This window comes from Ictidomys tridecemlineatus, chromosome 1, assembly GCF_052094955.1.
Source record: "Ictidomys tridecemlineatus isolate mIctTri1 chromosome 1, mIctTri1.hap1, whole genome shotgun sequence".
Classification (NCBI taxonomy): Eukaryota; Metazoa; Chordata; class Mammalia; order Rodentia; family Sciuridae; genus Ictidomys; species Ictidomys tridecemlineatus.
Window position 1 is genome coordinate 77,621,737 of NC_135477.1, and position 144,179 is coordinate 77,765,915.

The window sequence follows — 144,179 nt, forward strand, 5'->3', positions numbered from 1 at the left end:
CTTCATGAATTGTACATTCAGGCAAGAGCCACACGTGGGAGGAGAGCGGACTCTGGTCAGGGCCAGGTCAGGAGGGTGAGGCTGAGCTTCCAGGTACCAGTCTCAGGGTCTGACAAGCAGGCTGAGTTGCTTAAGGGTCAGGGGGTCACTTGCAGGGCATCAGTGAGTATGTTCTACCTGACCTTGGGGATCTCACTGCAGGCACCTTCCTTCACTGATGGAGAAAGGTAGAGCCCACCAGATCAACCAAGACTGAACAGGTCATCCAGGAGCCAAAAACAAAGCTGAAGGGCCTTTATCACTCCTTGGAAGAACAGAATTATCACTCCTTGGAAGAACAGAATTATCACTCCTTGGAAGAACAGAATTCTGCAGAAGCAATTCTGAGTGAAATCAAGGGCTATGCCACATACACCCATAACCTCAGTTGCTCAGGAGGATAAGGCAGGAGGATGACAAATTTGAGGTCAGAGTAGGCAGCTTAGTAAAGCTTTGTCTTTAAATAAATAAATAAATAGGGCTGAGGGTATATATCAGTGGTAGAGTGCTTGACCCTAGAGTCTGAGACATGAGCTGATCAGATAGAGCTTGTTTCTGGACCCCAGTTTCTTCTTTGAGGTGTACTTCTCAGCCTTGCTGGTCATAGCAAAGCTGAAGTGTCTCCTGAAACAATGCTGAAGCCCTTGAACATACCCAGGCCAGCTGATTGGAGTACCCCTGGGTTTGGAGCAGGCTGGAAGGGGAGACCTGGAGGGTCCAGGAAAGGGTCGGGTGCCTAAGAGTTAGCTGACTCCTGTCACTTTGATGTCTCAGTTCTGAGAGGGCCTCTGTGTCCTGGACCCACGGCCAGCAGGAATCACCCCATTTCTGTCCCACTCAGGCTCCACTGAAGCCCAGAGGAAACATTTCCTAGCTCTGACTCCCTCCAGGCACGTGCAGAGACCATACTAGGAGACAGGATGGGAGTCTCCATCCTGCAGTGGCTACAGTCGGTCAGAGGCCCCTCCTGAATGGGAAGGAGGAGCGTGAATAAATTGGTGTGGGCTGCTCAGATGACTTAGGGTGGATAAGGGAGGACACTCTGCAACCTCTTCAAATGGCCTCTTGGCCATTTGATTGTATAGACTGAAGAAAAAAAATGTCACCCTGTTTTAGGACAAGGGGAACCATACCTGTAGATTCTTCCATTTCTAAAAGAGAAACCTATTTCTCTACCCACTTGTGCTCATCTGGACTGTGCTCTTGGTGATGGTGCCGTGATCTGGGCTGTAGTAAGAGGACTCTAGACTTCTCAGGCTCTTGAGAGGCTGTGACCTCAGATAGGAAGGCAGCCCCAGCAGGTCTTGGGCCATCTCTCGGCTGTAGGGAAGGGGCTGCTAGTGAGGGAGGGGCACATCTCTCAGACTGGGAAGGAGCTCATTTCTGGCAAGTCTCCACCCTGCTGATGGCCTCAAGTCTAGTTTGCAGCTGGGACTGGTTGCCAGGGGTGCTCCAGGGAGGATGCAGGGCCCTTCTGTGGAGGCAGAGCCCTCTCTCTAACCTTTGAGAATTCCCAGGGTAGTGTGATCTCCAGGGTGGGCTGGGCACTGGGCTTAGGAATGCTTCTATAGGGATTCCTGCTGGGAGCAGCCAAAAGGACTCCCTCCAGTCCCCAGGCTGCACAGAGGGCTGGGGAGCCAGCCCTCCACCCACAGGGGCCCCTCTGGTGTTGGCGATACTGCCATTGCCCCAGCCTGCCTTGAGCTTGGGGATATCACTCCAACTCTGGGAGCCTCAGGGACTGAGATACTGAGAGGGCATCCAGCACTGAGAGAGGTGTCCATCTCTGAGAGGGAGTCTGAGTCAGGTTGGTATGACCCAGGACTGAGAGGTCCACTTGGTTGGAGACCTCCCAAGAGGTGGGCCTGCTCTTCCCCCAACAGCCTTTTTTGTGATTGCTGTCTACCTGGGAAAATCCAGGGGCCTTTCCTGAAACTGACGTAGTACAACACGCCCAGGAAGAGTGAAAAAAAAGCAACCGGTGACAAAGACAGGGGATTGGAGAGAAAGCGGGGAGATTTCAGACCAAAAAGGGTGGCCCCAGGGGTGGGCTCAGCCCTAGCGAGTAACCCTGTGGTGGGCTGTTCTCCGATGCTCTTGAACTGCCCTTGTCTATTGCTGACTCCTGAGTGTCCCTGGGTCACCCATTGGCCTGTGATCTAAGTGTGTTCCATGGATCCCAAGTGTTTCCTAGGGAGTGCTTCAGGGGTCACAGAGGTTCAGGGGTCATAGTGTAGGGGAAGTGGAGGACTTTTCTGTCTTCTTCTTTTACTTTGGGAGACTGAAAAGCACAAGATCCTTGCCCACTGGACTTTGCAGTGAAAGTTCAACCCAACTTTCCGAGATTCTTTCATTCTGATTCTACCACAGCATCTCTCTCCCTTTCCTGCCCTGGGCTTCCTTCCTTCTCACTCTTGCCTGTACTTCATCCCCCAACATTGCTGCCTCCACACCTGTCCAGGCACAGCAGTCTTCTTCTTAGGTCCCCTTCCCTCTCTCCACCTCTTCAAAGTCATCTTGATCCCAGCCACCTTTGTCCTGTGCATGGGCTAGGGCAGCAGCCTGTCATTGGCCTCTTGCTTCTCTTTGTCCGCTCCCCACTTAAGCCAAAGTGAGCATCCCCAATAACAGGTAGATCCTGTCCCTTTTCATGCAAACCTTTCATTCTGCTGCTAGAAGCCAAAATCTCATATTCCTTAGGATGGTCTGGGACATTTTGTCTCTTTCCCCTATCTCTTCTCCAGTATTACTTCCTTTTTTTAAAAAAAATTTATAGTTATAGATGGACAGCATGCCATTATTTTATTTGTGTATTTTTTTATGTGCTGCTGAGCATTGAACCCAGTGCCTCCCACATACAAGGCAAGCACTCTGCCATTGAGCTACAGCCCCAGCCTACAGTACTTCCTTTTTGGATCAGGCTGCCTGCCCCACTTCTAGCCCTTTGCTCCCTTGAATCCTCTCCTTTTTGATTTACCTTCTCCCCTCAGCCTCAGCTTAAATGTGATCCCTGCCGAGAGACTTTCCAGAGCATTCCACCACCTCCTCCTTTAAGAAATGGTGCTCCTCTAGGGAACTCTTAGTCCCCTTCCCCTAGATGCTCCTCCATGGTGCTTGCTCATCCCTGATGGTTAGCGTGGATCTGCTTGTTTGCAGTCACACACACACTGAGTGGAGGTGGTACTCCAGCACATCATCTCATCTCCCTCAGCAGGATGGCTGCTGCTTGAAAGCCAGGACCATGTTCCCTGCATCATGAACACAGTTCCTTGTGACCTGTATAGGGAAGCCTCATGCCATAGACCAGAAGCTCTGTGTGGAGAAGAGCAGGAGCCAGCTTCAACTCAAAGTCCCTTGCTCAGAACCAGAACTCCTCTGCTGAGGTTGGCCTAGCACAGAGGCCCTTTCCTGGACAGGACGCTCATGACACCTGGCTGCTCTCCAGCTGTGGCAGACATCTGCTGCAGCTGGGCCTGGCCTACAACTCAGCCACATGTGCTCTGTCTGAATCCTTCACTCAGGACATCCAGGATGATGTGATACTCACACTGCAGTTTCCTGTGATGTAATTAACTCCCTGGAGCACTGGGAATAGCTGGCCTGCTGGGGGTGGGGGCTCCCTGCAGGTGTGCATGCAGGGCTGTGCAGCTGCTCCTCTGGGACTTGGGGGTTTGCACAGGGAGACTCACAGGGTTTGGTCTGCTTTTTTAAAGAGACAGTATCATGGGTTGCCTGAGCTGTGTGGGAATTCCGAGGCCCCACTTCCTAAAGGCTGGCCCTCTGCAAGAGCTCAGTGCGCTCCTTCATAAAATGGAGGACTGGAATTTACAGCAAGTGTCTCAGGGCAGGTTTACCACTGAGGGTGAGCTGGCAAGATGCTGTTGAGGACAGCAGGAACCTGTGCTGCAGGGTATGGGAGGCGTGGGAGGGAGACATTGGGCTTAGCTGCTGGACACTAAGTCGTTTATGGAAAGTGAAGAATCTCAGGGAGAAGTTAGCAGGAGCAGTGGTGAGCAATGCTTTTCTCTTCAATTGTTCCCAGCTGGCAGCTAAATCCAGAAGTAGCTGCAGTTTCTTGCAGCTTGCTGAAGAACCATCAACTCAGCAGAGGGAACTCAGCCAAGTTGGCAACTTCCCTGAAGTGACCTCTCTCTTGGATATCTCAGGTCTTGTGATGTGACCCAGGCCATAGAAGCTGACCCATGCAGGAGTTAGAGACCATTACTTTCACGGCTGATCTGAGCTCTGTTTAGTCCTGAGCTGCTGGGTGTGGGTCTATTTAAGGGATCTGTTCTTCTAGGCTAGAGCTCATCTGTCTGTGGTGATAGAGGGCACAGACACCCATGAATCCTGGGTGTGGGGGGGTGTTCTCTGGAAGCTGGAAGGGAACAGAACCTTCGGAACCCTGCCCATTGTTACAGGGAGAGTGTGCATCAGCCTCCAGGGTGGGGGCTTGCCCTTCTTCTGCAGCCCCTGAATGGGGCAGAGGGGCTTCCTGGGGCTGTTGAGAGCTGGCCAGGGGAGTAGCTGGTGTCACCCACTGTCCTCTCAGTTAATGCTAGGCAGGCCCCAATCTATATGCTGCTACCACCTCCATCACGCAGGTCTGTGTGCATGTATCTACCAAGGGGACTCTGGGTCCGTGAGCTCCCCAGGTGGCCCTGCTCCTCCCCCAGTAGCCAAATGCCGGCTTTCTGTTCTAAAAGGCTCAGGGGTCACTCCAGGAAAACTGGGCTGACTGGGCTGCGCAAAATAACCACACAAGAGACACAAATACCTTTTTCTTTGGGGTTGCTGTGACGGCTCCTCTGACCTTAAGGGTCTGCAGAAAGAGAGCGAGAGCACACATTTAATAGCGTGAGGTAAGGGGTCAGGTTTCAGGAGGCTGAGTCTATCTTCATGATGCCCACTGTCAGCAGGTTGACTGACACCTGGGTAGGCCACACCCAAGGGCACAGTAAGAGAAGGGGACACACACAAGGCATTTCCACGGAAGATTTTACCCTAAACAGGGCAAGGGGTTATATTACAAAGGAACAGGTGAGCATAGCTTCACCTGTAGCAAGGGGCTGTAGCGAGACACACCCATGCACCAGACACGGATCCTCGAACCCAAGAAGGGTGGGGAAAGCTCTGCCACATTTCTGTGACTGAGTGCCTCAGCACCCAGCCGGGGAGTGTGACTCAGTGTAAGGTTGTTCTCCCACAGCCAAACTTGGCATTTGGGATGCAGCAGTGTCCAGAAAGGCTCTCCTACCCCCTGGGAGCGCAGATCATTGGGTGATAATGGACCCCTGCCGTGACAGTGCCACTCCCCTGCCCTGCCTGCCCTAGCGCCACCTGAGGTCCCAGCGGAAATGTTGTGTGAAAGGATTGAAATGATAAGGTGATAAAAACCATGAAACCCAGCTGCTCGGGTTATTATTTCGCCTTCTATGTCCTTGCGGTACTAACTCCAGGACTCTGGGCTGAGCTGGGTGTCTCTAGGTAATGAGAGTAGGAACAACTTGTTCTCTGTGTGCAGTGGATCAGATTCAAGGCCAGTTTGTGCCCCACGGAACCTAATGGGCCTCTGACTGAGGCCTGTGGATGAGCCTGCTCTCTCTGCCTCTGTTTCCTCTTCTGTGAAATGGCTTGGAACTTTCTTCCATTCAGAATATTTCTCTCGTCTTCCCCAGGGTTTTTATAAGCGACTGTTCCCCCAGGTGTGGCATGGATCATTCTAGCTTTTTAGACACGTGCGCTCTTTGAGGATGGAAGGTGAGAATGCTTCCACCCTCATGCCCTGAACCCTATGTTTTCACAACAAAGGCATATTCTTCTAAGAATGAGGCAACCTACCTGCTGTCGTCCCAGTGTTACCCAGCCATGCTCTCTGCAGGAATCCAGGAGTCCTCTGTGATCTGGGCTTGGAGTGACCCTTTGGAGGTCAGGCCTGACTACAGATGGGGCACCAACCTCTGACCACTCCCTAAAATGCTGTTCATGCTGAGCAGATTCCCTCTACTTCCTACTCCCATCTCGGAAGCTCCATAATTCCCGTACAGAGGGGCTGTTCCCACCTAGAAAAAGTGTGGACATTGGAAAGGTACTCAGCCCCAATCTATATGCTGCTACCATCTCCATCATGCAGGTCTGTGTGCATGTATCTACTAAAGGGACTCTGGGTCCATGAGCTCCCTGGGAGGTCGTCAGCCCTAAGCAGCCAGTCTGTAGCTCAGGCCCCTCCCACTGAGATCCCTGGATACTCCCATTCTCTCAACCCCATGCACCCAGGCATCAGGACTTGTCTGCACTATGCCCTCTGCTCAGATTGCCTGAGTCTCCAGATGTCCCTCTGTGAAGAGTCTTTTAAGTCCCCTTCTCAGGTACTCTCTCAGACCCACTTCTCTGGGATTGGCCTGTCTCCTGTGCTCCAATCCCACCTGCACACTACCTCTCATTTGTCAGCTGTCTTCCTCCTCCAGGCAGGAGCTGCCGCTCACCTCTGCCATCCTCCCACTCCTGCTGTGGGATGAATGAATGAGGGTGTGACTGAGCAGGCAGTGGCCAGGTCTCCATCCACTTCCATGATTGAGCTGGACTGGTCTAGTGGGCCACAGACCTGGTAATGAGGTCAGAATCACAGACTCCATTCATTGAGCCAAAGGATGCTCTTGGTGCCAGTGTGAGGGAGCACGTGGATTGATCAGAGAAGGAGATCTTGAGGGCAGAGCCTGTGAGCAGGAAGCACGTGGCCTCCCTCGACTCTTGGACATTCCTGAGGCCCTAAGCTTCCAGCTGGACTGTTGGGCATGTTCTGGAGCTTGACTGATCACATGCTTCTGTTAAAGAGAGGAATTGGTCACACTGTGCGAGGTGCCTCTCCTGTGAAAGACTTGAGGCAGGCGGGGAGTGAGCAGCCTCCAGTGGGGTGACATGAGCCTAGAGACAGGAGCAGGAGAGTATGAAGTAGATGTCCTACCAGCTCCAGCCTACTCTCTAGTGTGTTCTGTGGAGAACAAAGAGGCCTGAAACTCATGTTACCTATTTTGTCCTATTCTTAGAGAGTCATACAAGAAGTTCTGAGAAACCCTGTAATGCAAATCACATACAGGAGCAAAAGCCTCTGGCTTTGTCACCACAGCTCTTCCCATCCCACAGAGCCAGCAGGCTTGCTTGTCTCCTTGAGCGGCACATAGAGATGTTAGTCTGGAGAGTCCATGCCACACCTGAGGAGGGCACAGGTTCCCCTCGGGGGACCACATGAGGCCCATTGTGACCTCTCATTATGCCTAGCTGCAGGCTTGGGGGCCACTCAGAAACCCTCCCGAGAACCTCCATTGTTTGCTGCTTTCTGTTACTCCAACACAGTTTCCAGGATTAATAATAAACTGATATTTGAAAAAGGTATTACAGAGGTAGTCATCATAAATATCATAATTCAATGAAAAGCAAAAAAGCGAGCATTCCAGATCATTCTCTGTGAAGGTAAATGCAAAAAACTTAGAGTACATTTAACCCTCTGTATCTGTGGTTTCTACATCCCCAGATTCAACCTACTGTGGATTGAAAATATTTAGAGAAAAATTGTGTCTGTTCTGAGTAAGCACAGACATTTTTTAAAAAATTTTCTCCCAAATAATATAGTATAACAACTATTTACCTAGCACCTACATTATATGTTTTATAACTGATCTGAAGATGATTTGAGTATATCAAAGGATCTGTATGACATTTTATTTAAGGTACTTATGCATACCAGGATTTTGATATCTGTGTGTGTATAAAGGGGGTGGTGGTCTTAGAATCAATCCCCTGCAGATACTGAACAAGTAAATAGCATCAACTGTATGTTGAATAAGACTTCACAACCAGGAGAGTGTCCCCCTGGTGAGTAAGGGAAGGTACCATCACGGCATGGATTGAACCATACATGGTAGTCAGAGAATGCAGAGGGGACTTAGGGATGACAATATTTCATTTCCTGAGGGAAGAGACAGGGAATTCATGAAGCTGCACCTTAGAATGTACAGCCATTGTATGTTGTTATACTTCAAAAAAATGTTTAAGAAGAAAAGCAACTAATATGGAGAAGAAGTTATCTCTATGTAGAGCAAACAGAGGATTAGCAACTTAAGAAACCTATAGAAAAAATGGGCAAAGGATATAAAAGAAAAATTCATTCAAGAGACAACACGAGTGGCTAATAAAAATGTGAAATCACATGTTCAATATCATAGAGAAAATACAATCATAATCATAGAGAATATACAAGTTAAAACATTGAAGTACCATTTCAATGCTTATCTTGGAAAAAAAAATCATGTATGATAATCTCAAGAGTAAATAAAATGATGAGCAATGGGAACTCTCACGCCCACAGGCAGGGGTGTAAATTAGTTCAACTACTTGGAGAAGCAGAGTACAAAAATGTGTGAATTTAAAAAAAATGCATTCCTGAAGCTGCAGAAATTCTACTCTGAATATATGATCTTGGGTATAACTAGGAAGCTGAATAAAGATGTGCCTTATGTGGTATGGTTTGATATAGCATAAAGTTGGAAATAAATTAAGTCATTAAGGAAGTAGATGAACAACTTGTCAGATATTTCTATAACAGGATCCTTGTGAGGAGGTTAAAATGAATGAATTAGATCTTTATGTGTCAATGTGGATAAGCTTGAAAATTGATTAGAGTTTGAAGCAAGGCACTTGTGGACCCTAAACACCTACATATGCTCACTGACCTGTGTGTATGTGTGTGGGCACAGACATGTAGATGATTATATGTCATGAAACATGAAAATAGACTGTGAAGAGGTCCTCCACATGGTGCCAGAGTTTGCTTTCAGGGAGGAGGGGAAGAAACTTGGGTTTTGAGTCAAGAAAGAATATTATCTGTAAATTATGTTGCTTTTATATGGATATAAAATATCTCAAGTTTTAAACCCAACCAGACCTCAACATTTATAAATGATGCTGGTGTCTGTTATCTTGTTCTCTGTACTTTACTATAGTTTAAAAAAAAACTGCAAAGGGAAACCAAAGAAATTAAACTGGGGGAAAAAACTGTTTAAAAAGTTAAGTAGAACTGGAGAAGGGGGCAGCTCTCCTACAACTGGAACAGTGTAGGCTGGATCTCTGGGTTCACACTCACAAATTCATCCAGCCCATGACTGGACCTGAGTCCAGCACAACTCCTCACCTTCTTTGGAGGACATTGCCTGCAGGATACTTCTTTGGAGTATTGCCCTGGTCACTGTCCTAGAGCCTGCATACCTAGGCCCTAGCATCAGGTCCCCTCTGGCCTCTGAGCAGCTCATCTGGGCTTCAGTTCACCTTGTCCAGGAAGCACTTGGAGATTTTGAGGCTCCAGCTCTAGCTAGAGGTCAGCCCCACCATTCCTACCAACATTCAGCTCCAGAGCTCAGACCAGCTCTGAGCTTCATGCCACCCTCCACATTCTCCTTCTGTCTGGTGCTGGATGGGAAGTTAGATCTACACCCAGACCTATAAAAACAATGGAAAACATATCCTGTGCTGAGAATTCTCCAGGCATGGTGCATGCAGCTATCACCGTCCTATTTCCCTTTCAAGCCACCTTCGGTCAAGCTAATAGCAGGAAACCAGCAAGGAACTAGGGGACTGAGATTCCTCTTCTCACAGAGAGGACCCTACATGCCCATACTCAAATATTCTCTAACTAACTGCCTATTAAATATTTCAAACTGAAGACCCAACTTGTGTTTGCACTAAAGGGGAGATGAAATTATAGAGATTGGAGGCTAGAGGCAGGGAATCACTTGGCAGCTCATGAAGTTCTGATTAGGCAGCACAGAGTACAAGAATGAAGAGCATGTGTGGAAGAAAGAGTATGGAAGTGAACAGCTCTTGAGTGTATAGACTGTGAAGAAGGAGTTAAAGATGGCTCTGAGGCTGACATTGTCTCTTTTCTATTTTAAGTTTTATGAGTACTTCTTATGACAAAAGAGTTCTTCAGGGATGAGATACATTTTTTTTCTCCCCACATTCCCTTGCACACTTGTCTTAGGAAACAAAATGTGTGCTCACTGACAGATGGGTGGGTAGATGAATGGATGGATAGATAATTGAAGAATGAATAGACAAGTAATGGGAGGATGACCAGATGGTAGGTGGAGTTTTGGATGGATGAATAGGTGGACAGATAGGTGCTGAATGAATCATATTGGATTAATGAATAGATGAACAAATGGTTGAATGATAATTGAATGGGTAAAATAATAAGCAGATGGGTAAATTGAATGAATGAATGAATGAATGGCTAGATATGTGAATGGATAGATAGATAGACTGAGCTGGATGGTAGGCATAGGGTAGAGGCACACAATAAAGGGAGTCATTCCATGTCCTGGGTATCCAGGCACCACTTGGTTTGGATCAGGATATGTACTTACACTGCTAAGCTCTTGCTTGCAGTCATTTCCTAGGGATCCCAGAGAGCAGTCTACTACCAGAGAGTGGCAAACTCAAAATTCAGTTTGTCCCAGATCACTGTAGTTCTAAGCTCACATCCAAGCTCACACTGGCTGGTGCTATTTAGGTACAGAAGACAGACACTGAGGTGGGCATGTGCACAAACACACACACATGCTCACATGCTGATTAAGAGAGGGGCACCAGCATGCATTCACCTGAACAAACACAAACATCTGTGCACACACATACACACACACATATGCACACACACATGCAAAACCAAGGTTCTCCTCAATAACCACAGATGAGCTGTCCCAATGAAGACTTGAACATACATTTCACAAAAGTACATATGCAATTGGACAATCCATACTGAAAATTTACAAACCAATAAAATTAAAAATTTAAACACAAAAGAATTAATATTTAAGACCTCCAAATCTTTAAGTATGCCTGAACCTCCCTTGTTCCTTGTCATCCCCTGACGTAGGCTCTGTGGCTCCTGTTACAGACAGCCACAGAACTGAGCCGTCTTCCTCCCATAACTACTCCCTAGTCCATTGATTATGGCCCCAGCAGCTATTTTCCCCTTGTGGTCCCAGCCCCAAGTTCTGCCCCAGAACTCTGCTGTTCCTGCCCACACACCAACACACACACACCCAAAATGCAAGTTCACCCCCATAAGACCCCCACTTGGATGGAAGACACGTGTGCACACATGGGTTGGGGCTTGGAGGCTTCTTCCCGCCCCAGGGCCTGTCTGAGGAGACAGTCAACACTGTGTTGTGGTCTCTACCCTAGAATGCATGGCTGCTCCATGCATGGGGTGGGTCTTGTGAACAGGGCCCTAAAGGGGTCTTGGGTGAGAGACCATCTTTTAGAAGTCTCCCCATACCATATAGGAGCATTTGGAGGAAAGATCCTACCCCTGCAGCCGGGGAGAAGAAGGACCCCGGTGTGAGCTTCAATAAAGAACCAGCCCCTCATAGATGGAGCCACCTACCAGACCCCTATTCTCAAGATGGCACATCCAAGCTCCTCAGCCTGAGGGCAAGAAGTGCTGAGCTCAAAGCTCCACACCCTAACCTGCCTTCTGCCATCTAGGCACCATACCAAAGGCGCCAAATGAGGGCCTTGTCTGCCCAACACTGACAAGGTCCTGGAGGGTATGCTGGGAAGTGGCGGGTCATTATGTGGCAAAACTGGAATCACACTTCCTCTCCCCTCTTTAAGACCCCTTTATCCCTCTGTGCCCATCACAACTACCCCTAATTTCCCAACACTGAGCCCTGAGCCCTGATCCTCTGACCCCTAGAATGGAAGTTGCCTGTGGTTTTTTTCCAGGTCTCTTGGCAATGGAAATCCACATTTTGTGGCCCATGCAAGACCCAGACCCAGGAACAACAAAAAGAACCTAAGTAAACAGGGAGAGAGGAAAGGCTAGGAGTGAGTGCTATGATCTTGACTTTTTGTTTTTATTTTTGTCCCTGACTCAGAGAAGACAGAAGGAACTCATATTGGAGTGGTTAAAGGACTCATGGGAGCCGTCTGCAGGGCCTCCTAGTGCCGGTGCTCCCAAGGACTGGGAGCTTGGGGAGAGAAGCAATGAGGAGGTACAGGGTCCAGGCCAGCCTGAGGCCTCCATGGAGCTGTAGGAGCTTTTCAGATACCACAGGAATCGTGATACTACCAGCTGGGGCTTTCACTCACCGGTTCAGAGGCTCCTCACAGCATTAGGGCACAGACTGCATTTTGCAAAAGCAGGGAGGAGCTGCTCTCTCAGCTTCCAAGGAGCACCGAACATGGTCAGAAATAAGTTTCAGGGTGAACATCCTAGGTGTTCCTCAAGACTTTGGATTTTGAATGAGAAGAATTCATGGTCTGGTCTCCTTTTTCCTATTGGAACCCACTGGTGTTTGCAGGACACGCTGGGGCTGCACTCTGTGGTGTCTCTGACTGCCCCCCGCCATCCCATGACATCTGTCACAGTGGACTCCAGGGAGAGAGGCTCAGGGTTGTTGTGCCCACTGGGGAAAGCTTGAAAGCATGGTAATGTAATCACTGCTGTGGCCCAGGACACAGAGCTTTTGTGGTGGTATCATGTTTGTGCTCATGATCCCACACAGCTGGACAGGCGTCCCCTGCAATGGACCTGAGTGGGGGCCAATCTGAGAGAGGGTCTGCTGGGTCTGGCTCCATCCATCTATCCATGCCCCTTGGCTCCTGCCCCCTGAGCACCCTGAGAATCTTTCCTGGACCATCATGGTCATTTTCACCTTCACACCTGCGTCCCTGGAGCCAGAAGCCCTACCCGAGGCATGTCCTCTGTGACATCATCTCCTCTGATGGCCTTACAAAAAGCAAATTCTCTAATCTCAGCATCTCATCTAGATTCCTGTGTATCTCAAAGCAAAGTGTGAGATGTCCACCTGAAAAGTTATGCAGTATGTCCTACTCAAATCATATTTTATAAATAGTTGCAATCGCATTTTTGAAAAACAAAGTTGTGCTAAAAGTATATAGACAGGTAAAACAGATTGGTCAGTAGAAGACCTGAGGGCATTCTACCACGTAAATGCTCATGGACCTACCTGGAGGCCAGCCTTTTTGAAAGTTCAGGGTAAAGACTCATGTATGGTTTCACACATACTCAGAAACAAGCCAGTGACCACCTGGGTTTTCATTGAGAAAAACCCAGAAGAAGCTTAGAAAGATGGCCTGAGGCCCCTGTGTATGGATAATGTGACTGCTCTTAGGTGGTCATACAAGGAGCAGAGGATAGGTGCCTGCCCAATGGTCAGCAAAGGGATTCTGGCTCCTGTCTGGTTGTCTTGGACCTCTGGGAACTGTGGTCTGACAGAGCATCACCATGAGTAGACTGGTGCTCCTCACTCTCCCTGCAGGGTGTGTGTCTTAAACTGGGTGGTGTTACTGTCAGGCTGTACCTCTTTCTAATAGGCACCTTCTCTGCCAAGGAAAATATGAACTCCAGCCTTCCACTGCCCTGGGTGCTAAGCCAGACAGCCCTGGGGCTACATAGTGCACAGGTTTGTGTTCACCCTCATACCACGCCCCCACCACCACACTTGTGCATGTAGGACCATAGATAAGGGTCTACAGAGGAAGGGGTAGTGCTCAAATAAGGGGAAATAAACCTTTTGCTGGGACAGGAATTGACAGCTGGTCTCAGATGACAAGGGACAAAGAGTACCTGATTGCCTGGGGCTGATACAAGGCAGGATTCTATGCTGTTTCTCAGAAAGTAATGAAGGTAGTGCTCATCATTGTTTACTGAGTATCTAGTACATTCCAAGAACAAAGAATTTGGAGTGGGGGGTCTGCTGTTGGAGATTAAACACAGGGCCTTGAGCAGGTTATGCATGCACTCTGCCTTTGGGCTACACATATAGACTCTAGACAAATGATTTGTTGTTTGATGTTTTTGTAATAGGAAAGATTATCCTTCCAGTTTAACAGATGAGGATAGTTGTGGCTTACAGGTACCAGGGAAGCCTGGCTGAAATCACACAGAGTGAAACTTGCAGAATCACTGAGCTTAACTGATCCCTGCCATGAACCCTTCCCAGTATGCCCCAGATCCTATCCCTCAGAATCTAGAGGTGCTCTTAGAAGTGTAGTTAATGGGCACAAGACAGAAGGCCCCTCCAAAGCAGGCCTAAATGGGCAGTGATGACTTGGACCTGATCCAGTGAGAGGCCATGCAGAGAAATCTTTAGCAGGGTTCATGATTTCAAGGAATCTCAGGAGAGGGGAATCCCCTATTCTCTGGAAAAATCTACAAACAGATAAAACACAGTCTGTTTATTATGGCGACCATCATGCAGTCACTAGAAGGGAGATTAAGAATAAGAACAGCTGGATTGATAATTTATGAAGACATTAATAGCCCACAAAGTAGCATGGAGACATCCAGACCCCACAAGAGGATAGTATTTGTATGTGCACACACATGTACATGTGTATGTGTATATCCATGTATTTGCACCGGCGGTGATGCAGGTGTGTATGCACATGTGTGAGAAGCTCAGGCCACAGACTGGGCAATGGCACTGGTTTAATAGTAGTGCTGTGACTGTTCTCCTTTCTCAGAAAACCTTAATGAAAAACCATGATAAGTTCTGGAGTTGGATACTATATTAGGAAAAAAAAATCATGCTACAAAAGACAATGTTGGAACAATGGGAGAAATTTGAATATGGATGAAATACTAGAAAACAGTGTTGCATCATGGTTGAATTTCCTAATTTTGATGATTATGCTATGTTCCAGCAAGACAGTGTCCTTGTCTTGTTAGTGGTTGGTGAATCTAAGCAAAGGGCACACAGAACTCATTGCATTGTTCTTGCAATTTCTTGGTAGGTTTGAGGTTATTTGCAAAATAAAAAGTTAAAAAAGCAAAGTACCTTCTATAGTCATGGCAATGCTATGTGTGCAATATTTTTATTAATTAATTAATTAATTTTAATTAGGTATATATGACAGTAGAATGCATTTTGATTCATTATACACAATTGCAGCAAAACTTTTCATTTCTCTAGCTCTGTGTGTAATTTACAAAAAGGGACAGGAGAGGAGGTGAGGCTGAGGGCTGAGGATACCCCTAGGGAACCCAGGAAGGGGTCTTGCCCTGTGACCCTGTACCCTTCTAGCCTTTCTGGGTCTGCTTGCTGACAGTCTGTTCAAAGAGGTTTACGACTCTAGAGGCTCTGAAGTGTAAAGTGAAAGGCCGAGGTCAATTGAAAATCAATTTTGCAGGGAGGGCAGGTCAGCTACACTCAGATCTCCTTCATAGGCCAGAGCTGAGCTGGCCCTGGGGATACTGCTCCCTCCCCACCCCAACCCTTCCTCACCCTGCAGCCCCCAGGCAGTGGGGGAAGGGCTGAGCCACAGCCCTGAGGGCCCGACTCAGCTCCCCAAGCAGAAAGTGTTGAAACATGCCTATGGGAATGTTTCAAGAAGGGAAATTCAACAGGTGGGCTAGTTCTGCAGAGAGCTGGCTTTATTCTGATAAAAACAAAGTATATACCAATGTATAAGTTACAGAAATACTGGTGATTTCACAAGTGAACTAAATGTTCTTAGATTTTCATTTAAAACCAGCATTGAAAAATATAAAGATAAAACGGTAAAACTTACTGATAATTTAAATTTTTAATTTTTCTTGACTTAAAACACCATAACACAAGGAAGACTACAAAAGAAGCCCCAGACTTCATTCTGCGGGGGCCCCAGAGCTATTCTCTCTCCCAGGGTCTGCAGGAGCTGTGCTTATGGGGAGTGATTTCCTCATCTCCAGCTGTTGGTTACATCTCCCTTGGCTACCCTAGGTCTGGGCCTGTGACGCAGATCTGCCATCTCTCCTTTCACCCCGGTATTGGAAGACATGGCCCCTTTGGTGTCTGGGGAACACAGCCTTTTACTTGAAAGTGGGATGATTAAAGGCTAAGCTGGTGGTGATGGAAATGGCTCCATTAGCTGGGGGTGGAGGTGAGAAATGGCCCACAGCTTTTTCCCTTGTTCCTTTATTCTGCTCTAGGTCCTCCACCAGGGTCCTGGGCAGCCATGGGGTTTAGGGTGTGGGGAAGGCACAAATACCTAAAAGTGTGCAGGCTGGTTCCAAGTGTAGGGCCCAAGAATTGCTTTCCCTGAATCCCCAGGGAAAGGGTCCCCTTAAAATGTGAATTTTGTGGAAAAGGAGTCTTGTTCCAGGTTGGAACTCTAAATTATAAAGTGGAAGAGCCAGGATATTGAACACACTCAAAATTCTCAAGACTGGTCATTCATAATACAATTTTCACATTGCCCCACCAGAGAACTGCTTGTTGGCCCCAAAGCAGTAAAATAGAAAGACTCTGAAGGACCTGGTAAGTCATCCATATTCTCAATCCATCCTTGTTTATCTATCCATTTACCCATCCATCTACCATCCATCTATCCACCATTTATCATCCATCCATAAGCTACCACTCATTCATCCATGTTAGTCTGTTTGTCAATTCTAATTATCTTTTATTTAAGATCTTTTTCTCTTGTGTTTTCACTTATTTTATTACAAAATATTTTCTGTTTTCCTTCTTGATTTCTTCTTTGATGAATTTGGTTATTGTATTAGTTCGTTTTCTCTTGCTATAACAAAATACCCAAGACTGAGTACTTTATTAGGAAAAGAGTTTTATTGGGCTCATGATTCTGGTAGCTGGAATATATCCTGGCACTAGTTTCCTGACTGTATATAACATGGCAGAAAAACAGAAAGGAAACTGGCTGAATGCAGAAGGGGCCAACCATATGAGGGGACCTTCCTTTATCATGAGATAAATTCATTCTATGTGACTGGCATTAATCCTTTCCAAGGGCACAGACTTCATGTCTTAATTCCCTTGCACTAGCCACCACCTCTGAAAAGTTATATCATCTTTCAAGCTCACCAAGTAACTTGGTACATTTTTTTCCAATAAATTGCATATATTTAAGATGTTTTGATTTGACATGTATACATGCCCATGAGATCATCACCACAATCAACATAAATAAATACATTCATAATAATGTCCATCCCATATCACCATGTTTCCTACCCCCTGCTTCCTCCCTTCTTCTCTCTCCCTTTTGCCCTATCTAAAGTTCCTCCATTCCTCCCATGCTCCTCCCAACCCTCATTATGGATCAGCTTTCACATACTAGAGAAAACATTCGACCCTTAGTTATTTGGGATTGGCTTACCTCACTTAGCATGATATTCTCCAACTCCGTTCACTTATCTGCAAATGCCATGATTTTACTCCCTTTTAAGGCTGAGTAATATTCCATTGTGTATATATACCACAGTTTCTTTATCCATTCATCTATCGATGGGCATCTAAGTTCTACAAATTAGCTATTGTGAATTGTGCTGCTATAAACATTGATGTGGCTGTGTTCCTGGAGTAGGCTGTTTTTAAGTCCTTTGGGTTTAAACTGAGGAGTGGGATACTTGAGTCAAATGGTGGTTCCATTCCTAGTTTTCCCAAGAGTCTCTATACTGCTTTCCAGATTGGTTGCACCAATTTGTAGTCCCACCAGCAATGTATGAGTGTGCCTTTTCCCCCCACATCCTCTCCAACACTCATTGTTGTTTGTATTCTTAATAGCTGCCATTCTGATTAGAATGAGATGAAATCTTGGAGCAGTTTTAATTTGCATTTCTAAATTGCTAGAGATGTTGAACATTTTTTCATATAATTGTTGGTTGATTGCATATCATCTTCTGAGAAGTGTCTGTTAGTTCCTTAGCCCATTTATTGATTGGGTTATTTGTGTTTTTAGTGTTAAGTTTTTGAGTTCTTCATATATCCTAGAGATTAGTGCTCTATCTGATGTGCGTGTGGTAAAATTTTGCTCCCATTCTGTAGGCTTTCTCTTCATGTCACTGATTGTTTAGAAGTTTTTTAGTCTGAATCATTCCATTTATTGATTCTTGATTTTGTTTCTTGGGCTATAGGAGTCTTGTTAAGAAAGTCAGGGTGTAATCCAACATGATGAAGACTTGGGCCTACTTTTTCTTCTATTAGATGCAGGTTCTCTGGTTTAATTCCTAGGTCCTTGATCCACTTTGAGTTTTGTGCATGCTGCAAGACAGGGGCTTAATTTCATTTTGCTGCACATGGATTTCTAGTTTTCCCAGCACCATTTGTTGAAGAGGCTATCTTTTCTCCAATGTATGTTTTTGGTGACTTTATCTAGTATGGGATAACTGTATTTAATGTGGGTTAGTCTCTGTGTCCTCTATTCTGTACCATTGGTCTAAAAATCTATTTTGGTGCCAATACCATGCTGTTTTTGTTACTATAGCTCTGTAGTATATTTTAAGGTCTGGTATAGTGGTGCCACCTGCTTCACTCTTCTTGCTAAGGATTGCTTTGGCTATTCTGGGTCTCTTATTTTTCCAGATGAATTTCATGATTGCTTTTTCTATTTCTATAAGGAATGTCATTGATTGGAATTGCACTAAATCTGTAGAGTGCTTTTGGTAGTATGGTCATTTTGACAATATTAATTCTGCCAACCCCAAAACAAGGTAGATCTTTTCATCATCTAAGGTCTTCTTTAATCTCTTTTTTAGTTTTCTGTAGTTTTCATTGTAGAGGTCTTTCAGCTCTTTAGTTGATCCCCCCCCCTTTTTTTGAGGCTAATGTGCATCGGGTAGTTTTCCTCATTTCCCTTTCAGAGGATTTGTCACTGATGTACAGAAATGCCTTTGATTGATGGGTGTTAATTTTATGTCCTGTTACTTTGCTGAATTCATGTATTAGTTCTAGAAGTTTTCTGGTGGAATGTTTTTGATCCTCTAGGTATAGAATCATATCATTGGCAAATAGTGATAGTTTGAGTTCTTCTTTTCCTATTCATATCCCTTTAATTTCTTTCATCTGTCTAATTGCCCTGGCTAGAGTTTTAAGAACTATGTTAAATAGAAGTGGTGAAAGAGGGCCTCCCTGTCTTATTCAAGTTTTTAGAGGGAATGCTTTCAATTTTTCTCCATTTAGAATGATATTGGCCTGGGGCTTAGCATAGATACCTTTTACAATGTTAAAGTATGTTCCTTTTATCCCTAGTTTTCTAGTGTTTTAAACATGAAGGGTGCTGTATTTTGTCAAATGCTTTTTTTTGTATCTATTGAGATGGTCATATGATTCTTAACTTTGAGTTTATTGATGTGATGATTTATGTTTATTGATTTCCATATGTTGCATCTCATGAACAATTTGATCATGGTGCACTATCTTTTTAATATAATTTGTATTCAATTTTCCAGAATTTTACTGAGAATTTTTACATCTATGTTCATTAGAGATATTGGTCTGAAGTTTTCTTTCTTTGATGTGTCTTTGTCTGGTTTTGGAATTGGGGTGATATTGGCTTAATCAAATGAGTTTGAAAGTGTTCCCTCTTTTTCTATTTCATGGAATAATTTGAGGAATATTGGTATTAGTTCTTCTTTGAAGGTTTTGTAGAACTCAGCTGTGTATCCATCTGGTCCTGAGCTTTCTTGGTTGGTAGGCTTCTGATGGCATCTTCTATTTGATTGCTTGGAATTGATCTGTTTATCATCCTGATTCAGTTTGGGCAAACCATATGGCTCTAGAAATTTGTCAGTGCCTTAGATATTTTCTATTTTATTGGAGTATAAATTTTCAAAATAATTTCTAATTATCTTCTGTATTTTTGTAGAACCCATCGTGATATTTCGTTTTTCATCACAGATGTTAGTAATTTGAGTTTTCTCTCTCCTTCTCTTGATTAGCATGGCTAAGGGTTTATCAATTTTATTTATTTTTTCAAAGAACCAACTTTTTGTTTTTTCAATTGTTTCTTTTGTTTCAATTTTATTGATTTCAGGCAGATTTTAATTATTTCTTGTCTTCTACTACTGGTGTCTTCTGCTAAAGATTTGTTCTTCTTTTTCTAGGGCTTTGAGATGTAATGTTAGGTCATTTATTTGTTGACTTTTTCTTCTTTTATGAACTCCATGCAATGAACTTTCCTCTCAGTACTGCCCTCATAGTGCCCCAGAGATTTTGATATGTTGTATCAGTGTTCTCATTTAACTCTAAGAGTTTTTAATATCCTCTTTGATGTCTTCTGCAATCCATTGTTCATTCAATAGTATATTATTTAGTCTCCAGGTGTTGGAGTAGCTTCTATTTTATATTTTATCATTGATTTCTAATTTTATTCCATTATGATCTGATAGAATGCAGGGTAGTATCTCTACATTTTAGTATTTGCTGAGAGTTGGTTTGTGGCATAATATAAGGTATATTTTAGAGAAGAACCCATGTGCTGCTGAGAAGAAAGTATATTCACTCATTGATGGATGAAATATTCTATATATGTCTGTTAAGTCTAAGTTACTGATTGTATTACTGAGTTCTATAGTTTCTTTATTTAGCTTTTGTTTGGAAGATCTATCCAGTGGTGAGAGAGGTGTCTTAAGAATTATTGTGAATTCTGTGTAATTATTTCACCCATCAAACAAACATAAAAATTAAGAAAAATTAGAAATGTAAAAATAGGAGATAAAAGAATATACAACACAACTGTAATATACTATTCAGACATCCCAGTCCTCAGTAACCTAGTTCATGAAAAGTACTTGGTTTCACAAATTTTGGGGATGTGAGGGCAGGAGAAGAGAAAGAGTGAGAAAAGAAGAGAGAGAGAGAGAGAGAGAGAGAGAGAGAGAGAGAGAGAGAGAGAGAGAGAGAGAGAGAGAAAAGAAAAAAATCTTGAAGGAAAATACAAGGATTGTTTTTGTGGAGTTCAGTATCTTTTCTGCTTCCTTCCCATCTAATAGGTGGGTTGTCTGTTGTTTGCTGGTATCTCCACCCTCAGGATGATGAAGGTTATTAGAATTTTGGAGGGTTGGTCTTGGGGGTAGGGCTCCTGGAGGTGGGATATAGCAGTTGCCAGTCCCAATAGGAGACTGCACCCCAACTCCTTTGGGGCCTGCTTGTGTGATGTGGGCACCTGTCTTATCTCACAATTCCTGGTCTCTAATTTAGTCTCTAAACTGTGTCTCACTCACCCCCTCCCTTTCTACTTCCCAATCAGGAACCGCTCTCTCCAGAGGTCTTGTGGGCTGAGCTCTGGTGGCTGTGCACCTGCCACGGAGAGCCGTTTTGTATTCAGCAGTTCAGGGCCAGGCTTTGCGAGCTAGAGTCTGGCTGCATAGCCTCAAGCACTATGCCAGGTCAGTGGCTGGGGACGAGAGGGGGGAGTTGAGGACTGTAGGCACCTTGATATTGCTTCTAAGCCCCAGTCGGTGTCCCAGGCTGGGAGTCGCCCCAACTAAAGATGGCAACAAAGGTGTACCCAGATGGAGGCAGCTGCTTTCAGAGATGGGGTGTTGGGTCCAGTTGGGCCCAGGCGGATGATGGCCTTGGGTGGCGTGTTCAGAGGTACAGCTCTGTGACCCTCAGTGTGGTAGCTGGTGACTGTCTCCAGACCCTCTCAGGTGTCCCTAGGTGCTGGCTACTGAGTGTAGGGACTCGGGCAGTGGCTGTAGTGTCCCAAGATGGGGGCAACTGGGGGACCCTCTCGTTGGTAGATGTTGGTCCAACAGGAGAGGGCTGCAGGTCCTGCATGTGACCAGCGGCCAGGTGTCCTGAGTGGGTGGTTGGACAAGGTCCTGCATGGGTGCTGATGCTGGTAGTCCTGCTTGGGCAGGGCAGATGGGATTCCAACCTTGTCAGGAATTACATTAAGTGTAAGTGGATTAAACATGTTACTTGTTACTAGAAACAACAAACATTAAACTTGTTACCAGAAACAACAAAAAAGATACTTGATAATAACAAAATACCTTATCCATTAGAAAGACATAACTAGTGTAAACATATATATACACACTGATTCAAAAATCTTCGATAAAAGTATTAGCAAATGTGTCTGTAAAAATTTGATAAATTGGAATTCATCCAAAAATTTGAAATTTTGCTTTGGCAGACACTTTTAAGGAAATAAAATGACAGATTACTGACTGAGAAAGAGTATTTACAAAACACATATCTGATAAATAACTTGTTTACTCTTAAAACCCAATTAAAATCTGGCAAATGATCTGAAGAGACACCTCACTAAAGAAGATATACAAATAGTAAATAAACATATAAAAGGATGTCATTAGGAAACTTGAAATTAAAAGAATAATGAAATACCACTACCTGCTTATTATAACAGCTAAAATCCCTAAAAATAGCAATACCAACTGCTGGGGGAATGTGCAGAACAGGAGATCTCACTCATTGCCAGGTATGTGTGTGAAATGGTAGTCATTTTGGAAGACTGTGTGGCAGCTCCTAACAAGGCTAAACACAGTCTTACCATATAATCCAGCAATCACACTTATAGATATTTATCTGAATGATAGAAAACTTATATTCACATAAAATAAGCACATGAGTGTTCAGGGCAGTTTTCTTTTATAATTGTCAAAAACTGGAAGTAACTAACATGTCTTTAATAGAATGGATAAACAAACATCCATACAATAAAATATTATTAGTGATAAAAAGAAATGAACCATAAAGGCATGAAAAGACATGCATGGCTGTTGAATGAATGCTTATTGACAGTCTGGAAAAAATGCACATTATATAATTCCAATTATGCATTCTGGAAAAAAATTATAGAGATGGTAAATAATCGGTGTTTTGGGGTTGGGAGGAATGTTGAATAAGTAAAAGCACTATTTTAAGGTAGTGGAAGTATTCTGGTGATACTGTAAAGATGAATACAAGATTTTAAACATTTGTCTAACCCACAGAACTTCACAGCATCAATGTGTGCTTATTAAAAATAATCTAACAGGTTGGAAGATCCCAAGATGGAATCCAGAAGGTGATGAAAGGATCTAATTGTATCACAAATGATATCTCTGAAGAGAGGAGCAGTGTTCTTTGGAAATGAGTGGTGTTTTATAAGACTAAAGATAAAGGAGCAGTATAAAAGCACTGCATTCTAGTTGATACAATAGTTCCTCTCAGATGGATTAACAATTCTAAAACAGCCACCCTTGTATACTGGAACTGAACAACTGAGTAATTGGAAGGTAGATGGTAGGAGCAGGTCTCTCACTGTTGCAGTGGGAGGTTATAGATAAGCAAGGGAAGGAAAAACAGATTGATACGTTAGGATTAGAATTACTTACCTCAGTATGAGCTACTATTTAACTTATTGTGGATATTAATAGACATATAGATACAGATAAAGACTGTTGATTGAGAGAAACAATAGAGGTTAAAATTGAAGTAAATGAAGTTTGATTTTGGGAATAGAATTGCTATAGGAATACATGTGCCATGTTAAACTATGGACGTATTCAAAGAAGTTGAGGCAAGGGAAGTTTTAACAGGCAAAAATGAGGAAGACTAGACACAATAATTTGAAACAGTAATCTCTGGACTCGGTGATTTATAACAAGAGTGAACTCAGTCCTAATTTGAACATAGAGTTGTGTCCTAGCTGAAGTCCTTTTTGTATGAGGTGGACTTCATGCAAGGTTTGTGGTCCTGGTATTCTTCTGTGATTACTTCTATCAGGCAATTATGAGTAAGAACCCTTCCTAAATCACCTCTTGGCTTTTAAAAATTGCTTTTAGGATTGACATAAGTATCTCCATCTTGATTTTGACAAGTTTCATGAGAATAGATAGAGATGTGTTGTATGAAAGTTCTCCAGAGAAACAGAAAAACAGAACCAATAGAGAGGGAGTGTGAGAGAGATTTTAATTGGCCCACACTATACCATTGTAAGGGTTGGAAATATGTAGCACAAACTGGCAGCCTGGAAATTCAAGAAGTTGATGGTGCAGTTTTGGGTCTGAAATTTGCAGGCTGGAAACTCAGTCAAGGTCTCTATGTTATAGCCTTGAGGAAATTCCTTCTTTAGGAAAGAAGGTTTTTGCTCTTAAAGCCTTCAGATGACTGGGTATGGCTCACCACATTATAGAGGGCAATATCCTTTGCTCAAAGTCTATTAATTTAAATATTAATTACACCTAAAAATGACCTTTGTGGAACATCTAGGCTGACATTTGGTCAAACAACTGAGCACCACAGCCACTCAAGTTCACATATAACATTAACCATCACACACACAAAAGTTAACAATTATTTATCTGTTTATATATATATATATTTCTCTCTCTCTCTAATATACACACATATAATTCCTTTCTCTGTCAACTAACTGAGAGGGTCCAGAGTTATGACACTTAGTAGTGATGAGCACATCCAGAACCCGAATCTTGATTCCTAATGCCATTCTCCAACAAAAGAAAGCAATGCTTCTTAGAGAATGGTCGATTCTATGACTGAAGCAGGAAATCCAGGCATGTGTCACTGAATAGGACACATTTTAAGAAATGCATCATCAGGCACTCTTGTCATTGTGTAAACATCATAGAGTGTACTTACACAGACTTAGATGGAATAGCATACTATACACCTATGCTATGTGGGAGATGTATGTTACTCCTGGGATCATGATGAACAAAACAATAAGAGATTAAATCAAGCACAGGAAAAAGATGCAATCAAGAGACTCCATAAACATGAGATGTATAAGGTTGCTGCCAGCATAGCACATCACACTGTTTACAGTTTTATAAGTTAAAGGAATACAGTCTAAAATAACAATAAAAAGCATAGTGTAGTAAACACACAAACCAGTAACAGTTGTTTACTGTCATGCCTTTGCACTGCGGCAGTGTGGTAGATTTGTTTTCACTGGTATCACCACAGACACATGAGCAATGTGTTGCACAATGACAGTATGATGGCTAAAATGTCACTAAAAAGAGAAGGAATTTTCAATTCCATTATAATCTTATACAATCACTGTCATATATGCTGTTTGTTAACTGAATGTCATATGCAGCACATGACTGTATTTTGTTTTGTAGGTCTCAGACTTCTGTATTTAATTATGACTATTTGTTAGGATTTTGACAGAGTGAAAATAAATAAAGTGTTCAATCTGCCAAGTTTAATTGGAAGTTTCATTGATCCTTCCAAGCTCAAACATTCTGCAGAATATCTGGCTCCTCTATACATACCCTAAGATCCTGGGGCTTAGCACTGGCCTGGAGGCTTCTGACAGATGTAAACTAATCACAAAATGGGTAGGAAGGATAGTAGAGCTGAAAGATCAAAGTCAGAATCCCAACCTCACCACAGCTCAGATTCCCCTGGAAACCCATGTTGTCATAACCCTGAAGGAGAGATGATGACACAATACAGGTGAACTGTTCTGACATCATCCTATCCAGGCCGGAGGTGGGTCCCAATGTTCTGCCCCTCTGGGGCCCAGAGGCACCTCTCAGTGGAGCCCAAGTCACCATCTGGCCTCATTTTGTCATGATATACCAATGGGAATTAATTCCATGGGTTTCTTATCACACACTGACTGCTAAAAGCTGAAGCCCAGAGTGACCAGAATGTGGGCTGGGAAGCTTGAGAAAAGATTCCATGCGACCACAGCTCCTGGAGTCGTTGTTACTCAGGGCTCTGACCCTGTTGGAGCCGGGAGGGTGCTGTGTGGGATTCTGCCCTCAGCAGCTGGCTGAGAGTGCTGCCACCTCACTGTACTCAAGGTGACAATCTGGCCAGGAGAGGCTGACCTGGGGTGTGCCCCCACCATGCAGGAGCCTGTTGGAGGTGATGTCAGCACTTCTGGATAAAGTTTGAGTGCCGGTCTGAAAGGCCACCCCTCTCAGCAAGAAAACCATCTCAAAGTATCAGCAGCCAGCACCCTGTCCCCAGGCGTTAGATGGTGTCAACATCCCGGAGTTAGATGGTGTGTTAACTCCTCCAATCACTGAGTTTTGCCTCATGAAGGAAGCTAAGGTTTATGGGATTTACTTTCTTGTCTCCCTGTGAGGGACATCCAGACCCAGGCCCCATTTCTCCCAACCTGCCCTGTGCCCAGACCCTACCTCACTCTGCTCTCTCCTTCATTCTCTGGGTTCTGAGCCCTCCTCAGCCGTGACACTCCACAGCTCTGCAGCCTCAGTGAGCCCTTCTGGGTGCAGCAGTGGGTGTAGGTATAGGCAGTATACAGGTGGTACAGGGCACTAATAGCAATCATGTAAATATCTCAAAGGGATACGTGCACCCAGAAGAAGCCTGGGGAACCCACTTCTGTCCTGACCTGCTTCAAGAGACTGCCTCAGGGAGGGCCTGGGCCCAAAGCCAGCCAGCCAGCCAGCACCCCTGAGCCACCTACTGGTGCTCCCAACCAGAGGGCCTTTGTTTGTGGACACCTGTGCAGCCTCCCCAGCTGGGCATCCTGTGCCTGTCTCAGTGCTGCTGGGGACAGCTTCTCTGTAGAGATTTCACTAGCCCTTCCATGTCCACCATTCACGAGCTGCTCTGTGCCCAAAGCCTGGCTCCAGGACAGAAACAGGGGCTCCAGTGCCTGGGCATCCCACCGATTTATCTAGTGCTGGTGGGGGACCTCCTGGTCACACTCCTCTGCTGAGGCCTCTGTCTCCAACGTCAGGACAGCTGCCCAGTTCCTCTAACCCCTTGGGGAACTGACCTAAGGTCACGGTCCTCCCCTCTGCGGTGTCTGTCCTGCAGATCTGTGACACACTTCCTCAGTGTATTTTTCCATTCTCCCCACTGAAGGCCCATACTGCTCCTTCCGTCTCCCTCTTGGGTTTGCCAGGTGCTGCCTGTGTCAGGAAGAAAGGAACTCCTGGAGGCCCAGAGCCCAGAGCAGCAGGCATGGAGCTTCACAGGGAGCAAGGGAGGCCATGAGGACTGCTCCTTCCCTCTCCCACAACCCTCACCCAGGCAGGTGTGGTGAGTCTCAAGGCCGCTCAGCTGCGCGTCCTCCAGGAAGAGGCTCTGCTGAATCTTCATGTGTGTATGACGGCATCCCTTGTTTTCTATCAAGATATGTTCTCTATTTATCAATAAAATCAATGACACAAATCCCACACCAGGGGCTGATTTGAAATCTCTGCTGGGAAGCCCATCCCTTTAACTGCCTCTCTCTTTGCTCAGCTCTCTCTAAAAGGAAATCATGCAGGCCTTGTGGGATGCAAAGGGCATGTTCCTGTAGCCTGGCCTTCCTCAGCATTATCTTTTCTGGGTGGCTTCAGTGGGAATGGATGGCTGCAGAGGCTGAACCACTTGTGTCCACACACAAGGGACCTCTGGTTGGGAGCACCAGCAGGATAGGGATGATGGCTCAGGGGTACTAGCCAGCTGGCTTTGGAACCAAGAACCAAGGCCCTGCTGTCTCCATCAACTCAGTACCTGCCAAACCTGGAGCTGCAATCTAGCTGGTCACTGGGGAAAGTCCATTTTGGAAGAAGCAGCCTCAACACAGGCTCCTCTGGATTATACAAGGAGTGAGGTGGGCACTGAGCAGTCCCACTGGAGGATCCCTAGGGAGATCCCTCGTAAGGCTCTGAGGCAGCAGGGCCCAGGCAAGCACTCTCAGGAAAGGATCTGCAGCCAATCTGAAGGAGGAACAGGCCAGGGTTTCTGGGATAAATTCCATGGAGCACCTGTCTCTACCCTGGAGCAATGGAAGCAGGAGGCCAGGTCCCCAGGTGGACTCACCCAGCACAAGGTCAGCACAGGGCAATGGACAATTTGAAACTAAGGACTTTGTACCCAAGGACCTCCACCCCTCTATAGGGAGTCTCGCTTAGGGAGAGTTTGAGTGCCAGTGGAGCTCTGGCAGGTCACCAGAACACAGTTAGGCTAGTGGTGCACCATGATGGCTTTAGGTAGAAATACATTTTTGGTTGTGAGGTTGGAGCAGTCAGGGTGTGGTCAGCAGGAGGGATAGAGAGCACAGGAACCTAGAGGTGGACATACCTTTGTGGATTGGGGCTAGGAGGGTTCTGGATGACCTTCTGAAGTCATAACCAAGGATAATGGAGCTGGGAAGCCTTGGAAGTTGCCTGATACAAGCTGACAAGAATGGTGTTGAGGGCTAAAAATGCCAGGCAGATACACACATCCCTGGGTGGCCAGCTCTTGGGCCAGTTATCATGGGACAGGCATGATAGTCTTGGTTGGAGTCTGGAGAGCTTCAGCAGAAGTAGTTTCCATGGGTTCCAGTGACCAGGCTTTGATATCAGGCACAGATGCAGGACTTGGGCTCCCCCGGGACAGTATGGGCTCACTCTCTTGTAATCCTGCAGGTGCAAGTCACAAAGAGAACTGCAGAAGCAATAAAGTTTGAAGGCCGGGATCTCAGGGGCTCAGTCTTCTTTCTATGGCCCTGAGACTCCTACTTCTAGGAGATGCACCTGCTAGACAGGTCTGGGTTACTTGGCCAGGGACCTCTTGGCATGTAGTCCTGAGCTCTGGGCTTTTCAATTACAGAACAGACATGAACTCCTGGTTCATGGTCAGGCAGAAGGACAAACCAGCTCTCTCTGAAGGTTAGTTGTCTGCTCTCCAGTTACTCTGCAACCAGCTAATACTTTTCTGACGTTAGTTGTGTGTCAAGTCCTGCACCTGGCACTTTGAACCCAGTGAGAAGACAGCTTTCACATCTCCACTATGCCCTACCATGGAAACCCCTAGACTCAGCATAGATCCCAGATAGAATGGTTCTTCCTAGGCATCCTGAAAATGGCTCCTGCCAAAATCAATGCAGAGTCTTAAAATACCAAAATAGTTCTGGTACATGATGATATTTGTGGAACTGAGTTCAAAATTGAGGTATGTGTCTTAGAGGGAGGGAGGGTACTGAAGCTGGAGAGAGGCTCCGGTCTTCAAAAGGAGATTGGCTCAAATAGCCTCTGACCACAAGGGACAGCACTGGAGGGTGAATCTGGGATTCCTGCTCAAGGCTGGCTCAGGACTGAGGGACAGAGGATGCTGGGATCAAGAAACATCCCTGGCAAGGAAAGACCTGGCCTATGGCTGCTCCTTGGTGAGACCTGGCTCCATACATGGCTCATACTTCCCAGGCCTAGGAAGCCAGCATGTCCATCCATGTCCTCCAGTTAGGCCCTTGGGAAAAGGACAGGGACCTGCCAGGCCCAGGACACCAAGACCAGCTTGGTTCTGGTTGTTGCCCCTCCTAGGCCCTGAGGGTCAGCCTTCCTTGTCTCTTCCCTCCTTACCTGTGCAACACTGTAGTTTGTCACCATTTCTATAAATCACTCTGCTGTTTAAACCTAATCTCATCCTAACACAATGATTATCCTTCAAATGATAATCTCAATGTGCTCAGGGACTTTTTCCCCTCTAAATACAGTCTCCGTGAAAGATGATTTAGAGAGTTTTTAGTTTCACTAAGCAGATCATATCCTACCAGCCCTCCCCATGCTGTCCCTAGGCTGGTCCATTCCTGGGGAGGAACAGTTTGAAACTGTTCTCCCTAAAGCCCAGCTGGTGGAACCCTGCAGCTTCAGGTAACACCTTTTTCTTTGCAAAACCAGGTCATATGCTTTAATTTATGCTTGTAGATTTCCTCGTTGTTTTATCATCTAGATGTTGCCACCTTTATCCCAGGGCCACTTTGTGTCTTATATTATGTCTGAGGATTAATATGGCCACACCACCTTTTTTTTTTTCTTGTAGCATTTACATGGACAGTTTTTATCCCAATCTCTAATCTTTTGCCCTCTTATACTTCATTGTGACTTTTGTGAAGCAACATCTGGCTAGAATTTGCCTTTGTGTTCAATCTGACAGTCTTTGTTTAAATCATTTACCATTATTGCTTTTTACTTGATCCATTAAGATTTACTTCTGTCATCAATTTTTTTTGTGTTGATCTTTTCTAAACATATATTTCCCCTCTTTTCTCCTAATTTCTATGAGAGTGACAGAGTTTTCTGTATTCTCTTTCCTCCTCTTAATGGTTAGAAGTTGTAGGCTGATAATGCTTCCCAAATAACTCCACTTCCTAATTCCCAGAACCTGAGATTAACTCATATGGCAAAAGATGAGATTAAGTTTAGCTATTGTGAATTGTGCTGCTATAAACATTGATGTGGCTGTGTCCCTATAGTGTGCTGTTTTTAAGTCCTTAGGGTATAGACCAAGGAGAGGGATAGCTGGGTCAAATGGTAGTTCTATTTCCAATTTTCCAGGAAATCTCCATACTGCTTTCCATATTGGCTGCACCAATTTGCAGCCCCACCAGGAGTGTATGATTGTATCTTTTTCCCTACATCCTCGACAACACTTATTGTTGTTTGTCTTCATAACAGCTGCCATTCTGACTGGAGTGAGATGAAATCTTAAAGTAGTTTTAATTTGCATTTCTCTAATTGCTAGCGATAATAAACATTTTTTCATATATTTGTTGATTGATGGTACATCCTCTTCTGAGAAGTGTCTGTTGAGGTCCTTGGTCCATTTATTGATTGAGTTATTTGTTTTTTTGGTGCTTAGCTTTTAGAGTTCTTTATATACCCTAGAGATTAGTGCTCTATCTGATGTGTGAGGAGTAAAGATATACTCCCAAGATGTAGGCTGTCTATTCACCTCACAGATTGTTTCTTTTGCTGAGAAGAAACATTTTAGTTTAAGTCCTAAACTGTGGAACCAACCTAGATGCCATTCAATAGATGAATGGATTAAAATAACATGGCATATATACACAATGGAATATTACTCAGCAAAAAAAGGGAATAAAATCATGGCATTTGCAGGTAAATGGATGGAGTTAGAGAAGATAATGCTAAGTGAAGTTAGCCAATCCCAAAAAACCAAATGCCAAATTTTTTCTCTGATATAAGGAGGCTGATTCATAGTGGGGTAGGGAAGGGAGCATAGGAGAAATAGAGGAACTCTAGATAGGGCGAGGGTGAGGTGGGAGGGGAAGGTAGAGGGCATGGGGTTAGAAATGATGGTGGAATGTGATAGACATTATTATCCAAAGTACATGTATAAAGACACAAATGGTGTGAATAGAAAAACAACCAGAGATATGAAAAAATTGTGCTGTATATGTGTAATAAGAATTGTAATGTATTCTGCTATCATATATAAATTTAAAAAATGATGAGATTAAGTTAAGGACCTTGAGAGAAGATACTTTTCCTGGGTTACCCAGATGGACCTTAATGCCGTCAATCCTTGTAAAAGAGAAGCAGAAGTAGTTTTGACTTTTAACTGAGACCCACTTAGCTAGAAGGTCCTGTGAAGATGGCGGCAGGTATTGGGATGATGTGACTACAAACCCAGAATATTGGGGCAGTCACCAAAGCTGGAAGAGGAAAAAAAAGGAAAAGAAAGGAAAAAGAATTTTCCCCTAGAGCATCTGGACATTTGATATCTGTCTTCTGGCTTTAGGACTGTGAAAGAATAAGTTTCTGACATTGTAACCCAACAAATTTGCAATAATTTGCAATAGCAGCCACAGAAAACTAATACAGAATTATATTTTCTATTCTTATGACTTTGATACATTTACCAGGAAAAAAAAAACTTGGAGACACAGTGAAGTGTCTGAGGCCAGCCTTGAACTTGCCATCCTCCTATCTTGGCCTTCTTGGTCATTGGGATTACAGGTGTGTGTGCCACTGTGCCCAGCTTTACCCTGAAATATTTAATGTAGATACTAGAACATGTATTCTCTTTGCCTGGATATAGCCAGTATTTCTTTCTGTCCTTCTCCTCAATCAGAACTGAGCATCCTAAACTTTGTTCTTTGGCTTATTGGCTTTGCCTTGCTCATACTGCCATGAATTAAATTTTTATTATTTTTATTAATTGTTTATTATTTTTTACATCTTTCAGTAGATCTATCTACATATTTATCAACTTCTTTGCTATTATTTTTTTCTTATATAAAATATATGTAACTAAAATGCCATCTTTAAATGTATAATTCAGTTATATTAATCACGTTCACAATGTTGTACAATCACCATCACTATTTTCAAAAGTTTTTCATCATCCCAAATAGAAGGTCTGTACCCCTTAAGCAGTAACTCCTTGTACACCACTCCTGGTTTTGGTAATTTCAAATCTACTTTGTCTATGAATTTGCTTATTTGGGGTATTTCATGCAGTAGAATCATATAATATTTATACTTTGGTATCTGGTTTATTTCACTAAGCATAATATTTTCAAGTTTCATCCATGTTGTAGCAAATGTTAGAATGTCCTTTGTATGATTGAATAATGATCCATTGTATGCACAAATCATATTTGTTTATTCATTCATCTTATGATAGGAACTTGGTTGTTTCTACCTTTTGTATTTTTATAATTACGGCTATAAACTTTAGCATACAAATATTTTGAGTCTCTGTTTTCAATTCTTTTGAGTACACACAACTGCTAGGTCATATGGTAACTAAGTTTTGTGAGGAATGGCCAAACTACTTTTCACAGAAGTTGTACCTTATATCTCACCAACAATATGTGAGAATTTCAACTTCTCCATATTTTTGTTATTTTCAGCCTTTTTGATTTTTGCCATTCTAGTAGGTATAAAGTGATTTCATCATAGTCTTGGGTTGTATTTCCCTAAAGATCAGTGATGTTGAGCATCATTTCAAGAAATGTCTATTCAAGTCTTTTGCTCATTTTAAATCTGGGTTGTTCAGTTTTTTAAATTAATTTTTAGAAGTTCTTTATTCTGAATATGAAATTATTGTCAGAAATATGTCTTACAAATATTTTATTTCATTCTGTAGGTTGTCTGTTTATTTTCTTGATAGAGTTTTTTTCAGTTATAGATGGACACAATGCCTTTATTTTGTTTATTTATATTTTTGTGTGGTGCTGAGGATAGAACCCAGTGCCTCCCATGTGCGAGGCAACTGCTCTGCCACTGAGCCACAATCCCAATCCTTCTTGATAGTGTTTTGATGAATGAAGTTTTAAAGCTGATGGAGTCCAATTTATATATTGTTGTTAGTGTTGTTTGTGCTTTTGATATTTGTTATGTTTACTCTTAAATCTCTCCCAATGGACTATATGCTAAAGACTTGATCCCCAACCTATGGTGCTATTGGGAGGTAGTAGAATCTTGAAGAAGTAGGGCCTAATGGAAGGAAGTTAGGTTAGAGGGGGACATGTCCCTGAAGGTGCTACTGGGACTCTAGCCCCTTCTCCCTCTCTTTGCTTCCTGGCAGCCTTGCTTTCCTTTTTTATTTTTCAGAAGAATTTGAGAAGGATTTATAAATTAAAAAAATATATTTGGTAGAGGGGCTGGGGTTGTGGTTCAGTGGTAAAGGGCTTGCCTTGCATATGTGAGGCACTGGGTTCCATCCTCAGCACCACATAGATAAATAAATAAATAAAGGTGTTATGTACAACTACAAAACTAAAAAAATTTTGTAAATATTTTGTAGAATTTGGTGAAAACATTTATTCCTGGGCTTTTCCTCAGAGAAACTTTTGATTCCATCTCTTTACTTGTGTTTCTAGGAAATTCTCCATTTCATCTAGGTTACCTAATTGATTTGTGTACAATTTTCTTAGTTTTTTTTCTTGTAATCTTTTAAATTTTTTTTTGTTGTTGTTATTCCTGAAGCAATGCCATGTGTAAAAACTATTTAGACAGAATCTGTATTGTATTTGGTATTACAAGTAATCTAGAGGTGATTTAAAGTTTATAAGAGGATTGCATAGGTTATATGCAAACACTACACCATCTTTTATGAGATTTGAATATTGGAGGATTTAGGTGTTGGGGAGGGGATTTCCTGGAATCAATCCCCTTTGGGTACCAAGAGAAAACTGTGTATTGAATTCTTACTCCTGTTTGTTGAGGTAGCTGTCTCCTGCCTCCTTCCCGATCATTGCACGGCTAACATACACTGTTTCTCACTCTTCATTTCTGTCCCTCAAACCCAGCTGTATGTTTAAAATGTTTGCTATATTTTGCCATACCTTCTCTGAAGTGTGTGTGTGTGTGTGTGTGTGTGTGTGTGTAGTGAGGTCGTTTCCAGTGTCTCCAGAACACAGCATTGCTGAAATGGAATCCACTCTGCCCTTTTTGTCGACAGAATACTGAGTTCACAGTAGGAAACCTACCTGTTGGTTGTCACCCAGGGACTGGGGGTGAAGTTGGGATTTCATTAAATGAAATCCTCTTCACTTCTAGTCCAATGCTGCCTCCTGAACTAATTTTCCTTCAAGTACTTGAGTCCTGTGGTTTACAAAGTAAATTTGAGGAAGAGGGATTCTGAGGCTCTCTCTCCCTCCAAACCTAGGACCTTCTAGGTATTTGATTCTACCCAATTCTGAGATCCCAGACACTGACAACACATGTATCCAGTGGATTCTCCCGGAAGCCACCTCCCAGTAATACATCTGTACTACTGACATCATTTACAGATGAGGTTACTGAGGCTCTAAGTAGCAAAATGATTCACTCATTTTTAACTAGCTCCTAAACAGCAGAGCTGGAACTTCTGCTTCCTACTCTGGCAGTCTCCACTATAAACAGTGTGTCCCTATCTTACACCTTGGCAGGAAACAGTGCATGAGGCAAAGCAGGGGATTCCCAGATCAGGATCAGTGCTGCAGGTCTGGGTTCAGGCTCTGAGAGGAGCCTTGGCTCAATGAGCCATGGTTTAGTTCCAACCCTGTGCTGAACCATCTCCATCTATTCCCCATGGCAAAATCAGGAGGAGTGCCTCCCACGGGCTGGGATCCTGGGAGATAGGTGTAGGAAATATGAAGTCAGATCAGAAAGATGCCTCCAGTCTCCACCTCCCTCCATGGGTGCCTGGGCAAAGGGCTCCGTTCTGGGTCCCTCCCTGGTCTTAGTTTCCTGGCATATAAAACAGGATCGTATGATTTGTCCTGCCCTGTGCTTTCTCTTAACTCCATATCTGTTTTTTTCAGATGCTAGGAAGGTATCATTGCAGAGGCTGGAAACAGGGGTGGGGCCAGAGAACAGATGCAAGGTATATTAGTTATCAGGAATCCCTAGAATTATAGGGAGACTGGGCTACAAGTTTCCATGGTATTGGGCATAACAAATTGCTTTGACCTTGCTCGTCCATCTTGTGGTGGCTTGCCTGGAGTTCTGGGCTGAGAGAGAGATCTTGGGGACTTGACTGGTCTCAGTGAACATGGGAGCTCTAAGTGGCTTCTGTTGCCCACTGAAAGGGAAGCCAGAGTGAAGGTGGTGCCCATCTCATATCCACAGAAGGAGAAGAGAGAGCAAGGACAGGGCCTGCAGACTCTGCCGCAGAGCCCAGGCCTCCCACCCCCAGCACTCTGGAACTCTCCAAGCCTCCTCCAAATACTGGCAGGTTCAGCAGTTGTGGCTCCGTCCATACTGGGAGTATGGATTAATGTGGTGTTACATATTGCATGAAGCAGCCTGCTGATGAAGCACACCAGTGATTCTTGCTTACAGGCAACCCCGCCTCTGAACTCAATGCCCAGAGGATCCCATTAGCTCTACTTGGCAGGTCGATAGGCACCTCAGCGAGGCCTGGAGGGACTATTGTGGGGCCGAGGATGAGATGCTGCCCTGAACGCTTGTGCCCTGGGAGGAGTGTACCTCACGGGCATAACCTTGTCTGAGCTACCCCAGACACACCCTGAGAAGCAAAATACAGCCATGTAGAGCTAAAAGTCCAAGACTGGCATATGTGGTGACGGTTCTGTGCCCCTGTGTCCCTGATCCCAGGAATGGTGTGTTGGTATGGCTTCATGTAACAGCCCACTATGACCTGCCCAGACCTAATTGGTTTCATGGTGCCCTGCCTGGGATCACAATTTCTTTCTGTCATCCCTGCCACCAGCTACTTGGCTGCCTCAATTGCCCACTGAGTCTTATGACCTCAGATAACACCTATCATGACCATCCTCATGGGCAGCTGACACCTGGCGGGGAAGGGAACTCTCAGGGGCATTTCACCTTCAGGCTTCGTCTTGTCCAGAACCATTCAAGGTGGGTCTCCATATCTTACCTGACCACATTCCCCAAGGATGCAATCTCCTTTGTTATAGATCTATTTGGATGAGAAGGCAAGGTGGAGGGAATGGTATTCACCAGGTCCTCCGTCTGGTCAGCTCCTTGGATTTGACCAGGGTGAGTGATAGATATATGTGTCCCCAGTGCACATACCCACTGCCACACACTCAGGATGGAAAAAGATCCATAGGACTGCAGGGTGGACCCTGTCGGGATGCCGCCTTTCACTTCCAGATGTTCTACCTCCCACCAGGTCTAAGATGTGAGGGTGATGGGCTCCAGCCTGGCAGAAGGCAGTCAGGAATCTTCCTATGAACTTGTGTCTGCCAGGTCCTTTGACTAGTGGTTCTGGGGCAAGCTCTCGGGCCATGTCTCTGAGCTATTAGTTTAGAGGAAGTGATGCTGACCTCTGAATCAGAGGGGGCTCAACCTGTGGTGCAGAGCAGGCCACTGTCCCATGTGGAGACACAAGAAGGAGGTCTATAGCTCAGCAGAGTCCTTTAGTGCCTGCCACATGTAGCCAAAATCTGCGCTTCTCCTCCAGAGGGTGATTGGTGCCCATGGTCTCCTATCCTCAGCTTTAAGTAGCTGCTGCCCTATGATCTGGCTTGGGCCCCTGGACAACTCTCCCTCTCAACTTGGTCTGGTATATGGGGAATGGTGCTGCCCAGATACTGGATCCCGGGGGGGTTGATGTGTTCTACTGGCCTCCTTGCTGGCTTCAGAAAAGCATTATACCCTGCCCTCCACAGGCCTGGATCCCATGTAGACAGCCTGTCCTGTGGCCTCAGCACATTGATACCATCCAACCTCAGTGCAAAGTACAAGGTACAAGGTACAAGGTGGAGCCTACCTACCTGCTCCTAGTATAGGGCCTCGAGGGTTTCTAACTGCCAGACTTTCTGGAATCAGGAGACTCAGAGACTAACCCTTGCTGCACCCCTCAATCCCGGGAGCACAACATGAGGTCACTCCAGATCCACACAGGCTTCTGTCAGCACCATCTTGGAGGCCTAAGTGTTGGTAAAAATGGAAAGTCAGTCCTTGGCCTGGCCCATGGAGAAAGGTACAGCCTGGGTATCACCCTCTAGGCTTCAGATAGAATCATGGTCAATGAAAGTGTCTTCATATTTCATTAAAGTAAATTACAGAGGGGTCTGGCTAGAGGCAGTGAAGTGCTGGGTGCTGATAGATACAAGCCTCCCTGTAAGGGGGAGGTCAGCCCGGGAGCCAATGGGGAGGAGCCAAGAACAGGTCCGCAGCTGGGTCATCCCCAGACTGTCACATCCTGGCAAGGTTTCTGAGCACAGGAAGGGGGCTTTTTGAGGTGAGTCCAGGCTGGGGGCTCAGAATCAGAGGACACTTTTCTCTCTGAACCCTGCCTGGGTGCTACGTCCTGGTTAGGGACCTGGTTAGATGACATCCTCATCATTTATATGCTTCTAGCACCTACAAACAGGAATGGCGGCTCTCCAGTTTCACAGGCCTGGAGGAAGTTGGGTGTGGGTGCAGGTGGTTCTCTGAAGCTGGGCTGACCTTTAGGAAGAGACCAGGTGTGAGCTAGAACCTCAGTGGGGCTGGCCTCCTGCTGAGGGTCCATTTATAAAGTTCAAGGGAAGTAACATATGGGGAATGGTGCTGCCCAGACACCGGATCCCAGGGGCTGATGGGCTCTACCCACCTCCTTGCTGGGCTCTTGGGTACCCTGGCTTCAGAAAAGCATTTCACCCTGCCCTCCATAGTCCTGGAGCCCATGTAGACAGCCTCTCCTGTGGCCTCAGCACATTAATACCATCCCTAGGTGGAAAGTCAGTGGATCGCAGCAAAGAAAGGTAGCATGTCAAGGATGTGGGGCTGGAAGTACCTTCTCCTCTCCAGTGACCACCCCCAACCTTCCTTCCATACATGAAAACTCTGAGATACCAGCAGGGACCTGGAAAGAGGCAGGCTTTCCAACAGCCCCATTCTGAGTATTCCTGAATCTTCCAGAAGTGCTGGGATGGGGCTGAGCGTCTCCATACCTCTTTCTTCCTCTGTCCTCTGGGGCTCAGATCTGAGGCTCCCCCCCCCCTTTGCCTCTCCTCTGGGCCCCTGTGCTAACAGCATGAGTGAGCATCCATTAAGGTCGAGATGACAGGAACTGCTACCAAGGAGACTTCCTTTGATCTTGGGGCAGCAGGAAGCAGAGTAAGTAAGAAGGGCAACCTTTCCCAACAGCCAGGGTTACTGATTCCAAATCCCTAGACCAGGGTGCACTTGGTGAGGGATTGGGAGAGAAGGGTTACAGGGTCAGGTCTCTGCATATGATTTGGGACATCTGCAGGGGAAGGGCACAGGCCTGGTTGGCTGTGGAAGGTATCTCAAGGGGTCTCACTGTGCTCTTATATGCTTTGGCCAATCCCAAAGAAGGTGAGGATAATTTGTTTTTCAGAACCCTTTCTGAATTTCTCCCTGCCCTGTATGGGGTAGTCTTTAGGAGTCAGCCTGAAATTAACAAGCTGTGTTGAGGCATCTTCCAGTGCCTCCCTCCTGCTACTAAGTTAGGGGGCTTGACTTCTGGGCTGTCCCTGCCTGCAGGACCCTCAGGGAGTTCCTCAGCAGCCACATCTCAGCTTATTTCTCATGAAATATGAGATCTTGTCCCTAGTCTGAGGCCTGAACACCCTCCTAAAGGCAGCCTGGGAGGGCTTGGGGACCCTGGGGTCAGGGCTATGGGGTGCAGAGAGCATCTGAGACATCAGGAGTACTTGGAAGGGCAGGCCTCCCAGCAGTCCAGGTGTGAGCACACCTGAAATCCTCCCAGTGCTGAAATTCTAGGGACCCTAGAATGTAGGCTGCCCCTGCCTGGTTCACCTGGGTTTGTCCTTGTGGATGCAGGTCAGCCATGGCCCAAGGCTGCTGCTCCTTCAGCAGGGTGCAGCACCACATGCAAGTAGTCCTAACTGTTCTCTCATCAAAGTTTATGACTGCAGGACTCAATACCCCATAGAGGTTGTGTGAGCTTGAGCAACAAATGGGGCCTAGACCAGGTGGTCATGAGGAGGTAATGGCTTCAGTCTTTTTGTTCTTATTGTTGCTGTTCTTTTTAGACATACATGTGGACTTAGTCATTTGATGATACAGATCATCCCTTGAATCTGACCTGGCCAGCAGCAGCCAGGAGCAAAAGCAGTGTAGGGAAGGACACAGGGAAACGCAGCACTCACCTGGTCCTCTGTTTGCCTTAGAATTGTCTCCAACACAGCAGCCGTGACTCCTCCTTGACCCTGCAAACCCCAGAATGTGGCTCACTGCAGGATCAAGAAAGGTAACCTGCTCAGTGGGACTCCCCACAGTGAAGTGTGCAAGGATCTTCAGGTCAGCTCCAGCCCCCTGGCCAGTTACTTGGATCTATGGCTTGGGCTTTCCAGATCCCTGCTTTGCTGCTATGATAGGGCTGGAGGGGTCTAAAAGCCAAAGACTAGCCGTGTTTCACAGAGGCAGCTACTGTGGCCAGAGGGGAAAGAGTTTTAGAGGTCAAGCTGGGAAGGGGGCTATGAAGAAGCCACAAGGCATAGGCCTCTCTTCTCCAAGGCAGGGCCAACAAGGCAGACCCCGAGCAGCTGGCAGAGTTCAGAGGCCTGCTTTGGAACATAGGTCCCTCCCCACAAATGACCCCTGCTCCTCCCCAGTTAGACACAGCAGCACACATTCCCAGGGACATCGGTGGGCTGGCAGGCTGGGTCAAGGGTGAACAGGAAGGGGCCAAGGGTAAAGTCATACCAAATCCAATGGAGCTCTGGCAAAGCCCTGCTAAGCACCTTGGCCTCCTAGGTGACCCGATGAAGTCTGTTTAGAAACATGTCCAGCCCTGGAGCCCACAGCATCATGGGAAGAGTGCCCATCTTGCTCACTATAGGCAATACAAGCCGCAACTCACATTTCTGAGGAGGACGTTGCTCAAGCCATCAGGTCGAATTCCAGCACCCAGCCCTCACCTTTTAAGACGTGGCAAGGGGTTGATAGTTTTCTCTTCTGCCAGGTGAAGTAGGGAATGCTCATCTCCTGGGGTCATTAGGAAAGCAGAGGAGACGATGTGTGTCAAGTACCCTCAGCTCCTACTCCGTGGAAAGCAAGGTTGCTGGGGTCTCCCAGGAAGATCTGAGCCAGGTGTGCAGGGCCCAGCAGGGACTGGAGAACCCCAGCCTGAGAGCACCTGCCTGATGAATCCCGAGTCCAGTCGATACCCTGGACTCCAGGAAAAGGGAGGTTCAGCAAAACTAGGCAGCTCAGCCTCCACTGAGAAGCAGGAAGTATCCCGGGGGGGACAAGCACCAGGCCATAAACGCAGAGGGGAGCGTCCAGCAAGAAAAACTAATGGTCCTTCAGTGGGAGAGGCAGACAGCTGGGATTCACAGGCGGACTTCCAGATCGATACTTGTGTGCTGATTTGCTGAAAAGGCTTTTATGAAGTTTAAGCAGAGTTCATTGTTAAATACTCTTATGTTCAAAGGATGTGGGCGGCCGTATTAATTTCTTTTCTTTTACAGATCAATAATTACATTGCTGATTTGCTTAAAAGGCTTAGGTCGAGGCAGGGGTGAGGGAAGCGAGCCTCACCACTCCAGGGAGCATGGCTGAAGGTCCAGGAAGCACCCCACTGTTTGACAGTGACAAGGGACAATGGACATCCCACGTGGCAGCCAGTCCAGGGTGCCCTGCAGTCCCCAAGCTTTCCTCTGAACTCGATTCTCTCCTCTCCTTACAGTTCTTTCTCAGAACTGAGTATAATACTATGATCTTGCTCTTGGGGATCTGCCTGGCCACCTCCTCTCTTCTCTGCAGTCCACTCCATGGACCCAGCTCAGAGGACATGGGAGAGGAGGTCTAGCAAGAACTCTGAACTGGGGCAGGGATAAGTAAGATGGCGGAGAGCCCCCAGTGGCCTGGACCAGTGCCAACACTGCCTTCAAGACAGGAACAGCAAGGGAGACAGGGAATCTGTACCTTAAGAAGGTGTCACACTCATGGGGAAGAAGGCAAGGCCATGTCACTATGAGCTTTTTCTTAGCTCTTATTGTTGGTATTGATTAATGGCTCCTCAATGTCACAAGATTTAGGGAGTATGACTGGTGTGTGAGTATGCCAGTGGATCTGGTAGGCTCAGGGGCATCTAAAGGTGTTTTGGGTGCTGCTGACTGCTGTTGTCCCTGTTTTTCTCTAGAAGATATTCTCATACCCAGGAACTCTGGTGGTCTGTATTATGGATTGGGACGTGGGAAACTGTAGGCTTGGGATGGCTCGTTCCTGCCCTATAATAGGGTTGAAGGTTGTACCTTCTTGGGCAGCCTGCCGGAGGTCTAGCGGCAGGACCCTGGTCACTTAATTTGACCCCGTGCTCAGGGGCTACAGGACACATTTTATTAGAGAAAACAAGCAGAGTGGCAAGAGACATTAACTTATCTCATCTGGATGGTCAAGCGTTTCCTTGTCCAGGCCAGGATTTGTATCATTGTTTGGTGCTGTGTAGGGAAACCACATCAGAATTCAGTGTTGAAGAGTACCTGTAATTGATGAGTCGTGTCTATGTGGACATAGCAATGACAGTGGTGACACAGATGTCATATATTTTCAGCTTTCCATGGATCATAGGATCTAGCACTAAGAGCACTATGCTGTGTGAGGCCCAGTTTGCAGAATCTCCTGGACAAAAGCCTCCTGGTGGAGCAGCTCCTGGGCTCTCCTCCTGACCCCGCACATGTACACAGGTGCAAGTATGCTGTTGGGAGGCCATTATGAATTCTATTTCATCTAATAGCCTGGTCAGGAAATGGAAGAGTATATTACAGATCATTAAGTGGGTAAAGGAATTTGACAACCTTTGATCCGAGTTGGGAAAATAGATGGCATGAATTAATTTACAAGCTTGTGGAGAGAAGAAAAGTCATCCTTCAAGAAAAGTGACAGGCAGGGAGTTCACTCTTGTGGGACACATTCTGGGGAAGGCAGGCAGCAGCTCCTCTGGGAGTAGAGGGCTTGAAGGCCTGGGGTCGGGAATGGGAAATGGGAGGTGTTTATCAGAGGGCCCTGGCTTCCAGGATACCCCCTGTTCTGGTCAAAATATCACCAAAAGCACTGACAAGTCTTTCACTTTTTTTCTGGCCAGGGGAAGGGAATGGCCAGTTCTTGGGGCATGTCCACCAAGGCCAAGGGACAGCCTGGAGGTCAAGGTGCTTCCCAGGGCCAGGCCTTGTGTGTGATGTCTGGGTTCCTAGGACTGACCTGTGTGACCCTGTGAGGAGGTCATGGACAAGAGACCAAGGCCCAGAGCAGGAATGTCACAAAAGGCTCTTAAATCCAATGTCCAGTCGCAGACATTTCCACTGATGTCTAGCAGGTATACAAAGCACTTATTTTGATCTCCGTGCCCAAGGTGCCTCATCCCATCCCAGCTGAGCAGCTCTGTCTTAGGCCATAAGTCCTGGCCTCCCCCTGGGCACTGGCTTCCCATTCCCCATTTCCCAGGTACCAGCAGATCCCATGGCCTGTATCTTCCAAATATTCCCAGAATCTGGCCTCTCCTCATTCCCTGCCCAACCCCCTACAAAAGCCTATACTGTTCTCTTTTGACCACCTGGTCTAGAGAATCCCTCTCCTCTCTCCAGGAGCCACCGTGATCCTCTGAAACCTCAGTCAAACCCCACAGTGGCCACCTTAGGTTCACATGTTGCACCCCAGATCCCCAGTGTGGTGGCATTAGGAGGTGGGGCCTTTAGGAAACGATTAAGTCATTGAGTATGGAGCCCTGATGAATGGGATCAATGCCCTTATAAGAAGAGACATGAGAGAAACGATCTCTTTCTCTACCATGTGAGGATACCATGGGAAGATAACTGTCTGCAAACCAGAAAGTGAGCCCTTGCCAGAAACTCATCACACTGTCACTTTGATCTTTGAGAAATGTTTGCTGTTTAAGCCACCCCATCTGGAGTGTCTTGCTATGGCAGCCCAAACAGACTAAGCTAGCCCAGGATAGGACCTGAAATGTAGTGGGATTTCAGTATCTATTGAATGACTAATGGAGAATCCTGAGGAGGCCACACAGGCAGGAGTGGACCTGTGGGTCACTGGGGGCCATACTGATCCCCTGCACTTCATTCTCTTCTGCTCTGAAAAAGTTTCCATCCTGGACAAGGAACAGACACAGGAGCAGAAAGTTCTGTGAAATTTGGCATGTGCTATGATGGACACAGGTTCAGGGTGTGGGCATGAAGGGGAAGAGATGCCCTGGAGGAATCCTTCCCAAAGCATGAGTGAGCTGTTACCTGGGCAAGATTTGGGGAAGGCCTTCCAGCTAGTGAGCAGCATGTACCAAAGCTGAGCAGCATGACATTTCCAGGCCTAAATAGGTACAGCACAGCTGGGCCCAGGGCTGTGTGCCAGGAGTGAATGGCCCAGAGATGGGTCCGAGGCAGACAGGGCTAATCCTGGGTGTTTTTTGAGGGTAAGGGGGCACAACATCCTCAATATCCTAGCAGTCCACTGACTCTCAAAAGCCTTGGATACATAGTGAGGAATTTTAATGGCGAAGGTGTGATATCATTTTTTTGCATGAGAAAACTAAGCTGCTGGGCTGGGGATGTGGCTCAAGCGGTAACCTGCTCGCCTGGCATGCGTGGGGCACTGGGTTCGATCCTCAGCACCACATACAAACAAAATAAAGATGTTGTGTCCATCGAAAACTAAAAAATAAATATTTAAAAAAATTTTTTCTCTCTCTCTTTAAAAAATAAAAAAGAAAAGAAAAATAAGCTGCTAGTAGGTGTGAGGTGGATCAAAAAGGAGAAAGAATGCAGCAATAGCATAGCAATGGGGGAGGAGCACCATGACCCAGTCAGAAAGGGGTAAACAAAGTTAGCAAAGAGAGTAGACATGGGGGAAGCAGTGCCAGCAATTTTCTGGAGGATTCCCTACCCACCAGCTGTGTATTTTGACATGTTCCCTTATCTTTTCCACTCTCCATGTCCTCATCTGTAAAATGGGCTCACAAGGAGAATCTCTCTAGAGCAGACTGATGTTAGACCAGGTCGGTGCACAGAGTGTCTGCCTAGAGTCCTTGATCCTGGCTAGCTGACTCTGCCCCAGTGTGCCCCATTCCCTGAAAGGAACCATGTGTACAGAGCATCTCTGAGTCTCTGTCCTGGGACATTCATATCTCAGCCTGCCCATTAACAGCTCTGTGAGTCAAGGGCCTTGATGGGTAATGAGGCCTTTCTTGAAGAACACCCTGTGCTTGGCCAAAATGTGTCCTTAGTATGCATGGATGCTGCATCCATTAGCTTCAAGTGCACCATCATATTGCTGGAGCAATTGTTCCTCAAATAGAATTACTTCCCACAATTATCCTCTAAAAAGACAGGCCCTGGGATATGGACAGAGGTGGGGGGGGGCAGAGCCAAATCAAATCAGGACCTGGCTCATAGGAGATGGGTCTGGAACTAGGGTTTGTATGGTATGAGTGTAAGTGGGGACCTTCAAGGCCCTCAACTATGCTACCCCTGTTGCCCTCCACCCTAGTCCCCATTACATGGAGACTGGAGCCCCATTTAAGAGAGGTTGGTAAGCCAATCTGAGCAAGGATGCTGCTGAGTGAGGACAAAGGAGAGGCAAGCTCTAGGCAGGCTCTGGAGCAATCTGAGGAAGAGGAACAATAAAGCACATTCTCTCTGGATGGGGATGAGTCTATGTGGCCCTGTGGCCACCCCATAGTAGGCAGCGCAACGTGAATGATCTTGATACTCACCACATCACACATTCTCCTAAAGACTTATGTGCACTCTTTCCCTCATCCTTACCACAAACCTGGAGTGGATACTATGATTGTCCCATTCCACAGACGAGGAAACTGAGGCAGAGAGAGCCTTTAGTAGGCACATCTGGGGCACTGAGCACCTTCAAGACTCTATTTTGGGTCTGGTGGACGTAATAGTGAAGGAAAGAATCCAACATCTGGACTGCTGGGGAGGAAAGGGAGGCTGGTCATGAGTACATAGACAGAGACACGAGTCTGCTCCGTGTTAAGAGCCTCATAGAGGGACCCTCTTCATAGGAGGGGAGGAAAGGCCACTAAGGAAATGTCTGAGAGGAATATAGGCAGTTTCAGGGAAGCAGGATGAAGGATCAACAGCTCCAAACAGAGGGCAAGAGCTTTCAAAGGCCCTGACCTGGAATGAGCTGAGTGGTGAGGTCGACAAGGGTGGCGAGCAGGGAGGGCCTGACATTTGTCAGGTGGGAGAGGAGACAAAGTTGGGGGGTGAGCAGGGAGTGGCAGAGGGTGTTCAGGAAGGTGAGAAGAGTGGGTTTGGCCTGGCTGCAACCCATGAGACCCAGTGAGCATTTCAGAAGATTCTGCTGCCCCCTGCCAATCTGACCCCACCACGGTGGGGACCTGTGAATGCTCTCAGACCAGAAAACGCGAGACTGTGCCTCCTTTCTTTTGCTGCTCAACAAATAGTGGTCTCTCAGAATACTAGTTACCTTAAATTGAATCAGCCAGGACATTCTCTTATCTTGAGCCTGTTCAGAAGTGGGCTTGCCTCCACTGGTGTCTGGTCCCATGATTCAGTGCGCTCTCCTCCGTGGGGCTCAGAGGCACAAGCATGTCAGATTAGGATCTCGGTCAATATATGTTTTATTGTCCTTCCACACCAGTGCGGTGGAGCGTGATCGATTGCCCTTGTGGCTGCTGATAAGGAGCGGGCTCAGCTCGGTCAGACAGGCCCTCAGGCTCCACAAAGAGAACCCTGGACTCCCTAGCTCCAGAGAACTGTGCCCTCTCCCACACCAACACACCCTGCCCCCATACTGCCTGGTGATCTCAGGAAGGGAGAGGAGGGGACATCCTTGAGCAACACCGGATGAATCCCAGCACTTCTCTGGAGGTCAGTCAGAGAATAAGGTGGACCTGGTCAGGGCAGAGGATACCCTGTCTACTGCCCTGGGGCTTTCTAAACACACCAGGGAATAAATGTCACTTAGTACCATGGCTCTCATGTGTCCCCCATCCTTGTTGATCCCCAATCCTGAGTACACCTCCCTCAGCATGGAAGGGAGTCCTGCTGAGGGGCAAGGCCTTACTATCTGCTGGTGGCCTGGCCTGGACCCATCAAGTAGAGCACCTTGTCTTGGTGGGGTGGGGTGGGGAGAGATGTGGTGAGATGTCATTCTTCATGACACACTCTGAGCTGTGACTCAGAAGACCCCTCAGCACTGGAAGCCAAGAGGACCTTGGGGTACAGTCCAGAAACACTGTTGTGTTAAGATGTGTATTGCACCGTTTGTTTTCTTTCATTTGAGATGCTTTTTTTTGTTGTTTCAACCCTGTAAGCCTGCCCTACTCCAGGTTGGATGGATCTGTCTCCTCTCCTGGTCTGAGAGCTGTGCCTTCTGGAAGTTTGCATCCTGCTTTTTTGGAACAATGCCCTTCCCCTGTGGCAAGCAGCATGCAGAACTGACTAGCAAACAGGAGCTGACCTGCAAAGGGTCCTGCCTTGTCACCACTCTTCAATGCCCACCTCCAGGAGCGCTGTAGCACATATGGGACTAACCAAGGTTCTCCATCAATCCTTGGACCAACTCAGAGAGAAGGATGCTTTCATTCCCATTTCACAGATGAGGAAATTAAGTCTCAGAACTTCCTACTCTGTTTCCCTGAGGCTGCTCTTCCTCTGCTACCATAAAGTACTTTTTACCTCTTCTAGGTGGACCAGCCCAATGTCAGAACAATGAGTAAATATCGACCCTTAGTCTCCCTGTTCCCCCCACCCCCAGCAGGCATGACCTTTGCCCTGCCTTGGGATTCCTTGCAGGAGAATTTCAATAGGTGTGATCCCCCATATCTGCCCCTGTACAGGCCATGCCCCAGCCCTCTGGGTATCTCCAGGGACGCTCTGAGCACACTGAGACAGAAAACAGAGCTGGTATACCTTCACCTGTGAGCCATGGGTTCACCTGAATGGTCGGTGTGGGGGGCCTTTGCCTGATTTACCTGAAACTCACATTGCCCCTTTGCCCATCTACCCTGCTGTGAGGCACCAGGCTCCCCGAGCATGCTCCAGGGTAATTGGCTGCTGGGTTTCACCCTCTTCCCCAATTGGACCATCGAGCCCAGATATGATAGACCAGTAGCAGTCTCAGCCAAGGCCTAGAGATGCTGGCAAAGATGCATTTTTTTTTCCTTGCTTGTTTGTTTTTGCATGAAAAGACCCTCTGGAGTTCGCTGAGAGGACTGGCCTTTCTACCTCATGGTTCTGTCTCCTACAGAGGCCCCTCTTCCCACTCTCTGTCCCCTCCACAAGCTGTTTCTCACACTGGAACAATCACGTCCATTAGTTGTCATAGCAACCAAGACAGGGCAAAGTCATTTTCTAGAAGGGGCCCTGTGCAAATTATGGCATTACACCAACTTATTGCCAATCTTTTTAATTAAAACATTTTGCTTTCAACTCAGCTAATGGCAGAGATCAGTAAACAGGAGAGATTGAATTACTGATATTGAAGCTCCCCCATCTCTTAACAGGCTTAATTACTGGTGGGACCACAGTGAGGCAGAGGAGGGGTAGCTAACAAGCAGGTGGGCCAGACCCACGAGGCTGCCCTATGAAGGTAATCAAATGAAGTACATAACACGGAAAGGACATGCATTTTTTTTTTTAATTTTAACTCTTGTAGGACATAATGAGCTTCTAGAGTTATGACTACAATTCAGTTTCCAGGAACTATGATGTCACATTGCTAGCTGTTCAGTTTCCGTTTAACTGCCTGGTTTGACACCTGGATGCAGAACAGGGCATCTTGGGTGTAGGACTGACCAATAAGCCATAGACTCCAAGTGCCCCCAAAGCCAGGCCTCTTTCCTGTGAGGTGAGGAGAGCGGGGAAAGTTGCTCCCCTCCTCCCAGACAGTTAACATCCTCCTGACAAAATCCCCAGGGAACACTTTCCCTCAGGGCAGCTAGAAGCTGCTCAGCAGGAAATGCCCTCCGATGGGCCTCATTCAGTGAGGAAAAACAAAGGCCCCCAAGAGAAGGGTCTCACCCAGCCAGGGTCACACAGGGGCACAAGAACCCAGCCCATTTTCCAAGGGTCCTCTGTATATAATAAGTTGTTGTGCTAATTACAGTCATCTCCTTCATCTCATCTAGTTTATATAATACCCAGGTAGAAACTGTGGCTATTTTAAAAATGAAACTTCCTATTAAGTGAAACTTCTTCAAGTATGTGTGTACGAGAGACAGTGTATGTCCATAAGTGCATGTATAGGTAAATGGGTGTGTTGTGTGTACTTATGTGAGTGTGCATGTGAGTATAAGAATATGTGCAAGATGTGTGTGTGTGCGTGAATGTGCATGTCACATGAACGTGAGCACAGATACTTACTTCTAGGTTCTTTGCTCCTGAGTGTTGGGGGCCAGTTAGGGTTCCTGTTAACAGAGCAGAACTCAATTCCTCATGAATGAAATGAACATCACGGATTGACCTAACACCAGATCATAGAGAAATGTTTTAGTCAGCTTTTTAGCTGTTGTGACCAAAAGATCTGATAAGAACAATTTTAGAGGAGGAAAAGTTTATTTAGGGTTCCTGGTTTCAGAGGTCTTGGTCCATGGACAGTTGGTTCCATTGCTCTGGGTCCTAGGTGAAGTAGAACATTATGGTGGAGGGGTGTGGTGGAGGAAAGCAGCTAGCACCTGGCCTCAGGAAGCAGAGAAACTCTGTAGACCACCAGCAAAATACATACCCTAAAGGCACGCCCCAGTGACCCACCTCCTCCAGCCATACCCCACCAGCCTACAGTTACCACCCATTTAATCCCTATCAGGAGATTAATGTGCTGATTAGTTAAGGATCTCCTAACCCAATCATTTCACCTCTAAACTCTCCAGCATTGTCTCACACACTAGCTTTTGGGGGATACCACATATCTAAACCATAACAAGAAAGGTAAAAGAATAAAAAATATACCTAGAAAATCTTAGACCAAAACATTTTAAAACTGACATTGCCGGGTGCTGGGGGGCTGGATTGTGGCTCAGTGGTAGAGTGCTCGCCTAGCACATGCGAGGCCCTGGGTTCGTTCCTTAACACCACATAAAAATAAATAAATATATAAAGGTATTTATTATAAAGGTACCTTAATAATAAAGGTATTCTAAAGGTATAATAATAAAAAACCTGACATGGGAATACTAATAGCACACACAACAGATTATAGGGCAGAAAAAGCATCTGTGAGGATAAAGAGAGGCACTACAGTTATGTCTGCCAATAAGACTCACTAACTATGAAGTGGTGTGTATCTGATAAAAAATATTGGAGCAAGAAGAAACTGATAAATTTGCCACTTCGGTGAAGCTTTAAAATGTCAGAAATGGTTAGCTCCAGGAAGAGGGGGAAAAAAAAAAGAAAGAAAAAAGAAAGCAAAAGGAAAGGAAGTCTCATGAAGTTTCAGAGAAAGCTATCATACAGTTCACATTCTCTGACCATAATGTAATAAATTGGAAATCAACAATTAAGAAATACTTACATAAAAGAACATTGGAAGTTTACAAATATTCTCCTAAATGACTGAAAACAAGATGAATCTTAAATCATTCAGCATTGCAGAAAAGGAAACTAATATATAGCAAAATTTGTGGAATGTAGCTAAAGTAGGATTAAGAGGAGAATGTATGGTGTTTCAATACATACATTAGTTGAACAAGAAAGATTTTGAAGTATTTAAATTAAAATACTGAAAAAAGCATATAAAGAAGAACCAATGAGTAGAAATTAATTTAAAAGAATCTTAAAAGAAACAAGAGCATAAATAAAGCCCAAGACCATTTCAAAATTTTTAATTCTAAAGACATAGGTAAGGAAGAAAGGAGCTCTATTCTCAGAACTCAGGCATCTAAGTGCCGCCTCATTTCCTCTCCACCATCCGACTTGATCTCTGACTCTGGGCCAGTTACCCTTATTGTTACTGCCCCACCCACCAACGCTCAGGGTTCCCGGATGATCTTTAAGACTCAGCACTTCAATCTGTTCTCTATAAAATAGCAACATTAATCCCACCAGACTGTGCCCTGCATTCCTCACAAAAATACAGGGCAAACAAATAGAGCTGGTGCTTGGTCAACCACGGAGTTCTGTGTAATGTGCAAGATTCAATTTGAAGCTGTGTGTTAGAAACTTAATGCAAATGAGCGCTTGCCCACCTCTTTATTCACCCAGCATGTTGTTGAGCACCTACCACAAGCTATGCCAGGCATGGGTAGAGGGGAATGGACCCTTCATTTTCCACTCCTGGCCCCCAAATGTGAAGAAGAGGCTCCAAGCTAGGAATGCTCTACCTGACAAGATAAAGAATTATGTGAGTGTAAAGGATGAGACCACCCTCTTTGTATGCAGAAAAAGCATCTGTGAGGATAAAGAGAGGCACCACGGTCCTCTGTGGTCTCCAATTCACATCACCCCTTTTTCTGACCTCAGGGTCCATGCAGATGCTGGGGATCTGTAGGAAGCAGAACTTCCCTTCAAAGGATCTGACCCTAGAGGCCTCACTCAGGTACAGTAGCTTGGTCTGTTGGGATCTTTGGAGAAGCAGAGCCCAATAACCCCTGGTCTTTCCTAAGGCATATTAATAACTAGAATTTCCTTAAATGTCACCCTGTCCCAAGCTCTGTTAGTCAGCTGTCATTGTGAATAAAATACCTGAGATAAACAACTTTAAAGGAGGAAAAATTTATTTCAGTTCGCTGCCATAGTCCGGCTAGGTTAAATAACCGAGAGATGACAAGCAACTTGAAGGTTGAATCGAGAACTACTTTATTGCGAGTGAACTCAGCAGGAACTGAGAACTCAAAGGTAGTCGGCACCCAAGGTAGCAGGAGCCGCTTCTCTACAGGACTGCAGAGGTACATATACCCAACTAATTACACACAGCTTAACTCAATTGACATCGTCTAGACACAGCAGTCAGTCATTAAGGAATCCTCATCATCTTAATGGCTCCTTGGCGTTGGCTCAGAAACCACTCCTCCTAGCATACTGCCAGGCACCATTGTAACTTGGTTGTGGCCCTCATCAGTTCGCAATTTCAGAGGTTTCAGTCCATTGTCCCTTGGCTTTGTCACTTTGGGTCTGTGGTGGCACAGAAGATTGTGGTGATAGAAGTGTGTGGCAGAGAAGACTGTCACCTATGAGCAGCCAGGAAGTAAAGACAGTGAGGAAGAGACTGGGATTCCTAATAGCTGCTTCAGGGGCCTCAACAGCCCAACTTCCACTAGGCCTCACCTTCTAAAGGTTCCACCACCTCTCAACAGCACCTTTAACACAGGGCCTTTGGGGGACATTTCCAAACCATCAAACTCCTCACCACATACTTTTCTCAGTGAAGAGTATTTTCTCCTTTGCCTATTTTAAACCCATCTCACAGATGAGGGAATTAAGGCTCAAAGAGAATGAATACCATATCCCAAATCCCAAAGCACTAAGATGGAGTAAGGTTTGACTTGGGTTTCCTGACTCCCAACCTCACCCCCAGTCATTTGCCCTGGCCTGCCCTGGGCCACCCCACAGACAGAAGGGTAGACTTCTCTCCTTGGGGGAACAGGCAGTCACCTGTGTCCCACCTTCAGAGCTCCCCTGGCTTGGCTGTTTCTCATGGGCACATCCCTACTACATCAATCTTATCTGCCAGAAGAGCTTGCAACTGAATTACAGAAAACCCCCTTCTCCCAGTGGAGTTGGAGACCGGGAGAATTGCATTAACCCTGGATCCATTTCCCGCCTTGAATTCTCACCCTGCTTTACTGCCGATTTAGGAAATAGTGGTCACAGTAACAGTCACAAGTTCTATCAATCACCCGTTATCGGCGGCTCTCCACATGGAGGCTGTGGGCAAGTGTTGAGTGGGGGAGTCCATCTTCCTTCCCTTGATGTATGAGGGAACAGAGACCTGACCATCAAACCACTGGGAATTTCTCGTCTGCCCACGACGTATCCCCAAAGTGAATATTAATCAATACTGTAGATCCAATTCTTGACTTCAACCATATGGACAGCCTGGTAAAAATGGCCTCGTTATGCTCCTGGGAGGTGTTGTGTTCATGGTGCTGCTCTGGATGATTCTTTATGAAGGTGGGGATCTCTGTGCTGTGGACAGCTTTGAAATGATACAAGTTGCTCCTTCTGCCAGCACGCATGTGTCAATGAACACCTGAGTTCCCTGAGGTGACTTACCCCCTGGGTCAGGGTCTTTCTCCTGTTCATGCTGGACACTGCAAGTGCTGTTAGGTGGCTGAAAGTGGCTCTGTGAATGACAGATAGGGACATAGGAGTCATGAGGCATCCTTCTTTCCTGTCCTCACCAAGACCTTGAACCTTAGTTTCTACCTCTGGAATGATGTAGAGACCCATCCCATCCCAAGCATGAGTCTCTCTAGCCCAAGATTTGCTGGACTCTTCTCTGGACTTCAGATGTACCTGAGGGATGGCCAGCCTTTTTACATACTGGCCCTGGTCAATCCAATCCCCTCCTGGGGTTACTGGGATGGAGAAGTAGATTGCATGGCTGTAGCACTGGGTCCAGGGGATCTAGGAGAAGGCTAAGTCTAGTCCCATAGCAGGGCACGGTCCTTCCCACCTGAACCTGTCCCTGGCCCCCAGCTGAGACATATCTCCTGCCTGTGCCAGTGACAGTCTCTGTGAACATAGATGTGAAGTATGTGTGTGTGCTTGTGGTGTGTGTATGTGTGTGGTGTGTTTCTGTGTGGTGCGGTGTGCATGTATGTGTGTGTGGTATGGAGTATTGTTTGTGTGTATGTGCAGTGTATGTGTTTGTTATGCATGTTTGTGCGTGTGTGGTATTGTGTGTGGCATGTGCGTGGTGTGTATGGTATGAATGCATGTGTGTATATGTGATGTCTGTGGCTTCCGTGTGGGCTGTGGTGTGATGTATATGTACAGTGCTTGTGAGAGACAGTGGCATCCGATCTCAGTGGTCCTCTTGCAGAGTGGGTGAAGGTTGGAGATGGGAATGAGAAAGGGAAGCCCCCTAATAAACTGCAGACTCCACCAGCGTTTCCCCTTTTCTGGGGACACTGTGCGAGGGGTATTTTCCTGACCTTCCCTGCTGCCCCTGCCAGCTCACCAACACGGGTCTGTGTTCTTCTGCAGCTGGAGGACATGTAGAGCAGTGATAAATCCTGCCTGCCCACTGCCTGTCTCTTGATATCTCCTGAGTAGAGCATGGACTCCAGGTGGTGGTGAGTCCACTGGAGGTATGAGAGACTGGACAGGCCTGGTAATTGGGGATCAGAGGATTTGGGACACTAGCCCCAATCCCCCAGGGAAAAGCTGGGCAATTCACCCAGCCTCAAAGCTGGGAACACTGAGCTGGGCCCCTAAGCACAGGTTTTCTGGATTCTTGATGAGATAGAAAGGTGCCCTGTCCCCTCCTGCCCTTAGTCTGGGGAGGGGGTAGTTGAAGGTATCCACCTTAATGGTTTATTGTGTGATGAGTTCATTAGGGAATTTTTTTCCATTCAAATTTATTCTGATGCAGTCAGGTTGAGTTATGCTTAAACAGAATAATCTCAATTTTTACTGACCAGAAATGCATGTCTGGTGGGCAGTCAGGTGCATTTCAGAAATATGGTCCTGGAGTTTTCTCCAGAGTGAGTCCCAGCTTATGTTGAGCCCCTGAGACCTTCAAGACCCTGATCCTCATTCACAAAATGGAAAAAACCAGAACAATTGTGTCTTTGAATTGTCCTGAATGTTGGCTGAGGTGAATCACCAGTATGTGGCACAGCCCTCCATCCCAGTACCCTATCCATTGCACTTCTCACCAGAGGAGCATCCCACAGATGAGGACCGAGGGCCATCCAGAGCTCAGCGACTGCCAGGGTGAAGACAAGTGGACCCTGGTGGGGCAGCTTGTGATCCAGGGCTGTGTGAGGCCACGTGTGTGAGTGTGCAATGTAGGTGTATGTTATGTATGTATATGTGTGTATGTACAGTGCATGGTTAGGTGTGCATGTGTATGGTGTGGTGTGTGTGCCTGTGTGTGGTGTGTGTACATGTGTGTGGTATGTATGAGAGTGGTGTGTGATGTGTAGTGTGCATGTGCATGGTATGGTATGAATGCATGTGTGTATATGTGATGTATGTGGTGTATGGATGCATGAATGTGTACATATATGGTGTGTATGCATGTATATGTGGTGTGTATGATGTGTGCATGCATATACATGTATGATGTGTAGTGTGTGTGTGGTGTGTGGTTGAGTGGCATACACATGTGTGGCATGTGGTGCATTATTAGTGTGTGGTGTATGTATGTGTGGTATGTGTATATGTGAATGTGTGCATGTGTGTGATGATGAGTTTGTGTGCTGTGTATGTTGTATATTTGTGTGGTGTGTATGATGTGTGTATACATATATATGTATTGTTTATGTGCTGTGTGTATATGCATGTATACTATGTGTATGTGCCGTGTGTGGTATGCATGTGTGTGGTGAGTGTGGTGTACATGTGTTTAGTATGTACAGTATGCTTATGTGTATATGTACAGCATGTGATGCATATGTGTGTTGGTTGTAGTGTGTATGTGTACCTATATGGTGCTTGGTATGTGTGGTGTATATGATGTGTATGTATGTGGTATGTTATTTGTATGTGTGTATAGATGACATGCATGTTGTGTATATGCTGTGTGCATGCATGTGTAGTATCATATGTGTGTGCACATTATGTGTGTGGTATATGTGATATGTATGGTGTGTATGCATGAATATTTATGTGTGTGATATGTATATGCATGTGTTTGTATGATGTATGGGTCAATGTGCTTGGTGTGTACATATGAGTAATACATATGGTGTGTATAGTGTGTTTACATGTGCAGGGAGTGTGGTGTGTAAGTGTGTATGTGTTTGGTATAACTCTGTGATGCCCATAAGATGAGGTCTGAGTGTGCCTACATTCCCATTGACCTTGTTTTTCAGAATGGGTCTCTTGTTGAAATCAACTTTCTTCGGTAAACAATATTCCAGGTGCTGCCTGTTCACTATCTCAGGTGCAGAAGTGAGTTCATCCTTGAAGAAAACACTATTGACCTTGTTTCAAATTCAGCTGTTTCGATTTAGCAAACCGTGAAAGTGAAAAACAAGGTTATCTGACAATCTTTGGATGGTACCTATGTCTCTGAAGAAGGAACAGATCAGCAGGATAATAAATAAGATCTAAGAGTTGCAGTTACAGAAACAAGGTCCCAGATTACAAGACCAATTTTTATATTTTAATGATGTATAAAAAGATTTCTACTGAGGAAAAAAAAAAAAGAACAAACACACTGTGATAGAGTTGAAAGTCCTGTAACCTATAGATCCGAGAGGCAATTTAGGGGGTAGGGGGAGGAAGAAAGTAGATGGGAGACATGTTGAATACCACCATGGGGATGCAATCAGACAAATGCAGATGGGGCAGGGCTCCATAAGACAAAACTATTACAGTAGAAAAAAGATGGGAGGGAGCAGCAGCTAAAGATGAAAAGAGTGGGTTACCTGGATCTAGTTCAAATCAACTGTAAAAAAAAGACTTTGGGGGGACACAATTGGAAATTTGAACATTGATTGGATATTTGGTGATGAAAAAGAATTACAGTTAATTTTCAGAACTGACACTAGTGTTGTGGATATGTTTTTAAAAATATCTCTTTTTGAAATATGCACTAAAAAATTTAGGAATGAAGTCACATAATTTCAATGTGCTTCAAAATAATAAAAGGAAGTAATTAGGGTACAGAGAAGGCAGGATGGGATTTGGGAGCCTGGATGTTGGGTATGCAGGAGTTCATTATGCAATTCTCTCTGTTTTTATGTATTCTTGGAATTCTCTGCACTAAGGGTTAATAAAATGAAACAATGAGGCAGACCCCACATGGAGGTAGGATGTTCTTCAGTATGTCCCATGGCAACATTTTCTCCAACCCCTTTCCTGATCCAGGGAAAACTTTTCTGTCCTTGGGACCAGAAATGGGGGAATAAGCCAGTACCACACATGACTAGGGGTGCCACCTTCCATTAGCAGAGTTTGGACCACACAGGACTGGAGTCTGACCAGCTCAGGCAGGAGTCAGAGCCAAAAAGAAGAAGAACTGTTACCTACTGACAAAGAGAAAGCCATTCCTGTCATGGAGGAAGAAAAGTGAGTGGCAGGGAGGTGAGAAAGAAAAATTGAAATGAGTAAGGGACCATATCCACAGATGAGACAGATCAAAACATCCGTCAAAGCCTATTTTGACCTGCTATATAATGTAATATAGTAATGTTTAAAATTTATTATGTGCAGAAATTACTTTTGGGGGGGCTACAGAGGATTGAACTCAGGGGCACTTGACCACTGAGCCATATCCCCCACCCTATTTTATATTTTATTTAGAAACAGGGTCTCAGTGAGTTGCTTAGCAACTCGCTTTTGCTGAGGCTGGCTTTGAACCCCAAATCCTCCTGCCTCGGCCTCCTGAGCTGCTGGGATTACAGGTGTTTGCCACTGCATCTGGCCAGAAATTACTTAAAAAAAAAAAAAAGCAAAACAACAATAGCAGCAACAAAGAAAATGAATAATAGATAAAGCAAAAACAGAACAACTCACTACTTTTCCTTTTCCTTTTTTTTTTTTTTCCATGATGCTGGAGATTGCACCCAGGGCCTTTGGTATACTAGCTGAACAGTCTACCACTGAACTACACCCCAGCCCAGAAACTCACTCCTTTAACAAGGGTGTCAAAGAACACAGCCTAAAAGTCTATATGTTTTAAACCATTATTTCAAGAGCTTCTGAGCAGTCACAAGTGTCCAAAGATGGAGTGAGCTCAAAGCATCTCAGGAGGTATGGGATGTGAGCTGGAGCAGGGGCACTCACCCACCTTGGCTTCCTATGGGAGGGAAGGCTTGGTCTGTCCCCTGACAGTTATGCCATGCCTTCTCTTGAGAAAGTGTCTCTGAAATTCAGTGGGACTGAGTGAGTTACAGGGAAACATTCTAATTCAAACAATCTATAAAACTCTCATCAAGCCGTTTACAAACATAACAATTCCTTGTCCTTAATAAGTTATAAATGGCTTCTGTCTCCAACTATTCTGGTTTTGTCATTGGACTGGAGCCTCTTGGTGGAACTTCACTGTTAAGGATACCCCAGTGTTGGGTGAGTAGAAGTTGGGCTCAGGGGTCTCTGCTATCCCCTAAGTCCTCTCTGATTTCCAGGTTTGAGCTGAATTAAAAGTACATGTCCAAGCTGGGTGTTTGGGATAGAACCTCCCACAAGGGAAGCCGTGGGTACTCTCTTCCATGCCACCTCTTGGCAGGACTGGCTGGCGCCTGAATCCAGGTGTGCGCGGAGCCCCCTCTTTACTCCCCAGGAAAAGCCCTCGTGGTTGACTTTTGCCTGCCACTCCAACTCTCCTTGGTGCCATGTTGCTCAGAGCTGGATGATGAAGGAGCATGCCTAAGACATTCCTTTATTAAGACAGACCTGTATGGGGTGTGCTCTTTGCTCTCTTTGGCATCCTCCCAGAGGATGCATCACTGAGTGCTAATAAGGGTGCTCATGGAGAGGAGTATGGGGTGGTGGCAGTGTGGCCCTGGTAGCTCTTGGGGGTGCCTGGCAGGGGTAGAGGATGGGGGCAGGGAATGACTCTGGCCTGACTCCCAAGTCTGGGACTGAGCGGAAGTGGACATGTTAATGCTGCCGTGCAGGCTGCAGAAGCGAGGCCTTCATTCGATTTGGGAGCGCCTCTCCCGGCCCAGGCCTCTGGTTTGGCTCCTATTGAATTAGTCAGCTAAACAGAGCAGGAAGGAGCTGTTCACCTAATTGTACTTGATGGATCTCTCTATCTTGTTCAGATGCCAGACACAAGATAGCTGTCCCTTCACTGCTGGTGCTTTGGGGGCCCAACCCCCACTCCTCCCCAAGGAAGCCCTCTGAAGCTGAGGGGCTGGACCCCAGGAAAAGGACTCTGGGCAGGGTAGGCAGAGAGGGCCGGCTTTGTCAAGGCCACGGCAGGGGAGGTGACCCACGGGCATAGTGGGTATCATTGACTAACTCTGAGGGGTTAAGGGCTCCTTGTCTGCCTAATTGTGTCCCCTTTAATTACAGTGACTGAGAGCCCCTCCTAATTTACTTTAGGACCCTGGGATGACATCTGAAGAAGGATCACATCCGCTCCCCAGCACAGGCCCCTGAAAGACCTTCCGCCTCCACATCTATTCTTTGCCTGTTCCCACATCCGCTCCTTGCCACCCCCGCCCCTGCCCCTGCCCAGTACAATTTGGTGAAGGCTCAAGTGGGAAACAGAGACCAGCTCCCTGTCCTTGGGGACCCAGCCTCTGAGACAGGAGCTGAGGGGCCTGTGATCCAAAGCCCCAGAACTAGTACTTAGTGGATGATAAGTTCCCTTTGTTTTGAACAAATCCCAGATGTCCTCCAGGTCTAGAAAAAGGAAGAAAACCACTCAGAGGGCCTTACTCTGCCTGCCTGCAGAGAAGGGGGTCACCACACACCTCTCAGTGTCATCTTCTTCTTCATTAGTGGTAAGGGATGAGGGGGTCTTACAGTCACCACAAGGCATTGCCACCTTGGGTGCTGAGGAGGGTCCTGGGTGCCACTCAGCTTTCTCATCATCTGTCTGCTCTCCCTCCCCCCCAGGAGACACAGGGTCTCCCATGCAGCCCAGCAAATGCCAACAATAGACAGAAGAGGCTTTTGTATCAGGCACTGGGGTATCCACTATCTAGTGAGAAAATGGGAGTGACCCACCCCATAATATTTCAAATGTATTCCACAGCAAAATTCTACATTAACAAAGAAACCACAAAAAGCTACCTGGTACTGGTGAGAAAAGCCCTTCCAATCACAAAAACACAATGGAAACCATTTTCAAAAATGAAGGATTCACTCACTTCAGTATTTAAAGTAAAATGAACAGAGCTCCTAGGCTAAATCAGAAGGCAAATAATACCTTCCTTAGAGGAAATGTCACACACATAATGACCAGAAGATTGTATTTCCTGTATAAAGAACTCTAAAACTTCAGCATGGAGACAGTAAACACTGGCCAGGGATAAATCATGCAAGTCAAAGACCTATAAAACCAGAAGACCCTGACTCGTGCAGCAAGGTGATTTTGGGATTGCTGATTTGTATTGCCCTCTTAAGAACTTGGAAAATCCCAGAAACCAGCACTCCCTTGGAAGTAGAATCACCTGAATGGATGAATCTGGGTATTCTGGGAGGGGTGGGCAGAAAGAAAGCTTCCCAGACACAGAAAAGGTGGGGCTTTGCAAACTCTGGAAGAGAGTAGGGTCAGGATGCTACACTAGAAGAAGGATCCAGTACATGTTCTTGCTAGGGGTGGGGCTGTGGCAGGGGAGGGAGGGATTTATGGCTAAGAGGTGGAGTATCAAAGTCTGCTGGCCTGAAGGCCTATGTAGAAAATGACCACAGGAGTCTCAGTGGTAGGCATATAGTCACTGGGACTGCAAAGTCTCTTTAAAAGACTCTGTCCCATAGGGAAGTTCCTCAAAATAAGGCATAGGGACTCAGAATTGTTGAGGGGCGGGGCAGGGAAGGGAGAGAGATGCATGTGCAGGGGAGGAGAGGAAGGAAGGAAGAAAAGTATTTAGTACCTATGAATTGTACATGGAGGATCATACTTGTTTTACTAGCAAGGAATACAAATGAAAACTGTAAAGTATAAGATTTACCCACAATAAAGGCAAATACAATATTTTAAAAATAATTCAGCATTACTCATAGAGAAATGTAGGGTGTAATTCTGGGTGGGAGTGGATTTGGGGACACAATTTCTAGGGGTGATCTTAAACTTTGATCATAAACTTTGACACAAAAATTCTCCTTCTAGGAATTTATCTTAAGGAAATAATCAGAGATGTGCCCAAGGATTTATGTGTGGGTGGGGGTACCTTCAGATAATTCACCTTAATGGCAAAAATTGGAAAACATTTAAATGCACACAAATAGTGAAATTATGGTACATCCATGTATAGTAACAATATTTCAGTACAATATGTGAAATCACAAGTATATTCTGAAAATATTATAAAAATAGCAATGCAGTGTGAAAAATACATGTGCACTTTATTTTTAAAAAATTTACATCTAGGTAGCCTGGAGGTTGTCTGCTAAGGTAAGCAGAGAAGGCATGGTGTAAGGGTCTTTCTCTAGAGATTTTTCTATTTAAAATTTTTTCTCCAGTGAAAATGCTTTGACTTTATAGTCATGTAAAATAAACGTTATTTTAAAGATAATCAGGATCAAACCATTGGAGCCAGAAAAATGGGAGCAGAAAGTAAAAGCCGCCTGCTGAGGAGTTGCTCCCCAGAGGAGCCATGCTCTGAGACAAGAAGCAGCAGTCCCCCCAGAAATCCAAGGTGACACACGTGACTTTCTAGACAAGGAAATTCTGGGAGTTGAAATAACTAACCTGAGGCCCAGGCTGAGAGATGGCAGGGCTTAACCCTAACATTAACCCTCCACCAAACTCATCCATCTTCTGTATTCCATGTTGCCTTGGCAATCCTTTCATTTAAAAAAAAAAAGCCCTGGAGTTCAGAAATGTTTAGCCCTAAATGCTCACATTATAAAACAGGAAAAATCTCAAATCAATGATCTAAATTACTATCCTGAGAAATGTGAAAAAAACAAAATAAATCTAAAGCAAGGCAGAGTGATAGAAATAATAATGGCAGAAATCAAGAAATTGACAACAGGAAAGCAATAGAGAAAACAATAAAACAAAAATCTGCTTCCTTGAAATAAAACCTATCAAAATCTAGCAGGAATTTTTTTTTTTTTGGAACATAGATAGGCTTATTTTTCCATAAAATTTATGGTAATATTGACAAAGACAAAATGAGAGAAGATTCAAATTACTGATATCAGGAATAAAACTGAGCTATGATTACAGACCCTGAGCCACTTCAAGGAGAAGGAGGAAATATTACAAATAATGTCACATTCCTAAAATTGATAGTGTAGAAGAAATGGACCAATTCCTCAAAAGCCACAAAATACCAAAACTCAACCAGCATGAAGCAAGTGTTTTACACCTCAAATATTTGTATATGTAACTTGAATAATCCTGTAGGAATTAAAGAAATTAAATTTGAAATTTAAAAGAAATTTTCAGGAGAATTCTACTACATACTTTATGAAGAATTAACATCATATTATAAAAATCTCTTCCAGAAAATAGAAGACGGGGGAATGTCTCCCAATTCATTTTATGAGACTAGACCTGATACCAAAACCAAACAAAGACAGTACACACACACAGACACACACACACACACACACACACACACACACACAGCTACAGATCAACATTTCCCATGAATTTCAACATAAGAATTGTCAATGAAATATTAGCAAATCAAATTTAGCAACATGTAAAAGGAATTGCATTCCACTACCAGTTGGGATTTATTCTAGATATGCAAAACTAGTTCAATATTACAAAATCAACCAATGTAATATGCCCTACCAACAGATCAAAGAACAAAAATTACATGATCATATAAATTGATGCAGAAAAATCATTTGCCAAATTCGACATCTATTCATAACTGATACTCTCAGCAAACTACAAACAGAGGACATCTCAACTTTATAAAGAACATCTACATAAAACCTTTGGTCAATATCATACTTAATGATAAAAGACTAAAAGCTTTTCCTCTAAGATTGGCAACAATTATCACTTCTCTTATTCAGTGCGGTACTAGTAGTCCTACTCACTGCAATATGGCAAGAAAAGAAATAAAATTCATGCAGATTGGAAAGAAAGAAGTTTACTGTCCCTGTTTGTAGATAACATGAAAGTCTATGTAGAAAATCCTAAGGAATCTGCATACAAATCCTAGAACTAATAAATAAGATTAGCAAAATTGTAATATACAAGGTCAACACAAAAAAAATCAATTTCATTTCTTTATATTAATAAATAATGCATGGAAACAAATTAAAAATACAACATTATTTATGATCATTACATAAGTAATAACTATTTAGGTATAAACAATAAAACATCTACAGAACTCAACACAGTAAAGATTTTAGTTCTTCACAAATTCTATAAATTTAAGGCAATTCCTATCAAAATCTAGCAGAAAATTTTTTTGGAACATAGATAGGCTTATTTTTCCATAAAATTTATGAGGAATAATGCAGGCCCTTACATAGCAAAAACAATCTTGGAAAGGAAGAATAAATGGGAGACAACACTTTTCCTGATATTAGAACTTCTTAGGATAATGTGGTATTAGCAGAGAACAACAGAACCCAGAGATAGATCCACACAAATGTGCACAACTAATTTTGACAAAGGTACAAAAGCAATTCAGTGGAGGAAAATTATCTTTTCAACAAGGATGCTGGAGCAATTAGACATCTATAGGCAAAAATAATGAATCCTGACCTAAATCTCATATCTTGAATAAAAATTAACTCAAAGTAGATCATGGATGTGAATGTAAAATTACAAAGCTTTTAGGAAAAAGATAGGATCCAAGATTAGCCAGAGTTCTTAGCTAATATCAAAAACAATTAAGCTTCCTCAACACATTTTTTTCAGTGAAAAATCCTGTTATAAGTGAATAAAAAGACAAGTTATGTACTGTAGAAAATATTTGCAAACTGTATGTTTGACAAAAGCTTTTAGTTAGAATAAATAAGGAACTCTTGAAACTCAATAGTAAAAATAAAATAATAATTTGATTAGGAAATGGGGAAAAGATACCAATATAAGCATTCATACTGATGGCAAATAAACTCAACAAAAAACGCTTATTACCATTACCAGTTAGGAATATACAAATTAGAATCACATTGAGATTCTACTACATATCTATCAAAGTGGCTAAAATTAAAAAAAAAATAGTGACAACACCAAATGTTGGTAAGAATGTGAAAAACTAGATTCCACATATGTTGCTGGTGGGAATGTAAAATGGTATTGCCATTCTAGCAAACCATTTGTCAGTTTCTTACAAATCCAATAGGCAACTATCATATGACCCAACAATTATACTCCTAGGCATTTATCTCAGAGAGATGAAGATTTTTATATGTACACAAAAATCTGTACATGAAAGTTCATTGCAACTTTTTCATAATAGTAAAAATACTGGAAACATTTTAAATGTCCTTAAATGAGTGAAGGGTTAAACAAATCATAGTACATGCACTCCATGGACTCCTACTCAGCAATGAAACATGATCAACTACTGATACACAGAACAATTTGAATGGATCTCCAGGGACTTATGCAGAGCCTTTTTTTAAAAAAGCAAATTCCAAAAGGTTACATAATCTAATGATCCCATTTATATAACATTCTTCAAATGACAGAACTGTAGAAATGGAGAGTGAGTTAGTTCAGGTTGCCAGGGGCTAAATAGAGGGTGGGGTAAGAGAATTGGATGGGGCTAAAAAGGGGAAAAAATAGGGATCCCATGGTTTTGAAAGTACTGTATCTTCACTGTATCTATGTCAATAACTTTCTTGAGATACTGTAGTTTTTTTTTGTAAAATGTTACCACTGGGAGTAGATATGAAAAGGGTCCATATGAAATCATATACATGAACGTTATACATGTTTTACAATTATAAAAATAGCAGTTCTTTTAAAGGGTTCTGACATGGCCCAGATACATGGTCTGGGAGCCAGCTGGGGTGGGCCTTCAAGTAAACCATGGTGGTGGTTAGGGTTTGGATATGAAGTGTAGAAACCTTGGTCCCCAGTGCAGCAGTGTTCAGAGGTGGGGATTTGGGGAAGTAATTGGATCATGAGGGCTCTGACCTTATCAGAGGAGTAATGCATCCATGGATAACAATTATATGACATTAGTGGGAAGTGGTGGAAATCCCTAGTTGAAGGGAGTGGGTTCTTAAGAGCATACACCTGGGGACTGTATCTTGTCTCCAGCCTCTTCCCTTCTCTCTCTCTGCTTCCTCATTACCACGAGGTAAGCAACTCTTCTCTACACACCCTTCTTCCATTGTGTTCGGCTGCACTCCAGGCTCAAAGCCATGAAGCCAGCTAACCACATACCGAAACCTCTGAAGCCATGAGCCTAAATAAAGCGTTACTTGTTTCAGTTGTTGTTCTTAGGTTTAGTTGTTGTTCCAGCGATGGCAAGCTGACCGATACAGTGGTGGAGTATCCCTCCTGTGTACCCTACCGTGTACTTGAGGCATCTTCTTCCTCATCTACCAAAATCCTGACGATCCCAGTGCAAAATGTGCTAAGCCCCTCTGCCTCTGTCCATCCCACCACCGGTGCTGTAATTGGCTTCTGTTCCTTCTGTTCCAGTGTCCAAAGAGCTACCAGGCTAGGCTGGCTGATCCTTCTGCTCCATGGTTCCCAATGCATTCCCTACTCCTGTGAGCTCTGAGGGTCAACCTTCAGCTTGTCTTGATCCCTGGAGTGTATAACTTCAACTGAGTGGTCACCCTGGTGTCTCCCCAGGACTTCCTACAAGTCCTGTTGCAGATGGTCTTGTGGCCTCTTCCCTTTCTCTTAGGCTCCAGCCACATGCCATGAGGGGCTTCTGGGAAGCAGCCAGGAAGGGTATGCAGAGGGAGAAGAGTTTTCCTTCTGGTGGGTCTGACCTTGTGTAAGAGAGGCTACCTTAAATGCACCAAGGACCCCCAGCAGGCCCCTCTGGGCAGGAGGCTGCAGCAGTATGACATCACTGTTCCCAGAACCTCAGAGCCTGTCCAGAGCCAGCACATCAACCACCTGGCTACAGCTGCTGTCCCTAGGAAACCTCTGCTCCCCACACGTTTTCTTCTGGACACAGAGCCAATAATTGGACAGGATTCTGTGAGAGACAAGGACTAGTCATCTGACTGATGGATCTGCTGCAATTTCCCCTTGGCTCTCGGATCCTCCCTCAGGGATTCCTGGTCTCCGTGCTGATGTAGCTGTTACTGTGCTATCCCCTTCACCCCACTTCCCTCCCATCCTCTGAGGCCCAGCTTGCCACAGGAGGAAAGTCAAAGAGGGCCTGAAAAAGACAAAGAGTCAGGTGCTGAAGCCTAGAAAGCTCAGGGTGCAGCATCAGGGAAAGGAATGCAGCTAAAAAGAGGCATCCTGTGCCTTTGAGACGAGGGTTCATAAGGAGACACAGACCCCTGAGTGGGAAGCACCAATGAGAATTACACAGTGTCTGTAACACTGCAGGTCAGACATGGGTAGACTGGGACAAGGGCCTGGCTGTCGGAGATACGTGAGTCCTGGGCACACCACTGGGGCTGTTGGGAAACAGCTGAGATCCCCATAAGAGCAGAATAGACTTTGATTCCAGGCTTTGGTCTGACCCAGAGCCGACTGGTAAATCAAGCCAACAGAGGCTGGGCTTAAGGCACAGAGAACTCTTCTAAAATGGTCTCCTTCTTCCATCCTACTTCTTCTCCCACTAGCTGGGGCAGGAGCCTGCTTCCAGGCTTGTGCTGGAGGCCAATTCAATGTGAGCCTGGGACAAGAGGGGCAGGTGGAGGGAGGCATGCACAGAGTCTGAAGACCACTCCTGCCCCCTGCCAACACAAACACCAGCATGTTAGGCATCTTTAGCAACCTCAACCTCTGGCAGCAGCAGCCTAGGCTGGGTGGAGTTGGCATCCTCTGCATGGAGACTGGCAGCCACGGGGGGGTATGTGTGCAAAGAGCCTGTGAGAGTCAAGGGCAGCCAGTTTGAGGTAAGTTTGGGGACAGCCCAGAAATGATGATATGGCATAAGCATGATCATTTATTGAGCTAGACAGGGATTATTTCCTCTCATTTCAGATGAGAAAACAGAGGTCCAGAGAAAATCATCAAGAACAGGCCAGGACTTATGTAGGATCCTCTGTGACTCTAGGCACTGGGCTCCATCTTTCTCTGAGTAAGGCTCCATTGGGGACTGCATCAGGATCTGCTCCTAGGTACCCAGAAGGCAGCTCTGGAAGAATCATCTATGGAGTATCACCACTCAATGGGTCTAAATTGAGAGGTACTACACGGGTTTTAATCTATCATCAGGATCCTTTTTGACAATCAACATTCACTTAGCTAGCACTAAAAAATAGAAAGGCATGCTAAAAAAGTGGCTTGGGCGGCCCTAGGACAGAAGCCCTGGGTTATGTGGCTGAGTCTGCCTCTCTGGACCTCGTCCTCCTGTGTGTGGGGCTGGCTAGCCCCCAGGACAGCTGAGTGTGCTTCAGAAACAGCCAACAACTGCCATTAGCCCTGAGAAAATGATAGCAGTTGCTTCTCCAAGTGTCTTCTGCAGGAGGGGCCAGTGGGCAGGTGGTCAAGGGTGGCTATTTTCCCAGCCAGAGAGACATGGGGGTTGGGGGAGAAAACACTGCAGAAGCAGTGCTGCTCCTTCCTGGGCTGGCTCAGCAAGACTTGTTCCTTACCTTGTTCTGTCTTCTCCTCTGGGACTTGGAGGTGTTTATGTTACCCAAGCACATGTGACTGCTTCTGCTCCCTGGTCTCTGTCCTGCAGTCCTGGAAATGGAAGGTACCCCCACCCCCTCTGTGATCTCATTAGGGCTGAGAAGACTGCCCATGGTGGGGCGGAGGCTCCCACTCAAACAGCTGTGGCCTGAGGTTCCCTTCTCGCCTGCTGGACTTGGTGCCAGGCATGGCTGCCTGCATGGGTGAGAGAGGTCCTGGCCTGAGAAGCTCCCATCCTGGCAAAAGAGCTGGGAAAGATACAAGTGTTGACCTGAGCATCTCACCACTGCCAAGGACAATGCTCTGGATGGTTTGCAGTTCCAGATGTCTGCTCAAGACCTCACTCTTTGGCCAGAGTCTCTGTTGAGGCTCAGAGGAGCCTGGGAGGAACAGGGAGCCAAGACTGAGCCACCTCTGACTCTGCATTAGCAGCCCTTAATCATGCCCTTGGTATGTGATGCAGGCACAGCTGGTTCACAGCAGAATACCCACAGCTGAGTGGGCTGGCATGGGCTTCCCCTTTCCTTGTTAGCAGAAACCCCACAGATGTGCTAGTGAAGTAGTGAGGGAAGTCCCACCCTCAGAGTTCTGTCCTAGAATCAAGGGATGTCACTGCAGAGGATCCACGTCTACTGAAGGCATATGGCACAGAAATTATCGGCCATGTTGTGGCTATTTTCTGAATGTTGTTGTCTAGCTTTCATTAGATTCTTAAAGAGGCCCATTATTCAAAGAAGGTCAGAACTGGGGTCCAGGACATAGAGGACTCATGACTCTTTGCTCCTTCATAGTCCACTTGTGAAGGTGAACCTCTGGGAAACAGCAGGCTGTGAGTTCTCTATATCCGTGCATGTGTTCAGAGTAGAGCTGGTAATGGAAGGTGGGGGTAAGATGGGAGAGACATCTGGGGATAAAGTGGTTTCTCAGGTCTCTCAAAATCTCATAGGCATAGTACACAATATAAAATTTGAATTATACAATTTAGGATCTTGAAAATGGGTGATTTGGAATAATTTTTGATGATACAGAGGACTGTGTAACTAGATTGTCAAATTTTCCACTGAAAAACTGGAAAAAAAAATAAAAATGATCTTCTGAACTGTGTATTAAAGATTTTAGCCCCAAAGCAAGTACTTCTCTAGTCAAAACATGTAAAGATTATGAACACCCAGAAAGGCAAGCCAAGAACTGTTAGCATTTGGCCTGAAGGAATTTTGAACTCAAACTCTGAATTTCATGACTTTCTGGTGGGCAGTAGATAGAAATCAAAGTCCATGACTGGTCCAAATTTCTACAGGAGAGCCTCGTGAAGCTGATTGGGCATATCATAAAATAAAGTAACTGTAAACTAGATTAAGGGTAAATTAGACTAAGGGTAAAGTAGAAATAAGTCAACAAAAATTAGCCAACATGAAACTCAGGGCTGAAAGAAGATAGGCAAAAAAATGAAACAAAACAAAAGAAAAACAAAACAAAACCTGCTGAGGATTTAGGGATTTATAAACAGAAACCAGTGGTCTTCGTTTAGGTTTCCTATTTTAGTTCAAAAGATCTGGGTGGTCTGAAATCTTTAAACTGTCAATTTAATTTTCAATGATGCCCTCATGAACCTGGAAGATGCAAAACAACATCTTCCCTGGAAGAAGCCATAAAAAGTATTTTATGGGAAAACAAAATGTTCACAGTCAAAAAATGACTAAATATAGAAATCGAGGAACAAAATTGATTGAATCCAGAAACAAACTACATAATATGTATACTTGTATATGTTTGATTAGAGAGGAATATGGAGATTTTTCAATCTACGGTCTTTATAAAATTGCAAATCCACATAGGAAAAAGTAAAATTATGTCCCTATTTCATGCCATTTGTAAAAATCATTCCAGGTAGATTAAATACCTACATATGAAAGCAATAAAAAGTTTTTAGAAGAGAACATGTACAATTTCCTCATGACCTCAAGCCTGGAAGGATTTTTAAACAAGAAACAAATTGAAAAATTCAATGACATTAAAATTAAAGAACTTCTGTTTCTTAAAAGATTTTATGAGGAGTGTGGAAAATATAAACCACAAACTAAAAGAAGACATTTCCTGCCAAAATAACTGAAAAAATGACATGTAATATGTAAAAAACAAAATTCTAGCAAATCATTAAGAAAATTCAAGCAAAAATGGCAACTCAATGGAAAATAAGCTACCATAAATCAGATTGACAGCAATGTTAAAGACTGAAAATATTAAATACTGCTCTATATCGGCTAGGATATGGAGCAGTACTTTCTCCTTCATAGTTCCATAATTTATGTAGAGAATATAGAGGATCATGTACATGCACGTATTCTATGACCCAAAAATCCATTCTTGGTATATTCCCTAAGGAAACTCTATATATGGCATGGAGACACATATGCAGACTTTCATAGTAATATTACTCCTAGTAGCAAAACATAGAAACCACACAAATAGACAATAAGAGTAAATTGAATTTAAAAATTGTAGGATAAACATGACAGATCACATAGCAGATTACATTTTTTACATGTAAAAATGAACAATCTATGGCTACACACATCAATGTGGAATGTAACAAAAATAATATTGAATAAAATAAGTAAATTATGGAATATACATGATATTATTCTACTTATTTTTGAAGAGAGGCAAAATTTAACAAAGTATTAAGATGTGCATACCTAATAAATCTCTGACTGCTATTAACTGGTTGTGTGAGTGTAAACAGGTCAATTTTCATCACTTAGCTGCAGTTCTTTCATTTAAAATTAACCTTTTAAAGTCTTTTGAGATTAAAAATTCTACGATTTTATAATGGGTGACTTACACCAAGATTTTGTCCAAATCCATTAAACATTGGCCAAAGAAAAAAGATCTGAGAGTGCAAGGATTTGCATGTCAGAATATTCAAGGTTGTATTTCTGGAGACTTAAGATGATTGGACTCTATTATGTTTGTTCATAGTAATCTTTGTGAATAGGGTACTGACATGGATGGAGGTTGTTCTTGTAACTGATAACTCTATGACTTTATTTCCATTTTGTCTTCACCTTTAAAACAAGTAACATGCCTTTTTTTGTTGTATATGCCTTACACGGATTTAAAGACACTATTAAATAATAAAGTATTTGTGATTCTACCATATTATAATTAATAACTGACATAGTATTTATAGTGCTATGTACCTGATGAGAGAATAAATTATGAATGAATCACTAACAACAACAACAACAACAAAAAACCCAGACATGTATACCTAAATCCAGTGACTAGTGTCCTTATAAGAAGTCTGTTCTGACACAAAAAGCTGCACAGAGGGAAAGGCCACATGACATATGAGGAGATTGGTGTGGTGGCCAAGGAATGCCAATGACTGTGGACAGCCACCACAAGCTAGACAAGGCAAGGCATGATCCTTCCCTTTTAACCCTGTAGACACTTTGATTTCAGACTTCTAGCCTCCAGACCATGAAATAATATATTTTAATTGTTGCTTTGGTTTAGTTATGAGATAAAAAGCTCACAAGTGAGACAATGCAAGAATTTTCAGAGGTGAAATGATTAGATTGCGAGAGGTGTAACCTAATTAGTGAATTAATCTATTGATATGGATCAACTGGGTGGTAACTGTAGGTAAATAGAATGTGGTTAGAGAGGGAAGGTCACTGCAGGTATGCCTTTAGGGTTTATAATTTGTCACTGGTAGCAGGTGCCTCCTTGCTTCCTTGTTGCTGTGTCTTGCACTGCTTTCCTCTGCCATGTTGTTCTGCCTTACCTTGGGCCAGAGCTGTGGCTGCCTGTGAACTGAGACCTCTGAAACAGTGAGCCAAAATAAACATTTCCTTCTCTACACTGTTCTTGTCATAGAGACAAAAAAAGTGGAATTACCTCGCCAGTGGTAATTTGTTATGAAAACCCCAGGAAACTACTGAGGAGGTAATACTTTATTTTAAAAAGGCAAAAGAATGGATCATTACAAAAGTCAGAACAGTAGTTGATTACAGCCTAATGAGGCAGATGCATACAGGTAGGGTAAACACAGAAAGTCCCAAGGTTCTGGAAGCTGGGTTACTCTTTATACTGTGTTATTTCTATTTATTTATTAAAAGTTTTAATACCTTTAATATAGTTACTTTTAATTCTGTATGCTTATGCTGTATGTGTTCCTTTTAAGTGTATGATACATTTAATAGCTTTGAAATTGTTATCCGGGGTATTATACATATATTTATTGTTAAATAGATAATCCACTTCATAATTCCTTAGAGAATCAGAATATGCAACATTTTATGTACTTTATGTCACAGTAATAATCTCATCGTATGGAATAACAGGAACTCCTACCAGCCTATCTGGCAACCCTATAACATGTGGCCTTCATAATTCTAGTCTCCAGACAACTTTTTGGGTCTTCTATTCCCTCTCCTTCACACACGGTCACTGCTTTTAGCAGTAAGCCTTTCTGCAGAAGCCCCTGTAACAGGGTTGTAGGCAAGAATGTGTGAATTTAAGAGTAAATTGACTCAGCAATAAAGAACTTTCCTTTGAATAGGGCCATTTGCCTGGCTTGAGACAAGAAACTGGGTTATGGGTTCGTTCTCTCTCTCTCTCTCTCTCTCTCTCTCTCTCTCTCTCTCTCTCTCTCTCTTAAAAACAGCTTTCCCAAGGTAAATTGAGAGATAATAAACTGAATATATTTAAAGTTTCATATTTTGACATTTTCACATATCTATACACCCATGAAATATTAAAATCAAGAATCAATAAATGGGATAGACTCAAACTAAAAAAGTTTCTTCTCAGCAAAAGAAACAATCTATGAGATGAATAGAGAGCCTACATATTGAGAGCAAATCTTTACCACTTGAACATCAGATAGAGCACTAATCTCTAGGGTATATAAGGAATTCAAAAAGCTAAGCACCAAAAAAATAAATAACCCAATCAATAAATGGGCCAAGGACCTGAAGAGACACTTCTCAGGAAATAATGTACAATCAAGCAACAAACACATGAAAAAATTTTCATCATCTATAGCAATTAGAGAAATGTAAATCAAAACCACTCTAAGATTTCATCTCACTCCGGTCAAAATGGCAGTTATTATGCATACAAACAACAATAAGTGTTGGTGAGGATGTGGGGAAAAGGATACATTGATACATTGCTGGAGGGACTGCAAATTGGTGTGGCCAATATGGAAAGCAATATGGAGATTTCTTGGAAAATTGGGAATGGAACCACCATTTGACTCAGCTATCCCTCTCCTTGGTCTATACCCAAAGGACTTAAAAACAGCATACTACAGGTACATAGCCACATCAATGTTTATAGCAGCACAATTCACAATAGTTAAACTGTGGAACCAATCTAGATGCCCTTCAATAGATGAATGGATACAAAAGTGTGGTATATATACACAATGGAATATTACTCAGCAATAAAAGAATAAAATCAAGGCATTTGCAGGTTAATGTATGGAGTTAGAGAAGATAATGCTAAGTGAAGTTAGCCAATCCCCCAAATCCAAATGCCAAATGTTTTCTTTGATATAAGGAGGCTGATTCATAGTGGGATAGGGAGAGGAAGCATGGGAGGAATAGACGAACTTTAGATAGGGCAGAGGGGTTGAAGGGGAAGGGAGGGGGCATGGGGTTATTAATGATGTGGAATGTGATGGACATTATTATCCAAAGTATAGGTATAAAGACACAAATTGGTGTGAATATACTGTGCATACAACCAGAGATATGAAAAATTGTGCTCTATATGTGTAATAAGAATTGTAATGCATTCTGCTGCTATATATAAATTTAAAAAAAGATTTAAAAAATGGCTTTCCCAAAGTAAATTGAGAAACAATAAACTGAATATGTTTAAAGTTTCATATTTTGATGTTTTCACATATCTATACACCTATGAAATTATCACCACAATCAAAATAGTAAATATTCATTACTTTCCAAAAATTCCATTTGTAAACCTCCTTCTCTGGCCTCTGTTTCATGTCATATGTAAGAAATCATTGCCTAATTCGAGATCAGCAAGAATTTCACTAATGTTTCTTAAGAATTTAAAATTTTTAGCTATTATATTTTGACTCATGAGTTAATTTATGTATATGATGTGAGGTAGGATTCAACCTGTTTGCATGTTGATTTCTAGATGCACCAGGACTATCTGTTGAAGGCTGTTATTTCTCCATGGAGCTAACTTGATTCTTATCAAAAATTAATTGATCTGGATTCTCAATTCTATTTCATTTGTCTATAAGGTCTGACCTTATGGCAGTACCATCTGTCTTAATTACTATTGCTTTGAAGTGAGTTTTGAAATGGAAAAATCTGACTCCTTCAATTTTGTTCTTTTGCAAGATTACTCTGGCTCTTCTGGGTCTCTTACATTTCTTTTTTTTTTTTTTTAAGAGAGAGAGAGAGAGAGAGAGAGAGAGAAACAGAGAAACTTTTTTTTTTTTAATACTTACTTTTTAGTTCTCGGCGGGCACAACATCTTTGCCTGTATGTGGTGCTGAGGATCCAACCGGGCTGCATGCATGCCCGGCGAGCGTGCTACCGCTTGAGCCACACCCCAGCCCTCTTACATTTCTATATGAATTTTAAGATCAATGTGTCAATTTCTGCAAAGAAGCCACTAGGGTTTTGATAGATCAAATGTGTAGATCAGTTTGGGGGGTGTTGCCATCTTAATAAAATTGTCTTCCAATCCATGAACTTGGATATGTTTCTATTTATTTAGGTCCTTCTTAATTTCCTTCAACAAAACTTTATTGTTCTCAGTCTTATACTTTTGATAAATTATTTTTAAATATTTTGTTCTTTTGATGTTGTAAATGGAAGTTAAAACTCATTTTTTATATGTGCAATTGCTTATAAATTTATTTATTTTTTTGTATCTTGATCTTGTGTTTTGAAACCTTGTTAAACTCATTGTATTCTAATAGTTTTTTTTTAATGGGTTCGTTAGGATTGTCTATATATAAAAGATCATGCCATCTGCAAATAGATAGTTTTGCTTATTTTTTTCCAGTCTGAATGCTTTTTTATTTCTTTGTCTTGCCTAACAAGACAAGTTAGGCAAGACAAAGAAATAAAATTACCAACTATAAACTCTAGTAAAACAGAAAATAAAAGTGATAAGCATAGAGATCTTTGTCCTGTTTCTAATTTTAAGGAGAAAGTACCCAGTCTTTTACCAACAAGTATGTTAGCTGTGGGCTTATCATAAATGATGTTTTAAAAACTGAGGGAGTTCTTTCTGACTCTACTTTGATTAATGTGGTTTTTTTGAAGGGTGTTAAATTTTCTCAAATACTTTTTATGCATTAGATGATTACATTTTTGTCCTTGATTCTATTTATATGGCATATATAATTGTTTTCTTTTGGCTATTAAACCAATCTTGCATTCCTTGAATAAATCCCACTTCATCATAGTGTAATGTCTTTTCTTTTTCTATATTTAGCTTCCTAATATTCTGTTGAGATATATTAGGCATGTATTAATAAGAATTGTTGGTTTTACTTTCTTATGGCATTTTTGTCTGTTCTAGAATCAGAGATTCAGAATCAGAGTTGTCAGTTAGAATGAGTTGGAAATTGTTCCCTTCTATTTGATTGCTTTAGAAAAGTATGTGAAGGGTTGGAAGTGATTCATCTTTCAACATTAGTATGACTTCTCAGTAAAGATACCTGGGCTTGGGCTTTTATTTGAGTAATATTTGAATTCAATTTCTTTACTTGGCATGCATCTACTCAAGATGTTCTATTTCTTCTTGGGTCACTTTTAGATGTTTATGTTTTTGTAGGAATTTTATCTAAAGTATTTAATTGACATAAATCATATATAACATTTCTTTACAATCCTTTTTATTTCTATAAAATCAGCTCCATAATTCCCATTGGACTTGCTTTTATAATTTCTATTTTTTATTAATATTTTCTATTTGAGGAGACATTGTTTTCATAGCTTCTTTTACTTCTTTAGCATGGTTTCCTTTAGTCATTTGATGATTTTTAATGACCATTTGAAGTCTATTAAATTAAACATCTGGGTCTTCTCATAGCATTTTTCTGTTATCTACTTTTTTCATCTTTCTATAAATCACACTTTCATGTGTCTTTGTATGTCTCGTAATTTTCTGTTGAAAACTGGGCCAGTAGATTTCATTGCTACTCTGGATATTGATTTCCTTTCTTCTTTTTTCAGGGCATGCTTTCTTTGTGGTGGTCTTGTATATATTTTTACTGACTCGTCTGAAGCATTCTAATTAAGTCTCTTTTACCAAAGTTTGAAGCCTTTTATTTATTTATTTTTTACTGGAGACTGAATGAATGCAGGGGAGGGTTAACCACTGAGCCAGATCCCCAAATCTTTCGATTTTTTATTTAGAACAGGCTCTTGCTAAGTTGCTCAGGGCCTCACTAAGTTGCTGAGGCTGGCTTTGAACTTGTGATCCCCCTGCCTTAGCTTCCTCAGTTGCCAGGATTACAATTATCTTGATCCTCAGAGAATGCATCCTTGGACATGCACAAGGCACTCTGAGATAATAGTGTTTTACCAGGGCTTTTTTCAACTTTCTCTTTCTTTGGTCTCCCTGTTAAGCTCTCTGCCTCATTTGGTATCTTTACTAATTGATGGTTAATTCTCTACTGTTTTTGAGAATGACCTATTACATAAAATTCTCCACAGCCTGATCTGATTAATTTCAGGTAGAGATAATTTTTAAATTTTCTTTCTGACCCCAGTAAGGCTTTTCTTAGCTGTCTGTCTTCCTTGTTTCTTTTGGTAAACTTAGCTTGTTGTTCATAAAGTTGTAAGCTTCTTATTTGCCTATTACCAACACCTTTATTATTTTTTGAGATAGTTCTCAGACTTGAATGTGCCCACACTGTTTTAAAAAAAGAAGTCACTTCCTCAGGGGGAATCTCCAGAGATTGGAATTGTGTCCCAAATCACTTCCACTATGAAAATGCATGCGGCAGTTCTCTGGTCACTAGCGGAAGTGATAGCCTCTTATCTTCTTGGCCTGCTTTCCTGATGTGGAACCTCTGCTCTGTGAGTAAGCTGGGCTGATTGTGATCAGAGCCTCAATATTCTCAGCCTGCTCTACGTGGGGTGGAGCCACCATTGATGAATCAGGATATGAAAGAAAAGAATCCCCAGCTTCCCAGAAGTAGCTGTCTAGAATTAACACTAAACTCAGAGCTGTTAAATATTGGTGTCCTGCCAGATACGATGAATTGTTTTTGATAGATATTATAACAAACAATCATAAGTGCACTGAATGCATTGATTTTAAAAAAAGCATAAATAAATAGAAGAAAGACTTATAGAATAGAGGAAAGAGAATGGAGGGAGGGAAAAGGGAAGTACTGGGGACTGAATTGGAGCAGACTACATTCCATGCTTATATAATTATGTCAAAGCAAACCTCAATATATGTATAACTCTAATGTACTAATTTAAAAAATCTAAAAACAGCTCAGAATGTAAAAAACCATAATTTGTGATAATAACAACATAAAGGAGATGGAACTATGTAGGAGAAAAGTTTTATATATACTATTGAAACTAAATTTGTACCAGTCTAAACTAGATTATAAATTAGAGCATTGCTGAAGCTTAAATGTTCATGTGCTGAAAGTTTGGTATCCAATGTACCAATATTGAAAAGTGGGATCTTTAAGAGATACCTAGTTGGAAGTAATTAGATCATAATGGGCATCATCCTTTGATTAATGCCCATCTATTGAGAATAGGTTATGACTGAAGGGACTGAATTGATTACTACAAGAGCAGATTGTTATAAAGTAAGTTCAGCACTTTTGGCCTGTTCTCTTGCTTCTTCTCTTACCAAGTACTTTATCTCCCCATGCTCCCCCTCCCATATACAAACTCCCACCATATAATACCAGTCTGCCATGAGACCCTCACCAGAAGCTAATAATGCTAGTGCCATGCTCTTGGACCTCTAGATCTGTGAACTAAATAAACCTCTTTTCTATATAAAGAACTTAGTCTCAAATACTTTGTTGTAGTAACCAAAAAACCAACTAGAAAGATGTTAATTGTAATCCTTAAGGCAGTTACCAATAAAATAACTAATAATATATAATGAAAGAAATGAGAAGAAAATTAAGATACCTAGGTACACTGGAAAATACCTATTTATTACAAAAGAAGGCAATAATTGAGGAATTGAGAAACAAAAAGATATAAGATGCATAGAAAACAAAAAGGAAAATGGCAAACATAAAACCAACTTCAGTTATCCTTCAATACCCATAGGTTAGTGATTCCAGGATCCCTGCTGAAACCAAAATCTGTGCATGTTCAAAGTCTTACATAAAACAGTATAGTAACTGCATATAACCTATGTATACTTTCCTACATACTTTAAATAATCTCTACTTATAATACTTAACATAATGTAAACAGTATGTAAATAGTTGTCATACTGGATTGTTTCAGGAATAATGATAAGAAAAAAATCTGGAGGTATTCAGAACAGATGCAACTTCCTCCCAATATTTTGATCCACCATTGGATGAAACCATGCATGAAGGATGCAGTGATACAGAGGGTTGACTATATATCAATAAAAACATTGAATGTGAATAAACTAAATATCCAAATCTAAAGGAAGAGATGATTACCTTGAGTTAAAAAAATATGACCCAACCAACTACTGTCTATAGGAAAACATTTTAAATTCAAGTGCAAATAGGTTGAAAGTTAATGAAAAAAAAACATATCATACAAGTAACAACTACAAACAAGTTGGAGTGGTGGTCTGATGAAAGAGAGATACTAGGGCTGGGGATGTGGCTCAACGGTAGCACGCTCGTCTGGCATACGTGCGGCCCAGGTTCAATCCTCAGCACCACGTATAAAAAAAAAAAAACAAAGATGTTGTGTCCGCTGAAAACTAAAAATAAATATTAAAATTCTCTCTCTCTCTCTTCTCTCTCTCTCTCTCTCTCTCTCTCTCTCTCTCTTTCTTTCTTTCTAAAAAAAGAGAGAGATACTAAAATACATTACTAGAAATAAACAGACATGTTTTATAATGAGAAAGCATAAGGTCCATCACAACAATGAAATAATTATAGACATTTAAGAACCTAACCAGAGAACTCCAAAATTCATGAAGCAAAAACTGACAGAACTGAAGAAATAAATAAGCAATTCAAAGATAATAGTTGGCAGCTTCAATCCTCCAATTTTGATAATGGATAAAACAACTCAGCAGACAATCATCCAGGAAGTAGAAGACTTGAAATTTTTATTACCCTACTAGACCTAACAAATAGCAACCGAACATTACTCTAAAATGGTAGAATAAACATTGTTCTGAAGTGAATATGAAACATTCTGAGAGTAGATAATATGCTACATCATACAAAGAAAGCTCAAAAAAACTTAAAAGGAGTAAAATTATACATATCTCTCCAATTACAATGGAAAGAAATTAGAACTCAGTAACAGAGAGAAATCAGGGAGATTCGAAATCATGTGGAAATTAAGTCACATACTCCTACATTGTCAATGGTTCAAAACTAAACAAAAATAGAAATCACAAAATACTTTTGAAAACCTTCTGAGTTTGACTTATTTTGCTTATCATATTGATCTCTAGTTTCATCCATTTTCCTGCAAATGATATAATTCTATTTTTCTTTGTGGTGGAACAAAACTCCATTGTGGGTCTTGAAGACGGTGGAATAAAGGAAAGCTGCATTCCAAGTGACTTGGGAGCAAAGCAGTGGGTGTACAGTTTCTCAGAAGGTGGGTGAAAAAAGTATTCACTAAAATTTAATATTGGACATTCAAAGTGGCTTAAGAACTCAGAAGTCTGGGTACAATAAACAAAGAAGAAATAACACAAAAGTGGTGGTGACTGCAGTGCTAATTCACAACACAGGGAGGGAGAAAACTGAGAAACACAGGTTTGGTACTGAAAAATATGAGATCAAAAATGCCGCCTGAACATGGCTGATCCAGAGGCTGCTCTGTGCACTGGTGCTTGAAAAGCATGCTGTGTATCTCAATAGGCTGCAGACAGCCGAGGTGGGAGCCATCTTGGGGTGATCTGGCTACAGTGGGCAGATGTAGGAGATGGGAGATCAAAGTAAACACTGCCACAATATCCTGGTAGGCTCCAACCCTGTGGCCTAGGTATGCCTGGCAAAAGGTGAGTAAGGTGCAGAGAGGACTGTAACTGGGGTGATCTGAGTCAAAATGGAGAAAAGGAACCCAACTCACTTCTCATTTGAGTCTGGTGGCTCCTCTGACCAATTCAAGTGGGCTGGTTGTCTGAGCAGACAAGTGTGAATACACTTCAAGACTAAGCCAGGAAGGCTGTGCTTATGGTCAGCAGTGTGTGAAGGATGGGCTTCCTGCCTCATGATTAGAATTCTTGGGAGGCTCCTGAGCTCCAGACCCTCAACAGATCTTAGCTAAGGTCAAGCCTTAGGGGTGAGTCAATTTAATCTGTCCAAAGCAGACACCACCCAACAAGGCCTAATGATACCTAAGTCCCACCTGTTGGAACACCCTGCCCTGAACTTTGCATAAACTTTACCTTGAGAGTGCACTAAACTGGTCTGAATGGACCAGTTTCTAGTTCATTCCACCTCATACTGGTGAGAAGGGAAACTGAGTCTTATAAGTCTTATATCAAACAGCTTCAATCTTAGGCCACTTCAACTGGTAGCTCAGAGTGCAATATGAAAACTGAAAGGGATTAATAACCCCCATCCCTTGCTCTTTCTATCAGTACATAACTCAAGAAGAAATGTAAAGAAACACTGTTGAGCATAGATAGTAACCAGTAATTCTGGTCAACTATTTTGACCACATCAGTGGAGATATTTCCTTTATTCTTTATTAGGAATCTTTTTTTCTTTTTGCCCCTTGTGTGTATGTATACATTGCACAGGCATGCATGCATGCATGTGCATGTTTCAATTTTTGCTTTGCTGATTAGTCCATGGATATATAAGTATGTAATATTTAATTCTTTTTCTCTAATTTTTTAGCATTTTTAAATGTAGTTATTTTTCCTTGTCTTGTCTTTTGATGGTTCAGGTGTTTTGGTTTGTATATTTTGATTACAAACTAAAAACATAAAGAACATTCTTTTTTCATATCAGAAATAAGAGACATCTACACACAGGAGGCTTACAGGACCCCAAATAGATATATTCAAAATCAAAGCTCTCCAGGACATACCATAAACCAAATGTCTAACAGAAATAAGGAAAGAATATTAAAAGCTGAAAGAGAAACATCAGGTCACATTCAGAGACAAATCTATAAAGCTCACTTCTGATTTATCAGTTCAGACCCTAAAATCAAGGAGGGCCTTGACTGAGGTATTCTAAACTCTAAAAGAAAACAACTGCCAGCCAAGTTTACAGCAAAGCTCAATTTCAAATTCAAGGGGGAAGTAAAAACTTTCTATGACAAGAATAAACTAAAAGAATGTATGAGCACTAAAACAGCACTACAAAGAATACTCAAAGATAAACTACATCCAGAGGAACAAAAATAATTTCCAAAGCTCCCAAACACAGGAAGTTCAATAGAAGAATAACCCACTGAAAATCAAGACAGACTTGAATATAGCAAAAAAATCAAAATGGCAGGAAGAAGAATAACCCACTGAGAATCAAGACAGGATTAAATATAGCAAAAAATCAAAATGGCAGGAAACCACAATCACATGTATATACTATTGCTGAATGTTAATGGTCTCAACTCCCCAATTAAGACACAGATTAGCAGAATGAATTAAAAAAAACAAGATCCAACTATATGCTATTATAAGAGACTTATCTTAAAGGCAAACACATCCATAAACTACAGGTAAAAGGATGGAAAAAATATTCTACAAATACAGACACCCAAAACAAGCAGGAGTAGCAATTCTCATATCTGACAAAGGAGATTTCAAGCAGAAATTAATCAGAGGAGGGCTGGGGATGTGGCTCAAGCGGTAGCATGCTCGCCTGGCATGCGTGCAGCCCGGGTTCGATCCTCAGCACCACATACAAACAAAGATGTTGTGTCCACCGAGAACTGAAAAATAAATATTTAAAAAATTTTCTCTCTCTCTCTTTAAAAAAAAAAGAAATTAATCAGAGGAGACAAAAAGGGCACTACATCCTGGTAAAGGGAACAGTTCATCAAGAAGATATAATGATAGTAAATGTTTATGCCTCAAATCTAAGACACCCAATTGCATAAAAAATACCCTATGAAATTAAATCCAATAGATCCCAACACAATAATAATATTGGGTGATTTCAACAAACCCTTATCACCAATAGATAGTTCATCAAAACATAAGAGCAATACTGATATTTCTAATCTAAATAACACTATCAACAAAATGAACCTAACAGACATCTACAGAATATTTTACCCCAAAACAGTTGAATTTACCTTCTTTTCAGCACTGCATTGAATTTTTTCCAAAATACATTGTGTTCTAGGTCACAAAGCAAATACAAAAAAAAATCAATATAATTCCATGTATTCTATCATATCATAGTGGAATGAAACTAGACATTAACAGCAAGGAAACTAATAGAAACCACATGGAGATTGAACAATACTCTCTTAAATGAAGAATGAATCAAAGAAGAAATGAGAATAGAAATCAAGAAATTCTTAGAAACAAACCAGAACAGAGACAATATGTCAAAATCTTTAGAACAGTCTGAAATCAGTTCTAAGAGGAAAAGTTGTAGCACTGAGGTCCTACATTGAAAAAAAAGAGAGAAAGAGAGAGAGGGGGAGAGAAAGAAAGAGATCCCAAATAAATAAGCTTATGCTCCACCTCAAAGCCTTAGCAAAAGAAGAACAAATTAATGTCAAAACCAGTAGAAGATAGGAAATAATTAAGATCAGAGCTGAAGTCAAAAAAATTGGGAATAAGAAAACAATACATAGGATCAATGCAATGAAGAGCTGATTCTTTGAAAAGATAAATAAAATTGACAAAACTTTAGTGAAACTAACCCAAAGAAAGAGAGAGAAAACCTAAATCAACAGGATCAGAGATGAAAAAGGAGATATCACATGGCTCCTTAGGACATCCAGCAGATTATCAGAACTTATTTTGAAATTTTATATTCCAATAAACTGGAAAATCTGAGACACTCATAAATTTCTAGACACATAGGACCTGCCCAATTGAATCCAGACGATTTACAAAAGCTAAACAGACCAATATCCAGTAACAAGATTGAAAGAGCAATTAAAAGCATTCCAAAAGCTGGGCATGGTTGTTCGCACTTGTATTCCAGTGGCTTAGGAGGCTGAGGCCAGAGGATCATGATCACATTCAAAGGCAGCCTCAGCAACTTAGTGAGCTCCTAAGCAACATAGTAAGACCCTTTGTCTCAAAAAATAAAAAGGGCTGTGGATGTGGCTCAGTGATTATGTGCCCCTGGAGAGAGAGAGAGAGAGAGAGAGAGAGAGAGAGAGAGAGAGAGAGAGAGAGAGACAGACAGACAGACAGACAGACAGACAGACAGACAGACATGGGAGGGAGGCAGAGTGAAGGAGGGAGGGAGGGAAGGAAAAAAGGGAAGGCCTTGCAAAAAAGAAAAGCCCAGGACCAGATGGATTCTCCACTGAGTTCTACCAGGCCTTTAAAGGAGAAATAACACCTGACTTTCTCAAAGTATTCCAAGAAATTGAAAGGAAGGGAACCCACCCAAATACTTTCCATGAAGCCAGTATAATCCTGATACCAAAACCAGACAAAGACACATCAAGGAAAGAAAATTACAGACCAATATCCCTAATGAACATTGATACAAAAGTTCTTAATAAAATATTAGAAAGCCACATTCAAAAAGATGTTACACCATGACCAACTAAGTTTTTCCAAAGATGCAAGGTTGGTTCAACGTATGCAAATCAATAAATATAATTCACCTCTTAAACAGAATTAAGGACAAGAATCACATTATCATCTCAATAGATGCAGAACAGGCCTTTGATAAAACCCAGCGTCTATTCATGCTTCATGTTAAAAATTCTAGAAAAGCTGGGATCAAAGGAACTTATAACAACATTGTAAGAGCCATTTATGACAAACCCAAAGTCAACATCACAATGAATGGGGAAAAACTAATAGCATTTTTTTTCTAAAATCAGGAACAATACAGGAGTGTCCACTCTCACCAATATGATTCAATATAGTCCTTGAAACAATAAGGGCAATAAGACAACAGAAGGAAGTCAGAAGGACACAATAGGAAAAGTAGTCAAACTATCTCTGTTTGCTAATGACATAATTCTATATCTAGAAGACCTACCCCCCCCCAAAAAAACTCCACTGGAAGATTTCTAGAGCTTATAAATGAATTCAGTGAAGAGGCAGTATACAAGATCAACACCCATAAAACAATAGATTTCTTATACTCCAACAGTGATTTTGCCCAGGAAAATCATACCATTCAAAATAATCTCAAAAATATTAAAATACCTGGAAATTAATCTAAACAAGTGGTAAAAGAATTCTACAATGAAAATTATAGAATGCAGAACAAATAAATTGAAGACCTTAGAAGATGGAAAGACATCTAATGTTCTTGGATAGGTAGAATGAATATTGTCAAAATAACCATACTCCCCAAAGCAATATACAGATTCAACACAATCCTATGGAAAAACAATGACATTCTTCACAGAATTAAAAAAAAAAACAATTCTTAAATTCATTTAGTTAAGTAAGAGAACTTGAATAGTCAAAGCAATACTAAGCAAGAAAAACAAAGTAGGAGGCATCACAATACCTGATCTGAAATTATGCTACAAAGCTGTAGTAACAACAGCAGCAACAACAACAACAACAACAACAAACCATGATATTGGCATCAAAATAGACATGAAGGTCAATGTAACAGAATAGAAGACACAAAGTCAAAATCCACATACCTGATATTTGACAATGGTGCCACAATATGTTTTGGAGAAAAGCAGCTTTGTAAACAAAAGGTGCTGTGAAAGCTGGACAGCTTTTTCATTTTCATAAAAATGAAAATCTCTCTCTATCTCTTCTCTCTCTCTCTCTCTCTCTCTCTCTCTCTCTCTCTCTCTCTCTCTCTCTCTCTCTCTCCCTCCCTCCCTCCCTCCACAAAACTCAAATGGAAACTCCCCCTCCCTCTACTTCTACCTCTGGATCAAAGACTTAGGAATTAGACCAGAAACCTTGCAACTGCTATAAGAAAACACAGGATCAACACTCCATCATACAGGTGCTGGCACTCACTCCTTTAAAGATCCCCAAAGTGAAAGAAATAAAACCAAGAGTCATTAAGTGGGATGCCATTAAACTAAAAAGCTTCTGCTCAGCAAAGGAAATGATTAAGAGCATGAAGAGAGAGCCTACAGAATGGGAGAAAATCTTGGCCAGCTGCTTCTCCAATAAGGGATTAATAACCAGAATGTACAAAACACTTAACAAGAAAAACACAGATAACCCAATCAATAAATGGGCAAAAGAACTAAACAGAACCTTCTCAAAATAAGTGACCCAAATGGCCAAAATATATGAAAAAAAGTCCAACATCCCTAGCAATCAGGGAAATTCAAACCAAAACTACACTAAAATTTCATCTCACTCCAGTCAGAATGGAAATGATCAAGAATAGAAACAATAGTAAATGCTGATGAGTTCTACATTATTGGTGAGGCTGCAGATTAGTACAATCAAATATTAAGGATGGAACCTCCATATGATCCAGCTATCCCAATACTTGGTATTTTCCCAAAAGAAATTGGCTATAGTACAGTAATACAGCCACCTCAATGTTTCATAAGAGCTCAATCAACCTAGGTGCCTGATGATAGATGAATGAATTAAGAAATTGTGGTGTGTGTGTATATATATATATATATACACACACACACACACCACAATCAAATATAAATAAAATATAAATATATACACACACACCACAATCAAATATAAATCAAACACACACACACACACACACACAGTGAAGTTCTATTCAGCCATAGAAAAGGATGGAATTATGACATTTGCTGGTAAATAGATGAAAATGGAGAAAATCATGCTCAGTGAAAGAAGACAAACTCAGAAATCAAAGGTTGAATGCTTTTTCTCACATGCAGAACCTAGAGTAAAAATTAAAAAGGGGGTGGGGATAGAATAACATAAAAATAAAGGTAAAATCAGTATTGTAGAGGAAGGAGATTGAGAGCAGAGTGGAGGGATGGTAACAGGAGGCAATGGATTCTCAAAACATCATGGTATGTGAACATATAACTCTACCACAGGGAACTTCACCTTTATTCATAGGTAGAAGGAGCCAATCAAATATAAATAAATAGAGAAGTGAAAGGATGTCTAGCAGAGTACAGGAAGGAGAATGGAAGATGGCGAGGAGAACGAGGGGGACAAGGAGGGATCATGAACTGAAACTGAATTCCATGCATGTATTCCATGACTTTAAACATAGCACTTTAAAAAGTACTATGCATAACTATAAAATGCTAATTAAAAATACTTTGATGTATTTATATATCAAAATAAACTCTGAATTAAAAAATTAAAATAAAAAATACTTTGAGAGAAATGAGAATGAAGACTTACACCAAAATTTATGGGATGCAACTAAAGCAAGTCTACAGGGGAATTTAAAGCTATAAATGCCTATATTAAGAAAGAAGAAGGACACAGAGACAAACTGATATAAGTACAGTCATCTCATATTAGAAAAAGGCACCAAAAACATACACTGGAGAAAAAGATAGCCCCTTCAACAAATAGTGCTGGGAAAACTGGAAATCTACATGTAGAAGAATGAGATCTAACCCCTATATCTCACTCTGCACAAAACTCAACTCAAAGAGGATCAAAGATCTAGGTATTAGACCAGAGACTTGCACCTACTAGAAGAAAATTCAGTCCCAACACTCCAACATGTTGATTTGGGAACCGACCACCTCAACAAGACTCCTAAAATGCAAGAAGTAAAATAAAAATTCAATAAAAGAGATGGTATCGAAGTAAAACTTCATAGCAAAGGAAACAACCAAGAGCATGAAGAGGGAGCCTACAGATGGGAAAAAATTGCTACCTGCACCTCAGATAAGGTGTTAATTTCCAGGAGATAGAAAGAACTCAAAAAGCTTCACACCAAATAAATAAATAACCTAATCAATAAATGGACAAAGGAACTAACCAGACACTTCTCAAAAGAAGATATATGAATAGTCAACAAATATATAAAAATGTTCAACATCTCTAGCAAGTAGAGAAATGCAAATTAAAATTACACTGAGATTTCACCTCACTTCAATTATCAAGAACATAGATAACAATAAATGTTGATGAGGATGTGGGGAAAAGGGTACATTGATACATTACTGATTGGACTGCAAATTGGTGCAACCACTCTGAAAAGCAGCATAGAGATTCCTCAGAAAAACTAGGAGTGGAAGCACCATTTGACCTAGTTATCCCACTCCTTGGTATATGTCCAAAGGATTTAAAATCAGCATACTACAATGACACAGCCACATCAATGTTTATAGCACCACAATTCACAATGGCTAAACTATGAAACCGATGTAGGTTCCTATGAGCAGATAAATGGATAAAGAAAATATAGTTTATATACACAATGGAATATTACTCAGCAATAAAGAAGAATGACTATGACATTTGCCCACAAATGGATGGATCTGAAGATGATCATGCTAAGTGAAATAAGGCAATCCCCAAAAAACAAAGGTAGAACAGTTTCTCTGATATGTGGACGTTAACTCACAATAAGGGGGACGGGGAAGAAGAATAGATATTCAGTGGATTTGACAAAGGGGAATAAAGGGAAGGGAGGGGGAATAGGAAAGACAGTGGAATGAATCTGACATAACTTTCCTATGTACATATATTAATACACCATGGTGAATCTCAACATCATGTACATCCACTGGGATACTAATTAGAATAAGACATACTCCATGTTTGTATCAAAATGTCAAAATAGACTTGGCTGTCATGTATAACCTAAAGGAACAAATGAAACTTTTTTAAAAAGAAAAGATCTCAAATGGATAACCTGAACAGAAGCAGGAAAACAAAGAGCAAACGAAACACAACCAAGAAGAAGAAAGAAAAAAAGATTATAATAGATATTAATAAAATAGAAAATATAAAAGCAATTGATATTGACCCAATTATATTGTTAAATTGTGATGAATATATAACAACAAATTATGTACAATGATATTGCACTAATAGAATTTTTTAAAAAGCAATAGAGTAAACATAATAGAAAATTGATAAATCTTTAACAAATATGATAAAGAATAGAAGAGATGATTCAAATTATTAAAATCAGGAATGAATAGAGTTGATATTACTAACAACATTACAGAAAGAAAAGAACTATAAGGGAATACTGTGAACAATTGGAGGCCAATGCAGTTAAGTAAGATGAAATGGATAAATTGCTAAAGAATCTCAAACCACTTAAAACTATCTTAAAAAATCCAAGTAGACATAAAAATTAAAGAGATTGAATTGATAATAGTAATTTTAAAAACTAAAAACCACACAAAAATATCATCCCAGGTGGCTTCCCTGCTTAATTACATCAAATATTTCAAGAATTTACCCCCAACCTTCACAAACTTGTCTGGAAAAATAAGCAGACTAGGAAGAAATACTTCCCAACTAGTCCTATGAAGTCAGTATTACCCTGACACCAAAACCTGACAGAGAAATCACAAGAAAAATCATCCCATGGATCAATACCTCATGAATATGGATGCAAAATTCTGAAAACTTTTAGAATTACATGCTATGACCCAGCGGGATATATCCATATATCCATATTGTTTTAACATCTGAAAGTCAATTTGTATAATAAATCATATTAATTGAATTTTTAAAATCATGATTATCTCAATAGATGTAGAAAACAACATTTGACAAAATCCAGAATCTTTTTATGATAAAAAATAAAACAGTCAACAAATTAGGAATTGAAGAGAGTTTCTTCAACCTTATAAAGGGCATCCATGAAAAGTCCATGGTTAGCCACTGAAAACTTTCCCCCTAAAATGAAAAACCAGACTAAAGGATGTCCACTGTCACCCCTTCTATTCAACATGGTACCAGAGGCTCTGGCCAGAGCAATTAGGCAAGAATCTGAAAGTGGAAAAAAGAAGGCATGGAGATTTAAAAAGAAGTAAAACCACATGTATAGAGAGCATGATGTTTTACACAGACAATCCTAAGGAGTCTCATAAAAAAAAAACTATTAGAATTTACAAACATGTTTAGCAAGACTACAGGATGCAAAATCAATATACAGAAATCAATTGCATTTCCCTGCACTCCCACACCTGGAAATGAAATATAAGAAGAATTCCATTTATAATATCATTAAAAATAATACAATACTTAGAAATAAATTTAATAAAAGAAGAATAAAATTTAGACTATGAAAACTATAAAATGTTAAATTAAATTGAAGATTCAACTGTCTAAAGAAGTCTATATGTTTCTGTGAAGGTATTTTGTGTATGTGACTAGCATCTTCAAACAGTTGACTTTAAGTCAGGGAGTTTACCCTCACTAATGTCAGCAGCCCTCACCTAATCAGTTGAAGATCGTAAGAGTACAAACAGATTTCCTGGGTTGAAGAAACTGTCTCAAGACCTAACACAGAAATCCTGCCTGAGTTTCCAGCCAGATGGTCTGATCTACATTTAAACTTGCAAGCCTCACAGTTTCATGAGGCAATTCTTTAGAATAAATAAATCTCTTAATATAAAGAAATTGTTAGTGTATTCTATTTGTTCTGTTTCTGTAGCGAACCCTGACTAGTACCTTTGTGAAACTGATCTACAGATTCTATGAAATCCCTCTCAGAATCTCAGATGACTTATTTTGAAAATGACAAGCTAATTCTTAAATTTATATGAGTTTCAAGGAGCACAGATAGAAAAAAAACAACATTGAAGAAGAACAAAGTTAGAGAATTCAGATTTTGCAATTTGAAAACCTACAAACCAATGTTAAACAGTGTGTTCCTGGCATACACATAGACATGTACATCAAAGGATGAGAACTCAGGATCCAGAGATAAACCCAAGTGTCTATATTCAAAACATGTTTGGCAGGGGGGCCAAGTCCATCCAATGAAGAAAACAATGATATTTTAAGTAAATGGTTCTGGGAAATCTGGATAGTCAAGAGCCAAGTTAACCCTTACCTTAAATCACTTGCAAACTCAAAATGGATCAATTTTCTAAATATAAGAAAGAGCTAAAACTATAAATTCTCAGAAGAAAACATTTAATAAATTTCTTGACCTTAGATTTGGCACTGAGTTTTTAGATATTATAATGAAAGCAGAAGAAACAACAACAAAAAATGGATTCCTTAAATATTAAAACCTTCTGTGTATGTATCAAAGGACACTATGAAGAAAATAAAAAGACAACCCACAGAATTGGAGACAAAAATTTCAAAACGTGGTAAAGATGTAGTATTCAGAATATATAAAGAACTCCTAAAACTCAACAACAAAAGACAATACAGTTAACCAATTTTTAAAATGGGGAAATACACATTTATACAAAAAAGTATAAAATAACTTCTACCTGGAATACACATTTATACAAAAAAAGACATGTACGATGTGTAAGCCAATGAAGAAGTTCAATATCATTTAGTCATTGGGGAAAGTAAAAGCAAAACAACAATGAGATACCACTTTACATCCATGTGAATGAACACAACAAAAAAAAAAAAAGAGAGAGAGAGAAAAAAAGGAAGAAAGAAAGAAGACAATGTTGGTGAGAATGTGGAGAAACTGGAATCTTTATATACTGCAATATGAAATGGTACAGCTGCTGCTGTGGAAAACAGCTCAATGCTTATTCAATAAGTGAAACCTGGAATTATCCTATGACCCTGCAATTCCACTCCTAGCTATATTCTCATGTGAATTGAAAGGCTATGTTTACTTAAAAACATTTAGACAAATGTTAATGGAGGCATTATTTACAATAGCCCAAAGTGGAAACAACCCAAATGTCCACGGAGTGATGAATAGATAAACAAAATGTGGTATGTACAACACATAATGGAATACTATTAGGCCTCTAAAAAGTAATAATATACTGCTATGTATTTCAAAATGGATAAGTCTTCTAGCCTTGAATTCTATCCATTGTAACACACACACACACACACACACAAAATGAATCTTGAAAACATGCTAAGTTAAATAAACCATATATATATAAAGCAACATATTGTAGGATTCCAGTCATATGAAATTTCCAAAATAGAAAATACATAGATTCAGAAAGCAGAAAATGTTTCCAGGAGCTTCGGGGAGAAGGTTGGGGGAATGTCTTAGTTCCTGTGGGCTGATATAACAAAATAACTTACCCCAGGTCCTTTATAAACAGCTGATGTTTATCGCTCACAGTTCTATAGGCTGAAAGTCCAAGGTCAAGGCATCAGCAGATTCAGTGTCTGGCAAAGGCTCATTCCTTATAGGTGGCACTTTCTATGCATCTTCACATGTGGAAGGAAAAAGAAGCTAAAGGTTTCCCTCAGGCCTTTTTTTTAATAAGGGTATTAATGCCATTCATTAGGCTTCACCTCATGAAGTAATCACATCCTAAAGGTCCAACTTAATACCATCACCTTGGGGTTGGGTTTCATATGAATTTCCAGGGGGCACATATATCAAGGATACAGCAGGGAGTGAGACTTCTTTGGGGGGTTAGACAGTGGTGATGATTTCACAGCATTGTGAATGTATTGAATTACACTCTTTATAATAGTTAAAATCATAAATGTTAAATTTAATGTTATGTGAATTGTATCTCAATAAAGAAAAAGAATATTTGACAAAGAAATTCAGAAAGAAATCAAGGCAGGGGAAAAATTGCTGAGAAAAAAAAGAAGTAAGAAGCTAAAATCTATATTCTATGTACTATAAAATTTGGACAAAACTCAACTAACAAATCCAAACACACGATATCTGGTTAATAATATTTTTAGAATGAGATAAATAGAGCCGGGGAAAAAGTAGAGGGAAAGACCTCTAGAGAGAAGGTAGAACTTCAAATTTAGAATACGGAGGCCTCTGAAGTACCACTCAGCGGGTAAAGGTGACTCAAGTTCACCCAGGCCCAACAGCCCAAGTAGAGGACATTCTTTGGCTTCTTTCTTGGCCACTTCCAGGTAGAAACTTGAGCAATCACCTTAAATACCTCCACACTGGTTCTGGGAACACAGCACTAGTAGCAGGTCTGGAATTTACATAGCATTGTCCAGTCACTTGGGTTTGGCCTTCCCTCCGTAGTATGTTTCCTAATCGAATCTCCTAATTTTAGGGTCATTTGCAATCTGGGTTTCCAAATTATCAAATGCTTGTTCCTTTTTGCCCATGAGTTCTTTCCTCAGTTTTTCCTCTCTCTTCTTGGACCTCACAATAAGCTGGAAGAAGAAGGGAAACAGGTTGCACCTCTCCCATACTTAGCTTGGAAATTTCCTCAGATATCCAAGTTAATTGCTCACAAGTTCTGCTTTCCACACACTTTAAGATGCATTTGGGACAAGTTCTCTGACACTATGATTGCCTTTCTTCCCGTTGCTGAATGTTCCTTATTTTCTTCTGGGCTATCACTGGAATGTTAAACATTCGCATTTCTACCAACATTCTACTTGTGATGACATGTATTCTTTGAGACAATAAAGGCTTTCCCTATTAGGTCCCTCACTTCCTCCTGAGACACCACTGTCAGAATATTTGACTTCCATAATTTTTAATGTCATTCTAGGCCTCTTTGGATTCTCCTTGATGCTTCTCACACTTCTTCCAGCTCTACCCATTACCTACCTCTACATCACATTTTTAGGTATTTGTTGTAGCAGGATCCATTTTTCAGTAACCAAAATATGTATTATAGGTAGTAACTTAGCCTAGTAGCTGTTGGTAAAGATGGTTCCCGGAGCGCTTCTCTTCTGGGAGCTCAGGTCCATGACACACCGAATGGCGCGAACTTTGAATGGCGCACCTCCAATCCCTGAAGTGACACGAGCTCTCGGCCAATAAAGAAGTGACAGCCCACTCACTCTCCCTTTTCCTCCTCATCCTGCATTGAACCCATAAATATCAACACCCCATTCTCTCTTTCTCTCTCTCTCTCTCCCTCCCTCTCTCTCCTTCCCCCTCCCTCCCTCCCTCTCCCTCTCTCCCTCTCTCCCTCTCCCTCTCTCCCTCTCTCCCTCCCCCTCTCTCCCTCTCTCCCTCCCCCTCTCTCCCTCTCTCCCTCTCCCTCTCTCCCTCTCTCCCTCTCCCCCCCTCCTCTCTCTCTCCCCCCTCTCCTCTCTCTCTCCCCCCTCTCCTCTCTCTTCTCTCCTCCTCCTCCTCCTCCTCCTCCTCCTCCTCCTCCTCCTCCTCTTCTTCTTCTTCTTCTTCTTCTCTCTCTCTCTCTCTCTCTCTCTCTCTCTCTCTCTCTCTCTCTCTCTCTCTCTCTCCCCACCCCCTTCTCTTCTGCGACTGGCCGCTATGGTCCCGCTAATAAAATTTCGGACCGGTAAACAGTTGATTTGGCTTGTTGCGTTTACAAAGCTTTTTCCACTATTCCTATAGTAGCTTAAATGACAGTAATAGTTAGCACAGTGGCTGAAAAAAAAAAAAAACAGGAATACTATCACAGTTCTAGAGGCCAGGAGTCTGAAGTCAGTATCACTGGGCTGACATCAGTGTTGGCAGGGCCGCAGATCCTATGGATGTGTAGAATCCATTTTAGCAGTGACTGCTGACATTCCATGGTTTGTGGAAACATCTTTCTGCCTCCTCTGTATCTCTACGTCAAATCTCCTTCTGCTTTTCTTCTATAAGGGCATTTGTGATGATGTTTAAGGCCCACCCAGATAATTCAAGATTATTGTCTTACCTAAAGACCTTGACTAAAATCACATCGGCAAGGATGCTTGTGCTTGTCAAGGTAGCATTCACAGATTCCAGGGAGTAGGACCTGTTGTCCCTGAGAAGCCATTGTTCTGTTTACCGTATCTTATCTCTGACTGGGAATTGAGGGATGAAGGAGCCTGTATTCTTGGCCATACCCACCCACAGAGAAGTTTCCATCAAAGAGGGCAGGGTACAGAGGGAGGAAGCAGGTCATGACTCAAATGCTACAGATTCTTATAGTCCTTACTGAGTTTTAGTATATTTTCTTGAATAATTTTTTTTTTTTCATTTTCTGTATTCCTCAGGATAATTTCTAGAGGCTTTAAATGCTTGGATTTCTAGAAATAATTTTGACTTGACATGTTTATTTTACTGGGAGTGAGTTAATAATGCTTCTCATGGTACAGTTCCAGAATCTCATCTGTGTTTTATTTTTTCTTCCTCTTTTTCTGCCTCCCTTTTGCATTAATCGAGTATTTCATTGTTATATTATCTCCTTTTTTTAACTCATTAGCTATAACTTCTTGTTTTGTTATTTCAGTGTCTGTTTTTTTTTTAAAAAAGAAAGAGTGAGAGAGAATGAGAGAGAGGGAGAGATAGAGAGAATTTTTAATATTTATTTTGTAGCATTTGGCGGACACAACATCTTTGTCTGTATGTGGTGCTGAGGATCGAACCCGGGCCACACGCATGGCAGGCAAGAGCAATACCGCTTGAGCCACATCCCCAGCCCTCAGTGTCTGCTTTAAGGCCATTGTATACATCTTTAAATGATCACAGTTTACCTTTAAATGATATCAGTTACAACAGTCAAGTACAGTCTAAGCACTTTCAACAGTTTACTTCCTTCTCTCTTTACCTTTATGTTGTTATTCACTTCACTTTTACCTGTTATATATGCCAATATACATTGTTGTTACATTTTGCTTAAACAATTTGCTTAAACAATTATTTTTAGAAAATGGATATTAAAATATTACTCAGCCATAAAGAAGAATGAAATTATGGCACTTGCCAGTACATGGATAGAACTGGATTCTATTATGCTGAGTGAAATAAATCAATCCCCCAAAACTAAAGGCCAGATGTTTCTCTGACATGCAAATGCTAACATACAAGAGGGTGGGGTAGAAGAGAAATTTATTGGATTAGACAAAGGTGAATGAAGGGAAGGGAGAGGGAATGGGAATAGAAGAGACAGTAGAATGAATCACAAATAATTTTCCTATGTTCATACGTGAATACACGCACGACTAGTGAAACTCCACATCATGTACAATCACAAGAATGGGAAGCTATATTCCATGTGTGTATGATATGTCAAAGTACATTCTACTGTCATGTATAACTAAAAAGAGCAAATAAAAACAACAAAAATTTAAAAAGAAAATAGATACTGATAAACTACCCAGTTCTCATTTGTAGGGATTTTCATTCCCGTTTTTACAGCTGTATCACTTTCCTTTTGCCTGAAGGAATTCTTTTAGTTTTTCAGATATGCTGATGATAATTTCAGCTTTTATATGACCGAAAAAAACCTAGATTTTTGTCTTCACATTTGAAAGACATCTTTACTGGGTATAATAATCCTTTTCTGACAGTTTTGTACCAGTCACACTATAACACTGCCACTCCGCTGACATCTGAACTGCATTGTTTCTGATGAGAAATCTGGTGAAATCCTAATTTTTGGTCCTCTAGATAAAAATGTGTCTTTTTTCCCCTCTGCTTTTAAGACATTTTTTTTATTACTGGTTTTGAGCAAGTTGATTATGATGGGTCTTGGTGTAGCTTTTCTCATGTTTCTTGTGCTTATGTTTGGTTGTGCTTTGAAGTACTGTAAAATTTGGAAACTTTTCAATCACCACTTTTTCAAATTTTTTTTTCTCTTCCCACTCTCCTTTGGTGCTACAACCACAATGTATATTAGGCTACTTGAAGTTTCTCCTCAGTCCATTGGTGTTTTTTTAAATTTATTTGTGTTCCTAATTCATTTTGTGTTGAATTTTTGGGCAGGCCCTGTTCTTACGCCTTCAAATTCACTCTGCTTTTCTGCAATATCTGATCTGCCATTTGTCTCATCCAGTGTATCATTATTTCCTACGTCACACAACATAGTGTTCATGTCTAGAAGTTTAACTTTGATACTTCTTTTATCATTCATTTTCTATTTATTTTCAACTTTGATTTTGAAACAGTTGTACATCACAGAAAGTTGCACAAAAAAGAAAGTCGAACTAGAGTCAATGACTAGAAACTACAGAAAGCACATTTTTAGCTCAGATAAGGCAATAATTTCTGTCAGAGAAACCTCAAGAAGAAATAAAGTGCCTAACATGTGGTGAGTTCCCTTTACACATCTAGCAGAGCCTGGATGCCTGATTGGTAGAAAGGCTATAGCTACATTTGTGTACTTAACATAGGATCAGCGTAAGTGATCCCCTAAGTGAGTTATAGAGAAACTCACCAGATGATGGCACCTTCAAATTAATCTTCAGAATGTGGAGCTAGCCTCTGACCCTCAGACCTCATCCTCCTCATAGCACAAGGGTGAAGACCACCCGTGGCAAACATTCTACCAAGTTCTTTTGGCCCTCAGCACCTGCTTTTGTTTGGGGTTGCAGTATGGCCATCTTCAGATGTTGCAGTTATATTTGGTTCAGTCTAGTCTGCAATTGCAGTCTCCCTGGCCAGACTCTAGATTCACCAGACCCTTTTGCAGCTAGCAGTGGACTCAGGACCACAGTTCTGGTCAAGGTAAGAAGCCACTGGGAATTGGAAAAGCCAATTGGCTTTCTGAAAAAAAAAAAAAAAGGAGAAGTGGAAAAAGATATTTTGCTGGTTCTGTCTCCTCCCTTCTTGATAGGTGTAATGCTTGGAGCCCTGAGGGCCACTATCATTAGAGTAAGGTGAGGGGAATGTAGAGACCATGGACCTGGGCCTGATGTGATTTAACTGCAACAGCAGCCCAAGTCACCTATCTTCCGTCTCTTGAGGTTAATGTTAGTGCCTTTAATGTTTTAACCAGGGGTTGGAAAATCACCATCCAAGGTGTGGCACTCCTGAGCTGTGTGCCACTTGTAGGCCACACTACACCCGCACCTCTGCTACACTATCTGGGGAAATTCAAGGCTGGCAGTGCTACAGGGAGACCTCTCTGCTCTCTTCATGCAGCGGGGCTGGCTCAGGAAAAGGCAGGCTCCACCCAGGTTGCACTGTCACTGGTCCCCAGTGCAGTCAGGAGGGGTTGCCCATCCTGGGCCTGAGCCACTTACCTGGGACCAAAGAGAAGAGCCTGCATATATGCTTAGGTGCTAGAGGAGGGAGAAGAAGCATCAAGTGTCCGTCAACTACCCCAGGGATAGTCCAGGTAAGTGGGGACCATGTAAAAGTCCAGAGGAGCAAGAGGTGGTAGATCATATTTTAGGAAAACACTAAGGAGAAGAAGAAGGGCAGAGAGTGAATCCTTGATACACTTGATTCACCTGCCCAGGAAGAAGTCTGTGTCAGGGATGTGGTGTTTATACACTGACGCCTGGAAGACACAGGTGCTTGGTGTCCTGCTCATGCTTGTCCCCACTGGCCAAGTTGGACACGTAGCCAGACAGGCAAGCCCCAGACCAGTCTGGGTCCAAGAACCCTGACCTCAGCCACAGAAGTTGTCGGTTTAGGATCTCAGGATGTGACCCACATGCTTCCCAACACAGGTCAGCTATGATTTTTGCCTATGTAGCCACACCCAGAGCTGCGTTGACTCTTCCTTGGAGTTAACAATTTAGATCTGGGCTCCCAGAGGTTCATGTGTGGAAGTTGTGGTCCCCAGTACTAGAGTGTTCAGAGGTGGGATTTTAGGGAAGTGATTGGGCCATGAGGGCTCTAATCTCATCAGTGGATCTACCCATTGATTGGTTTATAGCTTAATATGTTATTGAGAAAACATGGTGGAAGCTTTGGGAGGCAGAGCCTCGTTGGAGGAAGTACCTCACCTGGGACGTAACCTGGAAGGGTACATCTTGTCCCCGGCTTTCTTTTACCATCCCCTTCCACCAGCACCCACTGTCTCCCCACAATAGAGCCAAGTAACCATGGACTAGAGCCTCTAAAACCATCAGCCAAAATAACTCTTTCCTCCTTGAAGTTTATTTCTCTTAGTGATGAAAAACAAACACACTGGGCCTTCTCTGATGGCTGGCCTTGGTGAGGGTTAGGAAGCCCTTTCACAGGACCCCATGAGCTCTGTGCCTCCCCCACAGCATTGCTGCAGCCTCCCTGAAGCCAGGCTATGTGCAAGTGGGAGTTTCCTTGGGTGGCCAAAGACCTCTGCCTTTGAGAGGGTCTTGGGGAAAGGGGAGGGTCTTGGCAAAACCAGGAACAAGTGTAAACCAGTAAGACAGAAGCAGTGTCTGCCCAGTCTCTGGATCCCAGATTCTCTAAAAAACAGAGGCACAGCTGGGGTAGGGGGCAGGTAAGCAGAAGGTTTCCCTAGGCAATGCCGAGGGGATATTTTTAGATTCTGTTGTGTTTTTCATAAGAAAATATTTTTGGACCAAATTCATCCTGAGTGGCAACATGTGGCTTCTAACTAATTATGCAATTAATCAGCAGGTTTGGGATGGTGTGGGTGAGTGAGGAGCATGCCAACATCACTCCACAGACTGGGACACGGCCACTGAGGATAGAGGCCACACTGAGTGAGTCCCAAGCATCTGCCACCTTCTTCAGATCAGCTCGGCCCTGAGTCCGCAGGGAAGTCCGGGTGCTTCTAGGGGCTGGAGCTGCTGCCAACAGCTGCAGATCCTCTGAGAAAAAGAGAATGGCACCCTCAGATGAAAATCCTGGGAGAGTCTAGGTCCAGGGATTTTAGCTTCTTGAAAGTGGGATGCTTACTAAAGCTTTGACCCTCTAGTCTCCTTCCTCTTGGGTCACCTGCAGTGTATCCCCTAGCTACACAGTAGTCACGTGAATGTGAGCTGGCAGTCTCTCTGAGACCCCAGGGGCCCAATGCTGCAGGGGTGCAGCATGAGGTTGTGCAGGTCATACCCCATCAGAAGCCAACCACTGAGAGAATCGGGTTTGTAATCCCTCCAGGGCTCTCTGGGCGACCAGGCTCAGGGTTTCCGCCTCTTCCAATTCATACAAAATATAAATGTCACAATAGTTCAAGGTCATTCCTAGCTAGTCCCCCTGAGCAAATGCATGGTACATGGAATCCTGAGCCTCGAGACAAATGGTGAAGTCCTCTTACCCCAGAATGATCCCAGAGAAACCCCCCTGAACACTTAAAATTAACTGGATTTCCCTTGTTCATTGCCCTTCATGGGTCTTTCTTAGAAAAGGCAGTGAAGAGAGAAAGTTAATGACCCAGCTCTAGGCTGCTTGAGTCCCTGCAGAGGTACTCTCCCAAATATTCAAAGACTGAGCCTCGGACTCAGACCTTCACAACCCTGTTAGAGGGTGGCTGTCTCATTTGGGGAGCTGCTCACCAGTTTTTCTTTTTTCCATTTGACTTGGGGGATCTGAGATCTCAGCGGTGCAAGCCCGTTTCCGTGTCCTCTATGGCTTACTGATGACATCTCCTATCCCTGGGGGCCTCGGCATCTTCCCCTTTGTGTCTCCACCTGTGAGAGCTCTGAGTCATCTTTGATTTTCCCTGATTTTCTTGCCCACGGGAATCCACCAATCCTGCTGGCTCAACTGCTTACACACAGTAGCTTCTCTCCTTCCCTGTGCCTAAAACCTGCTGCCAATCAGGCCTCGGTGAGGCCTCCTGCCTGTGCTCCTTCCTCCAGCCTTTCCCACTACTCAACTCCAGCTACTGAAAGTCTCTTCCCAAGGAAGGGACAGTGCTCAGGAATCTGGCAGCCAGCTGGATCAGGACTTCTAGATGCTCCTCTTAGGGCCGACTTCTGAGCCCAGATCCCAGGGACTCCCTACCAGGCTCTGCTCTCTCTGTTTTCTTTGCTCATAACAGAGGGCGAGCAGAGCCTCCTGGAAAGGTCGTTTGAGGGTGAGGGTAAAAGGACCCGTGTTCACACCTTCTCACACTCTGCCTAGCTGCTGCAGGGCAGGTGTGGGGCCAGCTGGAAACCAGCTTTACTTAGGATTCCAGCTGGGATTTATAAACATGGTGAAGCAGTTTCAGTGGAAGTAAGCACTGTGACCTGAAGGTTCGTGTTCTCCCCAGATTCCTGTGTTAAGATCCTAAGCCCCCAGGTGATGGGGTTAAGAGGTGAGGCTTTGGGGAGGTAGCTAGGTCATGAGAGTGGAGCCCCCCTCAGGAATGGGATGAACACCCTTTTCCAAGAGCCTGAAGGAGTGTCTTTGCCCATCAGGTGAGGGAGGACACAGGAACCCAAAAGCAGGCACTCACCAGCCTCTGGATCTTAGGATTCTGAACTCCAGAACTGTGAGAAATGAATCTTGTTTATAAGCAACTCAGTCCGTTTTGTTATGGAAGCCTGATGGGACTAAGGCAGTAAGAGACTTTTCCTCAGTGGGTAGTCTTTCTCCCTAGGTTTAAAAGAGAAAAAAAAAATGTCAATAAGACATCAATGGTTCATCTGAGTTTGGAGAGGATGCCTGCTTTGGAACCAACTGATCAATGAGCCAAAAAGTCTCTGACGGTGGCCAGCAGACTACAGTCCATCATGACTGAGCTACAGGTGGCTGGGCCTTCCCTCTACCTGGGTCCCAGGAGGAGTTGGACCACTGGTCTGTGCTCTGAGGGAGAGCCACAGGCTCTGCCCCCACGACAGGCTGAGGTGACCGACATTCTGGGTCTCACAGGAAGTCCCAACCTGATGTAGGACTGAGCCCCAGCTTAGTCCAGACACGATCCCTCCTTGTCAGCACCAGTGGCTGACAAACACCTGTGACTTCACTTTTGAACTATGTGGATCTGAACTTGAGGTGGAGGGGTGGAGGCTGGAACCAAGAATCAGTGTTCTTTCTATTGTTTCCCCGCTTTGTTCCCCGTGTCCAAAAAGTGATCACTTAGACTTTTCAAAGGTCTCTGCGAAGGGTGCTCCGTTCAGGAACTAGGGTGTCGCTCAATGGTGGAGGACTTGCCTAGACTGCAGGAGGCCCTGAGTTCTAGCCCCCACCCAGGATGAGCGGGGGGAGTGCTTTATTCAGCAGGGAAGGGCAGATTGGGATGCTGAGACAGAGAGGGTAGAATCAGCTGGGAACAGTGTGATGGGGGCATTACTCCAGGTGGCTGTCAGGGTTACATGGAGCTACAGAAAACCTGCTGGCCAGGTGCTACCCTTGTGGGGGCCAAGTACAGCGGAAACTCTCTTGGCTCTGTCTGCCCCACCCATGGTCTGTGGCTGCTGCTGGCCTCATCACAGCATCCCAGGTGAGAGTCCCTCCTCCCTAGAAGTTCCAGAGTCTCATTCCTTTGCCTTTAAGCCCTTCAGGTTTTAGATCCCGCAGCCTGACCTAAAATAGCCTGGGCTGAGAAATCAGAGCCGTGACAGGGACCATGGCAGCCCAGCTGTTGAGAGGCAGCTTTCCCACCTCCTCCTCGCTTGTCAGATTCCGCTCCAGCCCCGATTCCCCAGAGAGGCCTCTGCAGCCTGCCTGACTCAGCGCTCTGCGTGGGCTCAGCAGGATGCTCCACCTGCACCTCCTGCAGGCCTGGAGCTCCTACCCGCAAGGGGAAGAGCAGCAGAGAGAGGACAGAGTGACCCTGTGGGAGGGAAACAGAGGAGAGGTGGGAGACAGGAACTGGAGGGCAAATGGCACTCGGCTTCATCGGGTGGGAAAAGCAACCTTAGCAACCACCAAAGGTTTGGGGCAAACGTCAGAGGGAAGTGTCTCCTTGGAAAGTCCTGGGTGCCCCTGCTCATTGCACCTCATTCGGAGCTACTTCACAAGAATTGACCCTGGGAAAATACACAGGATTTTTTTTTTTTTTCTAATTTGGCTCTCTGACCCTCAAAAATGAAAAATTGGCCAGGAGAGTTCAGGGGTGTTTTGCGTGGGGTTTGTTGTTGTTTGCTTGTTTTATTTTGTTTTACCTGTGATTCTCCAGGACCATTGTCGAAAATGCCATCTTTCCCCTCTTTTTGTGTTTTTATCAAAAATCTGTTGGACATGGCATGCAGTATGCATATGCTGAAATAGCACACTGAATGCCATTATATGTCCAATTAGTACATGTTAATAAAAAAAAAATAAGTATGGTATTTTTAAAAATCAATTGGACATATTCATAAGGTAAATATATTTGCATGAGTTTATTTCTGGTTTCTCTATTTAGTTCCAATCATCTATGTAACTAACCCTTCACCAGTGCCATACAGTTTTGATTACTGCTGCTATATGAAAACTCTTAGTGGAGACTAATTCCTCCCATTATTCTTTTTAAAATTATTTTACATATTCTAGTTCCTTTGCATTTTTATATAAATTTTAGAATAATTTTGTCTATATCTTCAAAAACTATCGTTGGGACTTTGATAAGAATTATGTTAAAGCAGAATATCATTTGGGGCAAAATTGATATATTTTTACCACTTTGAATCATCTTCTATGAGCACAGTGTCTCCATTTGTTTAGATCTTTGATTTCTTTAATCAGCCGTTGCTAGTTTGTTAGTTTTACACCTAAATATTTCATTTATTTTAGTAATTGTTTTAATTTAGTGTTCCTCTGTTCATGTTAGTATATAGAAATACACGGTATTTAGTATATAGATTTTTTTGTATGTTTATCTTGTATTCTAAAACCTGGCTGAACTCACTTACTAGTTCCAAGAATATTTTTGTTTGCTTTGTTCCTTGTAGATTTTTTTAAAACTCATCTTTATTGGTATATAATTTGTATTCCATAAAACAGTTACCTGTTTTAACTACAACTTGATGAATTTGAGTAAATTAACATAATTGTACAATCATCACCATAATCTAACTTTGGAACATTTCATTGACCCCAAAGTGAAACTTTATTAACAGTAATTTCCACGTCCCTACTCCTAGCTCCAGGAAACCACGACTCTAATTTCTGACCTTACAGTTTTGCCTATTCTGAGCATATCATATCATGGAATCACATATGCAATCTTTTGTGATTGACTTCTTTAATTTAGTGTAATGTTTCTGAGGTTCATCTTTGTAACATGTATTTGTACTTCATTCATTTTCATGTCTGAGTAGTATTCCACTCCATGCGTATACCACATTCTGTTTGTCCATTACCAATTACAGACATTTGGGTTGCTCCCACTGTAAGTCACAATTTTATCCTAGTGCTTGATTCTATATGAACAGTCAACTTTATTGTTCCTCCTTTTTCTCTTAAAGGACAAGAAGCTTGTGTTTTTCTAGACAGCTCAGAGGTCCTCAGTCATTTAATGCATCATATTCCCTAGTTGAAATGTCTTTCAGAAAATCTTCTTCCTGTCTTTCCAGCTTGTGGTCTGTAATTAATTTAGTCAACCAACTGATGCATTTTATACAAAAAAAAAACAGCAGATAAAAATCGATTGCTTGATTTGGATTGGCCAAATAGATGAACAAAAACTAGTGATATAAACCATCTCTGGACACTGGTCCTAAATGTCTTGTAGATTTTTTTAAAAAATTTTATGTAGAGAATCATATCCTCTGTAAACAGAAACAATTTTATTTCTGCCTTCCCAATTTGAATGCCTTTTATTTCCTTTTCTTGCCTCATTGCACATCTAGAATTACTAGTACAATGTCACATAGAAGAGGCAAGAGTGGGCATCCTTGCTTTTTTCTCTGATCTTGGGGGAAAATCATCTGGTCTTTGACCATTGAGTATAATGTTAGCTGTAGGTTTTTTTAAAAAAATACTGTTGGAAAAAAATGCCAAATTCATTCTATGAGGCCAACATCACCCTGATTCTGAAACCAGACAAAGACACATCAAAGAAAGAAAACTACAGACCAATATCTCTGATGAACCTAGATGAAAAAATCCTCAATAAAATTCTAGCAAATTGGATACAAAAACATATCAAAAAGATCGTGCACCATGATCAAGTAGGATTCATCCCTGGGATGCAAGGATGGTTCAATATATGGAAATCAATAAATGTTATTCACCACATCAATAGACTTAAAGATAAGAACCATATGATCATCTCAATAGACGCAGAAAAAGCACTCGACAAAGTACAGCATCCCTTTATGTTCAAAACATTAGAAAAACTAGGGATAACAGGAACTTACCTTGACATTGTAAAAGCTATCTATGCTAAGCCTCAGGCTAGCATCATTCTCAATGGAGAAAAATTGAAGGCATTCCCCCTAAAATCTGGAACAAGACAGGGATGCCCTCTCTCACCACTTCTATTCAATATAGTTCTTGAAACACTGGCCAGAGCAATTAGACAGATGAAAGAAATTAAAGGCATAAAAATAGGAAAAGAAGAACTTAAATTATCACTATTTGCAGATGACATGATTCTATACCAAGAAGACACAAAAGGGTCTACAAAAAACTACTAGAACTAATAAATGAATTCAGCAAAGTGGCAGGATAGAAAATCAACACATATAAATCAAAGGCATTTCTGTATATCAGCGACAAAACATCTGAAACGGAAATGAGGAAAAACACTCCATTCACAATATCCTCAAAAAAAAAAAAATACTTGGGAATCAACCTAACAAAAGAGGTGAAAGATTTATACAATGAAAACTACAAAACCCTAAAAAGAGAGGAAGAAGAAGATCTTAGAAGATGGAAAAATACACCCTGTTCATGGATAGGCAGAACTAACATCATCAAAATGGCGATATTACCAAAAGTTCTCTATAGGCTTAATGCAATGCCAATCAAAATCCCAACAGCATTTCTTGTAGAAATAGATAAAGCAATCATGAAATTCATGTGGAAAAATAAAAGACCCAGAATAGCAAAAGCAATTCTAAGCAGGAAGTGTGAATCAGGCGGTATAATGATACCAGACTTTAAACTATATTACAGAGCAATAGTAACAAAAACAGCATGGTACTGGTACCAAAACAGGTGGGTGGACCAATGGTACAGAATAGAGGACACAGAGACTAATCCACAAAGCTACAACTATCTTATATTTGATAAAGGGGCTAAAAGCATGCAATGGAAGAAGGATAGCATCTTCAACAAATGGTGCTGGGAAAACTGGAAATCCATATGCAACAAAATGAAACTGAATCCCCTCCTCTCGCCATGCACAAAAGTTAACTCAAAGTGGATCAAGGAGCTAGATATCAAATCAGAGACTCTGCGTCTGATAGAAGAAAAAGTTGGCTCCGATCTACATATTGTGGGGTTGGGCTCCAAATTCCTTAATAGGACACCCATAGCACAAAAGTTAATAACAAGAATCAACAAATGGGACTTACTTAAACTGAAAAGTTTTTTCTCAGCAAGAGAAACAATAAGAGAGGTAAATAGGGAGCCTACATCATGGGAACAAATTTTTACTCCTCACACTTCAGATAGAGCCCTAATATCCAGAGTATACAAAGAACTCAAAAAATTAAACAATGAGAAAACAAATAACCCAATCAACAAATGGGCCAAAGACCTGAACAGACACTTCTCAGAGGAGGACATACAATCAATCAACAAGTACATGAAAAAATGCTCACCATCTCTGGCAGTCAGAGAAATGCAAATCAAAACCACCCTAAGATACCATCTCACTCCAGTAAGATTGGCAGCCACTATGAAGTCAAACAACAACAAGTGCTGGCGAGGATGTGGGGAAAAGGGTACTCTTGTACATTGCTGGTGGAACTGCAAACTGGTGCGGCCGATTTGGAAAGCAGTATGGAGATTCCTGGGAAAGCTGGGAATGGAACCACCATTTGACCCAGCTATTGCCCTTCTCGGACTATTCCCTGAAGACCTTAAAAGAGCATACTACAGGGATATATACTGCTACATCAATGCTCATAGCAGCACAATTCACAATTGCTAGACTGTGGAATCAACCCAGATGCCCTTCAATAGATGAATGGATTAAAAAAATGTGGCATTTTTATACCATGGAGTATTACGCAGCACTAAAAAATGACAAAATCATGGAATTTACAGGGAAATGGATGGCACTAGAGCAGATCATGTTTAGTGAAGATAGCCAATACCTAAAAAACAAATACCAAATGTCCTCTTTGATATAATGAGAGCAACTAAGAACAGAGCAGGGAGGAAGAGCAGGAAGAAAAGATTAACATTAAACAGATACATGAGGTGGGAGGGAAAGGGAGAGAAAAGGGAAATTGCATGGTAATGGAGGGAGACCCTCATTGTTATATAAAATTACATATAAGAGGTTGTGAGGGGAATGGGAAAAAAACAAGGAGAGAAATGAATTACAGTAGATGGGGTAGAGAGAGAAGATGGGAGGGGAGGGGAGGGGGGATAGTAGAGGATAGGAAAGGTAGCAGAATACAACAGTCACTAGTATGGCATTATGTAAAAATGTGGATGTGTAACCGATGTGATTCTGCAATCTGTATTTGGGGTAAAATTGGGAGTTCATAACCCACTTGAATCTAATATATGAAATATGATATGTCAAGAGCTTTGTAATGTTTTGAACAACCAATAAAAAAAATACTGTTAGAAAAAAATACTGTTGGGCAAGTCGAGGAAGTGCCCCTCTATTCTTATTTTTCTGGGGTTATCATAGAAAAGCATTGAATTTGTTTTATTGTCACAAAATACACATAAATTAAAACATCTTAAACATTTAAAAATGTACAGTCGATGTCATTTAGGACATTCTCAATGTCATAAAACCAATTCCAGAACATGTTTATCACCCCAAAGAGAAACCCCAGAATAATTAAGTAGTCATTCTCCATATTTGTTTCCCCCCTAAGGGTGCTGAATTTGTTAAATACTTTTTCTTCTTCATTTGCTATGATCTTGTGATTTTTCTCTGTTATCCAGTTAATAAAATGGATTACATTGATTGATTTTCACATTGAAACAGACTTTGCATCTCTGGAATAAACTCCATTTGGTCATGGTGACTAATTATTTTTATTTTTATATAGTGCTAAATTCTATTTGCCAATATTTTGTCAAGAATTTCTGTATCTATATTCATGAGGAATATTGACTTACAGTTTTCATACTGTCTTAGTCTGGTTTTGTATCAGAGCAATACTAGCAATCATATCAGGAAGTATTTGTTTTTGTTATAACTAAAAGTGATTGTGTAGAAATGGTGTTACTGCTTCTCTAAATATTTGGTACAGATTACACTGGGCCTGGAGATTTCCTTATTCTGAGGTTTTAAATTATTAATCCAATCTCTCTTCTTTGTCTATTTTATATTCAGCGAGTTTTAGTAGTTTGTGATTTTTGAGGAATTTATCCATTTTATATAAATTGTCAAGTTTATGTATGGAGAGTTGTTCAGTCTTATCTGTGGCTCTGTGACGGCATCCTCCTGTTTCATTTCTGATACTGGTGGCTTGTGTTTTCTCTCTTCTTTTTTAGCCTTATAAAAGTTTTGTCAGCTTTACTGATATTTCCAAATAATCAGATTTTTTGCTTCATTGGTTTTATTAATATTTCTCTGTTTCAGATTTCATCAATATCTGCTCTTATTCGTATTATTTTTTCTGCTTGCTTTGGGTTCATTTCACTCTGTTTCTTCTAGGTTCTATATGGAACTATAGATTACTAATCCAAGAGGTTTTCTCTTTTCTGATGTAGGCACTTTAGTGCCATAGACTTTCTTTTCACGTTAGCAGTGTCCTACTATTTTTGATTGATGGCATTTTTGTTCTCATCCCATTCTATGTCTTTTCCATTCTATGAGATTTTCCATTTTGACCCATAGATTATCTAGAAGGGTGTTATTTTGAAAACATTTGGAGATTCTCCTGTTATCTATTATTGATTTCTAGTTCAAATACTACTGAGATTGTAGAACATGATCTGCATGATCTCGATTCTTTTAAATTTGTTGAGTTTTTTTTTTCAGTACCAGAATATGGTCTATTTTTGAATATATTCCACAGGCAGGTAAAAAGAATGTGTTCTAATGGATGATGCATAGAGTTACCTGAAACTGCCAAATAGACCCTGTTGGTTGATAGTGTTGTTGAGTTCTACATTCTTGCTGATTTTTCTAATAGTTCTATAAATTATTGAAAGAGAAGTGATGAATTTGCCAACCATAATTTTGGTTTTGTCTATTTCTTCTCTCAGTTTCATCAAATTTCACTTATTTTGCAGCTCTGATGTTTGATGCTATTCATATTGTTATACCTTCTTGATGGATCAATCCTTTTATCATTATATTTCTATGTTTATATCCCTAGTAATTTTCCTTGCTCTAAGTGTACTTTGTCTCATATTAATTTAGAGACTCATATTAATTTAACTTTCTGTTGACTAATATTTATATAACCTTTCCATCATTTTACTTTCAATCTACCTTTATCATTATACTTGAAGTAAGTTTTTCATAAACAGCATATAGCTGGGTCATGATTTCACTCTGCCTATCTCTATCTTTTATTTCCTGTATTTATACCATTTGTATTCTATGCAATTTTTATTGGTATGTGAGAACTTGAATTTTCCATTTTACTTTTGTGTGTTCTATTTGTTATTACTGTTTTTATTTCTCTATTTTTCTCCTCTTGCCTTCTGGTGGGAAAATTAAGAATTTTTCAAATTTACTCTAATTTCATTATAGTGTTTTGGAGTGAATCTTTTGTAAAAAAGTTTTAGAGAGTGCTCTGTGTATTATACATATCACGATATACATGTATATAATAAGAGTCTATTGGTGTCAACATCTTACCAGTTTAAGTGAAATGTAGAAACTTTAACTTCTTTAGATCATTTTGCCCTTTCATATTCATGATATATAATGTGATTAAATAGTGTCTTTATATGCATTTAGAAACATATAAGATAGTGTGTAATATTTGCTAGAACTATCAAACATAACTTAGAACACTGTAGAATGTTTTTTATTCTTTTTTTAAATTTTATCCATATCTTACTTTTGTTGTTTTCTCTCTTCCTGATATTCTAGGATTCTTTCCTTTTAATATTTTCTTTTTGTTCAGAGAACATCCTTTCCTCATTCTTTTAAATTGTCAAAATTTTTAAAATCACTTCATTTTAGAATGAATGATTCCCCCTTTGCTGATTTCCCCTTTGTTCCCAAAGAACCTTTTCACTGGATATAGAATTCTCAGTTGACACTTCTCTTTCAGCCCTTGAAAAATGTGTGCTACTGCCTTTTGTTCTCTGTGTTTTCAGATGAGAAATCTTTTGTTGTTCAGATAGTTTTTCCCATAAGTGGTAAGAGGTCTTTTCAATTTCTTCAATTTTCAGAAGTTTAGATGTTTCTTGGGTTTTTTGGTTGTGTTTTGTTTTGTTTTGTTTTTATTTTGTGGGAGGGCATAGTTATCCAATTTGAAAACCTGTTTCTTGAGTTTATATGTTTATGCCTTTTGCCAAATTTTGGAACTTTTCAGCTATGATTTTGAGTACCTTGAAAGGTGCACTCTTTCTCCTTTCCCGAGACTCTCGTGACACACATATTGGATCTCTCATCATATCCTCACAGGTTTCTGAGGCACTGCATTTTTTTTTTCTTCATCACATTGTAGATCAAGTTTAATTACTCATTTCCTTTGTCTCCACCGTTCTGTTGTTAAGCTCATCTGTTATTTTTATTTTGGTTATCATATTTTTTTCAGTTCTAACATTTCCATTTTTTATTCTTCTATTTCTTTGCTGAGATTTTTTATTCTTTATTTGTTTCAAACTTGCTCATGATTGATCATTGAAACATTTTGGTGATGGCTTTAATCTCTTTTCCAGGTCATTTTAACATCTCTGTTTTTTCAGTGTTGGTATCTAGAGATTTTTTTTTCCCATTAAAGTTGAGTTTTCCCTGATCTCCATGTGAGGATCTTTTGTTGACACCAGGATGATTTGTGTATGATGTCATAAGGATGATTCTGAATTTTAATCGACTGGATTCTGACCCCACTCTGGTTGGGATGAGGGTAGGAGGAAGTCACTGCTTTGGTATTTCAAGGTGGGGATGGAAGTCCTGGTTCCCCACTTGGCCTCGGTTGATACCTCCTTGCTGTTCAGGGTGGGAGTTCCACTCCCCACTGGGCCTTGACAAGAGCACACTGGCTGGGAGGTAGAGAAGCACCTTGCTCTTAATCCACTTATTCCAGCCAGGGAAGGGGGCCTCGCGGGGATGAAGATCCTGACTTCCCCTCTCTGACACCACCCGAGACGGAGGCTGAAGTGCCTCATTTGTCATAGTTCAGATGTGAGGTGTCTCCCACAAGCTCAGGTACGAGACAGCACAAGGAAGTTTAACTGGGTGGTAACTGTAAGTAGGTAAGCTGTGGCTGAGGGGATGGGTCCCTGGGGGCCATGCCTTGGGGTTTTTATTTTGTCCCTGGGTGAGGAACTCTCTCTGCCTCCTGGTGGCCATGCCCTGAGCTGCTTTCCTCCGCCACACTCTTCCACCAGGATGTTCCTCCTTACCAGGCTCCCGGAACAATGAAGCTGGCTGTCTCGGGACTGAGACCTCTCGAACCACGAGTGCCAAATAGGTTTCTCCTCTAAAATTGTTCTGGTCAGGTCTTTTGATCACAGCAGTGAAGAACCTAACTCAACATCATTATCGCCTGTCCAGGGTGGAAGTCTCAGCTTCCCACTGACTTGGAGGTTGTGGATAGGGATGGGGCCAATGGTTTCTTGTGTGGTGTTTGACTGGAATAGCTGGTGATTGTCTAAAATTCCAACTCTATTTTCCAGAGAAGGAAACAGAATTGGAGAAGTAAGGCCTTGTCCCAGGTCTGATGGCTGAAAGGAATAAAGCTGGCACCAAGCACCTGCACATCTATGTAAACTCCCTAAAGAGGGTCCGGTTCCCAAAGCTGCCAGAGGCAAGGCCTATAGGGATTGGGGCTTGAGCAGGGCAAGGGGCAGGAGGTGAGTGAAAAGACCCTACTAGTTCCCGGCTGAAAATCCTGAGCCTTCTGTTTCTTCCAGGAAGCCCCTCTCCTCAGCCTGGCATCCAGAACCCTTTTGGACTTACTCTTATGAAAGTATCATCCAGGTGGACTCTTGCTGCAAACCCTGCTTTCTGCACTTAGAATGGGATCGACGCCCCAGGCCCCAAGATCCCCTGGCCTTCACACTCTGCTGACTTGCTGAACCCTGAAGCTGTTGTACACTCTTTCCCTCCCACCTGAATGCACCAGGTTCATGCCTGACACGAGCCTTTGCTCTGCTGCTGCCTCACTCTGGACAGCTATATGTACATCTCCTCATGGGTCACCTCAGTGGAGAAGCTACCTATCACCCTAAATGATGCCCCCCCCGCACCCGTCAGCCTGGGTCACTGCCATTCCCATTCCCTGAAATCCCTTCATGTTCGTTTTTTTGTGTGTTTATTTTCTGTCTCCTGGCTAGGGTCGCATGGGGTAGGATGGACCATCTCATTTCTGATGAGGTTCAGTAAGGTGCTGCAACATGGATGAATGGATGGATGCTCAGAGATGGCTGGCTCCAGACCCTTAGACACTGCTGGGTGCCATCTGCTGGCCTGTCTGAAGAAGCGTGGACTGTATGGCCAGGGCCTCCAGCTTGGGGAAATGCCCACACAGGGTCAGAGGCCAGGCTTATTGGAAGACTCAGTGAAGCCAAGGAACTGAGGAAGCCACTAAAACTCTCTAGTGAGCAGATGCTATTTGTCCCTTCCTGATGCAGCACTGGCCAGAGGGTTCCTTGTCTCTCCTGGGAAGAACTGGCTGGGCCTCTCCAGGCACAGATTAGAATTAAGCCCGTCCCTCGCCTGTCACCTTCTCTGGAATAGGTGGGCCTAGGCCTGGAAACATAGGGTGGGACCAAGGCCTGGCTCTTCATTCTGCTTCTGTGCAGCCCTGGCCTTGTGTTTTGCTCTCTCTGGCCTCTACACTTGCTGTTCTAAACAGTGAAGTACAATAAAGTCTCAACATCCTCATAGCCTTTCAGGCTTATGTTCTACCTGCCAGCTAGGTTCAGGCAGCCTAGGAAGGCCAAACAGCTGTTCATTAAAGTGGAGTAGCATGGGCTGGGAAGAAGTCAGAGTACCTGGGTTCTTCCATTGGTAGGCAGAGCGGAGCAGAGTTAACTCCGTGCGGTCTGTTCCCCCAGGGACTCGCTATCCTTTGGGCCAGAAGCTGGATTGGGAGCTTCTTGTGTATGTGCCTCCTCCCACCCAGTTTGGGACATCTGTCTTCATTCATTTTTCTTCCCAAAGAGATGTAAGCTCCTGATAATGGGAACTTGTCTACAGTCTCAAAAACTAGAGTAGAATCCAGTCCATAGATGGTGCACACTGGGAACATGTGTCATGCATCATCAATGGAAGTGACAGATGGGCAGAAATACTCTGGTGAAGGGCTTGTGCTTGTAATTTTAAAGTTTGTTGATTATTATTTAAAAATTTATGGTTATTATTTGAAGTTTTATATCTATCACCATTTTGCTATCACAAATATACTTAGAAAAGGAAGAAAGTACAAAATTAGGCATACCACAGAAGGTAAATCCAAGGTGAAACTGTATCATTATGAAAGAGAAGAAGACAATGTCAATTGCATTGGTGAATGTGTGTGTGTGTGTGTGTGTGTGTGTGTGTGTGTGTGTGTGTGTGTGAGAGAGAGAGAGAGAGAGAGAGAGAGAGAGAGAGAGAGAAAGACAGACAGACAACAGGCTGAGCAGTGGCCAGCATGAGTCTGCTCAGGCTGGGCCACTGGCCCCCACAGGCCCCCAGGGCCTAGCTCCTGGATATGCACATCCCCACGCTGCCCATACCCCACACTTCCAGCTTTGAGCTTCCTTGGCCAAGGGGAAGGTGGGGGTGGGAACATGTCACTTCTCATTTCCTTTAACCAGCTCAAGAAGAAACAGAGCTTGAATTTCTGAGAGGCTCATAATTAAATGAATTAAAATGTTTTCCTTCACGGTGACTTTGCCAACTCCCATCCACCTCTCCTTGGCCCTGTTCCCGGTGAGCGGCAGAGCCTGAGAGGACGCAGAATGACATGTTGGCTCCAAAGGGTGAACGGGGTGCCTCCAGAGCAATTAGCTTGTGCATCATCATTTTGGGGAGAGATTTATGGCTGGCTTTCGGAGCATTCCAGCTCAGACCTTTACGGCCCAGATTCGTTTGCTGGAGAAGTTCCTGGAAGCAGGCCTTCATATTAATTCCAATTACAGTCAGATGGGAGCCCATTCATAAGGAAGTCTTTGACAGGCTCCTTCTCCTGCCACTCTGGCCTGACCTTGAGCCACCAATGCTGTTTTCAGCCCTGGAAAGAGAAGAAACCAGGCTCAGCCGCAGCCTTCCGGGCAAGCTGAGGAGGTGACAGGAGCTGTGCTTGAATCTAAAGTGGAGAGTGGAGGAGGAATGTGAAGACCATGATATTGTAACATCTTTAGCCTAGGGACCATCCATAGTACCCTTTGCAGACTTCTGGATGTTGGGAATGGGGATGTTTCCTGTGGTCTTGGTTTCTGAAAGTCCTTCTGGTCCCAGAGCTTTAGCCCAAGTCTTGGGTGGGCCAGAAGGCATGGCAACCAGAGCCTTCAAATGATCCCAGATGTCCTTATCTGACCCAAAGCCCCAGCTCCTGGGGATACCTGGGTGAGCCGGGCTCTCAGTGACCTCCACAAGCCCATTAGCATGTCTGCAGATGGATGTTCCTTGTAGCACTGAGACCTCAAGGACTAAATATAAACCCGAGGAAGCAATTACCCAGGTATTGATTATGGATTAGAGTAACAACATTACTAATTACTTATAAAGATGTTTATCCAGGACACCAGCCTGTTAATGGCTTGCATAAAGTATTAAGGCTGCTAATTAGGACAAACAGCAGGTTTATCACCAGCTGTAATTGCTAGGTCCCTTGAGAAGGGAGAGAGCCTTCTCCAAGGCCTGTGCTTTCTAAGGACCCCACAGCAGAGTCCTTGCAGGCTACATCTACAGCCTCACCCTCACATTTCTTTCTGTACAATAGATGTTCCTTTGTACCTGCTACCATCATGAGGGGATTGAGGTGGTCATATGGGACTGAATGGCCACGGGGCACCATTGGAAGGAAAGGTGGTCTTGCACCAACCAGAACAGGTGGTCCTGAAAGGGTTGTACTTCAGAGATTATAAGCAACCTGAAACCCCCAAGTCACTGCTAAATAGGAACAGAGACTCCAATGAAACATCAACCTAGATCCTTTCCCTCACAAACAGGTGAGCCAAGCACCCCAGTCAGCCAGCAAGTGACAAAGTTCTGGCACTGGCTCCTGTTTTTGATGACCAGGTCAGCCCATAGCACAGAGCCAGCCTCCCATACAATGGTGGTGGCTCTTCATGGTCAGAGATGTAACCCTTCCCTCAGGCCAGAAAGACAGGAGGAACTGGTTTCCCCCATCTCTAGGGCCTGCAAGGATCACCTCTCCCTTTCCTAACCCCATCCCTACCAATGCCTTGCTGCTTTTTGATTTCTGCTCAGAATCAGTCCCAGAATCCTCCCATGACTCCTCGTGACAGGGCCAGGAGCCCCTTTTGGCTTGCAGAGGACCCTCTTGGGTGGCCATGACAGAAAGCTGAAGCCCACCTTTCTGCCTCCAGACCAAAGCTCAATAAATAGTGGCAGAACAGAGATGCCTACAAGTTAGGGAACCAAACATAGTTCTATTTTTTTTTTTTAGAGTAAGAGGAGAGAGAGAGAGAGAGAGAGAGAGAGAGAGAGAGAGAGAGAGAGAGAATTTTTTTTTATTGTTGGTTGTTCAAAACATTACATAGTTCTTAATATATCATATTTCACAGTTTGATTCAAGTGGGTTATGAACTCCCAATTTTACCCCATATACAGATTACTGTATCACATCAGTTACCCTTCCATTGATTTACATATTGCCATTCTAGTGTCTGAGAATTTTTAATATTTATTTTTTAGTTCTCGGCGGACACAACATCTTTGTTTGTATGTGGTGCTGAGGATCGAACCCGGGCCGCACGCATGCCAGGCGAGCGCGCTACCGCTTGAGCCACATCCCCAGCCCCCCAAACATAGTTCTAATCATTTATTTGGTTTTTAAAAATTCCTGTGCTCTCTATAGTTTTGATATTATAGGATCCTATTTTGGAATAGTATGTTTTCCTCATTATATTTCCTTTTAATTTACTGTAAATACCCATCCCTGAATAATTGTGCTTACTTTTACTCCTCAGCAATGTAGAACATGTTACGTTCCCTCTCCCTTGCCATCCCTGAATGTCACCAAATCTCAAATGCTGCAACATGCTATCCAGTGTGTCTTGGACTTCCTTGGTCATGAAGCCATGGCAAGATCATGTGAATTTGCTCACTTGATCACATTTTGCACTTGTTCTTGGTCACCTGTTAGGTCTGAATCTTATTTTGTATTGTTAATTGTTCCATACTGGTTGGCTGGACTTGTTTATGTTTCTTAGCCACTTATAAAAGTAGCATATTTTTTTTCCAGTTGGTAGAAAGTCTTTCAAACTTATTTGTGATATCCTTCTTCATATGGAAAGTTTTTGTTTTGGTGAAGTGAAATTTATCATGATTTTCATTTATTGATTTTTTTGCATTCTGAGACAATTCTTGCCTAAATTTATAAACTTCTTCTTCTGTATTTTACTCTAAGACTTACATAAAGGCAATTGTGGATTTTGCATTTGGGAATTAGTTCACCTAAAATGCATTTTTATGAAGGATTTAAGATAAAGATTAAATTGAATATTTTCCAAAAGGACAGACAGGAAGGTTATGAGTTATAAGCCCAGCTTAGAGTTCCTCCACCACCCCTCTACTGTGGTGGATGCAGAAGCCTGCTCAGAACAGGACCACTCTGACATATCTGTGAATGGGCTAAGGAAAGAAGACCCATGGGGGCCACTCTTTTCACATCTCAGGAGATCCTCCATTCTCAAGATCTAGGGGTGCAGGCTCATTCCCATTGCCTCTCTAAAAGGCATGCTGTCCAGAGCATCACAAGAGCATAGACGACAAACTGCTATCATCCTCCAGGTTGGCAACAAGAGCATGAAGGCTCCACTATGCTGTGACCTTCTTCCTGTCCTCCAAGTGAGCGGGCTAAGGGGACTCTGAGCAAAGCAAGAGGAAAGCCAGTTTGGAGGGACAGAGCCCTGAATCATGAGCCTAATGTACTTATTAATTGTGGGCAATTATGTCCCCTTTTTGGCCAGTTTTTCCATCCATGAAATGGGAATCATTGTGGTTGTCCCATCCTTGCTGACACATAGGCTGATGTGAAGCAGCAGGAAGGGAGAATGTAACAGGGATCTATACCTGAAGGACCAATTGTCCTGGTTGTGCTCCTGCCAGATCTGGGAGTATGGCAGCATTGGCAGTCACCAGCACATCCTTCCCTATTCAGCCCCAGGTGTCCCTGAGTATGAAGCTGGTATAATTTGGAAATCACAGTGCTGGGTTTCTACAAATTCTCAAGGGGTGTGTATTTTCCTGGTCACCTTCCATCTGAAATTCCTCTTGCCACCAAATGAGTTCATGGAGAAACCTGTGCTGTATCTCTCTTCCCTGAACCTCCCCACTCCACACCCTCAGCACCATGGCCAGGTGTGAGGTGAGCCTTCTGAAGGGGAGGCCACCTAATTGTCCACTGCACTCCTTCAGTTTTTCTTTTCTTTTCTTTTCTTTTTCTTTCTTTCTTTCTTTTTTTTTTTTTTTTGTGGTGCTGGGAATTGAACCCAGGGCCTTGTGCATGCAAGGCAAGCACTCTACCAACTGAGTTATATCCCCAGCCCAACTCCTTCAGTTTTTCAAGAAATGCCAAATGATTCTCATGCTTTTTCACAGAGAAGTCTCCTTCTTTCCAGGCCCACTCTCAGCCTCAGCTTCCAACCTCCCACCACTGTATTGGAGATTCTTATCTGAATGAAATGGCTTTCTACTTGCTGGCAGCAGGGATCTGCAGAGGCCTTAGGATTCCTTTTGATAGTGTTTCCCTAGAAAAGCAGCTGTGATTTCTGAATGAATCTCTTCTCTCTTATATCAGAACTGCCGCAGTCCTTAGATCTCCCAATGGGACCACTGGACAGGAAAGACATGATGGAAATAAAAGGTAGGAGAAATGACAACCATCGCTGTAGACCCAGTCAACAAAGACCATGAGGATGGCATCCAGCGGCTTATAAATCCATGGTTTACAAGAGGAAAGAGAGGGAACAGGAGAAGTAAAACTCCCCCAACCTAGCCCTTTTCTGCAAAGTGCAAAGTCTGCAAGGAAGCATTCCATGTGTAGTATTCATTTATTTGCTGAATTCATTTATTCAACAGGTGGGGGGTGTGGAACAGGATGTCTGGGATCTAGGGTATGAAGCAGGCACAGTTGCCACCCACCCAGTACAGCAATGTCTGGTGGGAAATGAGTTCAAACTAAGAATTTCACACTGGAAGTGCCCACTGGACTCAGCGGGATTGAGGTGGCCTAGCTTCCTATTTGTTGTCTCACAAACCGCCACTTAGGAAAGTGCCCCACCTTCACATCTTGACACGTCTTCTCCAGGAAAACAGTCCATGGAGGTGGCGTTTCTCAACTAAGACTTATTCTTAAAAGGAAAGATCAGAATTTGGGCTGGGGATGTAATTCAGTGGTAGAGTGCTTGCCTATCAAATGTGAAGCCCTGGGTTTGATCCCCAATAGAGCAAAATAAATGAATGAATAAATAAATAAAGGAGGGGAGGAGAGACATTTCCTGACCCCTCAGGGCTCTTACTCACCACTGAATGCTAAAGGCCTGCTCTTTCCCTCCAGTCCTTTGTAAGCTCAGACACAGAGCAAACATCAGTCACCGGACTGAGGTCGAGAAGCATCAGCATGTCAGGACCCGTGCTGGATGAAGGATAAACCTAGCAACACAGGAAGTGACAGTTAGCCAAGAGTGAGTCCCAGTCAGAAGGGATCTGCTCTCAGCCTCAGGTCTCAGGCGACTGGTGAAGCTCATACAGGTCCTGCAATTCCCAGGAGACCTCAAAAAACTCAGAGCCCAAGCCATGGTTGGGTTATCAGGGCCAAGGGAGGATGCAGAAGGGAGAAATGGCCAAGAACAATATTAAACCCACTCAGCTTGGCCACCCCTGGGGACTCTGACTAAGCCACCTGGATGAGAGTTCCTCTAGGGAGGGGACTGGTCTTTCCATGGGGACTCAAAAAAGATTAATGGAATTAAGAGGTATATATGGTCTGCATCATGGAAATCAGCTCTTATTTTGGAAGCCTTCTTGTTCTTGCCTCTCTGTGTGTGTGTGTGTGTGTGTGTGTGTGTGTGTGTTTTCACATATTCACATGCATAGGCTTATTGCCTGAGCCTGTGTCTCCTGTTCTGTGTATAGAAGCAGAGCATGACAAAAATAGTAAATGATGATCTAGGTTCACCACAAATGGCTTTCTTGACTATCTTGTTAAAAAAAAAAAAAAAACAACCACTCAGTGGTGGAACAAATGAAATGGGAACCCCTGGATTCCATACCCAGTATTCTGGGGGAAACAGTAACAATAGTGCTAAAATATCCTAAAATATAGGTGGCTTATGACTTTTATGCTCACAATTGATATTGCTGATTTAGGGACTTTCACACAACGTTGCCAACTGTCACCATTTTTTCTCTTCTAGGACATACACTCAGATATTAGGGAGCTCACTGGAGCAAGGTCTCTCAGGGGACATCCCAGCTTACCCTGCCACCTCCTGCCTTCCCTTTTGCCTGGGCCTGTCATATCCCAAGATCCAAGTCATGCTTCCCTGTCTCAACATCTAATAGACCTGGTGTACCCAGTAGGTGCTCAGTGAGTACTTGTCAAGGACTGGAATGAATCTAATGAGAACAGTTCAAGAACAAGCGGCACCCAAAAGTGGCATTAGTGATGACTCCAGCACTGTGGTGTCATCAGGGTGTTTACAGAGACTTGGGCAGGGCCTAAAGGGACAAGGGCAGGCATGGTCATCACCCCGAAGAGGGGCTTGACAGAAGCTGGGCAGCTGGTACAGCAGGCCACCATCCAAGGTGGGTGGGACTCAGCAGTGGAGGACTGGGGAAGAAATGGTTGAAGACGGCTCTCAACCTCTTGCTGGCGACTCCCGCTGTCTAAGCCCAATGGAACCAGAGGACAGGGAACCTGAAGAGGGACGGGTGTGTGTATAGTATGTGGCAGTTGCCATCCTTGGAGTCCCCTACAACAGACAGGAGGAGACAGACATGTTCTTCTACCTCCCAGTTGACCTTCAGCAGCAGGAGCTGCCCCTTCTGAGGCCTGGCTCAGGCTTCCACCTGCAGCCTCAGACTGGGCCACATCAAGAACTGGGCTGTTTCCCATCAAAACTCCTGAGGACTGCCCACCCATCCCACAGAGGTAGCAGTGGGCATTCTGCCAGGTTCAGGAAGAGGGATACGGAAGCCTCCTTCTATTCCTCTGTAGCCAGTGACATCAGCTGGTGACATCACCAGATCCTGAAGGTGGAGGACATCAGAAGTTCAGATAGCTCATGGTGTGGGGGAGGGAAAGGATGGAGTCGACAGCGGGGACTGTGCCAGCAACACTGGTGCTGAAGTCAAGACAGCCACAGAAGGGGCCACAGGATTAGGACCAGCCTATGCCGCTGTCTGAGGTGATGACCCCAGCTCAGTGCTCAAGGATGATCTGTCCACAGCTGGTCCCTTCTGCATGTGGGCAGGGGAGGAAGGATGGACACAGCATGTGGGGCTGCTCCACAGGCACATACTTTCAGCAGAAATACTGTGAGATACTCTCCCACACACCTTTTTTTTTTTAAATAAAAAGAGGACTTTGCTTTACCCCTGTCCTCCTTTCCAGCCTTCCCTTCTATATTGTCCTCCATACAGGAATACCCAGAAGAGCAGTCCAGGCCCATCACCTGACTCAGGAAATGTCCTTGCTCCCTCTGCCCAGAACTGTGAACAATAGTGGCACAGTGGATTCTGATAGCTGTGTGTGCCCTGCTATGTCCTTTTGGATGGATGGGATGGGGCTGAGGCCAAAGGAAGGTGGCCTCCACAATCCAGTAGTCCACACCCCAGTGCCTCTCCCTGACTCCTGCTTTCCTGGGCCCTGCTGACATCCATGCATCTTGTTCTCCCTAAAGCTTGACTCCATGGCCTTAGCTCCCTGTCAAAGTCATGGCTTCCCTGACTTTCCTGAGGGGACCACTAAGACATCACCATAGCCCTGATTCTCTGCCTCAGGTGCCTACGCGTGTTGGAGGCCTGACTTGTCACTTTACACTTCCTATCGAGAGGCTGGGGTCTTGGTCCATGATGACCTTGATATCCAAACAAGGGATCTGATCACAGCACACTGACTAGGCCCAGCAGAAAGCTCATCCTTTGGAACAGAAAGTCCCCTATGCAAACAGCCGTGAGAGGTGGGATGAATGATCTGCTGGGGTGGAGAGACCTAGTCACAATGGCCCCAGGGCAGCATGTGGGCTCAATGGCTCTCATGGAACCCACAATGATCAGGAATAGACAGCAGGAACACATAGAGGGCTGGCAGTTAACCAGGGTGTGGCATCTCCCAGGGTGCTGGACTAAGTGGGTTCACTTAGAAAGTCAGAGAACAGAGCTACAGAAGGCTGGGTGCTGACTTACTTCCCTGTGGCCCCGTAGGGTCTTTCCTCTATCAAGGCCCTCCCTCCATCAGAGGCTCTTCCCGGGCCCCACAACAGGCCCTGCCCACCCCGTGAAGATCCCCCCACTCTGAGACCACCCCACCACCACCCCACTGTCCTGGTGCTCCGAGTTCACTAACCTTGTTCTTCCAACCTTGGTGACAGAGAATTGGCAGACTGTGGAGGGGCTGAGAAAGACCAGAACACTGGCAGAGAAGTAGTAAGAGGACCAGCCTGGGGTGGCAGGAGAGGACAGGAGAACAGAGAATGAAAGGCAGCAGGTCCTTTACCTTCTTGGAGAGAAGTGGGTTGAGATTTCTACCAAAAAAAAAAAAAAGATGCAAAGCAAGAAAAAGTAAATTATAATTTTATGGGTAAGAAGTGAAAAAAATAGCATTTAAAGGGGGGAAACTTTCTTCTTTGAGGAGAGTCGTCTGCCAAGGTATGGGGCCAAGGCTGGGGATTGATGAAAGCTCATGCTCAACGGGCTTTTGGGGTGCTATGTCTTCAGGACCCTAGAAGGAAGGAGCCTCAGTGTGGCCAAGGTAGGACAATCTTCTGCTGCTTCTCCCTCCTGGGAAAGGAAGAATGGTGAGAAAGAAAGGAAAGGCAGCCATGGGTTTCAACGACAGCTTACTGGGCCAGCACCTGCAGAAACTGGAGGAGTCCCAGGACCACCCACAGCTCCACACCTTCTTGTCCTATTCTACTCCAGGGTGCCCTGGCCAGCCAAGAAGCTGATTCCAGTGACCCTACCCTAACCACTGACCACCCATTTTCCCAGCATCTCTGCAGCCACTGGCCTAGAGAAAATTCTGGGGTCCCACTCTAATGATCACATCACCCCTCCCTAGTCTTCCCACCTTCCAGACCATTCTGCAATTGCCCTGGACTGATCACCCTGGGTACAGCAGCTCATGACCCAGAGTCCTTTCCTGAAGCCATGTGTCACTACCCCTTTCCACACTGAAAACCTTCTTTTTGGATTTCTAATTTAAATGAGCTTGATCAAAGATTCCGAGGGGCTCCACAGTACATAAACACATTTACTTGAGGGTGGTGCCACATTTCCTGATCCCTTTCAACATGGGGATTGTCTGACACATTTCCTTCAACACCTGAGTGCCATTTTGGATCTGCCTCTAAGTCCCAGACAGTCCCACTGCTGTTATTTCCAGTCTCGACTTCAGGATAATACAGACCCCAGCCTTCCCTGAATTCTGGCCTCCTAGAGCCTGAACTCCGCCTGCTTCTCCCAACTCCCCACCTCGGCACCCTCATGCAGACCTGCAGCACAGCAGCCACTCATACTCTCCAAATACAGCTTGTGTTCTCCCTTTGCTTCAGCACTTCCCTGTCCTGTTGTACTCTCCCATCTCTGCTTCCATCCCTGAATTCTAACTTCTCAACAGAGACACAGCTGAAACTGCCTCCCCTGTGAGGCTTCCTTGTTCTCAGTTGAATGACTCACTCTGGTTGGCCCTGTTCCTTTATGACACCCCTTCCTACCTTCAGCCAGGTACTATCCATCTCTCCCAAAGATTAATCCTTGAGGGAGAATTCTGGGTGTGATTTGACTCTTTATTTCTCCCCACTCCCACCCCACTATCTTGCATATCATTTCTGTCAACAGCCATCAATAGACGCTGTTGAAATCCCTTCTTTAGCCTTTCCCTCTTGCTCTGGGAAGAGCCCCAGGAGGCCAAGGGGAACACATGTGTGGGAGAAGAAAGAACACATGTTCCTTTCACAGGAGTTCCCGGGACTGTTGCGTCAACATGTACAGGCTGCCAGGGGTGGATGAATGTGGCAGCCACTTATCAAATCTGGGGGTTTGAGGATCAGAGACTTCATGAAGTATGGAGTTCAGCCCTGACACAAGCCATCATTTAAGAAAAGAGTGAGACCAAGGGGAAGCTCAGTAGAGGCCCTGACCTTGGTGAGGTGAGGTGAGAAATGGGGATGGAGAAGATATAAAAAGACAGTAAAATAAAAGCCCAGGAGAAGAGAGAGAAGAGTGGCTGGGGAATCGCAATGTTCTCTGGTTTTGTCAGACATTTTTAGAACATATAGGAAACTATGTAGAATGGTATGGCTTTTACCTCCTCAGATCTTCCCATCAACAGAAATTGTCCCTAAATTTTGAAAGCAGGTTGGTAGTCAGCAAAAAACAAAGTGAGTAAAATCAGGTTACTGGGCTTACCACTTTCCTGAGTGTAACGGAGGTCACTTCTAATCACAAGAAACTAAGCCATATCCAGCAATTGAATTGGCAACTCCACTTGCAGGGCATATATCTTCAGATCAGAATTAAACCAGAATACAAACCTCTTGGCCCCTCCTTACTTAACTACAAACCAAAGGGCTTGGTAGGCACCTTTGTCAAGAGGGTGGAAATAGCACTTGCTCTGGAGGTTTCAGAGAACAGCTCATGTCACCTGTGAATATGTGCCTTCAGAGCTGCCAGCTTTTGCCATGAGCTCTCATCATGCCTGTATGGGGATGTGACTGGAAAGGTCACCCTCCAGAGGCAGCTGTTCGCTACAGGTGGAGAATCTGCCTGACGTCACTGGAGCTGGAGGCAGACAGTCTCCTGAATAGCCAGGGACCAGGGTGGTGGCCTTTCCACAGAGCCACCTGCCACAGCCTGACAGATTGACGTAAAGGAGGTAGAAACGCTCTGTTCCTGGCCTTGTCTGGCCAGCGGAGGAGGATTGAGAAATGTGTCTGGCGTTGGTACCACAGGAGAATGCATAAGTAGCCAACTTACTTACTGGAAAAGAAATGACCTAATCTGCTCAGCCATCCTGAATCTTAATGGGAAGATAGGAAGACTATGCAACACGATGGGAAGTCTGGCAAGGGGCCTGATCTGTGTCCAGCGTGGGGACCTGCATAGCCAGGCCCCCGAGGCCCTCTTCCTTGTGCACTCCCCAAGAGGAGCAGAACCCCTTTTAAAGTAATGGTGGTTCTGATAATGCCTTTCTTTAAGTCAAGAGCCACCTCGTCAGAGTAAAATGCACACAAGGAGGAGTGAGGCTTAAAGTGAAAGCATAAGTTGACCCTGGACCTCTGGGAACTGGCTAGCTCTCTGTCTTCCCAGATGGACATGAGCCAAGAAAATTTTGATGATGATGAAGCCCACCCATATGTTTTGCAGAGACCATCGATCTCTTTTTTTCATTAGGTCAATAATATACTTTTGTCAGCAATAAACAAACAGGAGAAATAAAAACCCCTCAGAGTCTCACATATGAATGGATGCTACACTACACACATTGGGACCTCACTATGCACAGGAATCCCGCCCCCTGCCCCCAGGCTGCTCAGGAGCCCAGGTTTTGAATTTCTGAAAATCCCTGGGGTCATGCAAATGTTGCTGGTCCAGGGCCACTCTTTGAGTAGCAAGGCCCTGCCAGATGTTTTAAAAAATATATGTATACATTTTGTTTTAATAACTTTTAATAAAATACATGCTAGTTTATAACATGACTCAGTTAAGTAACATTATGACTTCTTTCTTCCACATTAAAAATATACTTAAGAGTAGGAAAGAGCATGGGCAGACATGATCCATACATGAGATATGCATAGAAGGAAATGCCCAATGAATCATTTTAATTTAATTAACTACAAATTAATATGTTAATAATTATGATAAACATATATATACTTCAATAATAAATTTTTAGTGACTGCCCATAATTCCATTTTTATCTGACTTCAAGAATTTACTCTACCAACCCCCTATTATTATTCACACAGGTTGTTTTTTTTATTTTCATCTATTATAAGTAGCCCTTGAAGAGCTAAATCTTATCAGACATCCTCAATTATTTTTTTTCAAATGTGAATAAGTAATATTAAAGACATGCATAAGTTTAGGGCTTTCCACATAGATTGCTAAACTTCCCTTCACTAACAGCCACCAATGGTGAACCAATCACTACCATTTAGAACAACTCTTCAGGGAAGCAAAATCAAATGGCATTGTCAGATTAAGAAAGTCATATATTTTCTTTTTTTTTTTTAAGAGAGAGTGAGAGAGGAGAGGGAGAGAGAGAGAGAGAGAGAGAGATTTTTAATGTTTTTTTATTGTTTACTTATCGGCAGACACAACATCTTCGTTGGTATGTGGTGCTGAGGATCGAACCCGGGCCGCACGCATGCCAGGCGAGCGCACTACCGCTTGAGCCACATCCCCAGCCCCAGAAAGTCATATATTTTCATAACGAAAAAGCCTAGGTACTCACTCCCTTGTTTATTGCACATTTTATTCACCACCTGTGCAATGAGGCATCACCATAAGCACTTGAGAGGCACAAAGATAAACCCAGTGCAGAGTTCTGTAAAGAACTGATAAAAATGCTTGTCCTTCCAAATATTCCCTAAATATTCTTAGATCTCTAGAGAGTTACTGTCTTGAAACAGCTTACTGAAACACTCCATTGCAATGAATTTTTGATGAAGCATCTGAAACCAAATGGTAGTGTCCTACCTGGGGATTGTCTGGGTCTCGGGTCTCTAGGACACCAGCCCAGGTGGCTTGCCTTTCTATCCTCTCCCATATCCACCACACATGGTTGGGTGATAACCCCTCACAGACAGACATTTCTCTCCTCTGGGAGAAATGCCATTTCTCTTGGTAGGATGCACCATATGTGTTGGTGAATCCTACCAAGCATGAGCCTCCCCTCACCCAGGGATAAGAAAAGGCTACTGCCAGGGAATAAATGAAGGAGGCTTTGAAAGTGAAAGGAGGCTGCACAGGTCTGAGTTTGGAGTAGCCAGACCTATGGAGGTCAGATGGGAAGAAAGAATTTTATGTGTGGTTCTGGTCCTGATGCCTGAGGGTCTAAGAGGCCTCTGGGTGGGATAACCTGGGTCAGATTGTGTCCAACTCTCATGTACATCAGGCCACCCCCTTCCTTCCTCCCTGCTCTGAGTGCCCTGAGAGTTGTATGAGCCAAGGAATGGGGCTGAAAGCCATGCTCTGGGGCTCTTCGGTGACTGTTGAGGATGAAGAGTGAACTCCTGGTAAGGGAGCAAACCAGTTGAAGGCTGTGAAACCAGATGAAAGCCGGACTAGGACAGTAACAAAGGGAAACCCAGGAGGGAGGTTTGGGAATGATCCAAGGTGTTTGAGTCAACTATTTTTTGCCACTGTGGTCAAAAGACCTGACAAACACAATTTTCGAGGAGGAAAAGTTTATTTGGGGATCAATTTCAGAGTCTCAAACAATAGGTGGTGACTCCACTGCTTGGGGCCCAAGGTGAGGTGGAGCGTCATGATGGAAGGGCATGGAAGAGGAAAGCAGCTCAGGACCTGGCAATCAGGAAGCAGAGAGCACTGCTTATATGAATCCTAAAGGCCTCCCAGTGACCTCCCTCCCCTAATCACCCTACCCACCTCAAGTTCCCAACCCTATCAGTGGATTAATGCACTGATTAAATTAAGGTTCTCACAACCCCATCATTTCATCTCTGAACTTTCCTGCATTGTCTTGTACTTGAGCTTTGGGGAGACACCCAATATCTAAATCATAACACAAAGTCCAGCCAGGAAGAGCCATGCTTGGTGAGAAATGGAGGAATAGCAAGAGGTGAAGTAAAGGGACATTTTCCCAGGATATAGATTACAGAAAATAGAAAAGGCACGTTTGAGGGCAAGGGTTAAAAAATAATCTAGGACAATGAATTTGAAGTGTCTTTGAGAGAGCCCAGTGGAAATATTTCGTAGAAATGTGGGCAAGTGGGCATCTTTTTAATTTTCTGTTTCTATTTTTTAAAAAAGGCCTGAAACTGAGTCATTTAAAAAAAATAGAGATTTAGGCTGGACGAGGTGGTACACACCTGTAGTCCCAGGAGGGGACTGTACTGTACTACACCTGTACTCAGAAACCTGAGGCAGGAGAATCACGAGAGCCCTGGAGCCAGTGTGAGCAACATAGAAAGATCTTGTTTTTTTTTTTGGGGGGGGGGTGGATGGGGAGAAAGAGAGAGAGAGAGAGAGATTCATTTTATGGTTCTGGTACCAGCATTTGCTCAGCATCTGATGAGAAGCTTCTTGCCACATTATGATATGGCAAGGTATAGTAAATATGCCATAGAAAACTCCCTTCTAACCAATGCAACTCTTAATGTTTTTTTTTCCATTTGAAGCTAGGTTATTTTGATATGTTTTTCACAGGATGGGACTAGGGTGGGGTGGCAGGTCTCTGAAGCTTGGTTCTAGGGATGCTGGTCCCCTTGCTTAGCACCATAGCAGCCAAAATCAGTCCATCCACATGGTGCTTCTTCTTCCCCCATCCATGACGCCTGCTTCTTGGATAGGTCTGCCACAGTGTGTGAGGAACCCTGGGACCCCATCTGCATTTGGTAGTGAGAGAATGGGCCCAGCTGGTCTAGGCATTGTGGCTCCAGGCCCTTATTGGTTGCTGGACCCAAAGGCACATCCTGCAGCTAGGAATGAGGCTTCCAAGAAGCTTCTAAGGCTGCCAAGCCAGCACCAAAGCCAATGTGTGCACACACAGTCTTGCATCTTATCTGCAGAGCTGGAAGAGAGGTGATACAGTAGCTGAGTCAGCTCTCTGCTCTGCTTGATGCTCCAGGCCTACCTTATAAAGCCCTCAAGGTGCCTCCCCACAAAGCTACTCTTGTGATAAAACCCACTGGATAGGTTAATCCACTTATGAGAGCAGACCTTTCATGCCCAATCACCTCCCCAAATTCTGCCTCTCAGCACTGCATGGAGGACGAAGTTTCTGAAACATGAACTTTTGGGGAAACAGCTAAACCATAGCAATGGTTTACCTACTCTCCCTGAATCCTATTGTCCTCCTCTGCAAAATAGTAACCCAAGAGAAAACCAGTAGGTATTCCTTGTATCCATGTGCTCAAGGAAGCAGGAAGAATGAACAGAGCAGCCATGGGTGACAAGGGCTTCCTGGAACATGTCTGGGGAGGCCGCCAGGAGGAGCAAGAAGAGAAAGGGAGACACAAAGCAAGGAGCTGGCTGTGGCTAAGGCAGGAACATTTCCTTAAAAGGAAGATGAAAGGAAAAAGAAAGAAAGAAAGAAAGAAAGAAAGAAAGAAAGAAAGAAAGAAAGAAAGAAAGAAAGAAAGAAAGAAAGAAAGAAAGAAAGAAAGAAGGAAGGAAGGAAGGAAGGAAGGAAAGAAAAGAAAGGACCCATTAAAACTGCAAATGTAATTTTTCTTTGACACCACAATTCCATCTCCAAGAATCCGTCCTCCAATATCACTTACACAAATACTTGAATGTGCTTACAAAAACATTCCTGTTTTCTTGTGAGAGAGGAATTGGAGGCAATATTAGAGCTTAAAGCAGCACCTGGCATGCAGTGGCACTTTGTGAATTACTTATTTAATGAATGAATACTCAATTTCATTAGTAGTGCTCTTGATCAATTCTGGGGAGAACTCTGCTTCCATAAAAAAAAATAAAGTACATGAGGTGTCATTAGTATATTGTCTCATGAAAAAGCCAAATCGCCACATGGGCTCTTTTCTGAATGTGCCCATGTGTATATATACATATATGCAAACCTATGTATTATACAGTTACACTTATGTTTACGTGCAAGGAATTCATTGAGGAAATGCTCATAGATGAAACCTATAAAGGATTTGAGGAAGGAGGAAAGGAGAGGAGAGAAATCAGGCAAGGTAGAGATTCAGTGGATGACCCCGCTTGGTCCCATGGGGAACTCTGGAACATTAATGGCAGCACAGAGCTGCCCAACCTAGAAGAAGGAGGCCAGGCTTTTGTACTTCTATTATTCAGTCACTGGGGGATCCACACATAAATGGATCAAGGGTCAGGCAAAGAGTGTCAGGGAGCAGGGGGTGGGCAAGGGAATGTGGTGAGGCCTGGTGATTCTTGGCCAAATCATGCTTTCTGTGTCTAAAAATTTCCCTTCCACCTCACTTCCAGCATTCACTTTCTCATTCTGTAATGAAAGAATTTTTTACCTTTCTTTTTAAAAATATTTTTTAGTTGTAGATGGACACAATACCTTTACTTGTTTATTTTTACGGTGGTGTCAAGGATTGAACCCAGTGCCTCATGCATGCTAAGCAAGTGCTCTACCATTAAGCCACAAATCCTGTCCCTACCTTTTAAAAAAAAAAAAAAAAGTATTAGTAATTGGGAGTCTCAAGGAAGTTGTGCCAAAGGCTGTGTGTTCCTTTCCAGAAAATAAATTGTACATTTTATGAAAGACAACAGGACTAGAAATTATGTGTGTTGCTACTTGAGGTATCTATTAGAAAAAGACCCACAGCACTTAGCCCATTTTGATATTGCTGTGGGAAAGGGGATGGTAAACGGGAAGCCCCTGAAGAGACCAGCCCTGGGGACATAAAAGCCCTTGCACTGCCATGGCCAAGCTTTCCCATGGAGCCTCCCAGTTCAGCTCCATCCTCCTCCTCATCAGGCAACAGGAACCTGGAGAGAGCCTAATGGCAAAGGAGGACACTATGGATCATGCAGCAGGGTAGAGCTCTGGAATGAAGGATGGTCTGCCAGTATCAGTTGTTGGAAGTGGGAGAATTTCCCATTAGCATCTATGTTCCAAGTTTCAGGAGAAGATGAGCACATGAAAGCGCTTGACCAAAAATGGGACAATGCATTGTATGATGATGGGGACATTCAAGCAAATGGCCCTGGTAGAATCTGAAAAATGTAGAACATGCCAAAGAATGTGTGGCATTGGTGCAAATGAGCTTGTCAACAAGCCCAGACAGACCATTCTCAGCTGCTCTACAGGCAAAAAGATCACCATCCAGGAAATACTGACAATCCAAGAGAAGGTAGCCAACGGCCTCCATTAGCGGTTAGGCATCCCCTGTACAGAATGTTTCTAGGCCATGGCAAGCCTTTTGGAGAAACAGAATGTCAAGAGAAGGAAAAGGAAATGCTAATGATGGATGAATTCACACAACAAAGCAAATATGTATGATAGGTGTTACATCCTAAAATCTGAATATGCAAAAACATCTTTCCTGTTGTGAGGAACACAGTAGCTAGGACTACTCAAAACAATGCTTAGACATGAAGTAGCTTGGCTAGGGTGTTAGTGACAGATTGTTTGGGGTGATAAGAGACCTAAGTTCAGAAATGAAGGCTATGACTTATGAACCACTACCACATTTACCAATTACAGAATGGACTGGTGTTTGTACTACAAGTCCATAGTACAAACACAAGGGTGTTATATGGCAGCCATTTCTTCCATCTCTTCTCAGATAGACTGCAAAAAACAACAGGGTGCTAGGGTTTGTATATCGTTTGTCCCCAAAGGTCAACAGGATAGAGGTTTAGTCCTCAACATCATGGTATGAAGAGGAGACCTTTAAGAGGTAGGGCCTGGGGCTGGGGATGTGGCTCAAGCGGTAGCGCGCTCGCCTGGCATGCGTGCGGCCCAGGTTCGATCCTCAGCACCACATACAAAGATGTTGTGTCCGCCAAGAACTAAAAAATAAATATTAAAATTCTCTCTCTCTCTCTCTCTCTCTCTCTCTCTCTCTCTCTCTCTCTCTCTCTCTCTCTCTCTCTTTAAAAAAAAAAAGAGGTAGGGTCTGGAGGGAGGGGATTGTGTCATGGAAGTCCAAACTTCATGTATGAATTGATGTCTTTCTTTTCTTTTTTTTTTAAAGAGAGAGAAAGAGAGAGAATTTTTTAATATTCATTTTTTAGTTTTCGGCAGACACAACATCTTTGTATGTGGTGCTGAGGATCGAACCCGGGCCACACGCATGCCAGGCGAGCACGCTACCACTTGAGCCACATCCCCAGCCCCTTGATGTCTTTCTTGAGAGATTGAGTTAGTTTTCTTAAGACTGGATTAGGTTTTGAGGGGGATGAGTTTGTCTTGAGGGACTGGAATGGTTACCTCAAAAGTGGTTTGTTATAAAGCATGTCAGCCTCCTCTCTGTCATCTCTGTCTCTCTCATATGCATGCACCCCCATCACACACAAACTCCTTCTGTATACATTTCACTTGTTCTCCACTCTCCACCATGCATGGAGCTACATGAAACCCTCCTTGGAGCCGAGCAGATAGATACCAGAACCATGCTCTTGGATCCATAACTGTAAGCTAAATCAACCCCATTTTTAAATAAATCACCCAATCTCAAGTATTTTGTTACAGCAACAGAAAATAAACTAAGATGCAGGGTAATTATAAAAAAAGCACAAACTCCATTTTAGCAAAAGTGAGATAATAATCTATATACCCAAAGTACATAATAATCTACAGACCCAAAATATGTGTAGCAAGGACTGTCAAAAGAAACAAATCTGCTCACAACTCACCTGGGGCAAGAACAGGAAAGCTGAAGAGGGGAGTCATCAGCAGCTGCAGCTCTCAGAGGACAATATCAAAAATTGCATTTCCTATCTCAGTCTATACCCAAAGGACTTAAAAACAGCATACTAAGGGACACAGCCACATCAATGTTTATAGCAGCACAATTCACAATAGCTAAACTGTGGAACCAACCTAGATGCCCTTCAACATATGAATGGATTTAAAAAATGTGGCATATATACACAATGGAATATTACTCAGCAATAAAAGAGAACAAAATCATGGCATTTGCAGGTAAATGGATGAAGTTAGAGAAGATAATGCTAAGTGAAGTTAGCCAATCCCAAAAAACCAAATACTGAATGTTTTCTTTGAAATAAGGAGGCTGATTCATAGTGGGATAGGGAGTGGGAGCGTGGGAGGAATAGACGAACTCTACATAGGGCAGAGGGGTTGGAGGGGAAGGGATAAGGCAGGGGGTTAGCAATGACGGTGGAATGTGATGATCATTATTATCCAAAGTACAGGGATGAAGACATGAATTGGTGTGAATACACTGTGTATACAACCAGATATAAAAATATTGCTCTTTATATGTATAAGAATTGTAATGCATTCCACTGTCATATATAAATAAAAAATACTACATTTATTATAGGTGAAGGGCACCATCAGAGGCAGGCTTCTCCCTGCTACAGATTGCTATGACTATGGATAGAGGAGCTCAGAGTGGGAGCAGGAGAGGGATTACAATAGACTTGTCATCCACAGTTTTACTTTCTGCACTTTCAATTACCAGCAGTCAACTGGGGTCCAAAAGTATTAAATGGAAAATCCCAGAAATAAATACTTTATAGATCATCAAGTGTACACTGTTCTGAGAATATGATAAAATCTCATACTGTCCAGCTGGGTCGTGCTCAGGACGTGAATCATCTCTGTTAAGTGTATTCATGTTGGACATTGTACCTGTCCCTGGTTATTTAATAGCTATCTCAGTTATTAGATTAACTGTCTCAGTATGCAGTGCTTGTGTTCCAGTAGGCCTTATTTCACTTAATAATGGCCAGAAAGCACAAACTTTTATTACAGTATATTATTACTTTTATGCTTTATTATTAGTTATTGTGGTTAATCTCTTAATGCCTAATGTATAAACTGAATTTTATCAGGTGTGTATATATAAGACAAAACATATATATATAGGGTTTGGGTACTGAGTTTTCAGTGATCCATTGAGAGTCTTGGAACATATCCCCTATGGTTAAAAGGGATTACTGCATATGAGGAAGTGCTATGAAAACACCCAGAGAAAGAAGCTATAGTTCTCAGAAATTGCTAGCAAACATACTCATTTAAGTAGCCTCTTTCCAATATCTAAACAAGGAGAATCCAGCTTGCCACATGATGAGCTCAAGTGCTGCTGGCACAGCATCAATACAAAGATAAAATCAAGAGAGGGAAAAAAAAAAGATTAGTAACATTTACTAGGCAAAGAAGATCCATCAGAAAAACGAAGCCACAAAGATGTTTGTAACAAAATACCTATATATTTTTTTTACATCTTTAAAAGGAAAAACAGAGGAAAAAAAAGAAGAACTAAAGAATACATGGGAGAGTGGACATGAGGAAAACATACTAAAAGGACAAGGAAGATTAGAAATAAAATAGAAATTAACATGACACAGACATGAAAGAGTTAAAAAAGAACTTGAGAGAAACAAAAGGGTTTGAGCCAGAACTCAGACTACATTTACTCCTCGCTTGTAAATAATTACAAATGAGTTATCCTCATCTTTTTTTTTTTTAGAAAAGGATTTTCAAATTATATCACAAAGTGCAGTCATCCCTCAGTAACCAAGGGCAGTTGGTTCCAGGAACCAATACACAGATACTTAAATCTATGCTCAAGTCCCTTACAGAAAATGTCATAGTATTTACATATAACTTATATACAACCTCCATATACTTTGAATCATCTCTAGATTACTTATACAAAGTAAATGCTATGTAAATAGGTTTTATACTTTTTTGTTTAGGAATAATGACAAACAAAAAAGTCTAAACATGTTCAGTACAATGCAATTTAAAAAAAAATATATTTTCAACCCATGGTTGGTTCAATCTGCAAACACAGAGCTCACAGATATGATGGGCTGACTGTAAAACGCAATTTAATGCTAATACAAAAGATGAATCAAAATATGAACAAAAATATATCAGATAAATGTAAATAAACAAAATTAATTGCTCATGCATCTAGAGTCTTTAAACATATCTCACAGGAGAACAAATTATATACATCTAGACACAGCATTCAACCGAGATAATTCTATACACACTTTCATGGCTTTTGAACCTGTCTCACGGTATCATCTTGTTAAATATTGTTTTTATAAGTTGTTGTTCTTGTATTTCATGAAGGTGATACAAAATTGTACGGCCATCTAGAAAAAAATTTGGCATTTTTGTAAAAAGTTAAAGATACAATTTTATGACCCAGAAATCCCATTTTGGGGAATTTATCCTGTAGAAAAGAAAATTTATGGTCAGGTAAAAAACTATATATATAAATATACCTAGCAGTTCTATTCAAAAACATCCCAAACTGAGAATAACCCAAATGTCTTCTAGTGGATGAATGAATGCATCCACACAAAGGAACACTACTCAGCAATAGAAAGGAACAAAATATTGGTACCCAGAACAATCTGACTGAATCTCAAAGGCATTGAGTGCTTGTGAAAGTAGATTGTCTCAAAAGTTTACATATCATACAATTATTAATATGTAATTTTCACAAAACTATGGTGAGAAAGAACAGATTAATTATTATTGGGGGCAAGAAGTTGGGGGAAGGTATCCATAACATGAAAGGCTTTTTTACTTTTGGGTATTTTTTTAGGTCATACAATAGTTCTGTATCTTTGTTATGATAGTGTTTACATGAATCTATATGTATGATATGATTTATAAGGTTATACAACTAGAAGAGTTTAAAAAAACAATTTAATTTTACTTTAGAATATCTTTAAAATAAATATATTTGTACATATAAGGAAAATATACAATGAAAGAAAACATAAATAAGGCATTAACAAATATATCAGTGATTTAGAAAATATGGAAAAAATGGCATAATTGAAAAGTAAATCCAAAAGCCTATTCTGAGAGGGTGGGGCTGGAGAAGAATCTATAAGTCACTATGAAGTTTTTTAAACACCACAAAGAAAAGATAATAGCGGAGAAACAATTAGAAAGTGAAAATTCAAAGAATATTCATAAAGATCTACTTGGTCAATTCTATTCAAACATATTTGAAAGCATTTGAAATTAGATAACTCTCTAGAAAAATAAAATTCACCAGAATTAAATCTCCCAAAGTGTTAGCAAGTTTAAATAGAGGGATTTGCAAGGAAAATATTAGACTTTTGTTATGGGTTGAATTGTGTCCCCCAAAATTCATATTTTGAACTCTTAACTTCCATACCTCAGAATGTGACCTTAGTTGAAAATAGGATTATTACAGATATGATTGGGTAAGTTAGGAAGGAGTCATATTATATGAGGGTGGGACCTAACCCCAAACTTATGCTGTCTTTGTTAAAGGGGGAATTTGGCACTGACACAATCACACAAGAAAAACATCATGCAGGGATTGAGGTGATGCTGCTAACAACAAAGACTCACCGTAAGGTCGGAGGGAAACCTGGAATAGATCCTTCCCCAGAGGAGCACAGCCCTGCCTGCTCCTTGATTTCAGATTTCTGGCCTCCAAAACTGAGACAGTCAATATCTGTTATTTAAATCACCCACTTTGTGGTACTCCATTATGGCAGCCCTATTAGACTAATATAGTCATCAATGCACCATTCCCCAGAATAGCCTTAAATAATTTTATAAGGGAATATACCTAGACTTTAAGAGATAACAGATATTTTCAGTGCTTTTTAAACTGTTACCAAGCATTGCAAAATAGGGAAACTTCCAGATTTTTTTTTCTATGAAGTAAATATAACATTGAAACTTGGCAGAAAGTGTACTCACCCAAAAAAAGAGAATATGTAGACCAATCTTGATTATTATCTCCAATTATAAAATTCTAAGTAAATCTTAAATAAAATATAAAAGACTATACATAACAGCTCATTAAATAATAATATATTCATTATGACTAAGCAGACTTTATTCCGGGAATAAGATGATGACTGAATATTAGGAAGTTCATATAATTCATAAATAAATAACTCTAAAGAGAAAAATAATGATTATTGCCATAGACAATAAAAATTTTAACCCTTCTTGATTTTAATATTTACATAAGCCAACAGTAAATTAGTAAATTAGATATTTATCTATCTCAGTCCAAACATTTGCATCACTAGAAGGAATCCTAGTAGTGTCAGAAATAAAATTAGGATTTCTTTATTACCATTATTACTTAATATTACATTAAAGGTACTAGCTAGTGCAATTAGAAAAATAAACAAGAAGTAGAAAAATTGGAAAGAGGAATTATGACTATTTGCAGATATGATTGTTTACCTATAAAATCCAAGATAATCAATGAAAAAGTACAACAAATAAGAAAATCTACTAAAGTGGCAGAAAGTGCCTTTTAAAATCCATACCTTTTCACCTGTGTCAACAATAATATGAATTAACAACCTACCAATAGAAAGACAATGTAATTTCAAAAAAAGGCAAAGGAAGCTGGGCATGGTGGTACATGCTTCTGATTCCAGCAGCTTGGGAAGCTGAAGCAGGAGGATTGCAAGTTCCAAGCCAGCCTCAGCAACTTGGCAAGACCCTGCAAAAAAAAAAAAAAAAAAAAAAGTTTTTAAAGGCTGGGAATGTAACAAGGTTCATTCATGTTATAGCATACATCTGGACTTCATTTTTATCGCCAAGTAATATTTCATTTTATGAATATACCACATTTTACTTATCCATACATCAGTTGATAGACATTTAGGTCATTTTTACTTTTTGTTCCTATGAATAATGCTGCTACAAATTTTTGTGTGCAAAGTTTTGTGCAGAGATACTGTTTTTAATTCTCTTAGTAATATACCTAAGAGTAGAATTACTGGATCAATCCCCAGTACCAAAATAGAAAAGGCAAAGGACTTGAATAGATACCACCAAAAAAGATATAGACAAATGGTCAATAAACATAAACATAAAAATGTTCAACATAATTTGTCATTGGGGAAATGTAAATAAACCACAATGAATTACCACTTCATAGTCTCTGGGATGGCTGTTAGTTAAAAAAGACAATAGCAAGTGTTGGTAAAGCTGTAGAGAAATTGAAACTCTTGTCATCTACTGATGGGAATATAAAATGGTGCATCCACTTTGGAAAACAATTTGGCAGCGTCTTAAAATGCTAAAGATAAAATTACCATATGGCCCAGTAATTCTACTCTTAGGTGTATGCCCAAGAGAATTAAAAACAGTATCTATGCACAAAACTTTGCACACAAAAGTTTGTAGCAGCATTATTCATAGGAGCCAAAATGGAATATTATTTGGCAATAAAATGAAGTCTGGATGTATGTGAGGTGAGTGCTCTGCTGCTGAGCCATAACCCCAGCCCTCGGATGTATGCTATAACATGAATGAACCTTGAAAGCATTGCAGTCATAGAATATGTACTTAAGATGGCTACCAAAGGGCCACCACATCCTGTATTTTTAAAAAAAAGTCTTTCCTCTACTTTTCAAAATGCCACCTTTATTCATACTAATTTGCTTTATATATTTGAACAGTTTTTCACATTTTATTTAGGATTTACTTAGATTTTAAATTGGAATAACTAAGATTGATCACTATATTCTCCTTTTATTGTGAGTATACTCTGTGCCAAGTTTTAATGTTATATTTACTTCATAGAAAAAAAACCCTGCTTTCCCATTTTCCAATACTACGTGAAGGTAGACAGTCACAAAAGACTACAATTTCTATGACTGCATTTATGTAAGACATTCCTTGGAAAACTGGGAATGGAACTACCATTTGACCCAGCTAGTCCATTCCTCCATTTATACCCAAAGGAATTAAAATCAGCATACTACAGTGATGCAGCCACATCAATGTTTATAGCAGCTCAACTCACAATTGTTAAACTATAGAACTAATCTAAGTATCCTTCAAAAGATGAATGGATAAAGAAAATGTGGTACATATACACAATGGGATACTACCTAGCCTTAAAGAAGAATGAAATTATGTCATTTGCCAGTAAATGAATGGAGCTGAAGTATATCATGATAAGCACAATAAGCCAATCCCAAAAAACCAAAGGGCAAGTGTTTTCTCTAATATGTGATTGCTAATTTACAATAAGGGGATGGGAGGGCTAGGGAAGAATAGAGGTATTTGGGGTTAGACAGAGGGGAGTAAATGAAAGGGATGGGTATGGGGGAAGGGAGGATATAGAATGAATCAGGCATTATTACCCTATATACACATATGATTACATGACCTGTGTGACTCTACATCATGTACAACTAGAAGAATGAAAAATTATACCCCATTTATGTATGATGTGTCAAAGTTCATTCTACTCTTATGTATAACTAATCAGAACAAATTTTTAAGAAAAGCATGCACAATCTTAACACAAAAGACTTTTTAAAAGAATATATTGTATGCATACACACACACACATGCACACACACACATTCCATTGGTTTTGTTTCTCTGAAGAACCTAATACATACATTTGTTTAGAACATTTTTTTTTGTGCCAGAAAATATGGAATTGTTTGAACACTAACTAAGGTGTAACAAAGGACATAGGATCCAGCTTGAAGATGCTCTCTCTGGCCACATCTGAGGTAATCTGAGCATGAAAACAAAATAATGACAGACTATTGACTATTTATATGGATTACTTATAAATTTTAAAGGAGAAAAAAGGTATCTTTACAAGAAAAAAACCTGGCAGACATTGCATTGTTATTGACTCAAGGTTAAATAATACTAGTATCAGGACTAGCATCAGATGTTATCCTAAGAAAGATACAGTGTCTTTTCTGCTAACACGTGCAACTTGAGTCTAATCATGAGAGAACATCAAATTCAAATAAAACATATTTTACCAAACAACATGGCCTGCATGCCTCAGCAGTGTCACAGGAAATCAATGTAAAATTAGATAAGTTTATTATGGTTATATAAGAGAATGTCCTTGTTTTAGGAGACAGGGAAAATGCTGAAAAATGGTTGTGATATCTGCAATTTGTTTTTAAAAGGTACACACAGAGAGAGGGAGAGGTAAAGGGAGGAAGAGGGAAGGGGAAGGGAAGAGAGGAAGACGATAAATGTTAACTGGTGATCTTAGGTGTAGGTATTCAGAGATAGGCCATGTTAATTCTAAAATCATGCAAGTGATGTCTGCCCAGGGTTGCAAGGTGTTGCAACAAATACTCACACTGATCAGAGGGCTATAAACAGTGCAGGTGACATCTGAACAGAGCTTACTGCTATCTTGCTTTTTTTAAAAAAAAACAATGCAGAGTCTAAAGCAGATTTATTGAATCTCTGTCACTTTCACAAGCTATGTGATCTTGGTCAAGTTAGTTAATTGCTTTAAACTCCAGTTCCCTCATCTATAAAAAAGGTATACAAACAGGATTATTCTAGGACTGTTTTGAAAATAAATAGATGTCCATATACCTATAAAGCTTAAAAGAGTGGCACACAGTAAGGAAATGTAATGTTAATTATATTAATTATTTATTATTAATATTAATTAGAGAGAATGAGAAATATCCTTCAACTGTCTCAGTCCCTTGGTTGTCTAAAATTTTCATACGCTATTACTTAAATGAATTTGAGTAAGTCCTAGTTCAGAAAGTAAGCCTTCCTTAATTTTGGAAAGATTCAAAAGCACTGGATTCCTGCCATGATCTTCTACAGTCCTTCCTGGACAGGAGTTAGGTCAGGTTGAAGGGCAGTACAGAGACAGAAGAGACCAGGGGAATGACCATACTTGCATAGAAAAGAGAACAAGGAGATACATGTGGGATGAGAACCCACTGCCATTTTCCTTCAACCACCATTAAGACTGACAGACCAAATGAGACTCTTTTCTGAACGATTTTTGCATCAAAGAATAAACTGGAACCAAGGGGAAAATGCCAAAGCTATACTTGAGTAATAAATTCATAGCTTTAAATGGCTTTAAATTTTTTTATGTAAGAGATTTTAATTAGCTATTACTTTTACATCTTAGTTCTTCTGAAGATGAAATTGCTTAGCATAAATCTCTTAGCATACTGAAATGACAGAGAATTTAGGCTTGTATATGACAGGACATACACAGGTTGGGGGGAGCACCATTAGCAATAGGAAAAAAGTGAAAACAACCCTTTATCCCATCAGCAACAGAATGAATAAATTTTAGTATATTTGTATAATGGAATACAATTTCACATAACAATCTGATTAAATCCCCCAAACTTCAAGGAGCAAGCGCATCACAAAAGAAAACATGTTATATAATTACAATAATACAAAGTTAATTGTATGTACTAACAAAGAAGAACGTGAATGTTGTCACCAAAGTTGAGTTAGCAGTTCTCTCTGGTAGGGAACAAGGGGGATGTGATCAAAGAGCATCAAACTGAAAGGTGGGGGTAGTGTATTTCAAGCCACTGGAAACATTCTATTCCTTTTTTTCAAAAATTAATTTTATTGGTTCTTTTTAACTATACATGACAGTAGAATTCATTTTTATAAAATTATACAAGCATAGGTTATATCTTATTCTAATTAGGACCCCATTCTTGTGGGTAAGCACAATGGTGAGGTTCACTTAGGTAATTTCATATGTGTACATAGGAAAATTATGTTAGATGTATTCTACTGTCTTTCCTATTCCTACTCCCCAAGCAGAATAGAGATTCCTCAAAAAACTAGGAATAGAACCACCATTTAATCCAGTTATCCTAATCCTTGGCATATATCCAAAAGATTTTAAATCTTTTGTATATTATATTATACAGTATATTATAGTGACACAACACATCAATTTTTTTTACAAATTTATTTATATATTTTAATTAGGTATATATGACAGCAGAATGCATTTTGATTCATTGTATACAACTGTATCACAACTTTTCATTTATCTGATTGTACATGATGTACTGTTGTGCCATACATGTACCTAGCAAAATAACATCCTTCGCATTCTACCATTTTTCCTGCCCCCAAGTCCCCTCCCCCCCACTTCCTCCCCTTTACCTAATCAAAGTTCCTCCATTTTTCCCATGCATGCCCCCATTATGGATCAGCATCCACTTATCAGAGAGAATATTCAGCCTTTGGTTTTTTGAGATGGCTTACTTCACTTAGCATGATATTCTCCAACTCTATCCATATACCTGTAAATGCCATAATTTTATTGTCTTTTAATGCTGAGTAATATTCCATTGTGTGTATATACCACATTTTCTTTATCTATTCATCTACTGAAGGGCATCTAGGTTGGTTCCACCGTTTAGCTATTGTGGCTTGTTCTGCTGTAAACATCGATGTAGCTGTGTACCTGTAGTATGCTGATTTTTAAATCCTTTGGGTATAAACTGAGGAGTGGGATAACTGGGTCAAATGGTGGTTCCATTCCAAGTTTTCTAAATAACCTCCATACTGCTTTCCAGATTGGTTGCACCAATTTGCAGTCCCACCAGCAATGTATGAGTGTGCCTTTTCTCCAACATCCTCACCTACATTTATTGTTGTTTGTATTCTTGATAACTGACATTCTGACTGGTATGAGATGAAATCTTAAAGTAGTTTTGATTTGCATTTCTCTAATTGCTAGAGATGTTAGACATTTTTTCATGTATTTGTTGATGGATTGTATGTCTTTTTCTGAGAAATGTCTGTTCAGCTCCTTAGCCCATTTATTGATTGGGTTTTTTTTTTTTTTTGGTGTTAAGTTTTTTGAGTTCTTTATTTATCCTGTATATTAGTGCTCTATCTGACATGTGTGTGGCAAAAACTTGCTCTTAAAAAATGTAGGCTCTCTCTTCACCTCATTGATTGTTTCTTTTGCTGAGAAGAAGCTTTTTAGTTTGAATCTATCCTATTTATTGATTCCTGATTTTATTTCTTGTGCTTTAGGAGTCTTGTTAAGGAAGTCAGGGCCTAATCCAACGTGATGAAGATTTGGGCCTACTTTTTCCTCTATTAAGCACAGGGTCTCTGGTCTAATACCTGAGTAACTGATCCACTTTGAGTTGAGTTTTGTGCAGGGTGAGAGATAGGGGTTTAGTTTCATTTTGCTGCATTGGATTTCCAGTTCTCCCAGCACAATTTGTTGTATAGGCTATCTTTTCTCCAGTGTATGTTTTCAGCTCCTTTGTCTAGTATGAGACAACTGTACTTATGTGGGTTTGTCTCTGTGTCTTCTATTCTGTACCATTGGTCTACATGTCTATTTTGGTGCCAATACCATGCCGTTTTTGTTACTGTAGCTTTGTAGTATAGATTAAGGTCTGGTATTGTAATGCCTCCTGCTTCACTCTCACATCAATGTTCACTCTCACATCACAATAACTAAGCTATGGAATAACCAACCTAGATGCCCTTCAACAGATGAATGGATAAAGAAACATTCTATTCTTAAATTGGATGTGAGTATAGACCTGCTCACTGCAAAATTATAGACTGTGCATCTGTATTGTATAGACTCTTCCATGTTTATGTTTTGCATTTTGTTTCACTGAAAGGTAGTGTGGGACCTTCAGGTTGGAATCTTTGCCTCTTGCACTTTCAGGTAATGTATATTGTAAGACATATGAATTTTCCTTACTCTTATTCTCATAACTTCTGGAGTTTCTTCAGAATGTAGTATATTTTACTGTGCTCCTATGTGAGATGAACAATTATCTGTTAAAATTATGTTTTCCACATACAAAATGAAAGAAAGGAAAGAAGGAAAAAAAGAAAGGTAGGTAGGCTGGGTGGGGAGGACAAAGCAACCACAGTAAAGTGTGCTAAGTGTGACAACTGGGGAAAGCCCTGCATACCTGGGAGCAGAGAGCAGGCGTGCATGTCATTCTCTGTAGGTCTAAGGGAGGCAGTAGATGCCTTTCAAATGGAGATATGACTCATGAATGGGAATTCGCCAGCAAGGAAGGTGTCATCTTCCAGGCAGAAGGCAGCATATGCAAATTCCCAGAGGTCATCTAGCTGATAAGAGGAATTCAATCAGTCTAATTTCATTTTCTTTTACACCTCTCTGCCTGAACATGCAACTATGCAAATACACACACACACACACACACACACACACACACACACACACACACACACGAAAGTCATACATACATAAGGCCAGCATATTCAGAAGTTAGTAAAAAAAGAAGCAAGGGCTGGGGTTGTGGCTCAGCAGTAGAGTGCTCTCCTAGTGAGTATGAGGCCCTGGGTTCAATCCTCAGCACCACATAAAAATAAATAAATAAATACAAAGGCATTGTATACAACTAAAAGAAATAAATATTTTTTTAAAAAAGCAAGAATCTAACCTGTCCATCTTCTTTCCTCCTACATCACCTCCATTCTTCCCACCTTAATAAAAAAAAAATCTGTATTAGACTTCTCTAGTTGTGCCGTTTTTTTTTAAACTTGTGATTTTCATATGTCCACACTGCAACAATCTGTTTCACAATCTAGCTGTCCTCACATCTGTTTGGTTTTTGAACTTGGATCCTTGTGTTCACTTAGCTATCGACTCTGGTATTGTTTTCTGTTTATCTTTCCACTATTTAGTAGAGTCCTTCATTCTGAGAGGTACAAACTGCTCATTTGTAAGCTGTGATACTCCATCTCTCACTCCTTGGCAACATAGCTCAGGGTGACCTCAGGTCACTGAAGCCAACAGCTGCATCAAGGCACCTGCCCCCTCTGTGCTCATGAAAGGCCTCACCCAAGGAGAGAGGGCAGAGACTCCTTGTGGAGGTGGTAGCTAAGACAGCCCTCTCCTTGGTGCACGGCAGCTGTGGCCTCACTGCAGAATGGAGGGGAAAGTTGGCAAAGAGGGAATGGGCTGGTGTGGCCACCGTCTGGGTTCAGAACCCCCAGAACAGGCTCCTTTCTGCCCTGCCTATAGTGTCTCTAAAATTCCCTGCCCAAAGTCTAGGGCCTGAGGAACTGTTACCCACACAAATGTTCTGCCTCCTATTGTTCAGCCAGCACTTACTACTAAGGTAAAAAATGCCACCCACCTGCCTCTGCCCAAGGAACACTCTCCTTGTTCAGTCAAAGCAGCCACTTTCCTAGCTCAAAGAACATAATTAGGCATTAAGTTCAATAGGGTGAAGTAGGTCTGAGAAGTAGCACTGGCCTTAAAGTCTATTTGCAAGCAACTTTGCTTCTGCCTCACCCAGTTTAAGCTTCTTCTCCAAGAAATGAGAAACTTATTTTCTTTTCCAAGATCTGTGGTCAGCATTGAAATGTTTCTCCTCACTGCTTTACTTTAACAATAATGGAAAAAAGGAGAAAAAAGAAGATCAGAGACCCAGACTCATGCCTTCCTTGATTTAAAAAGCAATAACAGGGCCCAGTGCTATTCCTAAGACAGTCCTTAAAATCATCTCCACTCTGGACTTAGAATTGGTGTTCGGCACAAAGTGGGTCTTACAATAATGCTTGCAGATGCTTCCTTCATGGAGAAGAAGCATTTTAAAAATAACTTTTGCTTTCAGGAGAGGTGAATATATGTATTTATAAAGTGTGAAGGGACGAAGCACAAGGGGGCAGGAAGCTGGACTTTGAAGGAACTTGTCCCCTAGCTGTGAGCAGTTAGGGCTTTCCATTGGTCACTGAGTCCCTTGCTGGGATGAAGTGGCCATTCTATCTTCTCACTTCATCCTTGCTACACACTGATGGCCATAGCCCACAGAACACAGAGCATTTTCCTGCCTAATCAAGCAATCTTCCATTAAATGAGAAACAAATAAAATACACATTACAAGGGGATTTTTAATTTGATTTTTTCATCAGCACATAATCATACCTATTTATGGAACACCATGTGCTGTTTTAATACATGTGTCTATTGTATAGTGATCAAATCAGAGTAATTAGCATATTCTTCCCCTCAAATATGTATCATTTCTTTGTGGTGAAACAATATACAATTTATTATTCTTCACTGTAGCCACCCTACTCTGCAGAACTTTATCCTCCTGTCTAACAGTAACTTTGTACCCCTTCACCAGCCTCTCCCCTACCTCCACACTCCTCAGCCTCTGGTAACTATCATTCTACTCTCCAGTTCTATGATATCAACTTCTTTAGATTGTACATTTTAAAGAGAATGTGCTATTTGTTTTCTTTCCTCTAGCTATAAATGTATTTATCAAGTGTCTGCACACCTGCCCCTCTCAGGATAAGATGAATTAGAACCATGGCACACGGTCCCCATCCTGAGGTTCCTGGGTTTGTAATTCAGTTCTCTGGTTCACTGAAATATATGAAGAGCTTGCAGCAAGGATACGTTGAGAAAATATCTTAAATAAATACCTTTAAAATGTTTTAAATATGTCCTTCCTTTTTCTCTCCAAAGAACATGTTCTACTTTCAGAAATGGACACTTCCAAGGCCAAAGAAAATGAAGAGAAATAAAGACCACCTTTTGTTATGTGGAAAGGACACACCCTTCTAGCTAGAGACAGGCTCCTAAGTGGTTCATCTACTACTGGTACAAAAGTGGTTCTCTCCCAAAACATCATTTGGGGGTAATCCTTTCATCAAGCCATTCAAACACACAGCCTCTTTAACTCGTCAATTCTACTTGTTGGTCCCACAAACAGATTTGCTTCTGTTTGAAGTATCTGTGAATGAGGTTGTGTGTTATAATCTTGTTTCCAACAAGAAAACAATCTAATCTCCATAAATGAGAAATGGAATAAATAAGCAGAGATATATATCCATATAACTAAGAGTAGCAACTTTAAAATGAGATATCATTATATAAACTTATCTGGAGAGATCTCTATATTATTAAAGACAGAACTCAAGGTGCAGAACTGTGGGTACAGCTATGGTTAGTGTAAAACAAAATGACATTTTGGAAGGGAAAAAAAGTGACTATTAATAGTGTCACTTCCAGTAAAAGAAAACAGGATCATAGGATAAGGGCTGGAGGAGACGTAGTTTTCACTTTTGAAATTTGTATCTATACTTTGTATTTTCAAAAAATAAATCAAATGCATTTTTAAAATTAGATGGCCAGGTATTACTCATACTGTTTCCAGCTTTCTGTTTAAAAGCAGATGTATTAGGGTTCTTCAGAGAAATAGAATCAATAGAATCAATATCTCTCTCTCTCTCTCTCTCTCTCTCTCTCTCTCTCTCTCTCTTACACACACACACACACACACACACAGAGACACACGCAAAGGTTGAATAATCTTATAATCTTAAATCTGCAGTGCTCCACAAAGTCATCAGTAAGATGCCACAGTAGAAAATTTCACATCTGATCTTCATGTGACAAGTCATTATCAAAACACAGACCCACATCACAGTTTATTCAACATCCTCAAAGGAAAAATGATCCTCCCAGCCTTTTCAACTGTGATATACAAACTGTTTCAGGCACAAA